The following is a 144179-nucleotide window of genomic DNA, read 5'->3' as shown; positions in this document are numbered from 1 at the left end:
CTGGGCTGATGCGCTGTGCAAAATTGCAGCAACAGTATTAACTAACGGAGAACAATTAGATGAATTCTTGGCTGGATAATTTTTTTTATTTTTTTTGCTTATGTTTATATGCCAGGTAATACTTTTCAGGATAAAGAAACAAGCATACACAATGAATAAACTGTTGCAAAAGAAACATATTAAAGAGGCAAGATCCAGCCATGAATGCATCACTGTACTTCATTATGTATTGTTTCAAGTGTTTACATAACTCACAGGTAAAAGTACAGTCACCTAAAGGATTATTAGGAACACCTGTTCAATTTCTCATTAATGCAATTATCTAACCAACCAATCACATGGCAGTTGCTTCAATGCATTTAGGGGTGTGGTCCTGGTCAAGACAATCTCCTGAACTCCAAACTGAATGTCTGAATGGGAAAGAAAGGTGATTTAAGCAATTTTGAGCGTGGCATGGTTGTTGGTGCCATTAGTTGGTGCCAGGAATTTCACAATCTGCTCAGTTACTGGGATTTTCACGCACAACCATTTCTAGGGTTTACAAAGAATGGTGTGAAAAGGGAAAAACATCCAGTATGCGGCAGTCCTGTGGGCGAAAATGCCTTGTTGATGCTAGAGGTCAGAGGAGAATGGGCCGACTGATTCAAGCTGATAGAAGAGCAACTTTGACTGAAATAACCACTCGTTACAACCGAGGTATGCAGCAAAGCATTTGTGAAGCCACAACACGTACAACCTTGAGGCGGATGGGCTACAACAGCAGAAGACCCCACCGGGTACCACTCATCTCCACTACAAATAGGAAAAAGAGGCTACAATTTGCACAAGCTCACCAAAATTGGACAGTTGAAGACTGGAAAAATGTTGCCTGGTCTGATGAGTCTCGATTTCTGTCGAGACATTCAGATGGTAGAGTCAGAATTTGGCGTAAACAGAATGAGAACATGGATCCATCATGCCTTGTTACCACTGTGCAGGCTGGTGGTGGTGGTGTAATGGTGTGGGGGATGTTTTCTTGGCACACTTTAGGCCCCTTAGTGCCAATTGGGCATCGTTTAAATGCCACGGCCTACCTGAGCATTGTTTCTGACCATGTCCATCCCTTTATGACCACCATGTACCCATCCTCTGATGGCTACTTCCAGCAGGATAATGCACCATGTCACAAAGGTCGAATCATTTCAAATTGGTTTCTTGAACATGACAATGAGTTCACTGTACTAAACTGGCCCCCACAGTCACCAGATCTCAACCCAATAGAGCATCTTTGGGATGTGGTGGAACGGGAGCTTCGTGCCCTGGATGTGCATCCCACAAATCTCCATCAACTGCAAGATGCTATCCTATCAATATGGGCCAACATTTCTAAAGAATGCTTTCAGCACCTTGTTGAATCAATGCCACGTAGAATTAAGGCAGTTCTGAAGGCGAAAGGGGGTCAAACACAGTATTAGTATGGTGTTCCTAATAATCCTTTAGGTGAGTGTATATTCAATCACTTTCATGTGGATGTATTTGGATGTTAACAAAATTGTCTAAATCCAAGCTCTCTTAACAAAGCAAAAGCTAGATTAACATGGGGAACATGGATTGTAACTTTCAGACCAATATATTGAACAACTAACATTCCCTTGGGACACAATAGAATACTGTGAGAGAAAGGAAATGTCTTGCAAAACAAGAAATACTTGTAGTGATTTACTTATTGGTGTGGAACTGAGAAGGTGAATCTATAAGGAGTGTTACAGTACAAGTCAATCAATTATATCAAAACAAAAATTATTCTAGAGACATAATTAAAGTGCCTCTTGTTAACATCTCCACTTTTGCTGGATCTAATCAAAACCTCATTAAAAATTGCGATTACAGTCTTGTTAATGTCCGAAAACTACACGGTCAAATTGGCGAAGTGTTTTAGAAGCCCCCGTTTATAATAACTTTAATCAGGTTTGTTCGGGTTTCAGTTTGTGATGTATGCCATTAATAAGGATCACCGCTGCTTTCACTAGATCATTCTCAGCTTTTTATATAGGTATGACGAAGTGTGGTGGTGGTTCATTATCATTTCAAAATCATTTATTGAAACGTATTGTGCCGGTACGTTAAAACTTGAAGACATGTCAATAGATGGAGGCTCTGATCCCATTTCCACCATCACCCTCTGCACCGAAACACAGGACATTTGTTTGCATTTCTTCTCCTAGGACAGCACTGTGACCCATTAAATCACTGACATTTGAATAACCATCGGCAGAGGATCAACACAGGAAGTGAAAGCCGCGACACCTGTGCTCGCGTGCTGTTGTGATCAACACAAAACCGTAGCAAAATACCTTGTGGACCCCACATTAAAATAAAATCATGAAACTTGCAGAGGTAACACCACACCATACAAAGAAATGTTACCAATCTTTACTTCATAAGTATAAATAATTCACAGACGCACAAAAACAATTAAAAAATAAATACATGTAAGTGTGGGTAAAGAAATATTCTTCAGCATGAAAAAGAAAGAAAAAACGAATCAGCAAAGAACAGCAGAAACTGGTTCTTAACATGCCCTGAGCTGAACCTGAGCCACTGAGAATATATAGCTTGTAATAATAGGGTTGATTTTTGTCCCAGAGCTTAATACATCAATGTAAAGGTGGTAACTGTTTAGTGTAGCATTCACCATAAAAAGTTATCAGATCGAACACACAACAAGGGAAATCCCTTCCTCTATTACAATGAACACAGGCAGCCGAGGGTCAGACCAGTGTGTTCCTTCTTTGGCTCGTTCGGTTACTCGGACTAGATCACCCTTGCCCAATCCCACGGTCAACACCAATATTATTACACAATACAATTCCTGCCATATCTTAGGCAAGAGCTGCCTGTTGCAAGAGATTGTTAATTTATCTAAACCCAGATGTGCTCATCATGCCAGGGAATTTGGAGTTTAAAGTGGCTTGTGAGACACGCGATTCTTGCAGTAGACGCTCGACTCCAGGGAGGACAAGCCGTCATGCTTGCAGCTGAACATTGATGCTCCCTGAGCACGAACCAGTGAGCGCACAGATGTGTTTCGATGCTCTGGGACCTGCTCTTGCATTGAGGAAGGACTGTTTAATCACACCCCCAAGCAAATTCTTTTTTTTTTTTTTCCTGTTGTCTTTCCCTTTTCTCATGAGGCTTTGGCACTTACGGCTGTGCTGACAGTGCGTCCTCCTTCCCCCACATCAGTCTGCACTGGCTGCCTTTCATCATAAAATACTGAGAATGCTGATGTGGAATTGCAGCACTGTCCTAAACTAGACTGCACACAAGTTTATGTTTAGCTATAGCCATAGAGTCTAAAATCAGGGAAACTGTTAAATAATTGTCAAATATTTGCCAAACATGTCTGTTGGAAAAAGGTTAGCATTTTCTTGTTTCAATAAAAGTCTTCTTTAGAGCCAATATTATATATACAATATCTAAAATGTATTTGTATGTATTTATTCAGATTTGGAAATACACCCAAAAACTCACTCAACTTGTACTCATCGTCTGAACTTGCTTAACAATCACATGATGCTTACTAAACAACTCTGCTGGCCAGGAAATTGATGGATTTATTAAGCAATGCCCAACTTTCCAGTGCTAACGTCATCAAAAATTACCTGGGAACCCGTCTGCACAATGTATTAATGACCTATTAGGTGCTTGTGGGTAAACAATTTACTGCGCTACCTTATTAACGGTGCCTCATAATAAAGTGCATCTGGGTTTGGCGCTCAAACACGAAGCTCGAACCAGGAATGAACAAATCAATCTACTGCCAGCACTAGACAATTTATTTTTGCACCTGGACAGATTTACACAAACCTTTTGTCGTTAGTCTGACAAGTCTATTTATTAAAGGAAAGGCTCTTAAAATAAGGGGATTGCTGTGGGTTTTTTGCAGTTAATTTACAAACTCTTTAAGTGGCACTTAAATCAAACGGCGTCTCCTTATTTTGGGAAGGGGGGTAGTTGAGATGGGTTATCAAAACAGATTAACCCTTTAAATACTCCAATACACCCCACGAAACTACTCCATACCATCCCCCAGAGTCACAAATGGAATGTGATGCTTTCCAGTTGGCTGTGTCTATGAAATGATGCTCTTAGAAGAATTCATTATCCAAATATTTGTGAAATTTGTTCCCATCATTTTCCAATTTTCTCATGTGGCTAGTCTTTAATTAAAAAGCTGTCCACTGACCCATTTAGCTCTGGCATACTGAGATTTCTCAAATATTTTTTCTTGCATTTAAAGTAGAATGATTCTATGGGACATTTTTGAGAAAGTTGAAGTTTCTTTAGGTATAATCTAGTTTCACTATTTGTGCTCACACAGTTAACATCTGACCAGTTTGGAAACATGTGGAACATACACAAGTTGTAGCCAAAAGTCCTCAGTCCTCATGCCTGGAAAAGTGTGTTCACAAATCAATACCGCACACTCTCAAGCTGGTTTTCAGCAACAAGAACACTTTTTATATTATACCCGACTACATTAAAACCCATTCATACCGAAGCCCAAATTTATATCCACAGACTACACAGGATGTACGTCAATCCTTCAACCGTCACCTTCACTTCAATTCATCCCGATTGCTTTTCACAACAGCGATGTGACACTCTCAGTTCCAGACAGTCAGGTCACATCTTATTGTTTGTTTGTTTTCCAGGAGTCTATAAGTATCGAACCAGCTGTCAGACCAAGTGACAGTAGGTTGCTTTTTCTGAAGCCCCACAAAGTTGACCCCAAAACTAACTCATTAGAAGTGGAGGTAGAAAAGTGGAAAAGCCAACCTGATGGAATGTTTATTAAAGCTAGACTGTAACCCTTCCTGATTTTGAGGGATGTTAGATTTCCACTTCACTCAGCATGTAAATGGCTGCACATTTATTTTCCACAAAGACAGGCAATTTGGTATATTAGCTCAGTGATGCTGACAAGCGTTGATTTGTGTATCGTTTAAGGACTCACCAGGTGTGTCCCCTAATTGACTGTGGTAAAGCAGCATTAGAGAGAAAATCAATTAAGGGGCTTTGTGATAAAAAATAATAATACATTTAATATAAAGGGGCATCCGTTCAGTTTTCTGACAATTCTAACACCTCAAATCAGTTTATAGATTAATAAGAAACATTCATTTTGATGGCCTTAAAATAATTTTTAAACTTATTGAGCAGACATGTTTAAAAAAAAAAAAAAGACAAAATAACCCCACCTAATATAACAGCACAACAGGTTGTAAATATTGTTGGCTTATTCCAACTCAGTTCAGCCTCAGGAACGATGTTTTTATTTTTTCTGCAGAGATATACAGGTAAGTGGATTGTTTATTGACTTGTATAAATAAAGCTATAAATATGTTTTAGATTGATTCACACACATTGCACTCTTTCAGCATCTAAGATGTAAACCTGAAATGTAATCCAGACTGAAAAAAAAGTTTTATGCATTCCTTTTACTTACCGAAATCTTTATGACAGGACATCCAACCAACGGCCTTGGTAGAAACCAAGGCCAAGAGCCCAGAGCCGACGAAGGAGCCGATCCCAGAGAAGAAGAAGAAAAGGCCCATGATAGCGCTCTGCATGGACTTTGGTGCAGCTGAGTAAGCAAACTCCAGACCTACAGGGAAAGCAAGAAAACAAAAATAGAAATCAGGGCTGCTGTTCGGCACCATCTGTACTGCAACATTGCTCAAACTGCTTTGTCAAACAGTACAGTAGTAAAAATCCATCCATGTCAGGAAAGGAAAACCAAAATAATACATGTAAAGAACAAAATAAAACAAGTTCAGGTGAAGGGGCAGCTATATCCTGAAGTGTTCACCAGTTTCAAGATGGGTGCAGGGAGTGTTGTATATAATGTTACTGCACATAATTTGTGCATGTGCATACTTAAAGTTACACAATTTGCCCTGATTGTTCAACAACCTGCATTGTAAACACTAATGAATTGCTATCTATAGACATATTGTACCTTATAACATTTATTGTAGTTTACTGGAAGTCTTTACACCGACGAAGGTAGATCCCTGTCACGTGCATGTCTTCATGACTTGTACGAATCACAGTGAAGAAACAAAAATAAAGATTTACGCAGCAAATACGAGCATCACTGACCGTGTGCAGAGAGGGGGTCCTGTCGCATATTCCCTTCAGCAAAAAAAAGCCTGCATCAATCAAATGCCCTTCTGTACTATTAATCATTTACAGCACTTCGTTCCCATGAGTCCGACTTAAACAAGCCAGTCTAAAATAACACGCCGACACCTTGTCATGAAGGGGCACACTGCTATTGTTGTGCAAATTGCATTTACTGGAGATTAGGTTAATCCAAAAGACTTTCTGCGTCGCAATCCCTGCTGATGTAGCCTTGCTCTTGTTTTAGGAAAATGACTTCACCAATTAAGCATTTAAAAAAAAAAAGCTGGACTCCACATTTATCCCTTAATGCAGTTGCATCAGTGATAGTAAACTCCTTTAAAAACAATATCCATGCACAACCTTTACCAGATATGAAAGTCTCTGACCAAAGGAGATTGAAAACCCCAACAGAAAAAACAGACACACAAACTAACAAAACAACCTTACTGGTGATGTTGTACTTCCACAGTTTGGCTCACAATAAACCCCATCACCTATACATGTTGCTGGAGAGGCATCTCAATATTAAACCTGGCATTAAAAAAAAAAAAGATATAATCTTCTCATTGCCATGAGAGCTCTTCCTGCCTGCTGGCTGCCATTGATAATTTCATGGCATCTCAAACCTGTGATTTTTCAAATTAAGCCCTATAGCTGCAGCTGTCAGAAAAGATTATGAGGCTCTGGTTAAATAAGGATGCCTTTAGAGACCTTCCTTGGAGGGGAACATTACAACAAATTAATTCAATGCACGACTTCCCTCACAGATACTTGTACCAGAACTAATGTGGCTCATTAGGAAATGGTAAGGAAAAGGAGAAAAGAAAAAAAAAAAAAATCGTGCTTCTACATTGATGGAGAGAGAATAATAATAATAACAACAACAATGATAATAATAGTTAAAAAGTCAGTGTCACATAGTCTGGTGTTGTTTCTTGGGAAGTTACCTGCTTAATGAGAGGAATAGTGCTGCAGTCCATGCTGATGCAACAGAAAGTATGAGAGTACAGTCTGTGCTCAGTCTCTTGTTTTCACAGAAAAGTAATCTACAACCCAGACACAACTGTATTGTGCTGGGCAGTGCAGTCATGAACTGTTTCGTGAAGTTGTGTTACAAGAAGCATTTCATGTAATGTTCGGGTGGAAGGTTCTAGGCTTCTTTGACAAAGGTCACAAAAGATCTACTTAATTATAGAAGGTACAAGTGAAAAATCAATATACGGACAGGTTTAAAAACTGGATTGTGATCTGCTCTTTAAAAGGTCTACTTTTGTAATAACAAAACGCCTTCTTTCAGCTCATCTTAACATTTTAATGTGTGTATCCTCTCATGTAACCTTTAAAACGAACATAAACCTGAGATACGAGCCTGGTTACTTCCTCCTGTCTGGTTGATTTCTGACTAATTGAGGAAACCGTATAAACTTACTTAAACTATAAGGAGGTTTGAAAGATAAGGATCAGTTCATATATTACATTACATAACTATTGGGACACACATTGCGATTACTGAGGTACACTGACTCAATACCAGGTCTATGTGCGTCCAATACATGAACAAAGATGTCTATTTTACCGCATAGAATAAAGTGTATGCCCTTTCTCATCTGCAAAACTGAATAATTGAACGAAAGCAAGAACATTTAAAAGATTCTTTTGCTTCTCCCATCGGCTATGTCGAAGGGTGCAATTCTTCTTCCCTGGGAAATAATATTAGCCTTTAACATTTTCAAAAGAGCAATATATAATTAAAAATCCCCAAGGGAATACGCAAGCAAGGATTAGCATATTCCTGCCGACCCAAACAACAGCACTGACAGGCGGGGCTGGGAAAGAGAATTACCCTTATACCTCTGGTTGAGGAAGAAGTTTGTAGGGGGTACCCTATATGAATCATAAGAATATACATTTCTTGATTTATTATTGTGAAATGAGGCCACGAAATAACCTTATTAGGAGTACAACTTCTTATACCTATTCTCAACAACATTTTTTCAGTCTCTGACTCCGTATTTTCTCTCATAAGACCCCGTGGTGTATTTTTACAGGTTTGAGTTTGCCAAGCTGAAGAACAAGTCATTGCAGCCATCCTGTAGCTTTGTGGCATTCAAGGCTCTTGTGTTTTACCAGCCTGTCATCATTCCTTTACTCGCACTGTCAGATGATTCTGCTTTCTTAATTAAGTGTGAATTAAGCTCTTAATGACCAAAGCCGCTTCAATTTACCTTCATTGTTGGATGGACCTGTTGATACGGTTTCACATTTGTCATTTTAATACATAGTTAACTAATGACATTAAATCACTGGCCTCTACCCATTTTAATTGCATTTCGTTCATGCATTTTGTGTCATCAGAAAATAGATTAAAGGTAATTTCCTAATCAGGATGAAAATGCATCCTAATGACAATGATTAAGATTTACACCTGGTTAGTGATAAAGAAAATAAAACCTGAAAAGTTGAAGCCTCTTGTACCATGTAGATCAGCCAGTTATGCCGATAAGGAGTTCTTAATTGTGGAAATCTCCCACATTCAGGGAGTTGGTGTGTTCGCCTCTTGTTTGGTGTGCTCAATGGCATACCAGTAAAAAGCTATTAAAATCCAGACCATGACCTTGTAAGATACACCGATGCCCCCATATTGGAGCAGGTAACCAGGCTGAGGTTGCCGTCAAGTTCAGAGGGAGAGTGAGAGAGGCCCATTTTATACAAGTCTGTCACAGGAAAGTCACTGTTATCTTTGTGTAGTGGGGTTGTCAATTGTCGGGACTGTGCATCGTGGGGGAGTTGTAACCACACCGGAGGACCTCACTGTAACAGGATTAGATGAATTAGCTGTAGTGAGAAGATTCCCCCCCCCCCCCCCCCACCTCAGAAAGTCCTATCCTTTTGGCACACAACCTTATCATCTGCATCTCATCTCAATTATTCCAACCGATTCAGAAGAATAAATAGTGAACCTTAAAAAGGTCAGTCATTGAAAAAAAGGCTTTGAGGAAGATTTTAATAGTCATTCTGGCTAAACACTTCAAAATAATTATTTCTTGATTTTTTGCAAAATGAGCCCGAGGTCGGAGAATCAGAGTCACTCCATGAAATAGTAATACCCTTTAATGCTCTAGATAATGAGCATTGAAATGACTAAGGACACAATAAAATAATTCGGTGCATTAAAAAAAAATTTAAAACTAAACTAAATCGCTGGCTCCCATAACTAGACTTCACACTGAGGGACAATTACAATCCCTGTGCATTGATTTTTGTATTTAAAAATTGAAAATATAGCTTATATTAAAAGGAAATAGTGATGGGTGATCTAATTCTTCACGTGTGGTTACAAACCGACTGCTGACATCACGGAGAATAACTCAGGAACCCCAGGTCTCTAATACCAGGATGTGCCACATTATTGAAATCCATTCTAAACGTGTGTTTGGACTGAGATTTAATTATGACAGGAATTCTAAAGCTTTTTACACATTAACGCAAGATTAAAAGGGCATTTCCTGCATTAAACTGTGAAGAGGGACTAATATCATGTAACTAAAACAAATCTGAAAAACAGGACAAAAATAGGAGTCTTTTCTTATTCCGTGACACCTTTGTGCAGATAATTCAGTCCAGAGCCCGCACTTTGAACCATTAAAGTATAGACGTCCCTTCATAAAATAGAGAAAAATCTAGCAATCTGAAAAAATCTCAGAACAATGCTGATACTGTATTAAGCAGCTGTCTTGGTAAATCAATACGGGGAAAGGTAGGCAATGCTTTGATAAAACAGAGGATGTAAAAACTGTCAATTCAACTATTTATCTGCACAGTGCTTCTCTAAATACAGGCACCTCAAGGCATAGACTGAGAAAGGTTATTTTCTGTTTTTCCTGAATATTGTGCTTGTTTTTTAAATATGTATTTACAACACAATCCTTCCAGTCGACAATCTTGCACTGGTGGAGTCAAATATTCCACACAGAAATGCAGTACGGAATTTAAACTAGAACGGAATTTACCTCCCGAGAACAGAATTTTCAAATTAGCTACTTTAACACCCTGAAACTGAAGGTAAGGTGAAATTTTAATCTGTCTAACGGAGACACTGGCATTGGACTCCTAAATCACTAAGAAACCATCAATTTAGGACAAGAGTACAGCATCTCTGCATAGGAGTCAACTAAAACAACAACATATCTTCCGCATTTGGAATCAAAATCATGCCATTTGACTCAGTAGTCGTTTCCTCGAAACGAAAGATCTGAGCAAGTTTCCGAGACACGACAGCTCACCCGTCTATTCAAAACACAGGAAGCTCCTTTTTTGTAATGGTCACGATTCTGGGAAGAAAATTGCTAGGTGGACTCTTTTCTCTTCACCTTGGGGAGCTCCAGCCACCAATTTTCTCCTCTTTGCTAAAAGGGAGAAAATCTCAGCGGGTGAGAAACAGCTTCTGCAGCTGTGGCCGTAAAAAGGTGCGCCATTTTCCATTTACACTCGCACACACTTTTCTATTACTCCATCCCATTAAACCTTCCCCTTAACTACGCAGTCATTTTGAAAGCAAATCCAAGAAAGCTGCTTCAGTAACTAACAGGACTGTCCATGAAATCCCAGCTATTTACTGTGCGATTTCATAGCAGTGCTTGCACAAGACAAGAAACAACACTAGGATTTAAAAGATTAGTTCCTTCGAGGTATCCTTCCTAATTCTCATTAAGGCAGAATAAAGAGCAGTAATCAGTCAGCTTTGTAGCTCCCTCTAAACGTGTTGGATAAAACCACACAATTTGTAGCAGTTTTGGTTCTAAGTGGTACTTATTTGGGATGGTTTACAGATATGCTATACAAAGCAATGGATTTGTACCCTCTGATTTGCTTCCTGGTACATCTAAAAACAGCAGGAGATGCCTTAAAAAAATAAAAACAAAATACAGCTTCACTGCGACCTTGTAGAAGGTTATGAAAGCAGTGGGAAAGGATACTGAATGAGAAATGAAAAAACAAGAATACACAGTGATGTAAAGAACTCAATAAAACTTATTTTATTTTTTAGCGCTGCACTTCAGGAAGAGTGAATTTGAATGCAGGATGCAGAATTTCTCTAATCCCCACATAGGATCCTCAAAGCACAGATCAGACATGACCATGTAAATTGAATCTCTACAGAGGTAATGCATTTTCATGTTCCTGGAATCAGAAATAGACTGCTTTGTTACGAGTCCAAGGAGCGAGTGCCCGCAGAAAGCATCAGACTAGCAGACATTCATTAAAAACTCATTAGCTGCACAATACAAGCATTACAACATTCATGATAATACAGTGTAAAATAGACTCCCATCACACTGAAAAGTATGTGCATTTTATTTACAGCCTGTGTAACATGATTTGTAACCTTGTGCATCAAGAAATTTGATGAACAATATTTCTAGCTTTTCTGATCCGCTCTGAGAAAGAACAAAATTAAGTAAATGTGACAAAACAATCAATCAGTTTGAGAATGCAGCAGTTAAATGTTCATTGACACCAACAACTCATAGTGAGGGGCTGGAGGTGAGGAAAAGCTGAAAATATTTGAGACGCTGAAAAGAATCTCCATCATGTAGTGTTAAATCTGAGGCATCATCCTATTGGCTTGTAGATCAATGGTAGCTGATTGATTCTACCAAGTACTCCATATCTAGCAGTTTAACTAACAATAGGGAAAAAAATTCAAATGACAAAAAAAAAGAAAAGGCTGTGATCTTGAAAGAGTTTTTACTCATTCAGTCAAAAGAAATAAACTATATTGATTTGGGGAGTCATTAGACTTGATTGATACGGCTAGAAACTGCCACAATATCAAATTGTTGCAAGATGAGGATTAATGCGATCTAATGGCAAATTCAGTACACATGGCAACATCTTAGTACATGAAAATGCTTTCTACAACCTTGCTGTTGAAATATAGATTTATGCATCCAGTTAAGAGCAACAAAGCCAGCTTCCCACCTACCTGCTATGCTGGCGAATATCTCGCTTATTCCTATAAGCACATATTGTGGAATCTGCCACCATACTGACAGGTCAGCTGCATTGTAGGTCACATTGCCAATGACTTGGTCAATGGTTCCATTCTTGATGACATCTAGCCTTTTGGTCTCCAAAATTCCTATAAATTAAAGAGAAAATAATTTTTAAATTTCAATGGACAGAAAAATTAAGGACAAAAAAAAGTTATACATTAGCACAAGTGTTTTATAATTTGCACAAGAGTCAGCCATTGTTACATAAACTCAACTAGAAGTTGCCTCACTTGGATCACAAACTATGATTTTCAGTCAAATCTGAAAAAAACAGTACCACTTACAGCAATGCAAAATTGACAGATCTCACTATGAGAAGGAGAAAAGTGAAGTTACTTAACTGGCATGAATCATTTGGCATGCACTTTTTAATAGGCATGTCGAGATATAGCTTTCATATAAGACTTTGAGCTCTCTGGGACTGATTCCCCCACCCCTTAAGACAAGAAAATGTGTGAGTTTTACAGGGAAGATTTCAATACAAATTGTTTCCTGTCTTTGGCCATTACAAAAAACGGAAATGCATTTAATAAACGTGAAGTAAAAACATTCCTCACAGCAAGACAACAGTTTTGTACCCTACACCAGGAAGGTGGACGAAAGGCATACTTGTAGGATTACCAAGTAACAAATTGTGAGGCACCGACTCAAAGACGATACAATATATATATATATATATATATATATATATATATATGATGCTCCATTAGGGATTAAGTGTCAAGTTAAAGCAAGCAGTTCATACAGATCGAAGCAGTGTAAGAAGTAAGAGATTACAGTAATTTGTAATGGATAAGACTGGACTGCTGAACAATAATACTTTAAGCTGTTGTCATCAGGAACCGTGCCCTCCTGAAGGCTTTATTTGATAACCATTATCATGGAACCAGCAGCTATTTGCAGATAACCCCACTGAGACAGCCTCCCATCGCACTTACGCTTAATGTTGCATTTTAGTACAGATAGAGAGGCTTGTAATCCACCCTCCTATAATACCCTTCCATCGACAGCTAGACAGCAGCAGTGCCAAGAGGAAGTTTTAGGCTCATGACACAGAATCTTTTATATTACATATATGTATGTTGAGCCAGGGATCCCATACTTTTATATAACTAAAAAGCAATTTGAGCTTTTTTACTTAAAAAAACTAACATAAAACCTTAAGCTGCAAATGAATTCAAGTAGATTAAAGCGATTGAAAAATAAATATTCATATATCATTTTTGTCTGCGTTTCATTCTTTACCAAATACATTAAATACAAAATAGATTCCAATTCCAATAAAGAACCGGTAACACTGATTGTAAATCTTACAAGATTGAAAGAAAAGGGGATATCCTTCTGGACTGTTTAGCAATGTATGAACCACAAGACAGATGATGCTGCAGTACCAGCCCTGTGCAACACCATTCACAACATCTGCAGCCTGTGGAACAGCTGAGAGACAGCTGAGGGAGCAGTTGCATGCCTTTCCCACCCTTCATTACGGCATTCCTGTGAAGACTGTATTTGGCTCGCAGTCCAAGCAGTAAATACATCTCTACATCGTTTATTTTAATCTGAATATATGGGACAAACAGATCTTAAAAACAGCATGCCAGATGCTTGCAAACAGGTACTGAGCAAGTAGTTCACCAATTTTTGTTTAAAATTCACTTAATTCCTAAAGAGTTTATTCTTGTGGATGAAAAATGATCACCGTTTGGTTTAGTTTATTTATTTATGTATTTATTTATTATTTACATACATGTGAATGTGAATTCAATGAAAGCATACACTCTCCTAGAGCATTTATATACCTTTTGCCTCATTCAGGTTTTCAATCAATCACTCTCGTTTATGGACCATTTGCACTTGCTTTCATTGTATTGCTTGGCAATTTTCTTCAGTGGATTCCTATGTTACTCTGTCTATCCTCTCACTTGTGTTGTAAATCTAGTACTGGTCTTTTTCATCTTGTTGTTTTCTTGTAAACCTGGATAAAGGCATTTGCCAAATGATCCCTCCACCATGACCAGCAAACACAGAACAGCAGAGTGGAAAGTTTACTTTAAAGGTGCAAATAAATAAGTCACGCAAGCCCAAAGTGGCTTCATTAACAGGACTCAATAGCACACATTCATTAAAACTTGCTTATATTAACTGACTTCTTACTTCCCCTTGTTTAAAATAGTATGCTGGATGTATTTTTTCAACATTAAATTCCAACAACCTAAAATAGAAGCTGAAAAAGATGTTTGCATGCATGGATGTATGTACACACAGACATACAGATTATGTAATTGCCATTGGTGTAAAGCAGTAAAGGACATTTAATTTTTCACTTACTATACCACAATGTGCAATTCAGCACCTCCTGCTAGGCACAACAGAGGGAATAATAGTACTTTAATGCAACAGGCTCTATCCTGCTTTCTGTGACTAATTTCACAATAAAAATAAAATGTGCCATAAAGCTTTTATCTTGACTGCTGCAATTGGATTCTGAAAAATTCAACCCACCGTCTGCGCTTTAAAATCATACTGCAGTTCAGAAGAACAAACCAGCACTGTGAGTAATGTTTTTTTTATCCTCGAATCGATGTATATATAATTATCTGATTTGCAGTTTTCAAGTGAACAACACTGCATGTTTGTTTTTTTTGATCGGTTATGGTTAAAATTCAAAAGTCAAATCAATCTGTAGCAGTACTGAAGTAATTGTGTCATATATGTGCAGCCATGGTCTTTATTTATAGCTTCTAAGTGCTTTAATCTGGAAACAATAATTTCTCAAAGATGTTATCTGATATCTTTACATAATGCCACAATAAAATACATGTAAGAGAGATATGCATTTACAGTGAGGGAAAAAAAGTATTTGATCCCCTGCTGATTTTGTACGTTGCCCACTGACAAAGAAATGATCAGTCTATAATTTTAATGGTGGTGTATTTTAACAGTGAGAGACAGAATAACAACAAAAAAATCCAGAAAAACGCATTTCAAAAAAGTTTGAATTGATTTGCATGTTAATGAGGGAAATAAGTATTTGACCCCTTCGACTTAGTACTTGGTGGCAAAACCCTTGTTGGCAATCACAGAGGTCAGACGTTTCTTGTAGTTGGCCACCAGGTTTGCACACATCTCAGGAGGGATTTTGTCCCACTCCTCTTTGCAGATCCTCTCCAAGTCATGAAGGTTTCGAGGCTGACATTTGGCAACTCCTTTGTTGCCTTGGCTGTGTGTTTTGGGTCATTGTCATGCTGGAATACCCATCCACGACCCATTTTCAATGCCCTGGCTGAGGGAAAGAGGTTCTCACCCAAGATTTGATGGTACATGGCCCTGTCCATCGTCCCTTTGATGAGGTGCAGTTGTCCTGTCCCCTTAGCAGAAAAACACCCCCCATGTTTGACAGTGGGGATGGTGTTCTTGGGGTCATTCCTCCTCCTCCAAACACGGCGAGTTGAGTTGATGCCAAAGAGCTCAATTTTGGTCTCATCTGACCACAACACTTTCATCCAGTTCTCCTCTGAATCATTCTGATGTTCATTGGCAAACTTCAGACGGGCCTGTACATGTGCTTTCTTGAGCAGGGGGACCTTGCGGGCGCTGCAGGATTTCAGTCCTTCACAGCGTAGTGTGTTACCAATTGTTTTCTTGGTGACTATGGTCCCAGCTGCCTTGAGATCATTTACAAGATCCCCCCGTGTAGTTCTGGGCTGATTCTTCACCGTTCTCATGATCATTGAAACTCCACGAGGTGAGATCTTGCATGGAGCCCCAGACTGAGGGAGACTGACAGTTATTTTGTGTTTCTTCCATTTGCGAATAATCGCACCAACTGTTGTCACCTTCTCACCAAGATGCTTGGCGATGGTCTTGTAGCCCATTCCAGCCTTGTGTAGGTCTACAATCTTGTCCCTGACATCCTTGGAATCTGATTGATTGATTGCTTCTGTGGACAGGTGTCTTTTATACAGGTAACGAGCGCTCCTAATCTCAGCTCGTTACCTGTATAAAAGACACATAGGAGCCAGAAATCTAGCCAATTGATAGGGGATCAAATACTTATTCCACTCATTAACATGCAAATCAATGTATAACTTTTTTGAAATGCGTTTTGCTGGATTTTTTTTGTTGTTATTCTGTCTCTCACTGTTAAAATACACCTACCATTAAAATTATAGACTGATCATTTCTTTGTCAGTGGGCAAACGTACAAAATCAGCAGGGGATCAAATACTTTTTCCCCTCACTGTACATGGTGGGTAATTCACACAGTAAAATCTGAAAGGTTTTGTGTCATTTATTAATAATACAACAAAAGAGATGGAGCCAAAGATCTTTCCTATGTAGCACAGCTTGCCTTTCTCATGGGGAAAACAACATGTCCCAGGGGCTCCAATTAAGCTCTAGTGAGATTCTCATACATGCACCAGTAAATGTATTTCATACTGATAATTCACTTGATTTGCACACTAGTTGACCTTATTTACAAGATCTACAGACAATCCTCTCTCAACTACAAGGGATAAGTTTAAACTGAGACGGCACATTTGTGTTTACTCAGCCTTCCAGTGGAAATATCTGCATAGATCCAAAAATATTCACAAAGAACACAAATACATTTAAGGTCACAAAGCATTAAAAGCAGATAATGAATCCTTTTCCCTGGAGTTGAAATAGTGATATTTAAATTAGAATAGGTTTACAGTAATGTAGTAAGACGTACTAAAGTAAGTGGTAAGGAAGATATAAAGCAAGAGAATTTAAAAACTAGTATTAGACATTTCAGAAATATGCATATATGATCAAAGAAAGACAATACATTTGCTTGGAAAATGTTGCCAAGGCATCTTTACAGATGCCTTTTTTCGTGAATGTAATACTGCACCATATAAAGTACTAATTAAATTTTAATAAACGAAAAGGATATGACGCTTTGTTATTTGAATATATTTTGAACGGTAATGTAAGTGTCAAATTTGTATACTGAACATTACCATGCAATTCCAAATGCACTCTGGGAATCAAGTGTTCCTATAATAGTGAAACCCTGCCATAAAGATAACAGGTGAAAACAATTGTGAGAAATAGTGGGTGCTCTGTAGATATAATGTTTCAAGCATGTGACTTAGGTACTGTTCCTGTTTTTCACTTTCTTTTAAAAGCACACTTTGGGAATTCCCCACCAGAAATGAAAACCTGTATATTATTTGTTTTGAAGAAATCACTGCTTATCTGTATTTTGATTACATGCTTACATTGCACTTTATATTGATTTTATAACAGATGTGCTGTAATTTTTTTCCCTCTTTCAATGAGAAAAATCACACGTCACCACTCAAGTGATCCAGTGTGTTGTCACACTGTTCAAACATCAAATTATCTGATTTCACAGAGCTCTCTGATCTCTGTCATCAAGATTGTGGGAGCAGAGTAGAACCTTTGATTATTTTAAACCACATGATGTGGTTTTATTACCAATAACAACAATGGAAAGAGCAGAGCATGGTCAAATATTTTTAACTTGATAGAGAGATAGAGATGTGAAGATTACATAAGATTTGCTAGTGTGACCTGAAAAAACAGTGACTGCACATCTAAAGAAGAGGAAATATCTTGGGGATCCCTTCATCCAGCAGTGGATCGATAAAGGCAGATGTTTATAGATCAAATAAAGCTCACAATTGTAATCCTCCGAATAAAAATACTATTCAAACTGCAATGTTAAACCTCACATTGAAACCAGGCTTAAAGACCACTTACCAGTCGGTTTTAAAATGCCCCTGATGATCATTTATACACAAAGAAAGTACAAATAACAAACACAAACATCTAATGCATGTTAAACCTTTAATGTTAATGACCCTGCTGTAAATCTGTCATACTGGCCATGTTGGGCCACTGAGTATTGTTACATGCAGCTGGTCAGTCAACAGACTTAAAAGGCCTTTTCTCGGTGATGAAGTGGATTATAAATTATAGGTTTGCTTGGGAATTCCATTGGTGGAGAAATCATGTCCTCTGCATTTCCAACAAGACATCCATCACTCTGCTCTCTTCCCCCCTGCCCCGCCACACTCACCAGCAGCCACCACGGACCACATGACAAAGAACATCCCCACGGCGATCCTCTTCAAGGAGGAGGGCAGCAGGCCTCGGCGTTTCAGAATGGGGTCGACCACTTTGTCTTTCAGGGGAATTAGCAGCAGGATCAGGAGGGCATCGAACATAGTCAGCCATGCAGCAGGAAGCTGAAACAAAGAGGGGGGTAAATAAATATACAATCTGCAGGTTAAAGCCTATTCCATTTCATAAATAATAATCTGTGTAACCTTGGTGGCCTCGACTTTTCACAGTTTCTCCACTAAAGAGATTGCCACTGGACAGACCTTGGACCAGTCCCTTCAAAAAAGAGGAGCCCCCCAGCCTGGTTTATTTGGAAGTGGACTACTGCTCAACATTGAAGGCACCACGCAACAATCCTTAAATAGCAGATTAGCTATAAACCACGATTAAGCCCAATACTTCAAACTGATACATAAAGCAGTTCCAAATCAGAACATATAGATATTGCAAGGATTTGAGTCATCATCTTTTTCTCACACCAGAGAACCCCCTACTGATAACTCGCAGTACATTTCATAACTTGTTAACCAACATTTCAAAGACTTGTTGCAGAAAATACCACAAAACACCACATTTTACAGTAAAATTAAGCCTTCATGAAAAAATGTATTTAAAAAATGTACAGGCACATTTTCTTCCGATCATCAGAATACAGTGCTGTTTAAACGGCATAAAACTAAATAAATCTGGATACCTTAACCTACTGGCCACAAGCAGAAGTGTTCAGTGATGCATGGTAGTCAGTAAGAGTGTGTTAAGGAGTATGGTAATGAATGTCAAATCACTTCCTTTCAAACTCAGGCGGAACAATCTGCGCATTCAAACATTTTACCCATGTCATAAAATAGATTCTGCAGAATCATAATCTGTGACTACAAAGTTTATTTCTTCCACAAATTAATATATCTCACTCTGAATTCACACAGAGCTCCCAAGACCTCCATCATAAAGGTTGTTACAGTTTAATTCTATTCCCCCGTTAAATTTATATTCATAGGAGTTGCCATTTCTGTAGCAATGTGTGCATGTGATTTTGAGGTTTAAAAGCCCCCCCCCCACACAGTCATATTCAATAGCTTAAAGATATCCTAATTAAGGCTTATTTACAAATGAGTTTAGCCTCATTTGAGTGGCAGTAACATCCCAACAGGGCCTTGTGTTCATGGGGGAACAGATTTACATTAGTGTTAATTAAGGCGAGACAAACTGGGGGGAAGGATGAATCTTCTTATTCTCATGTTAATTCAATTCAGACTAAACACAGGAGACCAGCCTCCCACTACAGGTTTGTCTACACTTACAGGGCATTCAATGAATGGGTTACATCATCTGAATTTTAATGTTACTTGAAATCATATTTATTTGCATATCTTGAAGTTTGTTAACTTTTGCTGCTAGTGTTGAGAATACATATTCACACGCCGCTTAACTAGTGCGGGAAACATTGCTTCAAAACTCGTTTCCGAAAGCACAATGCGAGCATCCAATGTGGAAAAAATATTCTGACGTATTCTGACTAAATATCCGAAAGCTTCACCATAGTGCAATTTTAATTTGATTGCATGTGACAATTGGTCTTCCTTGAAGCTTGTTTTTGTAGGAAGAGTTAAGATTGGACCAAACAAACAAGAACAAGCATAGATCTTACAAAAATATATAATATGCACAAATCGGGATGTAATCTTGAATGGAAGGCATACTTTGAGAATAATTTAAATTTTAAAGGTGAAAGAAATATTTATGGTATAATACTTCCTACAGCGCAGAAATTCCTGAACATATTCCTGAAAAAATATATATATTTTTTTTTCTGGTTGAGTGTAGAAATTATGAGCAAATTATTTAACACGTGGTGATATATTTAAAGCAAAAGTATTCTCTAGAGTACATCTAATAGGGGGAAGACACTGAAATTAAATATAAATAAGAATTAATCACACTCAATCTGAGACTTATCTCCTAGAAACTTGTTCATATTTCATTTTAATAAAATGAATGTATGTTAGGTACTTATTTAGTTGGTTGTTACATTATGTACTTTCTGCAGCAATTACATCTCAGTGCTAGTTAAACGCATAGTATTAGAACTTGTAAATTGTACAATTTAAATGTTCCACTTTCACTTCTCCATATTTTGTTTTGTAAATGAAAGAAAAGAAAATCAAAAAATGCATGCTTCCCTTTTGTCAATTCACATACAGCAGGGGTGGGAGACGTATAAAGCCAAGAATGAAATCTAGTGCCATAAATAGACTTGCTTTGTTATAAATATTATACATACATTTTAAAAAAAGAAGCACTGAGATACATTTGTGGTTGATTTAAAGAAAAAAAATAATCTTTAGCATTCTCCTTACAAAAAGACTTGCTTTGAACTGTCGTGTCTATATATATTAAAAAAAAAAAAATCACTAAAATTGTCATCTTGTAAAGTACAGTAGTAGAATCTTGATAAAAGTAAACCAGTACACAGATGAATATCATATAAGAGGTGAACAATATTTCAGAAATAGAATAAGGAAGAAAAATAAAAATGTAACTATTTGAGTTACAGCCCAATATCAGTAATTGTCATTGTCTGTGTGTGTTTACAAAAAACAAAAACAAGAAGAGATAAGAAAACCTAATGGATGCGAGAAGAAACAAAGAAGCTACTGAATGGATGCGAAGTCAGAATATGACCAAAGAAAAATATTGGAGTAGAAGCTTTGCAAGAAGACGTTGTAGGTTGAGACTGAGAAACTCGGGTGGGGTGGGCCTCATCCAGCAGAGGATCAACAAAGGCTGATGATAATGGTACACACACACAAAGATTGGCGCTTCACACTATTTTCAACTATAACAAATCTGGACCTACAGCCATGCCTGACAAATAACTCCTTTGCTCTTTCGAACCCTTGCTATAACAAGGCGGACATCACCTCACATCAGATAGTGTTTGGCTGTTAAAGACACTGTTTCTGTTCATGTTTGCATGAATTGGTTCCCCTTACTGAGTAACGACTCATGCCACATACTACACCACTATGTATTCTCAGCTCATCACATGTCTAGAGTTACGTTAGATGGAAAACCACGGCACTGTGACAGGAATAGTATGTTAGACAATGAAATCATGATCTTTTATTATTGTTATTAGTGTGCGTGTGTGTGATTGTGTGTGTGAGGCAGAGGGAGGGGTTATTCAGATTTCTAAAACTGAGCCCTTGCCGAGTTTCTGTACTACACTGTAAGGCTGTTCTCCCTCGGGATTGGGAAGATTACCTTTTTTGTGTTAATGAGTTGCCAGCAGGTAAGGCCGCAAAACTGATGTCACTGTAGCAACGTTTTAACTTCGACGTGTGCCGACTCCAGCTTGTTAGCACACAATCCTAGTAATGTCTTGAGGGATACTGGTTAAAAATTAAACTCCCAAAAAAAACGGTCTTAAAGAGATTTTCTTTCCTCTGGCTGTTTCTTTGCAGACATACCTTAGTGTTACTCACCGTATGCAAGGCTGAGATGTTAGAAGAATTTCCTTCTGAGCTTTTTGAAAAGATTGCAGGAATCCTTAAGTGCAGACTCTGGAGGACATATGTGGTCTGCATCTATAATTAAGCAAAGAGACAAAACCAATATATCTTACACTGTAGTGCTGTTCTTCTGAAATCTTCCTCGGGACAGAAAACCGGCATCATTGGAAGTTCTAAAAGCTTGTATTTTGCATACATTTAAAATAAGACAACGTTAATTAATTCAAAACCTATAAATTACTGATATACCTTTATAGGAACCACAGGTACAAAGTGAAATGTAAAAAGCACACATTGCTAGTTTTTCCAATTACAGCCACTTAATTCAAATACACTTTACAAAGCTCAACCCTGCTTTCTCAAAATAATTACTTTGTCTCTTTATACCAGGAATTATTTACATAACCTCTTACCTGAAAGTACACAGTCCAATATGGGATCAGAGCCAGGAAGACGGGAATGATTTTGAAAAGAGCCTTCACTTCCTCCACTTTCTCCTCGGGAAACCTTCCCCCATATCGTTCTTTTGCGGAGTCCAGCAAACCCAGTTTTGGTCGTGAAGAAGACACGCCTTTAACTTCATTCCTGTGAAATGAATACATCAAATTTAAACTTGGCTCTGTCCTTAATGGTAGATCAGAACAATTCTCTCATTGTTTTTGTGTGTAAATATACAGTGTATTCAGTTCACTTCATGTAGGGTCTACTGCACGTAAAATACAGTAATGAGTCATTCTTCAATGCCATGTCTACATCTAAATAAAGCAGCAGTTTAAAACTTAAGTAGGTAATTATGAAAGCCTCAACCTTAATGAACAGAAAAGACAGCTGAAGTTGTATTATGATGTTAACAAGGCAAAACATAAAGGTAGAATATATTTGCTTGCACAATAATTAATCCTTCAATTCCAAAATAGACAAATATATCTTGTGTGTATTTGTTTGGTAAGAACATTCTATTTAAGGGAAAGACAACATTTATAAATTAAAATTAGTCTACAAAAAGGGGTTTACTGCACCACAGAAAAAAAAACAACTACTTAATATTTCAATATTTGATCTTTACTCTTGCAATATCCCTTGAGTAAAGTTTACTAAAACAGAAAACCTTGAATTGGGAAAAGAGGATCTCGACATTAAAAGCTGAATGTCTGTTGCAAGGACTTAAACCCATTTAAAAGCAAGTCACTCTCATCTGCAAGGCCGATTTCAAGACAACTGTGCTATTTTGGTTCAAAGTCAAGCAGAGCGCAACAGAATACCTTTTCTCTGGTTAAAAAAAAATATATATATGATGAATTATAACATGTACTGTGCCAAAAGAACAGAGGGATCAAAGACAATTGAACACTATCAACAACACCTACAGTACTGCACTAGCAAAATACACTCACACATTAAGACATTATATATATAGTTCTTGCACACAAAGTGATAGCTCTGATTAACCCACGTTCCAAAGACTCCAAGCTAATTAGTCTTTGAAAATCACTGCCACAGGCAACTATCCGGCTTTGACAAATAAAACTTGATAATTGATGCCAATGCCTCCCGCTACTTTTCTTTGAACCCATTTTAGTACTGCAAGTTGAAGAAGTTTGACGGATGACATCATGTGCATACAAGCTACCAGCTTTACCAGGCGGTGGGTTGGCAGGATTCTCTCAACGACGACTACCAGTATCTAATTTATGTATGTTATGTATTACCTCAGTAAACTGGGTTCACTAGGTTGCTTGGAGGAGCACAGGGAGTGTCCCAGGATCCTGAACATGTCTGTGAAGGCACTGCCATCAGCAGGTTTGGTAATGAAGACAGTCCGACCACAGACGAAGACCAGGAAGGACACGCCGAGACACACAGTGGGAATGATGTAACCCAACTCGAAGCCAATATTCTGTTGAATGTATGCCACCCCGCCAAGGGACAAGATGGCTCCCAGGTTAATGCACCAGTAAAACCAGTTGAAAAACCTGCGAGTTGCCTCGGGCCCTCTGTCCTTCACCTACACAGCCAAACGAAACGAGGAAAAAAAAAAAAAGAGATCCTGTTACACATCCTGTTACTAATGAAAGGGCTGCAGAGTTTAAATGATCACACTGCTTCAGTTCCTTATCTGGCCTTGAGTTAATTGTGAATTTCATCTCATTTATTTATATATACATTTCTGCATTACTCTCATCATTATTTCCCAAGGTTACTTACATTTCGGCACAAGAGTAATTTAAAACTTAAGTAGGTACTTTATCAAAACGCCCCAAAAATCTTATTTTACCGCAAGGCAAGTGAGCTACTGACAAATGTGGACTGTGAATGTTTAGGGATGATTAATAAAATGAACGGGTTAGCACTGTTAACTAGTTCTGAAAATTAAAAATAATTGCTTTTACAGTACTTAATGGTTACTTTTTGCTGATGTGTTGAAGCCTTGGGTAATTATTTATTTAAACAATATATATTGTGGGGGAGAAAAAACAAATACACAAAAGAGTAATAAAACATCAATTATATCATACAATTGAAGTCAAACGTGTAGTAAAGCACTTAAATATATAACTTTTTCATTGTAAATACTGACAGAAAACAATACATACATAGCACCCATACATAACTCTTAAAAAGAAAGTCATCATGAATACTGTTGAAAGATGAAATATGTATGCATGTTATGGAGTACTACACCCACCCCCCCCACCACCAATTTTTTTTAAAGCAGACAGATTAATATTTTGAGAGACATTTGTCCTATCCATAAAGTGACAGGGGAAGCACTAATTCACTGAGGACTGCAATACTGCCATTCAACTGCAGGAAATGCATGGATAAAAAGATTACCTGTTCTTGACGGAAAACTATAGTGCTTAAAATGGCTTGTGATGTTTTGAAGATGTATAATACACAACTGGAAGGCAACACTATTCTGCTAACATGTATAATCCTTTCACATGCTTTTTGGATTACTGCCACAAATGGGGAGAAATATAATAAAACAAAGCAAATTAGTCCGTTCACTCGGTCTTCAGTTAGATACTCAGACAAAACTCAAATTTAAGTAATTCTGAAATGCAAAAAAGAAAGGCGAGACATGGTACAAAGTAGAGTGTACCTAAAATAGGACAAAAATCTGTCAAATTTCAATGTTATATGCTTAACCTTCCCATCTCCACACCAAACAAATACACAAAGTCTCTGGGACATCTGGAGACTGTCATTTTAAGCTGTACTGCAGAGCACAGAATAGCACCTGAGCAAAATGGCACTCTTAAACACAGCAGTAAATGGGGTGGGAGAAAACATACAGGGGATTTTATAGGGTTACCACAAGACCTTTAAAAGAGTTGTTGAGGATTTGAAAGTGCTATAAGGCAACATTTTAAACTGAACACGAAAGGATTTCACCTAAAGAGGTAAAATTACAATAAACTACTTTCCCTATGTAGTACAATGCTTAAAAAACAACTAATGTTCCCACAAGGAAAATAAGATTTTCAATTGTTAGTGAATTTTGTTGTCCTCTTCCCAGCACAAGCCGAGGAGAATACATTGTTGTTACCCTTACAACTTTACAAAAAACTGATAACTACATTTCATTGTTAATCCAAAACACAAATGCAAAGCAAGCAAAGGACAACCAACAGACATTTTGTATTCTACAGATCTGTAGAAGAGGATATAGTCAGACTGTCACTTTTCAAAGTACAAGAAAGTAGTGTCAGTGGCCTCTCCAAATAGGGAAAGAAGTTCTACTCGCATGATATTCAGATGCTGCAATTTTATTTTGGTTTCCACGTCTTTCACACCATTCTGCTTCTTTCACTTCATCACCAAGCAACCCACGACAGTGCACCTGAGAACTTGAATTTGTCCTTGAAATTGATTATGACTGGCAAACAAAAAGAAACTAAGCAATACACATAGGACCTCCAGTATGATTCTACTGCAACTTATTTAATTCTTGCTTAATTTGTGGACCACTGCTCGGCATTTGTCAGCAAAGCAATCCCTTCAAAATGTTACCCTGCATTACTACCTGAAACATAATTGTACTGACAATACTGTAAAATACTAAAATGTATCATTTGTCAGCTGATGAGCACAATCAGAATGAATCACGCGGAGCCTCACTTTACAGGAACAAGGATGTCTGCCAAGTGAGCAAATGCAATTAGCCTAATAACAAATGGAGAACGTCAAACTGATTTAATAAGCCTTAATTCTATGTTAATTAGATTGAGATTCAGAATGATGAAGACATTTTCTCTTCATGAATAACCCACAAAATATTTAGTTTATATAGGCTATAGTGTTAAGTGAAAAAGGAAAATAAACCTGTTTTACTGATAAGAAAAGAGCAACTGGGAAAAAAAAAAAACGAAATCTGACACGATACTTTCAGGAACTATAATGCCTTTCTAAATACATGCATGTGGAAATCATATGATGGGGAAACACAAAAAGTTCATTATTTTGCACTTTCCGATTAAATAAATAAAAAGCTGCCACTGAGTACAGGCTTGTAATTTGTTATTTGGGAATGGGTGGACTTTTGATTAAATCCCACTGTAAATTTAGATTTAAATAACCATGAGATTTTTCTAAAAAGTTTTTATTTTCCTCCATTAATAAAGCTTACTTTGCCAACTGATGCTGACAAGCCTTTGAAAATATAGAGGGATTATGATTTTTTTTTTTTTAATATTATGTACCTGTATTTCTTTCATCGTTATTTAAGGTTATGAGATGGCCCAATGCTACAACTGAAATGTGAGACACATGACACCAATTGTTTTGAAGTTGAAAGCAGTGAGAGGTTCAGCGAGAGCCTGCTTCTTTAAAGCGGCTTTCATTAAAACATGTAGAAGATTAACATCCAGTTTCTACATGCTTGACTGAATATTACATTTAAAACCTTGCCTTTTGCATTAATGAATCTCATACCTTCTAACTTTCATACTGAATTCATTTAGAAGACCTTTTTGTAGTTCTAAAATGAAGTATTTCGAGAAAGGACGACTTAGTCATTTGAAACCTATTTCTGGGATCTGTGTTCTTTCCTTTTTAATGAAAATCGTGTTTTTTGGGGGAGAATTGGTGGAATTAAAATTTCACATTTCACATAATGGAGTACAGAACAAAATCAATGTGGAAGAAATGAATGTAGCTCTACAAGTCAAAAAGGTGGGGGAAGAAAGAGGAGCTACAAGAGGAGAGACTAAATGTAAAAAAAAAAAAAAAGCTCAAGGTCGGTAGCTTCCTAAAGCAAATACTGACTTTAGTTCCGCATTAAACTTCTCAATATCTATGGGAACTGTAGGGTGAAGTTACTGAGGAAAAGGAAGGAAAAAAAAAAAAAGTTGTGTAGTGTGAGTTTAGGTTTGCAGAGAATGCCCCCCACAAAAGTGCTGAGGTGTTTTACTCCGAGATTGTTAATACATTTTTATACAGATCAAAACTTTATTCAGAATGACTTCCAAGTGGCCCCAAAACTCTGTCCACTAGGGTGCAAGAATAAAAACCTAGAGCATCCTGCAGCTGTCCAACTCAGAGATAGTAGGCACTGTAAGAAACTAGGATCCTTATCAAAGCAAATGTCAATTTCCCATGAAAATATAGAGGCAATCATGAAACGTACAGGTCACAGAAACTGTTCACTGCAAAGAAAAAAGCCCCCAAGGCATGTCACAATGATCACATGTGCGAGTGTGCAGTCCAACCTACCTGATCAGCTCCAAAGGGGGTGATGTTTGCTTTCACCGATCCGACACCAATGGCAATCAGGACCAGCCCACTAAAAACCACCGGCGCACAGTAAGGCTGGCGGTAGGGGCAAGTCACATTGCTGGACATGTTAAAGCACTCTGGGGGCATCAGCGGCAAAGGCTTCATGTCGTGGCACAGGGCAATCCTAAAGTCTGTGACCGTGATGAAGGGGAACATCAGCATGCCGACGAAGTAGAGGATGAAGCTGCAGATGATGGTTGCGAACTTCCCCAGGCATGCGTCTGCGATCCAGCCCCCAAAGGGAGACACCAGATAAGTGACCCCCATAAAGAGCAGCAGGGCCTGGCTGGCCTGAGTTCCTTCCCACAAGAAAGGGTTTCCATTAAGGAAGAGCACCAGGTTGGACGTGATGCCATAGAAAGCCACTCTTTCCAGAGATTCTGTTAGCAAGATGGCAGCACAGGCAAGGCGTCTACCTTGAAAAACGGAGATTGGGCTCCTGCTCCCTGGGGGCTCCAGAAGAGGGGTATGCTCATTGATATGCCGACTGCCCATGGCCACCTCAATAGTGGACACCGATTTCTTGTGAGGAAACTTACACCCTGAATGGGCAGATGAAAAGTCATTAATTAACAGACACATTACTTCCCCCAACAAAGTCTCAAACTTGAAAAAATACGTACTTTTTGGAGATAAGTTTGGAGATTACTTAATCAATCACCACATGACAATTAGACGTGAACCCAGTCTTGCTGCAACTCAGTGGAGCATTAATGTAGGTTTTCGAAACTACACAGTTCCTTCGGGGATTTCTGTGTCTTTAATCACAGGAACTGATGTCGATACTAAATGCACTGCAGGCCTTTACATAGTAGGTGCTAATTTCTGCACTTGCGTCTATTACTGCTACGAGTATCTAATGAGTTGCAGGTTTAACATTAAGCTGTGGTAAACGATGGCCTATAAGTATCACACTTACCTGGTGAATAACATTATGAACTTCCCTTCCAAGTTCCCAAGTTTGTATTATAACAACAGCTAAGCAACTTTTTTTTAAGTGTCCCTACTTAACTTTTGACCTCAAACAGCTTGTGTTTTAAAGCCAGCATTACCTAAACAAACTGGTTTTAAGTGGTATGACAAGTCATAGCCAGTTTATGTATGGTTTTCAAAAGGGATAAGGACATTTCTTAGTCCAAACATGCCATTGCTAAAATGAAGGAAATCAACAATAGCTAATCGAAGTATTTCAAAACAAGTATCACTCCCTATTCCACTGCTGTATTCTTTTAAAAAAACACTGCACCTTACCTTTGATCGAGACCCGCCATAGATTAATGTTTTCAGGACTGATGGGTTGTTTTCGCCTCCCCGCACCAGGAACAAACGGACTTTCTTTACTTCCACAAACTGTTCCTGAAATAAACTCAGTCACAGTATCACTGCGTGACTCCAATGGAACCTACCCCCTTCCTCAGATCTTGTCTCTCATTGGCTAGAAGTCAAGAAGCCGACATTTCCATTGGACCCGTTGCTAGTCAATCGCTTCTATTTTTCTCCCACTTCCTGGATTGCGTGTAAACATGTATCACCTGCGAAGTGCTGTGAAATTCCAATGCATTAAGATAGGATCGTAGGATTTAATTTTTCTGTTCTTCGTGACGTTTTCCGTTATCTCATACAATCCTTCATTATACGAGTTCTTAGGCATATTTAGGCTGTTTTCATAGTTTTTAAAACTAGTTAAAATGTTGAACATATTTTGCTCCTGTACCAAAATCCGTTCATAAATTATCTAGATGGAAGATGAAGTATAGCCTACAGTACATTCAATAAACAGATAGATGACTAAATAATAGAAGAATGAGACCAGGCTGAAGACTAAAAATGTAACATAAATCGTTGCTTTATTAAAAAATCACGAATTCATTGTGCTGAAAAACAGACCATACACAGTAGCTAGGCTATATGCAACATAGTCTTTTCCAGACAAGGTCCTTTACTTTCAGCAGGTTTTCAATTAGAACCGAGATCAAATGACGTAGACATTGAATTACGGCTGTTGGCTTACATTGACATTGGTCCAGGCCAGGGGGTAACCCTGTTTTATATTTACAATCATTACCTTGTCCCTTTGACGTTTTCCAACGCTTCTTTCAAGCCTTTATTGATAAATCCCAAGGTCAAACATACGTGCATCAATTCAAGAAACAATGTGAAATTCATATATATTCTTATAAAAAGAAATACGATATGTAAAGTAGTAGTAATAATACATGCTTGTTGCATAGTCCCATAAATCTATGCAATGGAATTACGTCAATCGATTCCTAATCCGCACATTTAATTACCTATGGTGTGTTATGTTATGTTAGACTTAAATATGCTAGACTTATGTTAAAGATGAGACATTCACGGATGAACATAATCAAGCCAGCTCCTGTGTGTGCGCAACCCCTCTGACAGAAACGCTGAGACAGTGGGTGTGAGTCCATGTTTCCAGGGGGGCGCATTTTGCTGACGGACAAGATGTAAAAGTGTAGATTCAGAACCAAACCAGGTGATCTTTGCTCTTGTCATTTATCGATCAAGGAGCTGCGCAACTGGTTTTAATATCGGTTCGGTAAGAGGGGCGTATTTTTAATACTTGGATTATCGATATGAAAGTACTCTTTCTGGCTTGTCTCAGTCCAAAAACCGGTAATTGTACAACCGCAGAAAGAATCAGGTAAGACAACACAGCAAAACGTCAGGACATCGCTTTGCAAAGTAATGTGCTTCGCTGCTCTTTCCTTTTAAATTATTACATTTTTGCAGTCACGCTAAACCGGGGGGGTGTTGTCAGTTTCTGCATGCTCCTCAGATCAGCACATGCGTAGTCCACTCCCAGGTGTGCTGATGTGGATGCCAGCATCATCACTTTAGTGCAAGGACGCCTCTGAGCCTGGTCGAGACGTATTCCTCCAAAAGTATCAAACCGTGAGCCCCCGGTCATGTGATCTCCATCCACCTCTGAAGCAGTGATCAAATACACCAAAACCTGGTGCTCCTGCACTTTATCTTTGCTTAGGCATGCAACACATTTTAAATGGACCAGCCATTATGAAAATGACTTGTATCCATTTGCTCTGTCACAGACACAACATATATGATGGGATTGCTTTGTGGTTGTTTTCCTCTTCCAGAGAGCACATTGAAGCAGCAGGTCACGCCTGTGTTCTTCGAGATGCGGCCGATTTCAAGTGTCCAGCTGAGGTGGCTGTGCTGGAGGCGAGGGAGGCGTGCTTCCAGGGGGCACTGGCCATTCACCTTTATAAAGCGGGCAGACTGCTGCTAGGTGACACCATGATTTCATCTTCTTTCACACAGTCTGTTCTGGAAATAAGATGTTGCTAAGTGTCAGCAAACAACTCCATGAAATCTGCGCAGTAGAATTTGTATTAATAACTGATCACCATGCATAGCTTTCAGGGGCACAATATCTTGCTTTAATGAGAACCCCCGGAGATATCAAGAATGAATACATTCAATCTCAAGTCAATCTTTCAGTGAATCAGGAAACAAAGAAAAATATATATTTCATGTGAACGCGTAGTGGCAGACAAGATGAGAATCCAAAATCTTTACGTAGAAGCCCTTACTTTTGTTTTGTTTTTATTAAGTGATGCATCTCATGATTATATTTATCTTGTTTAATGATCATTATTTATAGATTATTTACACTTTGTTTGATATTGTGTCCAATAACATGATAAACATGGTACCTGGCTGGTATGAGAGCATGTAGACTTTGTACCAGTTATACCATTTATAGTTATTCTAAAATTATAAAACATGTAAATCAAGTTATTATTATTCCATAACAACATGATGGCTTTAGTTTTCTATAAGCTTTGTGGAGGCCTAATTGTGCTTTTCTAAAATTAAAGTTTAGGCAACTGTATCCATGAAAGTGTGAACTCCACTGATGCAGCTTGATATTATATTACTGTGGATGGGAAGTGTACATTTCATAAAATAAATAAAGCACTATTATATTATATTATAGAGAAACACTTTCACAAATTCAAAGTTTGGTATACTTTTGTTGACACGAGTCACTTCGCCACCGTTGCAGTTACAGTAGTGCAGGGTGACCCTCCGTGAACTTTCAACAGGAGTGAAGAAGTGAAATAGATGTTTTATTTTTTTGTTAATGTTGTTTTTTCGCTCTAGATACCCAGACTCCTTTCGGCGTTGTCTTTGGGGGGACAGACATTAATGAAGATGTGAGAGATGAAACTAAGCGAGCAGTCATGGGGAAGGTGCTGAAGAAAGCAAGGTAAATTCAAGTGCTAGCCTGACCACTCCTAATGAAAGCTGGACAATTGGATGATGAGTTCTTCAAAATAAGGTCGTAACCTGGCACTTGTCCTATAGGGATTTGAACAGGTGATACTGGGAAACATCAGGTCTCTGCTTGTCCTATTTTTTGTTTAAGTCAGATTGTTCTGAAACAAATGCGTTATAAGAAAATAATCTTGCCACTCGAGTCATGAGACATTCTAATAGCCATGGTTATTTATTTTTTGTAATATAAATGTAATCAATGAAATGTTCATGGAATTGCAGAATATGAAATATACAGAGATGCCTATTATTTCCTTACATTAGGAAAATGGTCAGTAGATGAATTAGGGGATAAAGTTGACTTTATTTTGGGAGATGGAGTGTGACATCCTTAAAGGGTATGGTTTTATATTTAGCAGTAAGAAAAAATCCAGTTTTCCCTAAAACAAGATTAACCTCTGCAACACTGTTAAGCATTATTAGCCGGGGAAATAAGGTGGCCAAGCACCTGTATAATTTACTTTTCAAATAAGTAGCATTCACATTAATGTATGCATTTCACTCAGGTTTGTCCTTGTTGCTGAAATTTTCACAGTCACTGGTGCTGCTAACAACTAGGTACTTTGGTTTGAGTAGTAGTGCAAACGTATGGAGTGTTTAAACTCTGTGACAGGTGTGCTTTTGGATATTTACAATAATATAATGTCAAAACCGAGAGAGAAATAAAAAACACACACTTATTTCTGTCAAATTCCAGCCTGTGGATTACTGAGCAACCAATACATTTGCAGGAAACACAATAGGCCCAGGATTATACAATGTAAAGTAGAATGAGACTGAACTAATAAGTGATAATACAATCAGCTTGTGTCTGTTGCATTCATGTAAATTAAAATGTTCATGCCTTCCCTGTAGAGCCAGCTGCCACCAAGTAGAATATTACAAAGCCTCTGATAGCAGACCTTTGTATGTTTCAAGTCTGAAGGCTTATTAATGTTATCTATGCATTTGGCATATTGCTTCATTAAATAAAGTCAGAACCGTCTGTATTTTCCCTCACGCTGTTTGATATTATAGACACCGAGACACCCGTCTCAAAGTCTAAAGGGATAATTGCCTGTGGGAAAAATAAATACAATCTCGGCCTGTGATTTCAAAAGCTTCTGTCAGCACACTGCCTGCTGTGCATTCTTTGTAGACATACCTTGATCATAAAATTCAGTCTCTTAAAACTAAAGCCATTGGCCTTTTCTGCAGAATGTAGAAGTGTACCTTCTTGCTGAGCGCAAGCCATTTCCTCACCAAATATTCACTGTCACTCCCACTTCCCCCACCTTCTCATCTTGAACGTGGAACTCATCATATTGTCATCGGTAACAAATTCTCCGAATCTTAATTCCCATCTTGAAGAAATGAACAGCCCACACAGCTCTCACCGATTTAAGGAGAGGAGCCGTGCGTGTCTGACATCAATCTCTCTGAAATTGTTTTACAGGTTTGCTGTGGCATTCTCCCAAAAACTGAAAGAGCAGGCTGAAGCCTACTGGGTATGCATTCATTTTTATCATGATATATATTTTTTTAAGATTGCGTTACTCTGAAAATGAACTGAATGTTTCTGGTATTGAAATATGACAGTACATCACAGTATGTTATCAAATGTAGTGGAACCACTGAAATGGACTGCACCAGACGTCACTTACTTTCCGGAGGCCACATTTTATTGATGTATTTATTTAGTTTAATTTATTTATATTGAAGGGCACCAGACTGCCAGTGTGCATCATGATATTTTTGAGAACGGTTTTGTGTTTTGTTACGTTAGGAGCCCGTACATCTTCCTGCACAATAATAACATGTAAAATGTGACATGTAAAGCTTGGATTTACTTCAAGGAAAATAGGTATGAAAACATTTAATCTGCCTGCTCGTGGAAAACCACATTATCTTGCAGTGCAAAAAAAATAAAAACTATAACTCTGAAGGCATTTACGAAAAGATTGTTAGCCATCATTGAGGCCAGGGTAGGCCGTAACCCTATTAAATACATTGTAAATGGTTGTATTCTGCTATAGGTCAGTAGTCCCACCACTTTTGTTAATATAATGCATAAAGCTGTAACCAAGAGACCCCGTTACAGTGCTATCCTTACAGCTGAGCAAGGCTGGTACTATTCCCTGGTTTGATAATGGTATTCCCTGATTAGGTTTCAGTCACAGTCGACTCCCTGTGAATCAAAGTCAATTGCTTCAATTGAATGAAATGGTTTGGTGCGATACTGTGAATTCCTAATGCTGGCTTTCTTTCTTTCCTTCTTCTCGTTTGTTTCGTAGTTTCTTTTTATTTTCAAGTTTGGATGCCTGATTCCTTTGCCCCTACTTTTCTCCCCCTCTAACCACAGTGTTGGCATTCCAGAAAAGTGGTATTCATTTGTAAAACTAACTTCACAGAACAGTACAGTGTCTTCTTACAGCAGTCAGTTTTTCCGGATGAGAGCGTGCGATTTTTCAGAGGCGATAGCAGCATGTAAAACAGACAGTTGTTAGAGAAATGTCGTAAGTGAGCATTGAAGACGTGTATCAAAGCAGACAAACAACATCAGATGAATTTACAGAAGCATCACAGCATTACATATAGTTCAAAGCAGAGGGGTCAATGGAGGATTTTAGATACAAATAAAACATGATCTTGAAAATAAATGGCAGATGCAGTTGTCGTGAACTTTATAGCTTGTATAAACAAAGGATTAGGTTTAACATTAAAAAAGCAATGTCTTACTCGACTTCTTAACTGTCCTGCATTATGAGAAAACAACAATGTGTTATTTTCAGATTTTGTTCCTCCCTCAGGGCTGCTGATTGACTGTAACTGGCATCCTTATCTCTGTCATTTAGTTTTGACAGCACATAATCATGAATAAAAGAGTCCGGTGGAATAAGTTGTGGGTTCTGCGTTTATTGAGTCAGAAAGTAAATGCTTCGATCTGTGGAAACGGATGCGAACACAGTGTGATAAGATTCACTCAATTTCCTTTTCATTACCTGCGAATAATTTAGAATTATCATAGTGATTTCTCTTTTTGCTATAGACGGGAAATACACTGCTGTTTTTCACAGATTGATTCTCTAAATGGAGTGAACGTGGAATAATTTTCAGACAGGCCTAATTTCATTTGCGTGTAATTGCTTGGGAATTTGAGCACTTCGAGGTTGTTTGTTGCTGTTTTTTCTTCTTCAACTTGATAAAATTGTGCCAACTATAAATTCTATACATTCTGTTCATTTCTTATTATATTATTCCAATCTTCTCATCAGAAGAAATGCTTCACAGGTAATGTTCTTGAATCCAATATGCTGACACTCTTCAAGATTCAGGTCGACGCCATCCTAAAGTCACTCACGGTATAGGAAACAAGCAAACTGTTCATTGTAGGCTGTTATTCTTTTGTGTCTGTCCTTACATTTATCTTAAATCTAACCTAACCTAAATCTAATGTATGTATGCTGCTATGCAGAACTTACTTGATGTAACGAAAATGAGAGAGAAAAATGTAATCTTTGATAAAGTTTTGACTTTAACCTTTAACACTAATGTGAGAGAAAAGCAAATCAAGTAGTAAACCAAATCTTAGTGAGGTTTCACAAAATAGAGCTTTGTTTACCACTGATATTTGAGAAACGCCCCCATTATATATTTTTTCATTGTTAATTTCCTGATGAGTTTTATAACGAATGCATCTAATACAGTACTGGAGTATAGACAAAACAACGAAGTAACTTGTGAGTTTTAGCGTTTGATGTTTTAAAATTTGCTATCAATTAGTTTCCTGCTTTGTATCTAAACTGTTAAAGCAACATGCACATAAAGCTCTATTTTCCGAAACTCTGCTATTTAAGCCTTCAAAAATATAATGTTAGAAAATGGTTTGTTTTAGTGACATATCATTGACTCTTGAGTGAGACGCAAATTCTTTGTTGTTTTAATGCATTTTTCATTCTTTAAGCCATCCCAAGGCAATAAAATCTATGTCCAGCCCCAAGGTGAGTCCCTGATGTTGATCCTTAGCAGTAGTGGCAATTGCATGAATCTGTTTTGCACTGCAGGTGCTGTTTGGCATTCGTTTTATTTTTGTTTTTTTTGTATCCTTGCGTGGCTCAGTTCTGCACAAATTTGTTCTGCACTTTTGTTTGTTTGTTTGTTTGTTTTGTCCTTCCAAACTTACATTGCTAATAACTCCCCTAAAGTACTCCCAAATAAATTACTAGTCAGTTTGTAATTGGATTTGCATTTGACTTTTCAATTGATCTGAGAAAAACGACCAGCGCAGTGTTACATGTGTCTAAACTTTGGACAGGTCTGCGTCAGGATTATCTCTGCATCCACCACTGGGAGAGAACTCTAGTTTGTTTCGGCTGTCACTTCAAGTAACAATGAATTGATCAGTGCGGTTTTAAAGTCAAAGTAATAATGTTGTGGAGTGGATGGTGTCCTTCCAAAGAGACAGGAGGGTGTGAGCTTTGACAGCTGTCAGTTAAATCCTTGGGAAACAACATGACTGACTGTTTGATAGGGGTGTTTGTATTTTTTCAGTGAGGGTGAGGAGAAGGCACAACTTGAGGCTTTGCATTTGAGCTGTAAGCTTGCTAACAGAACTGAAACATTGAAGAAAACGTGTAACACTTTGACGTTTTATGTGCCGTCAGTTATTAGTGTTGTATATAACTTCCAAGAATAAATGATTAGTTTTCCATCAATTTTCCCAAGTCCTGTCATTTATGAACTGTGGGTGGATTTTCCACCGGATAACTTAGGTGACTGTTTCAGTTTGTGTCTTCGAACAGGGCTAAACTGCAGCAACCCTGTAGTGTAAATGAGTGTTTGAAAGTGTCATCTGCTCGTGTTACATGGGCAAACTGCTATTTTCAGCACGATAGCGGCTTGGTATTGCACGGGGATGGTGAAACTTATTAGCTTGGAGCTTGTGTTAAAAGTCAAGTGCAGTAGAAGATAAACAGGATGACCTTTTATGAGATTTAGAAATGTCACCAAATGATAATTTTATGCTCTGTTCGAGCTCCCAGTTTCAAGCACAGTGTGCCTAACCTGCAATTCTGCATCCCTGCAAGAATGAGGTGTTGGCTGATGTGATATTTATATTGTCAATATCGCAGTCGATGGGACAAGTGTGGATCTGGCTACGGCAAAGACGACAAATGCTACCCAGTGATTTGTTTCATGTTCGTTCATTTATGTTCTGCTGTGTTTGACTTTCAACAGGATTGTGAACCTGCATGCTTTTCCACAGGCTGCATATTAAAATGACCGATATAATCACATGAAGATGATGAGCTATATTTTAGCTCTACACGAATAAAGACTTTCGTGATTGTTTAAGAATACTTAATACAATAAGGAGCTCTTAGTACTGATAACAAGTGCTGACACATAGTATTGCTTAAACATTTTAAAATGCAGACTGGTTTCATATTAAACATGTCAGGGTAGATTTTAGTATCTGTTCATACTATTACTGCCCTTTGTAATTCTTTTAAATGTTTCTTGTGAAAAATGTAAATGGTCGTGAGTAAGGGCGCCTGCTAAGGAATGAGTGTAATCCTATATTTTGCCCACTGCTGAAGACAGTGATCACATATCTCCGGGTACATGCCTAAATGACTGATGATATAATCATGTTGAGGGCTGAGTGAACATTTATTTCCCTTGTATTAGAAAAATATATAATTATTGCTTTGACTTTTTTCTGTATTAATATAGGGATTGAGACTGAAGCTACAGAAAACTTAAACTGGCGAGACTTTCTGCGAAGCACAGGTAACCTGCATATGTGTGTTTGTTGAGTGTGTGTGTGTGTGTGTGTGTGTGTGTGTGTGTGTGTATATATATATATTGTTGCTGTACTGTAGTAGTGTTCTTTTTCATACTTTAGATAGAAATGATTATAGCTGAAGGATTTGTGTGTCATTTGGAGGTGATTTGAAGATTGAGTTGGACGTTTATTTTGTAGCTGAAGAAAAATACCAAAACACAAATAACGTTAATGTTTACTCTCTCTGAGACCCTGGAGGAAGAAGTTTAAATGCCTTAGAAAGCATAGTCAGAATGTAAGCTTTTTTTTAAATACCAGGCATAAAAATGGCACAGCGATGTGGTTTCATGTTCCATTCTGTGCTTGAATATGAGAGCCCTGCTTCTACAAATACCTGTAGGGTGACTCATGAATAACCTATGTTACTTCCCATGCGTAAGGGATTATTCATCACATGCCACTTTTAAAAAATAAAATAAAAAAAATATATATGGAATTCGGTTTGAGATAAATGCCTGCCCACTTTCCTTTAGAGAAGGAAATCTGCCTGCGTATTAATCTGCCAAATCGCAGTAGCCCTCTTCCTCGTCACAGCTGCGAGGCGAAGAGGCACAACACGCAGTTGTACCACATCAGTAAATGTATGTCATTATTCAAAAACCTCCGCGGCCTTGATTTTAAATTGAACACTGTGAGGCAATTTTCATTCCCAATATATCACACCACACAAGTGCTGTGCACCTCCGATTAATAACTCTCCAAAGTAGAGCCATTTGTCATTTTCCCCCAACCTGCATGAATAATGCTGATTGCCGCCTGTGGCCAGACACGTCATGATAAAATATACATGGGAAAGGGTTTATAATAGGGAAGACGTGCTATTTAAGAATAGTTTTTTCTAGAGATCCATTCAAGTCATTTTTTATTGTAGACCAGTCTAATCTAAAGGTGTGAAATTATTCATGCAGTGTAGAGAACAGACATAAACAAGTATCCTATGACATCTGAGTCTGTCTAAATTACAAGTTCCAAATCGGCAGAAAATTATGCATTGTCTATTTATTTATTTTTATAACATTCGCATTTCTATTTGCCTTGCCATTCTCGGTGACATGCCTGAATGTTTTATTTATTTATTTTTATTTCATCCTGTCATTTCCTACTTTAGTAACCATCTCTAATGTTTCTGAACCGCTGCACGCTGCAAAGCGGAGATTTTCCCCACATCATTATAAACCTGGTTAGGACTGCGACCTATTCTGCATCCTTCTGACAGAATAAACAAAAGGAAATCAACACCTTCATTGGTGAAAGTAATTAATTTAATTAACTGTCTTGTCAAAACTTGTCCTTTTGTATTTAAGAATTGGTTGTACAGAGCAGGGATGTTTTAGATCTGATGTTATTATTTGGTAGTGACTTTGAAAAAATATATTTTCTAATCGTTTTTTAATGATTTTAATTGTAGAGATATAATTTTTGCATCAAAAGGACACTGTTTGGTTGTTTGTGCGTTTGTGTGAGCTCAAGAGACACATGTGAGACATGAGGAAGACACCAGCAATATGGCCGTTGAGTTAGCCCCCAGTGCAGCCAAGCAAAGAGATCTGATAAGCTGGCCTGGGTTACAGGGGATTTGTCCATCGTTAGACTTCTTTGCTGCAAGCCCTTTTTAGATTGTCCCCCCAAAGGATATTATAATGGCGTCACATGCAAAAAGGCCACTTTCTCCCTGCTGAATCGAGCGATATCTCCGAGAATTTCTCCTTGACAGCCGTGGGGAGAGTAGGCGATTGTGATTAACACTCATACGCAGAGCGTGCAGGTTGGAATAGCCCGGAGATGTGATCCGTTCTAGATGTGCAAAAACTACTTTTTAAACTCATATTTGTAAAAGTCATATACCGTTTTTTTTAGATGGAATTTGTTTCAGTTCAATTCAAGAAAATACAGTAGTTCAATCGTGGGATAGGAGGCCATCTGTTAAATACAGGCTTGGCAAATGGGTCCTCTAACCTTGTATACTTGTTCAACCCTTCTTATATATATGTTTATAGTTTAGATGCATTATTTATTTTAGTGTTTACGAAGGTATCGGGGGAAAGAAAAAGATGATACTCACAATCTGTGGCTGTGTGTAGCTGGATTGCCATGGGCTTTGTGTTCTCAGCTTCTCTCCATTTCTTGTTTGGTCAAAGAAGCTTGGTGTCTGTCACCCCGTCATTCTGCAGTAACTTCTGAACCACGTTTGTGAGCCAGCTGAAGAGTAAAAGAGAGAACAAGATCTGGGAATGTGGTACCCAAGATCAAAGGAGATGCAACAAAGACAAGGTTTGCAATGCAAGGGAAAGGATACAGACACAAAACAAATAAGCGTGGCTTAGTGCACAATTTGTCCACTGAACAAAGACAAATCTTCTCAAAGTCTCCAGAGTTTTTTGTTTGTTTTTTTGACAGTCTTGTAAGCTAAAATAGAATAAAAAGACATTGTTTATTTGACTGTTTTTTTTTTGTTCTGAATTTCAGGAAATTCAGTTCTTGTTCAGCATTGAGTTACTGAAATCAAACAGAGTGTATTTTTTATTTGTATTCCTTATTTATCTAGCTGGATGAGGGAAGATCATGTTGTCTTTTTCAATTATGGTTTCACACTAAGAGTAGGAAAATGAACTATTTAAATATTTAAACAATCGCCAGAGGGGTTTTAAGTTTGGAAAAGAATATTACTGTGGCCCCCTGGGTTTATGATGACATAAAATGAATTTCTTTTTAAGAAATTAAATGTAGATGAGCTGCAAAGACACATTGATTGATGCAGGGTTGCTATTTTCGATATACAACTGACATTGTCATACAGTGATTCTGTTTGTCAACATCTGTTGGTGCACTTAGAAGGGGGCACTTAGTGGGCTACACACATTGTTCTGTGAAGGCGTAATAAAGCTTCATTTTACTGGTGGAAAGTTTGTGCTCAAATATATCCTAAAATTCTAAGAAAAGTTATTGTTCTCCTTTGATGATCTAAAAGAAGTTGAAGGCTTCTGGGAAGCCTGTTTTCTGAAAATAATTTGGCTGCAATTATACGTTTGAACCAACATATGGATTGTAGGCGCAAATTGTTGTGTTTTTGTCTGGTTAAAGACTTTTTCAACTCCAATCCGGCAAAATTCACATGCACCCCAAAAAGACATTTGTCAGTATTTAAAGACAAGATTTTTATTATAGGGCATTGGTATTGGGTAATGATTTGTAATCTATTTGAAGTCTACATTGTACAATACTAAGATAAGACAAGGAGCTTCAGCTTCCTGAACAGTACAGTACAAACAAGTAAAAATAACAAAATTAAATCAAGCAAAAACATCTGTTACATGTTTCAATGTATATTTCAGATGGATATCAGTCATAATAAAGTGCTACAAATAAAATAGAAAACTTTCGTAGTGTTATCTGAAAATGATAACACTGTCTCAAACAAGACAATAACCCTTTTTATTTTCCCTTTTCTGTAGTGTATTGTGAGGTTATATATACTATAGCAGATTCATTGACTGAGGACATACTAAAGACATAATTTACAATCATAAGATCTATTGCAGTATAATTAAACACCAGTGTGTTAGATCTTTACTGTGTGCATGTTTTCTTTCGCAATGTGAAGCCAGTTCATCAGAGGATGGTGCTGCACACTGTGGACATTCTTCCTGGTGTCACAGAGGGTCAGCAGCTTGTGACCTCGAATTATTCCATAAAGAAAGGCGTACTCCAATACGAGCACCAGACAGATAAACTCTGATAGGTTTAGTGTAAACCTTTAAGCATTAGCATGTAAATTTGTGCACCCTGCAGTAATGCAATGCAAAAGTGGTCTGCAGGTCTTTTCAGCAGTCTGTTCAGGTAGGGTTATTCAAGGTTTGCTGTTGTGCTTGTACTTTATTTGACAGTTTCCAGTTTAATCCAAGCAAGGCTGCAAAACTAGATAAGTAGTATAATCTTCTGGCTTCTTCATAATCACAAATAGCATCAGTGTGAATATGTTTCTTTTATGCAGTGTGCCACGGCATTGTCGCAGTATTATGCAGAACCCTGGAAACAACTTCTGAATCTCGCTGTTCTTCATCAAGACAGCTGCTGCTTCAATCTCTCGAGCCAGATTGCCTTTTTTGAAATGGGCATTCCCGTCCCGTGCTGCATCTGATAGCACAGGACAGCTCTCCCAGTCTGTCTGCTGCATCCCGTCTTCACTGCAAAGAGCAAACAAGCAAAGAAAGATCTTCATCTGTTTATCCTGGGCATATGTATAGTAAATAATACAAATTGAAACCAGATTTGGTTCATTTCTATATTGTTTGTTTGTGTCTCTTGTCTGTTGAAGTATGTGTTTTATACATGCTTTACAAAGCTTCACATTTGAAGTCGAGGTCAACACGAACAAAATAAATAACTGCTTTAGACTTTTTTATGTTAAAGGATGTCAACATATCTTCAACAAAATAGGTGTGTTATATTAATGTGTATCCTAACCATAATCAGCCGAGTTGTTTTTCTGTAGCAGTTGTTTATAGCTTTCCATAGTATAAAACCAGTCTATGGTTGTTATAATATATGGCCTTGGAGTTATTACAGACATGGGGGTTTTATCTATATGACCACAGCGTTCAGTGCCGGCATCACAATCTCTGAATATTTCCACAGTGGGGCTGCATGGCCTGCCACACTCAAAGCAATCCCAAAGAGGATTTAGCAGGAAAGCTGATGATAACTGTAAAGTGCTTCAGTGCAGGGGGATTGCATCTGCAGTTAAATTAGATGGCTTTCAAAATGAGCAAGCAACACAGAATGATGTTCAGTTAATCAATCTTAATACAGTAACTGACCCTGGCTAACCCTTGTCTAATAAAGTATTAGAGATCTTCTGCTGAAGGATCATTAATTGTCCCTCTCTCTCTCTCTCTCTGCAAATTACAGAAAGACAATATAGAATGTATGTTTAGCTGCTTCCACTGATGTTATAGATAGATATGAGCTGACCTGCAGTACAAATTTGCACATGCTTTAATTTATGGGTAGAGCAGATGTGTTTGTTACCTTGACTGTTCTATGGCCATGTTACATACGTGTTGTTCTTTTGATGCGTGTACAGGTGTGAGCTGCAAGAATGTAGAAGATCTGCACGTTTTTCTCTTGGTGTGTGGACTGAGACGAGTGAAAGACCCTCTGTATCTGGTCGATGCATTTTCAGGTATGATCCACTTTTAATTAACCACTTTTGTACTTACACTAAATGACTTGCTATTTAGAAAATAATGTTGTTGTGCAGTAACAGACACATGATGAGTTTGCCGAAATCAGGTGAGCACTAATTTCTCCTCTCTAAAGGAAAGATGGCCGTCTCTTGTAAAGTCTGTTTTAACACAACAGTATGCAAAACTAATATTTTAACTTTGTCATGTTTTCATAACTTCAATTTGAAGGTGATTGTTCTTCTATTTCAGAATGGCATATAGAGGACCCATCGGTAATCCTGATCATCATTGGTCCAGAGGTAAGACGCATTGGAAATAGATTAATCAATTATATTACTGAATAACTGTTTTATAGCCCCTCATATATATCATATACGTACACAGACCACTGAGTGGATTTGCAGTGGACATTTCACACTATTCAATTCATTTTGCAGCTTAAAAAAAAATGAAACCGATTGAATTCAATACTACCTTTGATGAGTTTAATAGCTGAGGAAATTTAAACCGAGTCCAATCCAAATGCAAGGTCGAAACAGGTTTGATTTTTGGATTAAAGAACACTGCTGTTTCCCTTTCCTCTTAAGGTAAAATGTCTCGGGTTCAAACTGCTGCATGGCCATTGCTCTGAAGAAAAAAGAAAAGAAAGAAAGAATGTGTTAGGTTCACTCCATCAGGCGCAGTATACCCTAGGGTAGTAGTTCTTAAATAATGCAACTCAGACATTTTCTTTACATATAAAATATCATAGAACATAAAAAAATGCAGTTTGAAAAGCCGCACAATGTGGGAACAGTGGTACACAATAAACTCATCTATACAGGAGACCATGGACCCTTATGCATGTGATGCAGTTAGAGATGTTACCTTTGATTTCCTTTGACGTCATGTTTCATTCTCAGAGGTTTGAGCATGAAATGTTGGGTGTATAAATCGTAACGCTGTGGTGTCATTCCCAAATGTGATAGTTATTGTGCTTTATCACAGTCCGTTTCCATTTCACCCAACAGGAAATGCAATATAAATGTTTTTATTGGGGAACAGCAACATGCTGCAAAGTTACTGCTAATTGAAGTGAACCGTATTAACACAATTGAAACAGAAGCAACAGGTACAAAGCTGTTCAGGAAGTGTTCTGAATTGTGTAACACCAAACTGGGAAATGGGATAACACCCTTTCTACTTGATCGTGGCCACAGTCACAGACATACTATGTTAAGATAGACATAGGTAAAACAGATTAAATGAATGGAATTGGCATGACCAATCAATTTACATGAAAACAGCTGTGGCAGTATTGTTCACCTTTTTTATTTAATTTAAATAAGCTGAGCCGAGGTCTAGCATCTGTCAAGTTCTGAGGCAGTGTTATATTCCATGCACTTTATATCTTTATTTATATATTTTTAATACTTACAAAAAGACAATAGTGAATAACATCTGCTTTTACAAAGTGTTTTGGTATGCTAATGACTTTTAAGCACATTTGGGAAAGTGGAGATTAAAACAAAAATAATACAATATTCTGCTCTAGTCTCCCATATTTCCTGTGTTTCTAGAGGTTTGGAGAGAGAGTGTTTAGTTTGCCCCAGTCTTGATGAAGGAGCTTTAACATTTTTTTCTCTTTTACTTCTGAATTTGAATTTTTAAAAAAGCATTCCTGTCTGCCTTCAGGCTTAGTTTTATAGTTTTATATCTCTCTCTTTTCATTATTTATTTAGAAAAGTTTTCAATGGTTGTGAGCATAAAACAGACACTTGTTTATAGAGACACGGCAAGTTTCTTAAGCAACACGTTAACCTTTCTAGAAGAGAGGTTGCTGACATTATAGTCATGTAAATGTCTTGCGGTTAACTCTTTTGTGACTGTGTTGTATTGTATTAATTTACACCAAATCAGTCTCCTAATATTTTCTCTGTGATTTTGAATGACATGATAGTCCTGCAGTCGACCCGGATTCCCAGTTAACAAATAATTTAAAGAAAGGTAATTGATGAAGTTGTAGATGGTTCAACTTAGGGATGGGCGATATGACTTAAAAATAATATCTCAATATTTTTAGAAGTTTGGGCGATACACGATATATAACTCTATGTATTGTTTTTATTCAATCAAGCCACAAAATAAACCAAAGACATTCAAACTACACGTATTTTGTTAATACTTAAATAAGAAAAACTAACAAATACTACATGCAGGCTGTCACGGTAAATATATGCAGAATGCAACACATTACAGGGCAAGTGTTGTGTTATTACTATTACGTTATGTTGTTATGGGATATATATATATATATATATATATATATATATATATATATATACACTCACCTAAAGGATTATTAGGAACACCATACTAATACTGTGTTTGACCCCCTTTCACCTTCAGAACTGCCTTAATTCTACGTGGCATTGATTCAACAAGGTGCTGAAAGCATTCTTTAGAAATGTTGGCCCATATTGATAGGATAGCATCTTGCAGTTGATGGAGATTTATGGGATGCACATCCAGGGCACGAAGCTCCCGTTCCACCACATCCCAAAGATGCTCTATTGGGTTGAGATCTGGTGACTGTGGGGGCCAGTTTAGTACAGTGAACTCATTGTCATGTTCAAGAAACCAATTTGAAATGATTCGACCTTTGTGACATGGTGCATTATCCTGCTGGAAGTAGCCATCAGAGGATGGGTACATGGTGGTCAAAAAGGGATGGACATGGTCAGAAACAATGCTCAGGTAGGCCGTGGCATTTAAACGATGCCCAATTGGAACTAAGGGGCCTAAAGTGTGCCAAGAAAACATCCCCCACACCATTACACCACCACCACCAGCCTGCACAGTGGTAACAAGGCATGATGGATCCATGTTCTCATTCTGTTTACGCCAAATTCTGACTCTACCATCTGAATGTCTCAACAGAAATCGAGACTCATCAGACCAGGCAACATTTTTCCAGTCTTCAACTGTCCAATTTTGGTGAGCTTGTGCAAATTGTAGCCTCTTTTTCCTATTTGTAGTGGAGATGAATGGTACCCGGTGGGGTCTTCTGCTGTTGTAGCCCATCCGCCTCAAGGTTGTACGTGTTGTGGCTTCACAAATGCTTTGCTGCATACCTCGGTTGTAACGAGTGGTTATTTCAGTCAAAGTTGCTCTTCTATCAGCTTGAATCAGTCGGCCCATTCTCCTCTGACCTCTAGCATCAACAAGGCATTTTCGCCCACAGGACTGCCGCATACTGGATGTTTTTCCCTTTTCACACCATTCTTTGTAAACCCTAGAAATGGTTGTGCGTGAAAATCCCAGTAACTGAGCAGATTGTGAAATACTCAGACCGGCCCGTCTGGCACCAACAACCATGCCACGCTCAAAATTGCTTAAATCACCTTTCTTTCCCATTCAGACATTCAGTTTGGAGTTCAGGAGATTGTCTTGACCAGGACCACATCCCTAAATGCATTGAAGCAACTGCCATGTGATTGGTTGGTTAGATAATTGCATTAATGAGAAATTGAACAGGTGTTCCTAATAATCCTTTAGGTGAGTGTATATATATAGTGGGGGAAAAAGTATTTGATCCCCTGCTGATTTCGTACGTTTGCCCACTGACAAAGAAATGATCAGTCTATAATTTTAATGGTAGGTGTATTTTAACAGTGAGAGACAGAATAACAACACAAAAATCCAGAAAAACGCATTTCAAAAAAGTTATAAATTGATTTGCATGTTAATGAGGGAAATAAGTATTTGACCCCTTCCACTTAGTACTTTGTGGCAAAACCCTTGTTGGCAATCACAGAGGTCAGACGTTTCTTGTAGTTGGCCACCAGGTTTGCACACATCTCAGGAGGGATTTTGTCCCACTATTCTTTGCAGATCCTCTCCAAGTCATTAAGGTTTCGAGGCTGACGTTTGGCAACTTGAACCTTCAGCTCCCTCCACAGATTTTCTATGGGATTAAGGTCTGGAGACTGGCTAGGCCACTCCAGGACCTTAATGTGCTTCTTCTTGAGCCACTCCTTTGTTGCCTTGGCTGTGTGTTTTGGGTCGTTGTCATGCTGGAATACCCATCCACGACCCATTTTCAATGCCCTGGCTGAGGGAAGGAGGTTCTCACCCAAGATTTGACGGTACATGGCCCTGTCCATCGTCCCTTTGATGCGGTGCAGTTGTCCTGTCCCCTTAGCAGAAAAACCCCCCCAAAGCATAATGTTTCCACCTCCATGTTTGACGGTGGGGATGGTGTTCTTGGGGTCATTCCTCCTCCTCCAAACACGGCGAGTTGAGTTGATGCCAAAGAGCTCGATTTTGGTCTCATCTGACCACAACACTTTCACCCAGTTCTCATCTGAATCATTCAGATGTTCACTGGCAAACTTCAGACGGGCCTGTACATGTGCTTTCTTGAGCAGGGGGACCTTGCGGGCGCTGCAGGATTTCAGTCCTTCACGGCGTAGTGTGTTACCAATTGTTTTCTTGGTGACTATGGTCCCAGCTGCCTTGAGATCATTAACAAGATCCTCCCGTGTAGTTCTGGGCTGATTCCTCACCGTTCTCATGATCACTGAATCTCCACGAGGTGAGATCTTGCATGGAGCCCCAGACCGAGGGAGACTGACAGTTATTTTGTGTTTCTTCCATTTGCGAATAATCGCACCAACTGTTGTCACCTTCTCACCAAGCTGCTTGGCGATGGTCTTGTAGCCCATTCCAGCCTTGTGTAGGTCTACAATCTTGTCCCTGACATCCTTGGACAGCTCTTTGGTCTTGGCCATGGTGGAGAGTTTGGAATCTGATTGATTGATTGCTTCTGTGGACAAGTGTCTTTTATACAGGTAACGAGCTGAGATTAGGAGCACTCCCTTTAAGAGAGTGCTCCTAATCTCAGCTCGTTACCTGTATAAAAGACACCTGGGATCCAGAAATCTTGCTGATTGATAGGGGATCAAATACTTATTTCCCTCATTAACATGCAAATCAATTTATAACTTTTTTGGAATGCGTTTTTCTGGATTTTTTTGCTGTTATTCTGTCTCTCACTGTTAAAATACACCACCATTAAAATTATAGACTGATCATTTCTTTGTCAGTGGGCAAACGTACAAAATCAGCAGGAGATCAAATACTTTTTTTCCCTCACTGTATATATACATAAGTTTAAAATAGCTGGCGTTACAATAGTTTTAATAAATCTTAAATGCGGGGTGCCTTATCCCAGGGATTTTATATAGAACAATTATCCGGTCAAGGAAGGACAGCAGCTCCCGTCTCAAAAATTATTTATTAGAGAAAAAGTGAACATCATGATGCTTACGCGTTTCGACTTGTCTTCCTCAGAGCACATGTATACATATACACAGTATGATTTACTGTCACATAACAACAATAACACAAGTAATAGTGATCATGCAATATATTCAATATAATATAATATAAGGAATATATTCAATTATATTTAGCACAGCCGGGTTTATAGTGGCACATTAACATCTGCTAGACAGAGACATTTCTCCTCCGACTGTCGCGTCTCGTCATCTACTTACAAGTACAGCACGTTGTTAATATAAAATAGTTATAATAATAGTAATAATAATAATACAACTGTTGAACCACTTCACCATCTTAATAAAAAGAATGATACTTTCTGCATGTGTTTGCATTGCTTTCCAATTCATTAAAATGCAAACAAACGTTATTATTAATTTTATACAAATTATATCAATCTATATTAGCGGGGTGGGGGTGCTGGCAGATCGAGTTTAGCCCGGCGACGAGAGCGGGGCGGAACGTGTGCGCTTGCGCATTAAAGTATCTCTTGGTTGTGTTGGTTATTGTGTGTCACTTCTCTCTCCTCCATGTCTGTTTGCGTTTCTGATGCTCATTTCTACCTGCATCTGACACGTGTTCAAGAACCGGGAAGAACGCAAAGCGTCCTAATGACGAAAAATACTGCCGTAAAGATTGCAATTTGTGACACCACGATATAAACGATATAGCATCATATGAAACGATAGACGTTTTTCTATCGTCATACGATATATATCGTCATATCGCACAGGCCTAGTTCAACTATTGTATTTCAAATTTGATCTTACTATACCCAGAACCTGTACACTCACCTAAAGGATTATTAGGAACACCATACTAATACTGTGTTTGACCCCCTTTCGCCTTCAGAACTGCCTTAATTCTACGTGGCATTGATTCAACAAGGTGCTGAAAGCATTCTTTAGAAATGTTGGCCCATATTGATAGGATAGCATCTTGCAGTTGATGGAGATTTGTGGGATGCACATCCAGGGCACGAAGCTCCCTTTCCACCACATCCCAAAGATGCTCTATTGGGTTGAGATCTGGTGACTGTGGGGGCCAGTTTAGTACAGTGAACTCATTGTCATGTTCAAGAAACCAATTTGAAATGATTCCACCTTTGTGACATGGTGCATTATCCTGCTGGAAGTAGCCATCAGAGGATGGGTACATGGTGGTCATAAAGGGATGGACATGGTCAGAAACAATGCTCAGGTAGGCCGTGGCATTTAAACGATGCCCAATTGTCACTAAGGGGCCTAAAGTGTGCCAAGAAAACATCCCCCACACCATTACACCACCACCACCAGCCTGCACACTGGTAACAAGGCATGATGGATCCATGTTCTCATTCTGTTTACGCCAAATTCTGACTCTACCATCTGAATGTCTCAACAGAAATCGAGACTCATCAGACCAGGCAACATTTTTCCAGTCTTCAACTGTCCAATTTTGGTGAGCTTGTGCAAATTGTAGCCTCTTTTTCCTATTTGTAGTGGAGATGAGTGGTACCCGGTGGGGTCTTCTGCTGTTGTAGCCCATCCGCCTCAAGGTTGTACGTGTTGTGGCTTCACAAATGCTTTGCTGCATACCTCGGTTGTAACGAGTGGTTATTTCAGTCAAAGTTGCTCTTCTATCAGCTTGAATCAGTCGGCCCATTCTCCTCTGACCTCTAGCATCAACAAGGCATTTTCGCCCACAGGACTGCCGCATACTGGATGTTTTTCCCTTTTCACACCATTCTTTGTAAACCCTAGAAATGGTTGTGCGTGAAAATCCCAGTAACTGAGCAGATTGTGAAATACTCAGACCGGCCCGTCTGGCACCAACAACCATGCCACGCTCAAAATTGCTTAAATCACCTTTCTTTCCCATTCAGACATTCAGTTTGGAGTTCAGGAGATTGTCTTGACCAGGACCACACCCCTAAATGCATTGAAGCAACTGCCATGTGATTGGTTGGTTAGATAATTGCATTAATGAGAAATTGAACAGGTGTTCCTAATAATCCTTTAGGTGAGTGTATATATTACTGTGAATCCCAGTAGCTGGGGTAGCTCACAATTAGCCGAGCTCTTTAGTCCTGAAAGATAAGTAGTACATTAATATCTCAAAGAATTCCTTAAATCATAGTTCTGTTCTGCTAATACGCTGTTTGAATTCTATAAACTTGTACAAGGACTACTTTATTCAGGCTGTCAATTAAATTTAGTTTCTGCACTGAGCAGTGACATCGGACAGTAAATTAATGAATTTGCATGGTCTTTTACATCTTTAGCAATACACCTGCTGTACCAATGTGCTTCCTGTAATTCCTGACATTGGCAATCTGATGTTTGCATCTAATGCCATTTGTTCAGCTTCGCACCAGTGTCAATCTAATTCAGAAAATACAATTAAATTCATAATTGCATCTCGAGTAATAACAAAAATAACATGCTTTGCAGGGAGTTAATTGAATTTCTGTTTCTACCTTGCATATTGATTTTGGTAAAGTTTCCTTTGGGTGAGAGTTTGAAATATTTTAGACAGGGTTTCCAGTCATTACGCTCCAGTAGTGCGAGTCCCTGCCTGAACCCGTCAGGGATTGTTTGTGAGCGATTCAGTTCAAATCCACACTTTCATGTCTGACTTCAATTGGCTTTTTGTTATTTCAAGTTCCATAGTTTTTTTATTGATTTTAATTTTTCGGACTGACTGCATTTGTTTCTTTCATTGTTGACATTGAGAACATTTCAGGTGAGTTAGTTAAAACAATTTTTTTGTGTGTGTACTGCATCATAGGTTAAAGGATTGTGACTTATGCTGCAATACTTTAATGCCTAACTGTGGAAAAATAATAGTATTAAAAACTTCAATCTCAAAATATAATACTTAGAGGTAACAACAGTAGGTAATCGTCACACTAACTTAATGTTCTTGAATGCAATTATTATTTATCTTTCCCATTTTTTTAAATGCTGAAATTAGTTTATTTAATCCATATTAAGTAATAAGCAATTAAATTAGATATCACTCAAGTCCGAATGGGAAAATAGGTAAACACACAAACAAAACAAACAAAAGCTCAGTAAAGCTGGCTGTATCTTTGACCCAAATCAGCATGCAAGTACTGTGCAGCGGGCCAGTTAATGCATGTAAATCCCTCCCAGCAATTAATCAGATTGGGAAATGACCCCAATCTCTGATACCTGTCAACAGGACATGTATTAAGAGGCTTTTATATATATAAAAAAAGAAAAACATTGTGAAATGTACGATCAGAGGCATGACCCAAAGCATTGTACGGTTAATGTTAAAGATTATAACGTCATTAGAATCATACTACAGACAGATTTTTTTTTTTTTTCTTCAAATAATTTGTTAGGGGAATTATGAGCTACAAACAGATAATTCCAGGCTGTAAAACATATATACGATTATTCCTTTTAGATCCACCTTGGCAGTTTGTAGCATTATTATTATTTCCCTGTATTTTTATTGGAGAATAGAAACAATCACAGTCCATGACAGTACATACAACGTTTGTGTTTGTTTTGCCTTATATTCCTTAATTACCCCCACCTCATCACAGCCCCATTATAACTTTATGGGAGTTTATCACATTGCTCTTCAGATGTCTCATGGGAAGAATGCTGTGTGTTGTTCTGCGGTTTTGCTCTGGAGCTGTGCTTTGGTGTTGGTGCTGAATGATACAGCAAGAACGGGTCAATCGGAAGCAAAACTCTTATTTCTGTGTTTGGTGTAATCTTACTTTAAGCAACTCATACTTATTTTCCCTGTTCAATGATCGTATTGTTATGGCTGTTGTTGTTACAGATTTTCAGTATCTTGTAGCAGATAACCTAAATGCCATATTGATTTTAATGTAGCACAAGAAGTAGACATTTTCCAAAATAGAAATGCATACTGTGCAATCTAGAAAAAACTAAAAATTGTACCACTCGCCATAACATGGGGGAGTCGGGGGGGACTCTCATTTTGAATTTACAGAACAGCAATTGGGCATTCATAGTTTTCTATAAATAGATGTTTTATTCTCACAGAAGAAAAAATGCAAAATAAAACCAAAAGGTTTGGTTGTCAATTGGAGGTAATATGCGGAAAGGTAAAAGAAAAATAAAACAATCTGGTAATTGAATAAAATGTACAATAACTAACAAAAAATCAAAGTATTCAATGTAAAAACTGTTGTGCACTCCCAACTTCATCAGATGCTCAGTTATTTGTGAACGAAGCCTCATCATCAAATTAGAAGTTGTTTTGTGTTTTTTCATTTCTTAATTTGTGTGTTAGTGTTACTCTCTCTCTCTCTAAGAGTCTTTTACATTCAGCTGTAATACATTGTGAACCATCTCCTAAGAGCAAGCACTGCAGCTGTCTGAGAACCTGAAGCGTAAGGAGCCAGAGCTTCTCAGGGGCCCACAGGGAAAGAGCCGATCAATTGTGATCGATTCCTCCAAAGAGTTTAGTGGGGAGGTTTTCCTCTATCGTGTCTAAACATAGGAATTGCAGAGAGATGAGAGGGAATAAAGAAACCACACAAAAAACTGTGATATATATGCACATATACATTTCAAAACATCAATCCGTGGAATTTATTTAAGCAGATGAGATTTAAAATAATAAAACCCCTATTAAACTGACCGGCGAGATTTTGTGGTGTGATGTAAATATATCAAGTATGATATGAAAATGTGCTACTATCAGTGATTTTAATATGTATTTTGCTTTTAAATCATAAGACATTATTTGCTATTACTTCTCATCAGTATTACTTGAGGACATTATTGTCACGACCATAACAGCCACGTCCAATGCTAATTTGGGCATTTTTTATTAATAAAGCGTACAAGTTTTTTACCCTTCAAAGAGAAAGTTTGAAAATATAACGTAGTACCTATACAACTTTTGTTAAGACGTTACCAAGAAAATCTTAATGGCCACGAAATACACACCATTATTTTGCACTGGTGCAAAGGAGTTCCCTTTTATCATTAAAATGTTGATTTGATAATACTACAACTGTTTATTTCAACAGTTACTTTAAATGGCTGTAATGAAAATACATAAAGTGAACCAAAGTAATACAGCATGCACAAATATATACCTCTTAGAAAGGCATTTTTTTAAGGCCAGGGTCATGTTATCGTGGAATTGCACAAATGGGCTTTGTCCAGTGTGACGGAGGTCAATTTCTCGATCGAGAGACACAGGACTGCGCAGACCAGTCCCTTTAATATTCCAGACCAGTCCTGCAAGCACGTTTGAAAGAGGGAAACTCCAACCCCCCCATACCGGTCTCATCCTGCCCCAGTCCATTTAAAATCGCTGTGCCTCTCCTGCTTCTTCTGCGGCTCTGTACTGTCTCTCCACTCTCATGCTGCTCATGCCGTGTCTTCGCTCCCCTTTTAATCCCCCATCAATCCCTAACTTGATTCAGGTGTATTCTCTACCCAAACCTCCCCATTAGCACCTTCCAGCTGGGAGAACACAAATTAATTAATATACAAATTAAAAGCTGCCCACATCCTGCAGGGTCTTGAGACGGTCTGTCACGGCGTGCTGGATCCTCGTGCTGAGTTCTGGGAACATGGCGAGGACGTTCCTATAGCCGCGGACACACAGGCTACAGGTGGCAGGGCGTTAGCCAGGCACAGCTCTCCAAACAAAGCGCCATCGGTCAACGTGTGCCTGAAGTCCGTAGCCTCCACCAGCACTGCTCCTCTCTCGATGAAATACGCGCACTGTCCAATGGCGCCCTTCCACATGATCATGTCTTACATTTCAAACTGTTACATTTCAAACTCCAGCTCTGCCAGCAGCGCTGAGATGAAGAGTGGGTCTGCCTCTTGAAAGAAGGCCACGCCAGACACTTGACCAGAGTCTTGCAGTTGTGGGCGATGACAGCCTGTCTGAGCAGCTCAAAGAGATCCCTCAGTACCGCGTCTTCATCAAACCACTTCACAGTCAAATACCCGGATTCTGTGGACAGCGCGATCATTTTAGCCAGAATTAACGCATAGATAACGGACCTCACCAGCATGCTCACTATAATCACCCAGATCTCAGCAGTCACTTTTGGGATCCCAGTTGACCCATAATCCAGAGTCATGATGTGGCACGGGGCCCGAAACATCGCCTTCGTGTATTGCGGGCTGATCGGCTGGTCGATTTAAGCCATCCAGAGCCACCCAGGTGTTGCCCTCGAATCCCATCAGATCCGCGGCCAGGAACCGGAAACAGGCATTCCAGTGGCAGATAACGAAGATGAGCAGCAGGGCGAAGACGGAGCGCAGGACCACGTCGATCCCGCCGACGTCCCAGCTGTGCGTTTCCTCCCAGTAGCGGGCGTAGCGCAGCAGCCGAGACAGGCGGAATAAGCGCAACAAGGCGAGCAGCTGCATCATCTTCATCATGCGCACTATGCGCACGCCGCTGTATCCGGCTGCGGAAGGTCCGAGGGCCCCCACAGCTCTGCTTATCAGAAAGCAATAGTTCACGGCTGTCACTGCGAGTAAATCCATGATGAACCATGACTTAAGGTAACGATTGCGGATGAGCCTCAGACCCAGAACTACGACGTCCTCTTCATTGGTGTAGCCGGTCCGGAAATTCAAAGCTAGGTCCAAGATGAAGATGCAGTCGGCAATGACATTGAAGACGATCCACGCTGTGGAATGACCCATGTGGGTGGAGGACGGACCACTTCTCCCTCTCAGCCATTTCCGCTCTGACAGTATCTTCGTCCTTGATGGTGACTCTTAACATCGCCTATTTCCGGTACCGGTGAACCAGGAGCGTCACTCGACTTTTTCAAAGCACGATTGTATGATCTGCAAAATTCAGTTTTCTTTCTTGCAGGTCAGTTTTGCTTCCCTAGCCGACCCATGAGCGACGCTGGCGTTGCTTTTATACTTGTCGGTAACGTCATTGCTAGGCGACTCATTAAAAATACAGCCGATAGAACAACTCCGCGTACCCCCGCTAGGGCTGCTGGCTTTCATGTTAAAAATGCCACGTATTGACGTTTTGAAAACTTGAGTCCTATGATATAATAATGATGATGATGATGATAATAATAAATAAGTATATAATAAATAATGCATAATAATTTAAACTTACGTTGGTCAACTGATCCCGGATAGGTTCCTCAGTGATAATGATATATCAATTTTGTCTGGCACAGCTTACATTGAGCCTTTTATTGAGCGTCCCTTAGATACTTTGGTATTGAACAGATAAAACTATCTAGGAATTCTGGGGACTTGGATTTCCTTCTTCTTTAAAGAGAAGCTTTTTGGATACATAATTTCAGAACTCTGTTTCTGAAAGCGATGAATATTGATTTGGACCCTTCTTATAGACTAGTCTTCCATGCAATTGTCCAACAATATCTGGATTTTACTTTGATTCCTAAAACTGTATTAAATTCCATTTTTTAGATGACTGATATTGGTGTATGGGCAGAGTAGATTAATACATCGGCTCGGTGTGGGAGGTGCGTCTGCGGCAGGGATCTGTAGTTGATTGCTGTGTGTGGTGATGCTTCAGTTGCCAATTATTGGTTGTTGTGGCATTGCCATGCGTGGTCTCGAAGCTGATTATGATTAACTGCGGGGTCCTTAATTACAATTGACATCCCTACTGCTTTATGGTTAGCTATATTTAGTATAGTTATGTTCAAGAACCTCAATAGTCTCTTTTATGTTGGCTGAAATAATGATTGTGTATTCTCTTGTTCTTAAACACTATAACTGTCACCTTTATTCAACAGTTTCTCAGTAATTTATTCTTTACTGACTCCATGCATTCATTATTGTTAATTCATTTTATGCCTGTGACTAATTGAACTCACCTGTCACTTGGTATTTTAGTTGTATGGTCTCCATTTCAGTACGTCCTGATGAAGGCTATCTAGCCGAAACGTTGGCGGATTGCTTGTTTTTGTACTAATGTACTATTTTTAATTTTGGAGTGCTAAAGGCTTTTCTTTTCTTTTGAGCAATTGAGCATAAAGCACGAAGCATATTTAAAACATTGAATAATAAATTGCACTGAGATGAACTAAAGATAATTGAGTAATCTGATGTATTAATGATGAATAATTAATAATGACTTTGTTACACAACACAGGACACATCTTTACCTTCCTTTCAAAGAAAAACGCATGACAAAGCAATATGTACACTTATTCTGTATGAAGTCTTCTTACTGTCCACGATTCCCAGAGACCTGCTGTGTTCCTGCTTTGTCCCACCTCCTTTAAAAACTCATTAAAATCCTGCCTCATTTCTTCACCCAGTGTCCTCTGCTCTGTTCCTTCTTCCTCCCTGTGCCATCTCTCTTTCAAAAGCTTTGTGTATCTTAAGAAATAACATGAGGCCATCTGAACTGTGTGACCTCTCTTAATAGGTCTCATGTGATAGTCCAACAGATAATGTCCTTATCTCTGGGCTGTCAATGAAATATGACCCCCACTGTGCGCTTATGGAGGCCTGGAGGTCGAGTGATCTTTGTGAGCAGTCCTTCGTCAAATCTTTTTACCTCATGATGACTAAATATAGCCTCAGTACACTGTCAGCTTTTCCCCTTTGCAGAAACTGTTATCAGAACAAACATTACCTCATAGCGATATTTCTTTAAAGTAAAATCTCCAGCTGTTCTACTTGACGCGTAATATGAATTTATGCTGATTCGATTTCGGTGTTTTATTAGTACCATAAGATTGCCTAAGAGATCCTATAATTATGTCTGCCAGTTTAAAAACCGTATTCTGCTGAATCAGGACCCCTGGGCCAAAGAGTTGTCATTAAGCCCAATGGCAGGGGAGGGCATTGAATCAAACAGGATTGAAATCCCAGGCACTGCTACTGCGGTATTTTTCACAATAGGTAAATTAATTAGTTACAGTTGCAAAAGTAGAGCTGAGCTAGTACACATAATATTAGTCATCCAAAGCAGATAATGTAATATAATGACTAGTCAAATATGATTTAACATAGTGATATAATTGGAAGAAATTCGAATGAGAAAATGTGAATCTCAGATCGTAGTTTTGGGGTGGGGAAATACTCAGAAGTCAGTTCCATATATACTATTACACATGTTAATAATAATTCAAAATCGTGTTGCCTTAATACATAGTTGGTTATCAAGGATAATAAACATCTGTCTCAGCTGCTGCCTGCTGGGGCTTCATTTCCCATCCAGAGTCTGTGCCACTTCACCATTTCACCTGCAGGAGTCTCCCCTTTCTGTGACAGTGCACCTCTCTTTGCTAGAAGCTTCTGATTGAATCTGCACACTGAATTTGTTATCTGGTAACAAAAGAAAGGAGACAACTGTCAAACAATTGTTATGCGTATTTTTCTGCTGATGGTCAGTTTCTAAATGAATGCTGAGATTAAGTCATTTCCTTGGTTATAGTAATATCTGTGTGACAGAGGAGGGATCAGACCAGAATTCAGAAATGTAATCATCAGAATTTGCTCGTGATACTTAAGTGTCACAATATATCACAAACTGTAGACTTGTCCTCCACAGTCTTATTAAATTAATGTTCACACCAAAGAGAAACCAGGCGAGCTATAAAACATGACAGGTGGACAGCTACAAAGCAAAATTAGAAGCTGAGATAAATTAAGTAATATAAAAGTACTATATTATTTTCCTAATATATATATATATTTTATTATCCAGCATTATTAATTGGTTTGCCTGAGGTGATGCTATTTTCCATAAAGAGAGAAACTCTGAAGAATGTAGAAACAAATGTAGGTTACATTTCCTTTCAGGTACAGCTACATTAACAAGAGGTTTGGCAATTCGATTAGTTGATTTCTGACTGATCACTTTCATTAAATACTGCATTTGTGTAAAGAGGATGACAAATATAGTGAACATGCATAAACCAAGCAAAATGGTCAACAGAAGCAAATCCAGCCAACCATTTTCAGGAAGAATTAACACAGAAGGATTTGTAATGTATATCGTCAGCACAGCAGCAGCAGCCTTTATAGATCCACTGCTGAATTAAGGCCTCCCCAAGATAATTCTTCTTTTGATGTGTATCTCTTTTCCAAGTTACACCAGCAAATCTTATTTCATCTTCCTGTCTATTATCTCGTCATCTTCTAGGTCTTTTTTCATGATCTATTCGATAACTTCTTTGGACCATCTTTGATCTGTTCTTCTTGCAATCTGTCCGGCCCTGAGCCATTTTAACATTTTCACTCTTTCAATAATGTCACACACATGGTTGTTTCTTCTTGGATCCATGTATTTGTTTGTCTGTCTCTTATTGTTATCCCCAGCATGCATCTCTACATGCTGCTTTGTGTCATTTCCAGTTCCTGTATCCTTTTTGCGTTTTGTGTCCAGGTTTCAGAGCCATAAATGGGCACTGATAGTATGCGCTGATCAAATACTTTTCTCTTCAAGCAAATGTGTAGATTTCCTTTCAGTAGTGTGTGTTTATTCCAAATGTATCCCATTTTCATATATATAGTTAAAAAAAAAATGGGTAGCTGTAAGCTCTCCACATTGGCAGTCTCTTTTAGTGGTCCACGTTTCTGTTTTCCCCTCTTTTTTGATGCATAGGTCATATAAACCTCACTTTTTTTCTTCTTATCCATGTCGGTCAGACATGTGATCCTGCTCAACAGAAATCACACCACTCCACCCTCATATTCATAGGGGATGTCATGCAATTTCTAAAATTTGAAAAGGTTAGAGTCACACTATCGATGATTGTATCTTGCATGCCAGTCTTTTCTGTCCTATTTCAACAAGGTCAGGAGGCTGCAACCACTTTAAAGGCACGGCTACTTTCCAATTAATTAACAGACACCTTGCGCTTACTGGGGGTGGAATCTGTGAGCTAAAATACAGTATGTAGGGAAAACTGAAAGTCAGATCTGAGGCTCTTAAACTCACAGATGATTCTGGATGTCCAAAGCCCAGTGGATTGCCTCCTCTCCAGGTCAGTAGTTAATAGTGTAAGATATCATGAGATAGGAGAGAGTTTTTCTTGCGCTTAATGCAGATGTATAATCTTTTAGGGACAAGCTGTGGGTCGGGCAACCAGTAAAATATCCTTCTCAACCTTTAGAGCTTGCACCTTTAAGACTAAACTGTATTTATTTGATTATCTTATACTTGCGAGCCGCATCATCCGACGAGAGAAAAGTGAATTCATCCATATTGTAAACAAGACGGATCAATAAGGACGTACGCAGAAATGTTATTAAAAGTGACCTTATCTTGTTTCAGATCGATCCTCTGTTTACAGGAGTAGTGGAAGCGAATGTTAAAAGGTAAATCATTTCAGTTTTTATCATTTATGACAGTTCTCTATTCCAGATAAAAATAAAAATAAATGTTGCACTGGGTCTAAACTTGCACTTTTTCTTTTGGCTAACTGAAAATAATTTAAGGATGTAGTACTGTTGTGTGTTTTCTCTCCAGGTATACCTTATCAAGCAGGACAGGAATTTCTGCTTTATATTGGTTTGCTATAAAATGATATCAGAATAACAAAAACATTCCCTTTCATTTTGTTCCGAGTCACTGAAGACAGATTTGAATTTGTGACACTCTACCAACCCAGAAAGCTGTAGTCATGTTCATATTAGAATTTGATGTGTGATGATGCAGCAAGAATCTTATTGAGAAAAGGCTGCTAAAACTCAAACTAATCGAAACACCTGCAGTAATCCACGTTTCACAAATGCGAACTATACTGACTATGTTTGAACTCTTGATATATATTAATTGAATTAATAGTCCATCTGCAGCGGCTCAGTCAGGATTTCACTCACAGACACTGAACTGATAATATAAATTATGCCTGCGTGTTTGCAGCTGTGTGTGTCAGTTGCGTGTAGAAGTAAGAGGGGGAACTGCATCCTGAGTTGTGGCTTTGTCGTTTCAGAGCAAAAGGAGTATTCCTGGCTTCTGAGAGAAGACAGCAGGAGCTCCATGCAGCCATGAGGAGATCCTTCGCCTTGGTCAACAGTTCTGTCTCTGAAGGGATGTCAGCCGCCATTCTGGAGGTAAAATCTTAGTTGCGAAAAGCTTGATCTTTAAAAACATAAGAAAGTTTCCAAACGAGAGGAGGCCATTCGACCCATTGTGCTCGTTTGGTGTCCATTAATAAGTGCTCCATGGATCCTATCCAGTCTGTTTTTGAATGTTCCCAAATTTTCTCTTCAGCCACATCGCTGGGGAGTTTGTTCAGATTGTGACGCCTGTGTGAAGAAGTGTCTCCTGTTTTCTGTCTTGAATGCCTTGAAGCCCAATTTCCATTTGTGTCCCCGGGTGCGTGTGTCCCTGCTGATCTGGAAAAGCTCCTCTGGTTTGATATGGTCGATGCCCTTCATGATTTTGAAGACTTGGATCAAGTCCGCACGTAGTCTCCTCTGTTCCAGGGTGAAAAGGTTCAGTTCCCCAGTCTCTCAGTAGGACATTCCCTTCAGACCTGGAATAAGTCTGGTTGCTCTCCTCTGAACTGCCTCTAGAGCAGCGATATCTTTCTTGACGTGTGGAGCCCAGAACTGCACACAGTATTCCAGATACTGTGTTTAATGGTGGCCTTCCAGTGGCTTCTGCCAATTGGGAGCCATGCCATCAAGTACTCCGATTCGAATCCGCGGTTTGAAATTTTAATTTATTCTATGACCAGAATATATATATTTTTTTGTTGTTGCCATTTTTAAATCCGATACCATGTACTTTGCTATTCAGTAACTGTTTCGGGACAGTCGTTTTTCTCCTGCTAAGTAGTACTCCTCTCTGGCGCGGGCTGCCACTCTTGTATTTCATCTCATTTGGAGTTGAAATGAAAGGCATGTCTGTCAAAACGTATTGTCTACAGCCATTTCATCCTCATTAAACCCGAATTAACAATACAGTATAATTTCTTTGTAACCTTATCACAAAGCATGACCATAATCCTGTTAATCTGTTTTAAACATAGAGGATTATCACAATCCTCGCATGGTTTAGAACACAGATGAGCTTTTTTTTTTTCCTTTTCATCCTGATGTTTAGTTTCTTATCTGATAGGTACAATTAACTGCCTTATATATTACATTTCAAAAAAGAATTACCGCTGAATTTAATCAATCAAAGCTCAGATGATCTCTGTACGCCTGCAAGCAGTTTGATTTGCCTTGATTTGTAAATAAAACTGGTGTAAAAGAATGAAGCACAATTTCCTAATGGATGTGGTCTCTCATGTCCCAGGCGATGGACTTGGAGCTGCCGGTCGTGGCGAGGGACATCCCAGGGAACGCGGAAATCGTTAAACACGAAGACACGGGACTGCTCTTTTCAAACCCACAGGTAAAAAGCAAATTGACTGTTTCATTTGGGCACAAGACTAGTTGTGCTAGTTTCCTTGCTGCCTTAATGTGGACTGAAGTCAGGCAAAACAAGTGTTGTCAGCTGTCTTCAGTCTTGCTTGTTTTCTGCTCTCATGTTGCTGCTCTGGTATCCAAAGTGGTCTATCTGTACAGCTCTGATAGCTTGATACCTGATGGACAGCCTAGTCCACAAATGAGAAAAGAAACAGACATTCAAATTGCAGCCCCCAGACCCCAAACCTAATCTATTACACAGCTGAAGCTTTCAAGACAAATCAGTTGCAATGGTGTGGAGAGAGTTTCTTTTTCTTTTCCTCACTTCAAGAGCAAAATGCTACAGAGTGGGAAAACACCAGTTTCCCTACAAAACATGAATCATGTGTACATTCCTGTTACAAACTATACATGAATCAATGGATTAAGCCTAGGTAACAAAATCCTGGCTCAGTGAAGTTTCCCCCTGTTGATCAATTATAATCCATTCTTACAAGACTGACTCACAACCTCAAGACTAATTCAGAGACACAACTGCCGGGCTATATGCGATGCCATGCGATTTGCAGTGGCCAGGAGTCACGGAGGTGTGAATCAACCGTATGAATACCAGCTCCAGTGAACTAAAAGATAACAGGGATCGCACGCTGGCTGAGGGGGCTGACGTCAGAGGGCACGTTAGACATGAGATCTGAGGTGTGTCAGCTCAGGCTGTTGTGTATTAAGCAGTGCTAAGCCCAAAACCAAATATCCCTTTGGCACATAGGAGGACGTCATTTCACTCACACTGGCTTGCTGATTTCCGATTCGAGACTGATTTCCTGTGCAAAAATAATGCTTTAACAACTAGCAATCCTGGGCTTTTTTTTTTTTTTGCTTGATAGATTAAGAGCAAGCATTTTAACTGGCAATCCACACATGTTAACCATTCCTGAGCTCACATGTTCTACAGCTCCCAAAGAACAAACACGCAAACAATGACAACACCATTAGCAAGCTTTTACAATGGTCTAGGCTGCTCTGTGTTTGAGAGTACCTCTCGGAGATATCGAATGCACTGTATGTTAGCACTCAATCACAGTCATACTCCATATTAATAGACCATCGTATGCTGTCATGGTTTTATGGACCCCGAGGTGCACACACGCTCATAGATTTACAATGTTCTCTATCCATAATGTGATATTTAAAAGCAATCAAGTGATTCTCAGACATAATCACATTTTTTTGGCCATCGGATAGTTTCCAACACGGGGAGTTGAAAGCATGGGAAGTGACTGGAGGCATCCTTTGTATTGGACTTTTCCAGTCAGTCGGGCTTGCAGGTTTAATTGATTTCCCCGAGCTCTCTGTTCAGTGCACCCTGTAGAGAGCGAGACCGGTCCAGTCAAAGCCAAATCTCAGCCAGCCCTGAGCAGTGCTGATCACAATCTCAATGCACTTTCCTTGCTCGTTTGGAAGTGCTATACTTATTTAAATATGTATATACAGCATATATATTCAAACACTGACAGTTTGTTGAGATCAGCAATTTAATAACAGCAGGTCTGTGTTTGATTTGAATCGGTAATTTTGAGAAGTGGCTGCAGTGGAAGAAGAGGTTAGTGATGATGCCTTGAAGACATTTCTGTCAAGGCAGAGGGCACAGGTGTTTCTTTCATCCATTAATCATTGTGTCAGCAACAAGTGTCAGTGAAAAGCAGAGCATTTCCTCAGGTGCTTTAGTGTCAACCAAAGCAAAAAGGCAGCAACATATAAAGGGAGACTTTCAGGTACTGAATTCAAGCACTGGCACAGGAAATGCATTTTGGGGGGAAAAAATGTACTTCTCACAATATAATCAAACCTACCACTTTACTTGTTTTAAATATAGACATATGTTTATCACAGTTTGGATCAAATCAGTTCACTCCCTACAGTGGATGGCAAGTAAATGCTCTTTCATGCGAGAAGAAGGTACGTTTGTTGCTTTATTGTTCATTGTTCAGTTAGTATTATGCATCAGTTTCCCCGTGTGTCATTTTGTCAGGAGTTTGTCGAACTGTCCAAGAGATTGCTGGTCAATCCAGCATTGCGTGAGAAGCTGGTGTCAAACGGGAGGAGGTACGTGAAGGAGCTGCACTGTAAAGGTAGGGAGAGACTCACCTACCACCAGCTGCTCCAACACCTACACTGACACCCGGCGCAGCTTCCCAGAGACCCACCTGGACTCGTCCCATCCCACACGGAGGCACAAGAGCCAAGAGCAACCAGGGCCACGCCGGAACGGGAAATTAAAATACCAGCAAAACAACAGATTGTTAGGTTTTCTATTGTACGTGATGTTTTTACTGAAAAGAAAAAAAAACATTTTAAGGATCATTTTACTATTTAAATGTTTTTGAGTTGTTGTTGTTGTTGTTTTTGTTATCCACAGCAGGTTTCTATTAAACCTTAAACCGTTCAGAGATTTGAAAGTTAATTGTATTGCTGCTGGAGTCAGATTGTTTTGTTTTGCACTTCAGGGAAATGCAGTGTTTCACTTGACTAGGCCGGGAATGAACGCTGTTGCAACAAGACCTAACCTTTTGCTGTATTCTGAAGACAAAATATATGTATATAGATTTACAAAAAATGGTTACAAGCAGGCGGTTATTTGAAAGGCAATGATGAGTGAAATTGTAAAGCAAGTCACTGAAGTTAAAATTTGTTCCCTTTTTCATAATCTTTCGTAGTTTTTTTTTTCTTTTTCTTTGAAAGTCACGTGGCTGGCATTGTGAAGTTTAAAAATATGTTCGGGAAATGCTGCTAAGGCAGTGCTTGCTTAAAATCTGGTATTTCAACTGTATCTTTAAATTGTTGAAATGTAATTTTCTACTTTATATTTAAGATAAATACTCGGTATTTAGATTAATACTCGGTGTACACAGAGTTTAGCATCATGGTGGTAATGTTTTTTGTCCTGAATATACATTTATTTTTGGTACACAGGTATTTTCATACAACATGCTTTCTGTAATGAAGTAGATTTGTTAGCTGTTATGTTTGGGTTTATTTAAATGGTATTTAACAGAATTGCAAAGTACAGAAAATATCTGTAATACCAGTGGTATTAAATGATAATCTCTCAGGTTCAATCAAGTTCATTTTATATCTGAATGATCTCACTTTCATTTGACCTGTCATGTGTTTGTTTTTGTTGTATTATTATTTATTTTGATATGCACCATATGATTTCTTTAGAAAAACAGTGCGATGTTTCTGGATTCACTTGTTTAATTTAGACCGATGATTAAAAGCTTTCGTCTGTCATTATTTGTAATTCTGGCAGTTGGAGAGAGAGAGAATCGAAAAGGAAAATCAAACAGCAGCAGTGTATCCCAGAAAGACCTATGCACTGCAGACGCCAGCTCAAAGAATTACAACATTTTCATCCGTCTTACAAGTAGTAATACTAGCTATATGTAGTGCTATTGCTGAACAAGCACAAAGAATGCTTTCTGAAAGCCAGATGTCTTATTGCTGATTAAGACCAAACCTTTAAAAAACACACAATTCAGTGACATGTTATAATAGTTATATCAATTGCCATTAAAACATGAATAATCAATAAATACATATAAAAGTATTATTAATGTAGTTATAACCATTTATGTGAATGTTTTTCCAAGCATGCTAATGTGAAAGTACTCAGAAGCAATCTTGTAATGCATTTATTCCATTATAATTTGAGATAACCAGTTATAGTTATTACACAACAAAGCCACAGTTCCGATGTTCATTAAATCGCATCTTTCTATAATATATGCAACATTTCATATGACAGACCTATTATTATTCAGTGTGGTTAATATCTATATTCATAATACTTAAATAACCTTTTATTCATAATCTATTAATACAATGTATATTGCTTATTAACTGCTATAGACAAACCTATTATAAAGTGTACCATAATTGTAAGGAATAGTGTCAGTGAATTGTTTTGATACTGTAAAAAGCATTGCCCTACTTTTGTTACTAAACATAATCCTGTCATATCCATAGAACTGTATTGATTAATTGATATAATTGATTAATTATTTTCCTGGTACTGCCCTCTCCCTTCTATGAGGCTTTACAGCCAGGAGCGTGCTGTAGCCTCCAGGTGGAAATCAGCTATTTAATGGTTCATTGGCATCAGCCTTTCCTTTTTCTTGAAGGTGTCTGGACTCACTTGGTCACCAAGTTTGACAGGTATCCGCGGCACTGTGTCCACTTGCAGTTTTGTAGCTCGTGGAGGAGGCAGCCTTCTAGGTCCGAGCAGGGCAAAAGCTGAAATCAACTGAAAGACACAAATTAATAGAATAAGTGTTGAATGAGAGACAAAATACTGCCTCTCTTCTGCAGCCTCAATTAGGTTCTATTACTGTATTCTCACTGCCTGGAAGGACCAATAAATGTCAAAGAGTGGGAAAGAGAAAGAGAAGAAATGCCTTGAGTTGCTCTGCACTGCACGCAGGTGCTGCCCCATGCATCAAACAGGAGGGCAGTGTCTGAGAGGTGCTCACTTTGCCCACAGCTACAAAATGTGTTTATCTCAATGAAAGATTTATCATCGGGGGCCATTCGTCTTGCGCAGCCGGCAATGATTCTGCATGCTGGTCTGAGGTCACCTTGCCCTGAGACAAGGGTCAAGCCATGAACCGATTTTCACAGAATATTAAGGCTTGTTTCTCTCCCCGGCGGATCTCTGCAGGTTGGAGATAACGGTGTCCTTATCCATTGAACTGAAGTGTGCTGATTTTCTGAGACAACTTTGTATATATTGCAGTTTGCACGTACCATACTACTGGAGATATGTTTTAAATACATATATATATATGTATGTATGTGTATATGAATGTTTTACTCTATATATTACTATTAAATACAGCATTCAATTATTACTTCAATGAGTTAGTTTGGTATATAGAAAAGTTACAAACATAAAAAAACACTTGGTAGAATACATTGAACCAACCAAAACATTTAAATGCAAATAAAGCTTTCAAATGAAGCCAGCTGTAGTATATGCACCAATAAATAATGGTTTATAATAATAATAATAAAACAAATAATAAAATCCCACAATAGGCATTTTCTTTCCACGCACACCCACTGCTGTAATATAGAAGCACGAGTCACTCGATGTCACATTTACACTGCAGAGAGAAAGAAAAAATAAAGGTAGGTTGCTTTAAAGTGAAGACGGTAACACATCTCCTGAGGGATCTATCTGAGATGTTGACACAGCAGATTAAAATAATGGAGTTTGAAAGACTCCATTAAAACAAATAAAATAGTAGCCTGTGCTTAAATGTACCCAGGGAGTGTGTTAGAACACAGAATGTACATTTAACAAGATGCTTCACAAGTTTTATTACACATTAAAGCTTTTAAAACAGTATATGAACTTGTAAATGCATAAGAGGATTGCTTTATACATTGTCTATACATAGTACATCGCCTTACTGTTCCAGAGAAGCTACTGTGCTTCCTCAGACTTTACAAATGGACGGCTCATTAATGAATTCATTGCAAGGATATGTGCTTTTAACTAAATTCCCTGAGAACATGCAAAGAGATAACCAAGCTAGAGTGCTGCTGAACAGCACAACGTGATCATTCAACATTTTGCCCTTCACCAGAGCCTTTTCAAATAAAATGGACTTTTTATATGATATTTCAGACCGTAGTTTTAGTAGAACACAAACATGCCTCAGCGTTGGACACAGTCAGGGAATACAAAGCCATTTTTCAAGACAAAACACATGACACTGAACACTTATTAAAAAGAAAAGAGCAGTGGGACGCTGGGCTGAAGGATTATTCACAAATGTATTAGATCTTCAGCACTATTAAAGAAATTATTTTGTATTTCCTAATTATTATTTTCAGCTTGTTTAAGCGGGACGGGCAGAAAAGGGTTCGACCTTGAGAAGATTAAGCCCTGATGCAGTTAAATCTTGAGCAGAAACAGAAACACGTAAAGCAGAATTCAAAAGACGCAACCAATCCAGAGCCCCAGTTAATGGATAATGAAGATACAGCAGCCTGTGAAGACGGCAAGATATTTTAAGAGGACAAAAACGAGGATGAAAAGCTTTTGATTTTAAGTTGGAGAATGAGGAAAACCTTTGATCTTGTCATTGAGATAAATTAATGTGAATTCTTTCCTGACTGCATAAAAAGTAAACGGATTCCAATTAAAATAAATATATCAATTATATATACACACATATACAATCCTAGTTGAAAGGATTCACACTTCATTTGAAACAGTTGTTCGTTCTGTGATTCATTTAATTTAACAACTATTGTTCATTAAACAACACGTATTTATCAATGTTATCTTTTAAGAGATTGTGAAACACCGATTTGTGAACTGCCCATTTAGTTTAACTGAATTAAGACAGGGTGTGTAAACTTTACACTGGCATGCTATAGAAACTATATTACTGATAAATAAGTATAGTTCAATGGCAATACTAAATACTATGAACACAGAATTTGGTAATTTCGCTCAGAATGGGAAATTTAAATCTGATAATATATCAGGAATAAAGATGTATTCTATTTTGTGTCTCAAAAGCTTTTCTTATGTCCTCTAAGGAGGAAATAAAAGACCAGTGAGTGACAGCTTTATGATCTTACCAATTCATAACAATATTCATGTCACAGTTTCTTAAAAATACCCGTTGATCATCAGAATTCAAAATTAATATGGTTAGGATGAATTGATCCCTGTAACCCTTATCCCCAAATACCATTCTCCTGTGATTGAAAATGTAAAAATAACATTGCTGATTGTAAATTAAAGTCAGTCCATGTCTTTGTCATGCATAGGTTTTCTACTCATAAAACCATGTAATTTACAAGGACCAGAAAATAAACGACTGGGAAAAGTTACTGCATTGATTTTCCTTAGTATACGTGGTCAGGTTATTCAAATTACAGATCTGCCATTGTTTAGGACCAACACACACATAGAATACAAAAGGAGAGAAAAGACCAAACATGTGAATATGTTCTCTGTTTCCACGATTAGCAGTTCTTTACTTTCATGATCCATCAATACAAACAGCGTCTCCTTTCAAAATCTTAATCACCTCAGTCATAATCACTCACACCACCTCCACAATCCAAATAATGGACCAATCATTGAGGGCAACTGTATTGCATTCATTTAACAATACTGTTTGTGACGTTCTGAAGGGTTCAAACATAGCAGCATAAAAATAAAGAATAAAAACCACTCATGTATATAGTATACATTACATTTATGTACATTCTACTTCAGTAGGATCTTATTATTATCAAAATACTGTTGTATGTATATATAATTGGCACCGTTCCTTGATTTACAAGTTCATTCAAAACAATATTCTACACCAGTAACAGGTTTTAATGATAAAGCATTTCATTGCATACTTTCAATGCATGAGGTGGTATCCATGTTTCATATAAGCTTTTTATTGGAAAAAATAGGACAAATATCGTTCTTTAACATGTCTACTCTGACTTGAACAGAAACCTTATTTTATTTATAGTGCTCATGGTGTTCTATAAACATATCTTACATTTGTACAATATACAGTACTGTCCCTTAGTATAGAAATACTGAAGGTGAACGAAGGTAGATCTCTGAAAATGACTATGAGAAGTAGTAATATATATATATATATATAGAAGTGTACAGATAGAAAACAAAGATTAAAGTTCAAATTAAACTTACATATATACAGCATATAATATATATATATATATATATATATATATATATATATATATATATATATATATATATACACTCACCTAAAGGATTATTAGGAACACCATACTAATACTGTGTTTGACCCCCTTTCGCCTTCAGAACTGCCTTAATTCTACGTGGCATTGATTCAACAAGGTGCTGAAAGCATTCTTTAGAAATGTTGGCCCATATTGATAGGATAGCATCTTGCAGTTGATGGAGATTTGTGGGATGCACATCCAGGGCACGAAGCTCCCATTCCACCACATCCCAAAGATGCTCTATTGGGTTGAGATCTGGTGACTGTGGGGGCCAGTTTAGTACAGTGAACTCATTGTCATGTTCAAGAAACCAATTTGAAATGATTCGACCTTTGTGACATGGTGCATTATCCTGCTGGAAGTAGCCATCAGAGGATGGGTACATGGTGGTCATAAAGGGATGGACATGGTCAGAAACAATGCTCAGGTAGGCCGTGGCATTTAAACGATGCCCAATTGGCACTAAGGGGCCTAAAGTGTGCCAAGAAAACATCCCCCACACCATTACACCACCACCACCAGCCTGCACAGTGGTAACAAGGCATCATGGATCCATGTTCTCATTCTGTTTACGCCAAATTCTGACTCTACCATCTGAATGTCTCAACAGAAATGGAGACTCATCAGACCAGGCAACATTTTTCCAGTCTTCAACTGTCCAATTTTGGTGAGCTTGTGCAAATTGTAGCCTCTTTTTCCTATTTGTAGTGGAGATGAGTGGTACCCGGTGGGGTCTTCTGCTGTTGTAGCCCATCCACCTCAAGGTTGTACGTGTTGTGGCTTCACAAATGCTTTGCTGCATACCTCGGTTGTAACGAGTGGTTATTTCAGTCAAAGTTGCTCTTCTATCAGCTTGAATCAGTCGGCCCATTCTCCTCTTACCTCTAGCATCAACAAGGCATTTTCGCCCACAGGACTGCCGCATACTGGATGTTTTTCCCTTTTCACACCATTCTTTGTAAACCCCAGAAATGGTTGTGCGTGAAATCCCAGTAACTGAGCAGATTGTGAAATACTCAGACCGGCCCGTCTGGCACCAACAACCATGCCACGCTCAAAATTGCTTAAATCACATTTCTTTCCCATTCAGACATTCAGTTTGGAGTTCAGGAGATTGTCTTGACCAGGACCACACCCCTAAATGCATTGAAGCAACTGCCATGTGATTGGTTGGTTAGATAATTGCATTAAAGAGAAATTGAACAGGTGTTCCTAATAATCCTTTAGGTGAGTGTATATATATATAAACACACACACATATATATAAAATTATCACATATTCACATACTCATTTCTTGGGTTTTGGTATCATCAACAGTAGCATGCAGGTTACAAATGCAAATTTCCTGTACGTGTCAATGCATGTGTGTATGTACATGTGCGATCAGGTGTGGGAGGGGGAAAAGTAACAACAGCTTCATGTGTGCGATTCTAAGTCTCTACACACCTTGAGATCGTCCCTTGTCTGGGAAATGCGGTAGACTCTTTCACATCCACTGCCCTCACAACTGTGGCTCACTCATCGTTATTGAGCTCTTCCTAGTGTGCGTCCTGAAATTCTGCAAGACGAAACCTTTTGAGGTGAGCCATGCATGTCACATGTGTACACATCCCACAAAGATTATGATTATTATGGTTTTAATTGGTCATCCTCTGTGCTTGATTGTATGTTTTAAAAAGACCTGGACTGCCATGAAAAATAATGGACAACCATAATACCTAGATTTCAGAGAGTCTGCATGCTGTAATAAAACATACTCATCCTGTACCCATAACAGAAGGCATAAAGGTGACTAGGAACCCATCCCAACCTACACAGCTCAAACTATTATAAATGGTCCAGAGATTCACCATTAAGTAATTTAGGTTCCACACAGTTCTCCTCTTTGCCCACCCAGTTAATGTCCTGCTCGTGGTCCTTCAGCATTGAGTCAGTGGATGGGCGGCGGTGGTCTGCCGCAATGGAGGAGAACGTGGTGAACTTGACTCTCTTCCTCTTGGTCGTGGGGGAGTTGAGGGACTCACTTTTGTGCTTTGCTCTGAGGGACTCCATGGATCTGGATAATGAGTTGCTTTGTTGCGAGAGCCCACCTATCAGGTTGGCCCCATTCTCCAGGCCCAGCCCAATGTCTATGACGGTGGTCTTGTGTTTCTCATGCTGCGACGCGCTCCCTGACACGTTCATCACCAGCTCGGCGTCCGTGCCCAGCCACACCCAGTCGTGCATGTGGCTCACGCTCTCCTGGCCCTGCGCTGGGGCCTGCTTGCGTCTGAACTTCAGCAAGTAGGAGACACAGTTCAGCAGGAAGACCAGGATGGCCAGACAGAAAACCCCCAGCAGGGCGTACATGCCGATCTCCAGGTCCGTCAGCGCCCTTGGGGTCTGTGCCAGGTCGCTCTCCATCACTGCACCGTTGTTCCTGGGGATGTCAACCTGGGAGGGGAAGTTCGTGTAGTCCACCAGGTTGCTGTGATCACGTCCGGAGCTGCTGGAGATGCTGCCCATGGCCACATCCCTCACCACAGACTTCACCGTGGTGGTGATCTTCCTCATTGCGCTTTCCTCCTGGTCCGACATAGAGCTACCGTAGAGACGTCCGTCCGTGCCCGTCATGCCCTGCCTGGGGGTCATCTGTTTGGGCTCCCTCTTCTCCAGCTCCTCTCCATCGTTGCCGTAGTCGTTGTTGCTGTCCTCTTTGTTGCGCCGGGGCCCGGGTTGGAATTTGACCCGGAGGCTTCCGGTGCCCACGGCCAGCATGCTCTTCCGCTTGGACTTCTGGCAGGCCTCGCTGATCACCATCTCCACCTTGACCAACGCCCCCTGCCCCTCTCCCTCTGCCATCACCACCGGGACGCCAGCCTGGGGGTCCCTCTGCACCGAAACCATCTCCTCGTCCAGCGAAGTCACCGTCAGGGCATAGTAGGTGGAATCATAGATGTCCAACGGTGTCATCGAGCCGTCGCTGAACTGAATCCAAGAGCTGATGACAGCCTCCTGAACAGCAGAAACACACAAGTTTAATTTGTTTTTCATTATGTATTATTGTTCCAAACATTAATAGGCAGTATATTTGTGATCTTGCTGAAATTCAATACCTGCAAAGTGTATAAGCTGTTTTAAACATCTATATTTTAAGGCCCTTTGTGGGGATCCAGCAGACAAAACTTTTCCCTGGATTAATTAATACATTTCCCATCAGGTGTTAAAAAAAGATAATAATAAAAAAAGAAAAATCAATGGACTACTATTACTGCTGTAACAGACATTACTTACAGTTTATTTATTTCTAATCAGTTATGGAACAGATGAAAATATGTACTAAATATCCAACTATTGAAACAACTATTGCAAAACCATTCAATATTTTAAGGTTTAGAATGAATGATTGATAACAAGAGGAGGGTCCATTTGTTTTTTACATTAAATACAAAGTAAAAAAGATCAATGTTTATTGAGCAAGTTTAATATAAAATCAAGATATACACCATATTAAAACAAATGGGATGCATTTTAAATATATTTATATGACAGGTGGAAAACGTGGTGAGGTTAATGTCTACAATATATTTTCAACATATTTAAAATATACATATTCTGTAACTGAGTTCAGCATATCTATATTCATAAGCATATATTTTTCACTGTTCCACTGTTGGGTATATACAGAATACTGCACTGGCACACAGTCATCTGTTTGACTGAAAAGAAAAAAAACATTGAGCACCACTAGATGGCAGAATGCAAAGTCATCAAGCATAAGCACATATTTCACTCCAGCGCACTGACACCTGAGACAGAGCCCTGCATTCCTGCATACTAATATGCATATAAAAATAGAAACAAAGATTCAACCAGTCCTCATACAGATGCACAGAGATATACACTACTAGGTTGGGGCTGTTAATGGATAAAACTGGCTTCTTGCGATCAGTGAATCAAAACCAAGCTCTTCTATGACTAACCCTATTTAAAAAATCATGAATGAAATTAATTTGGTTTCTTTTACAATGTATACAGATGTTTTTTTAACATATTGATGCTTTTTGAGGTTATTCTGCATTCCTGTGTCGTCCTACCATTTTCTTGTAAAACAGAATAGAAATTTTACATATTCTGAGCGAGTCTCTTGTCATGCTTGGGCAGAATAAAGATGAATACATGAACAAAAAAAAGAGAGAGACTGCTTTGTTTGGGAAATTTCCATCTCAACATCTTAACTCCCCTGAAGCACAGTGTGCGTCGACAGCCAGCGTACCTGTTTGGGGCTGTGCAGCAGCTCCTGGGTGGTTGTTGTGGCAACGATGGCCCTGTTGCTGCCCGGGCTGAGCTGGAGGGAGAGCGAGAGACCCGTCACCAGCTGCACCCCCAGCTCTGTGATCGCCACCTTGTCATCCAGCACCGTCACCGTCTTCTCCGCCAGGATCGAGTCTGACAGAGGGGACAGCACCTGCCAAGCAAGTCAAGAAAGCTCTGTTACTTCTCGTGCTCCAGCTGGCCCTCCCAAATACTGAAGTGTGCGCCATAATGCTTGAGGTACATCAAAAGAATCAGTCAAAGGAAAAGGGAGAAAAAAAATTGTGATGGTTCAGATCCAGATTTCAAGGGGTTGTTTTTATAATCCACATTTTAATGCAACCCTGGAAATTCTTCTTCTAGATTTCTGACTGCGGTTGTGCAGGGACTTATATAGATTACCTTGTGGTTCACAAGGTGCAAACTAAGCCAACTGGTTCATAGTTCAGGTTTGAAAAATAATTCTCTCTTATCTTTCTTTCCCCTTGATGCTGGTAAGATTATAGTGCAAATGTCTTCTAGGATTACACTGTACCTCTATCAACCTACTATGTCGTCTTCAATAAAAGTGGCTGCAGAGTGAATTAATTGACACACCGAAGCAGCAGGATTTCTCCCCAGTGACTATGGCGTTACCTGGATGGTAGTCACTCCCACGTCACGGCCTGCTAACACCCTCCCGGCCTGCAGCCTGGCGATCCGCGGCTCCTCCACCTTCAGGAAGTATCTGACCAGCTCCGTGATGTCCACCTGCCAGTCTGAGCCTAAGAAGTAGGCCAGCTGCTCCCGTGGGTCTGCCTGCTCCGCCACAAAGTGTGTGAGCACCCGCACCAGAGCGTGCTGGAACTGCAGCATGCAGCCTTTTCCCTTGCGGTCGTCTTCCTCCTCCTCGCTGTCCCAGCTGGGCCTGAAGAAAAAAAAAACAGACAGAAGAAACACTTCCTTTAGGATTCCCTGCGTTAGCATACAATTGACTGTTCGTGTCACTTCTGTTTTCGTCAATCCAAATTACTCCCAAGACAGCCCCTCTGTAAAACTCATACAGTGTCTCTGGTGTTTAAAAAAACAAACATGTTCACTTCTTGATATATCATTATCTTAACGTGTTCAGAATGTCCGTTCAGAGAGACAGAGAAAACTACCCTTGAAAGACCCTGCAGGACATCAAGGGTGATGGGAGCCGTGTCTGGGGAACACACACATGGTACTGGAACAAAGGCAACTATATACTGATATATTTGTACAGACTTCACATTTTTAAATCCACTTCGGTTGACAAATGCCTGGATTTCTGTTTGTTTTATGAGGGACATTTTCATTGTGTTTGTGTGGTTCAATTACTTCCCTGCAGTGTTACTCCTATAACTATATGATACATAAAATATGGTCGTACATATATAAAATATTGCAGTGTGATCCTGATTAATCACCATGAATAAAAGTGCAATTCTTCTGATATGGGGAAATGCAAATTACACTTATAAATGCATTATAATGTGGAACATGTTACAGTATTAATAGAGTGTTATTCACCGGGTCTAACGAGCACCCACTAATGAATAACTGCATTTTATTAACAAATTGCCATTGTTCTCATTTGTTCATGGTTTATTAACATATAATGTGAATGATAGATCTGCACCTGCTGCATTAAAATGTTACACATTAAAGGGACCGCTACAAATGATTACTCGGTAGCAAGCAATTGCCCTACCTCTTATTGGTGGCGATGGGCACCCTCCAGCCCTTGACCTGGCTCAGCTCTGTGTCAGACACCTCTATCTGCAGAGGGAGGCGGGGGATCCACACCGTCATCTCCAGCTGGGCGCTGAGGTAGGCATAGGTGAAGTTCACTGCCATCCTCACCCGCCCCCTCATCTCCTTCCCGTTCACGAAGACATAGTCACACCTGTCGGACACCTGCGCAGGGAAGAGGGACAAAACTGTCAAGCCCAGCTGCTTGAGAATATAAATCAATGAAGGGACCATTTTCTAAAGACATTGAAACAACTCCTCCTTACAACCATAACAGTCTTAGGTCCACTTCCACTTGTCTGCTTTGGCCTGAAGAGGGATGAATAATAGTTAAGACACTCTTGCTTAACCTTAGTTGGTAAATGACACACTAAAATTGACAACTGTTGGCTTATTTTATGTGCACGTCAGGGGAGAATCTCCAGGACAAAACAGTAAGAAGCATGGAAACACAAATTACACGCTGGAGTACGTTTGTCTTTGTGATGGATCAGATCTGGGTGTAAGACTTTAAGACTCCACCGAGATGTACATACACAGACTTCTTGATCTTAAAACAAAACAGAGATCTAAGCAGTGATAGTGAACAAGTGATGAATGCAAGATTTTCTAAAGACTTAAAATGCGGTTTCCTTGGACAGGAGAGGAATACTTATAAATGTTTTAATAAAGCTAACAAATTGTAAAGACCCCTGTTAGATACCGCTAATAATATGGCTGAGCAGCACTAATGAACTTAAGGAGACTAAAACCTCCACAGTGAGTAACAGCTTTGTGAGTTTATGTTAATTTAATACTAAACACCACCGTATTAAACATTAATTCTTTGCCGTGATTTCTGATCTCATTTATTACATTTAAATTTCTAATGTAACCTTGCTGCATTTTTCAACTGGTTCTGAAAAATTGTACGCATTTTGAATCACCAGAAGACATGAGTTGTTGGGTGTTTTATTTTTTATACCAAGGTGGCTCTATCAATATTCCTTTCTTTAATCAATATTATAATTTACAGACCATTGACTTTTGAGTGTTATTGCCTCCCTAAGTGCTCAGATGAGTGTGGAGAACCGCACTGACTTTGACGAAAAGCTCAAGGAGGAATGCAGAGAGTCGAACTCCACTTTTCAGCAGCATCGTGAGTTATAAAACGCGTGTCAGAACAGCCCGCACTGTGTCATAAACGTCTTAAGGGATCTTACATTACATTAATCAAGGGCATTAGGTTGCATACAGGACTAACAATTCCTCCGCCAAACCGACTGCAAGATCCATGCATCCAGAAATCAGGCCTGGAAAATTAATTCCAGCCAGCGAATGATAGGACTGAAAGCCCTTAAGAATGATCAGATAATAACTGGATCTGGATCCAGGTTGGCATGAATTCATGATAAACACAGACTGAGACTGACAGAAGCCATTATCTGGGCTGCAGACGATGCGTTACGCATTAGCCTGAGACAGAGAATAAGGATTTCCCCATTCACTGTTTTCCACCCCCACCTTCTCTACACTACAGCTAGCTTAATCTGAATATTAATCCATTAGAAAGACAGATGACAAGGATCGCAGGGGGTTAAATATATGTTCACTGTCATAATAACAGCACGCCTGATCACTGCAACAGCTTGGAAACAGGATAAAGGCAGTTGTGGATGCCCAAGAGTGTCGAGCATTTTATTCGTATGTTTATTCATGTATATATGTTTTCTTGCTTGCTCAGCCATCAAGCCTGTGGCACGGCCTGTGATCAGTACTGTATTCATTGCCACTTAATGGAGCACAGCATTTGGAGTAGAGAAATGTATTGCTGTTGGGTTTATTACAGACACAGATTTATGTATGTATGTATGTATATATATATATATATATATATATATATATATATATATATATATATATATATATATATATAGATGTATGTGTGTAAGTATATACAGTGAGGGAAAAAAATATTTGATCCCCTGCTGATTTTGTATGTTTGCCCACTGACAAAGAAATGATCAGTCTATAATTTTAATGGTAGGTGTATTTTAGCAGTGAGAGACAGAATAACAACAAACAAATCCAGAAAAACGCATTTCAAAAAAGTTATAAATTGATTTGCATGTTAATGAGGGAAATAAGTATTTGACCCCTTCGACTTAGTACTTGGTGGCAAAACCCTTGTTGGCAATCACAGAGTTCAGACGTTTCTTGTAGTTGGCCACCAGGTTTGCACACATCTCAGGAGGGATTTTGTCCCACTCCTCTTTGCAGATCCTCTCCAAGTCATTAAGGTTTCGAGGCTGACGTTTGGCAACTCGAACCTTCAGCTCCCTCCACAGATTTTCTATGGGATTAAGGTCTGGAGACTGGCTAGGCCACTCCAGGACCTTAATGTGCTTCTTCTTTTAACTCCTTTGTTGCCTTGGCTGTGTGTTTTGGGTCATTGTCATGCTGGAATACCCATCCACGACCCATTTTCAATGCCCTGGCTGAGGGAAGGAGGTTCTCACCCAAGATTTGACGGTACATGGCCCCGTCCATCGTCCCTTTGATGCGGTGCAGTTGTCCTGTCCCCTTAGCAGAAAAACACCCCCAAAGCATAATGTTTCCACCTCCATGTTTGACGGTGGGGATGGTGTTCTTGGGGTCATTCCTCCTCCTCCAAACACAGTGAGTTGAGTTGATGCCAAAGAGCTCGATTTTGGTCTCATCTGACCACAACACTTTCACCCAGTTCTCCTCTGAATCATTCAGATGTTCATTGGCAAACTTCAGACGGGCCTGTACATGTGCTTTCTTGAGCAGGGGGACCTTGCGGGCGCTGCAGGATTTCAGTCCTCCATGGCGTAGTCTGTTACCAATTGTTTTCTTGGTGACTATGGTCCCAGCTGCCTTGAGATCATTAACAAGATCCTCCCGTGTAGTTCTGGGCTGATTCCTCACCGTTCTTATGATCATTGAAACTCCACGTGGTGAGATCTTGCATGGAGCCCCAGACTGAGGGAGACTGACAGTTATTTTGTGTTTCTTCCATTTGCGAATAATCGCACCAACTGTTGTCACCTTCTCACCAAGCTGCTTGGCGATGGTCTTGTAGCCCATTCCAGCCTTGTGTAGGTCTACAATCTTGTCCCTGACAGCCTTGTACAGCTCTTTGGTCTTGGCCATGGTGGAGAGTTTGGAATCTGATTGGTTGATTGCTTCTGTGGACAGGTGTCTTTTATACAGGTAACGAGCGCTTCTAATCTCAGCTCGTTACCTGTATAAAAGACACCTGGGAGCCAGAAATCTTGCTGATTGATAGGGGATCAAATACTTATTCCACTCATTAACATGCAAATCAATTTATATCCTTTTTGAAATGCGTTTTTCTGGATTTTTGTGTTGTTATTCTGTCTCTCACTGTTAAAATACACCACCATTAAAATTATAGACTGATCATTTCTTTGTCAGTGGGCAAACGTACAAAATCAGCAGGGGATCAAATACTTTTTTCCCTCACTGTAAATATATTAGGATTGTGCAAAAAATAGTTTTGTTTAAGTCTTTTTCTCAGGTTATGTTTTTTAGATAGTAGACCAATGATAGCCATGTGTGCTACACCTTGTATTTTACATATTGAAGCATTGAAGTAACAACAAATGAATTAGTCACGTGAGCAAAACCTTGAGAGAGCACTCTAATAACTGCATGTAATACAGTATTATTTACTAAATGACAGGTTTCTGTTTTTAATAATCTTGGATCACCAGTAGGCACGGGGCTTTCAGGCAAATATTTTAAATAATCAAATTATATATATATATATATATATACACACACACAGACATATTTATCAAACTATATTCAAGGCTAACAGTTTCTGATGTGAAATGACATATTTGGATTCAACAAAGCTTGTTCAATACTAACAACATAATCTTCCTGCTACCCAGTGAGCTCCATTAATTTCAGATTAAATTGCTTCTGAATTTATTTTTATGAGCTACCTTAAACTCATCACATTAAACGTAATTAGTGACAAGGATGAATATAAAGGGCTATTGAGTGTGAGATTCCAGACTCTTGTGAGGAATGATTTTATGATGAGGAGCTAAGAGATTTAGTAATACAGAGGTAAAATTACCTTTGTTAATGACAATTAAAAAAGTGTAGACCTTGGGTACAAGCTTAAACACACATGACAATGAAGCACAGCCCTCTCAAAATACATGCTCGAATGCATGTAATTACTACACCGTTTAATTAAGGCAATCATTCCCAACACAAACAGTATACTTCAGAGATTATGACAAAATTAGTAATTTCCTGAACAGGGATTAAAAAACATTCTTCTGTACAATAATTAGTCAATAAATGCTTTTCTGATGCAGTAGATGTTTGTGGATACACACAGCAACACCCAATCCATTCATAATGAAAACTAGACATGAAAGTCTTCCCCCAAAATATAAAGCTTTGCACAGTCCACTAATGCACTAATTTGCTCTGCAGTTCAGTACAGTGCTTTAGTTTGGAAGTCCAGATCTGAATCAGCATCATTGTCTGTAGTTATTAATGACTTCATCAATTAATTTCCTTTTAGTTAATGGATTTCTTGTTCACATACTATTCAAAATTAAACCCAATCTGAAATGATTACAGTTACTATACACCTCTAATTACATCACAGATCGATACACCAGCTGCCACTGGCATCCCACATTAACTTGTACATAGGCCGTTACGAAACCTCGCAGATGAAAATAAAGCTAGTCAGATGTATATTGTTCGGCTGTGCTGCACCAGCGCTTAATCACGGCAGGATATTTTTCATTAACTTTTGTCCAATCTCAGGAGAACCGTTCTTAGATGTATGCCTTTACAAATGTCACACAAATGCTTTGTTGTCTGGGGCAATAACCTTATTATTTTCTTCTGTGCTTTTAAAATATGTTTTTTGTTGAAGTTGAAAAGGAAGCATTAAAAAAACAAACACTGAAAACAAAGTAAAATGGAGCAAATCAAACAATGGCAGGCAACTCATTTTCCTATCATGAATGATGGATGAGGAGGCTCAATCAATTATTCGGGATAAATACATGTCTTTTATTTTCTCTCCATTTAGCAGGCTCCCAGGGGACATTAACATCCACTTGCCTGGCGAAAACATATGTTTACCACAACTATCTACAGCTCTGAAAGTTTGATTTTCCACAGTAATATTAACAAATTATATTCAGGGAGAGTTTCCTTAGAAGTCAATTGCACTGTTTGAAGTGCTAATCTGTATCAAAGATTGCTCTTACAAGAAAGGCTCCCAGTGAGATACATTAGAGCATGCATTGATTTATATAGACGCACCATTACTCTCATGATGAAAGTATGCACTCAGTACAATGTTTTCTAGTAGTTCTTCCTCTCTGGCACAGCAACAAAAGAGACAAGTTCAACAGAAGAGAATGCCATGGTGCTTGTCAAGTGAATTTATTTTCCAGACATTCATTTATACAATAAAACAGTTCAAAATGATCCCTTTTCTTTAAATCATTTCCAGATAGGTGATAAGCATCATTACGAGGAACTACATAATTTAAGAGTTAACACGTTCAGCTTCAACTGACCTTTGTGAAAAATAAAGAGCAGGTAACACTTCCAAAACAAACTAAAATCCCCAGTACATCATCACAAGTTGCTCAACGTCTTAGGAAACGTGCTGATCCAATTGTTCGCTCCTTGGCGAGCATTTGGCCCCTGAAGAGTTTGGTAAGTAGATTACTGTCTTCCTGGAATGGGACATGCAAGGCAATTTAATCTGCAATAAAATGCCAGCTCGGCGATCACCTCTTTGCGAGCTGGAGCAGAAACTCCCTGACCTGCTCAGTGTGTTTGACTTGGCTTAACCAGATAACCAGCACTTTTGACATGCGACTTATCTGCCTAAAGGGAGGGAGTCTGTGATCCAGGCAGAAGTCGGGTGCACTGAGGTGAAGAGAAACTGCAGGGCACAATTACAGGAAACGCTACACAGTGCACATGGGACCACTACCCCTGAGTGTGAAGTCTCCAATATGTTCCAATAGCCGTGGTCCATGTTGGATCCAGTGACATCGGCTGAGACAGCAGTGAGTTTGTGCAGGAAGAATCCTTTTTTATTAAATACTGCTGAAACCATCTGATGGGTCATTCAAATCCTCTGGTATTTCATGGGACACTGGGTTTACTTATGAACTAGACACATATCAATATGAAATCTACTAGATAATAACCAATCTCAACGAATGGCATTGGCTCAGCTGTAATGTCTTTTATGCTCTGAAATAAACACATCTTAGTCAAGTGGTTTGAAGTAAATAAAGTGTTTGTGGTGTGGCGAAATAGCCATCGAAAGACATGAAGGGGAAATGGTGAGATAAGGTCAGTGCTGTTCAACATAGCATAACAACTCCATTGCTGGAAAAAATAAAATAATAATAATAATAAAAAAATATATATATATATATATATATATATATATATATATATATATATATATATATATATAAATATATATTATGCACTTCAAGTACTTTTGAAAGAGTCGAGGAAGCAGAGTGTGATTTATTCATTATTGGCAGCTCAAGTGCCTATGGAGAGGGAGGACTGACTGTGTCCCATGATAAATGATGTGTATCAGGGTAATGCTGCCAGCAGCCTCTCCGAGTCGAACAAGAGAATCTTCTTCAACAAATTATCACAGGCTGACTGACACAAGCAATACTTAAGAATAAGGTAAGATTACCAAATCAATCAGAAAATGCAGGTTTGCCACAACAATGGCATGTCCGGCAGGAGGGAAATTATAGCATGACTGAACACACATGCGCACACACACACATATATATATAAAGCATAGATGTTTGTACCGTACATATATAAAGAAGATGAGGACAATCCAAAGATGGATGAATAATGCAAAGGTGCTGCCGACCTTGGATTGATGCTACTTATGTTAGAAGAAATAATTAATATCTAATTAACTGACTGTTAATCACATTAAACAGATAAGTCTAATGCTGCAAGTAACAGGTGTCAAACAGCTTTGACTCAACAATTAACTCGACTTAAGATTCTGCAAACTTCTAAATTTAAATGTTGGAAATATGTATATAAATATATGTGTGAGAGTGAATAATTAACAAGATTAATTAACTATATTGTAATTGTATGTAAATGTAGCTGTAAAAATATAATACAACAGAACTGCTTGCCTTCGGATATCACAGAATTTGATGTCTTTAATCAATCTCAAGTTTAAAATTCTGATTTTCCCATGAATCAACAATTATGAATGAAGCCAATTATCGCTTGCCTGTTTTGGAGATGCATTTTATACATGCAGTTTGTGATCCGCATCGACACATCAAACTGTGGATCTGAAGACACGTGCTTTTGTTCATTTTGTTCTTTGCCTTAATGCTGTTGCTAACATGCAGCCTAAGAGAACTACAAGAGGTTTAATACTAAGAACATTAGTTGAGAGAAAACACAGTGAGTGTGTAAAATAAGCGATTTACAGGCATCGTTCTTGCTGTAAGAGCCTGTAAGTGTATTTATTGTAGTGCAGACGTTCCTTTGTTGTGTTACAACGACACGGTACCACACATGGTACTCATGCCGGCAAACGCAAGTAAAATGATATACAAGTACACCTAATCAAATACTAGTTGAGATTTTTGTTTCTTTTGTTTCTATGTTCTTGTTTCACATTAGTTCTGAGACCAACCACCATTTGAGCACCATTACAGAGCTAAGGATACAGTTCACCAAGTCCCTCTTGTGCTTTACACCCTGCTATAGGGACAGAGACATGCAGCAGACAGTTGAGACTCAGACGTCTCTCTCTTCATGCCTGTCTCTTTGTTCTTAGTTAAGGAGTATGAATAATTCAGAAAACATCAAGTCAACACCTCTGGCAGTGCAGTATAAACTGTAAAGGGATCCCTGGTGAATGAAATATTGTAGTGCCGAGACGAAAGACACCTGTCTAACTGTGTATACTACAGACGTGCCTTTGAAATAAGACTACATTCCTTATCTATTATTGTTTTAAATTGAACCCATAAATAAAGAATTATCAATCCTGAAATTCTGAGCCATACATTATATATTTCATATCAACCCTGATGAAATATGATGGCAGGTGACCCATATACACTATATATACCATTGAAATTTAAATGGCAATGGTATAATCTTTATGTACAGGCAGTCATGGAAAAAAATATATATAATATTTGATGCAGGGGAAGAATCCTCTTTCGTTGAATACAAAATTGAAAATATATCAATTTAAAAGGGACCTTTCATCCTGAAAATTACACTATCTACTTATAAACTTCTTCTCTCCAGGGAGATTGGCTTTCAGGCATGTCCTCTTAGACGTTAAAAATACAGTCATATAATTGTATTAGAAGAACTAGACGTCAATTTACAGCAGTTCAAAGAGTCCCCTGGGAATTTCTGATGAGAAGTTTGTGTAAGCCTTTGTGATGCTCAAACATTGTACTGTATTAATTGAAATAAATTAACTTAACACCAGGAACAGTGTGATCTATGAAGGACACATTACTCCATTACTTATTTGTTATATTCAGCCTTTTATGTGATATTCTTTAAATATTATAGAACTTGCATTGTACCTATCGGAAACCCACAAAACTACATTTCCTTTCAGTAAGGTGAGATGCATCGTATATTTTCTCACAACACATAGAGCCATTCTAGAGTCCTTGTATCTTCAGGTCTTCAAGCAACAGACCTTGTTATTTGGACTTGCAATTCTCAAGGACACAGAAAGGTCTTCTAATAATTTCTGGTAGCCACAACTATTTTAGTCTATGATCATGGAGCATTCAAAGTGTAAATACATTGGAGTGGAAGAGACTTTGTGTCTGAGTGACTTTGCCAAACCCTTTCATACTGCCTTTGCTCAGTAGCTCCAGGCGACTGTCTCACCTGCCTATACTCTCACACCGTGTCGCTGGACTTCAGTGGTACTCTATTCCTGCTCCTCGCGATTATGCTGGAGACTCCCACCCCTGTCAAAAGGCCCTGAGATAGCTTTGTTGATAATGGGAGTGCGATGGCCATCACCTTCAGGTCACCATTTCAATTTTGATCAAAGTCACTGGAAACGGATGGGTTTGTGCTTCTCAGAAAGTCTGTTTTCTAAGCCGTCTGTTACAGAAGGGGTTGCAGTGTCATTATCCTCAGAACTGAGACGGTCCTGCAGGCACAAGCCCCCCGTTGTCAGGCGTTTAGGATCGCGGTCTCCCCAAAGACAGACGCAGGTGAAGACGCTGAGACACGCTGTTTGGCTGTCTTACTGATAAACATGCAGGGAGGTGAGCTATCTTCTATGGCATGTGTGTAGAATATAATTATCCAGCAGTCAAGGCTGAATGTAATTTATTTACTGCTACTGGCGTAAGGTGATTTCACTTAAACCACTAACAGCATAAACACTTGTATCCATTTGATCCCATTTTTGATGTATGAACAAGTCACAATCCAGCTACTGCATGGCAGTGTAATTTTTAAAGTATGATTCATAACACTTCCTAAACAAGGCAGTCTTAGGACAGACTTGGAAAGTGATTAAAAACTCTGAAACCTTGTGTTATATTGCAACCATTGTTTTCCTCCTTGCTTGATTGTTTTCCTCCTTGCTCCCTTTCCCGTAGCCCTCGTCTGTAACCCTACATCTTGACAGCACTTAGCTTTCACCGTCCAGGATGTAGGAAGTCTCTTACTGTACTTGTGTAAATTGCTAATTGGAATTTGTAAAATGTATTATTTTGAATTGCTATGTTTTAGCTAAGTTGAATTTGTAATGATTGATGCCTTGTACTTCTCTGTATTTTTGCACTTTGTTTGCACTTATGTTGTAAGTCGCCCTGGATAAGGGCGTCTGCCAAGAAATAAAAATAATAATAATAATAACCATATCAAAAGACAGACTAGACAAGAACAAGGTTCTTAGTGACTTGCTTTTAATGGCCACACAGGTCTAATTTCCAAAAGATGAAGAAAAAAAAGGCAGTATGTTTTCAGGCTGAGAATCTTGAACAAAACAATAAATGATTCAACATTGACTTTTTAATCAGGCACTTAAAAGGGCCTTTGAAAACACTTTCCCTTTGCTTCATCAACCTCCCCATCATTTGCCTTGTGATTGCTTTAGCTGAAATACCCACTGTCAGAGGATGTTTACAAACATCCAGTAGGGTACACCAGTGGAGCAATTGTAATCACAAGTACCCCTCTGATGGAATTCAACACTCACTGCTCCCACCTTTTCAAATTCTGATAAGAAACTGGAGAAGTGATATACAGGAAACATGAAAAAGGGAAGTGAAAACAGACTTGCAGGTCACCAGGAAGAAGGATTTGGAGGGAACTGCTTTGCGATTGTTTGTGTCATTACAAGATTAAATGAAGGAAAACATGTTTTAAGCATCTCTTCACCATAGGTCTCCTTTTAAATACCTTCAACCAGAGCTGAAAATAGCAAGCTTCTGAGAGCCCACTACAAATACTAAACATTGCCAAAAAACTGACACCACCATCAATTTAAAAAAGAAAAACTCATTAAGAGTCCTACCTTCAGCACCTCTTCATCTGTGGACCTGCAGTCAGTCAGGTCAGACACATCTGTCACCGAGCCGTTGTCCTCCACTGCCACAACCCTGACGGGCACCACCACCTTCTTCCCCGTCAGCACGGCCGTATTCAAGATCTCGGTGTCCTGCAGGGAAGGACACAGCAGACCGTGACTCAGCAAGAGATGGGAGCAAGCTGATCTCCAGTCCTCTGCGTGGCACACTTCCAAAATACCCATCGCGAACTTGGGTATGGTTTTCACCTGCAGTCAAATGCACATTAACCATGTCTTAAAAAAAATAATAATCATAATGCTTTCTTGGAACGTATGACATTGAGCCATGGCACTTTCATTAGACTCAGTACAGGATTGTGTGTGAATTTAAGAATAAATAATCTGTCGAGATCAGAATGAAATACAATATTAAAATTACTCTAAGAGCCTCCTAGCTTGTACTGATCGGTTGAAAGCCAAATACACAGAGATAAAAAACATTTTAATAGCCTCTAATACACGGAACCTGCACTTTTTAATCTTCAGATCACATTGTCCTTCAGATTTTGATAGACATGAAAGACAGCAATGATATTTCACTTCGTTACAGGACGGCCAAGTTATTGCTTCCTGGAAATACTTCCTACATGAGCCTTTTTATTCCAGGATTGACGTCTTTTAGAGAGATAATCTCCAATTTAATTACGCCTCCTAGAAAAAAATACTTAGCTATAGGTAAACTGCAGTTAGACATTTGAGTTTGGATTTCTGTACGAATCTCTTAAAAGCAATATCTTAGTCTTTAGTGCTTAGACACAGACAGTTTGCTACTGTATTTCATGATATCTTATTGTGGTGTATGTGTAAAACTGAATTGACATAAGCATATTAGCCAGTAAGGTATACTGTGACATTATCTGTTCCTGGACTCCTCTGACGCTCTGCACCTGGGTTCCTTCCCTTGGGCACCGGTACATGACATACAGAGGCAGTATATAAAGCTTTCTATCATTATCCATTGCTATACAGCATAATACGCAATTCTTAAATGAAAGTAATTTGAGACAACTAGTTCGTATGTGTTACAAAATTAAAACCGCAAAATAAATTAAATGAGGTTCAGTAAGTAAGTTATTTTATTAACAGATCTTTTTTTATTATTATTATTGTACAACCACTTTAGGGCACAGAAAAAGTGAACATCAGCATTCGTTAAATCATTCTGATTTGATGTCTTGCGGCTGCTACCGAGTTTGCAATGAGCCCCTCGGGTCTTCTGCACAAGGCAGTTTCCATTACAAAGACAGTCCAAAAACCGAAAAACAACTAACAGAATTGCTTAATAAACTAGGTCATTTCCAATCAGAGACAATTTAATCATTTAAGAAATTAACCAGTAATTATTCTCTCCAGCAGAAAAGCCCCAGGACACCCAGAAACTGTTCATTACAGATGACTAGTTTGTATCTTCCATTTCACTTTGATGCTCTGCTTTGATTTATCCAAGACTTCACAGCAGTACCAATAACCTCCTGGTTCCCACAGTCATTTAAGAGGCAAGTATTTATAGTTAACAACCAGGAAATAAATAGATGAATGTACATGTATATTGTGTTAATTGGTATTTAACAGATAGTCCCTTATTTACTCTGTGGTTCCAGTTGTATTTTTAAGGGAAGCTGTTGCACATGTTTATTTCACAGTTAAATGTTATTGAATAAGTGTTAACCATTGATAACTATGTAATAAATATTTTGTATGCCTGTAAATGTAAACCCATCCGTGGTAATAAATAAGCAATAACAAATGGCTTACTCGCTGCTAACTAACCATTTCAAATGTTTGTAATCAGTAATTTGTGACCTTATTTGCTATGAAAGGAAAATGAAATGTGATCTAATTTGCCTGTGTAGGTGTCCTTTACTGAACAGTGGCTAACGCTCCTGCCTACATCTTGAACTGTGGCCTCTTACTCATTCCCATATTAAACCTGAATATGCCACCTTCTTCATTAAGAAGTGTAAAAAAAAAAAAAAAAAAAACTGCACCGTGTTGCAGACTGCAGGGAAAATTGAGATTACTGAGAGCAATATTAAGAATCACCTTTGTATAATAGCTTTTGAGATATTATCGTGTGTGATTCCAGCACCTGCCTTTTTCTGGCTCATTGGAAACAGCACGGAGAGCTCGGTGAAAAAGATGCAATTCGACGAAAGATAATTTACCCAGCATGAAATACAAATTCTCTTTCTTCTCTTAAAGCTCCTTCCCCTCCAGTGCCTGCTAAACTTTCCATTAAATGACACTCTGTAAGAGGAGCTTACTTTAATTAAAATCTGTATAGAGAGGACTATCTATATCTACATCTCCATCTATGTAAAATGAATCGCACTAAAGCAACATTCAATTACCCGCCATTAAAATGTACGGCAGGATGCAAGGATCATATTAATCACCAGTATCAGAGTAAATAGTCCTCCTGTTGACCTTCAAGCCAACCAGCACCTGAGCATCACTGAAGAAGAAAATGCAGCCCCAAATATGCCTCTCTCAAAGTGATTGTGACACCTCCCATGTGGCATCTCTGCTCCGCACTCTGCACCGACTTCTCATCACTGCTTGGATGCAGTTCAAGGTCTTTGTCATGACTTACTTCTGTCTTTACTCATCTCCTTTCTCCTGTCTATCCCACCCCAAACTACCTTACCATTTGCTACACGACAGTCTGCTTCTGTCCTATTGCTCTGCACTGCCACTGTCCTATTTCCATACAAGGTGGGTGTGTTGTATAAGTTCAGACTCCATTCACTGTATTTCTATTTTGTTTCCTGCATTCTGGAAAACAGTGCAGTGCATTATGTAAACTGTAGCTTTCTACACATGCTTTTAACCTGTGTTTCCCTGTATTTATGAGGGTTCGTACTTTGTCACCTCTGTACGTGCCCTTGGATAAAAATGACAGCTACTACAGATGTATGCACAGACATAAATAAATAAAATCTTTAGAAAATGAGATTAATTTCAGGAATCCTATTGATGGATTTAAATTCTCTTTCTCGAGAAGCTGGGTTTTTAATGTATTAATTTTCACATATTCATCGAAGTGTAACCTATGTGGACTAATTCATTTTTTCATTTCAGGGACTTGCACCAGCATTATAGTGTATTCATATATAGATTCACACACACACACAAACACACACTGCATACACCCAAATGAATATACACATTCACATGCAAAACAAGAAAACAATATATATATATATATATATGCGACCACAAAATACTGCAATTACTATAATAAAAAGGCATTCAAAATACAATGCATAAGAAAATGATGCAGCCTTCTCCTACAAATATTTCAAATTGTATTTTTGTTTTATCCTAAGTAGTTCTGATTTCTGAATAGATTAGAAAGCCTCGCTGCCTACATTATTAATATGCAATCCTTTTAAGAAATAACAAAATTAAGATCTGAAAATAAAGGCAAATGACCTGAATGTATTTTATATATTTATTTTGTGGATGGAGCACAGCAAGGTATGCCCTGTTTCCAAAAAGGATTGGATCAGCAGAACAGTACTGAAGCTGTTTCAATTCAAAATGCAAAAGGATTTAATCTACACTAGAATCCCTTAAGGCGTGCAAAGGATTTATTGTTAATCAAAATAACTACCAGTCTGAATTGTTTCTGCTCCTAAGAAGTAACAAAATGTACCAGACCATATATATATATATATATATATATATATATATATATATATAAATAATTTGTAAAGGCATTTCATTAAGTACAGTGCAAGGATCAATATGACCTGAAAAGATCAAATGAACTTGATTACTTATCTGAACAACAATTTGAAATTAAATAAATAATGTATTAAGTGTCAGGAACTATTTTCTGATTTATAATGATCTGAGAAGCAATTTCAAAATAAACCCCATGTGAAAAAATGTAATTTCAGCTTCTGCATGCAGAACAAATACAGAATTGTTCGACTGTTATCGTGCGTAAATCAGGCCGTAGCACCGGTTGAGAATTGTAGCATGGGGCCTGAACCTAAAATGACGCCTTGTTCTCTGTCGTTTGCAGTTACCCAGAGACATCAAAATGCTGCTTTTTAATACATTAAATATTGTTTAACCTTTCCTGTAAAAAAAAAAATGTCACTTTAATTTTGGGCCTTATCTTTTTAATCTGAAATGTGAAATTAAAATAACGTTAAAAAAAAAAAAAGTGCCTTATATCACAAACTGCTGAAAAAGTTATCTGCTTTGTATGTCCCGATCCGGTCTTTTCTAAGCAATGTAAAGTAATAAGCTGGAAGCCTTTTTGGCACAGCATCCTCCCTTATGGAGGCCTGGCAGGCTTTGATTGACAAAAACAACACAATATCATGGTCTCTGACAATTGTTATGCAAACACAGAACAATCAATTTGTCGGTACAGCAAAAATAGAGATCTAATTGATGTGCCTGTTTTTCAAAGTGACATTATCGTACTTCCTGGAGGACTGTCCTTTTAGGAGGGCTTTCACTTGTGCCACGGTATAGCGTAACATCCAGCATAAAGGAGCAGGAAAATGAGGGCTAATTCAGATTCAGTCGAAGTCAGAAACTCCAATGTCAAGCATGGAGAGATGAATTTATCATCATGGTACTATGAAACAGAGCCAATGAAAATGACACATTGATTCCGAGTGGAGAGCAGAAGGCAATGAGGCAGATGAAACTGCGCTGGTATCGATGAGAATTAGCCAGGAGACAGTTTTAATTACACTCCGTCCATTAGAAACAAGATAATTGGAGACTCTCATTATTACAACTGGTGACAAAGGAACAGCTCAAACCTGCCACTGCCTCCGAAGTTGGGAAAAGAGCCGGTACACTTCTCTCGTTAAACCGTGACATTCTAACCACGTGCAGCCATCAAAGTGTCAAGGAAAGATTACAATTTATTTAATGACTCCATAAAAGCCAGTTAATTGAGAGGCAATTTGCCAAGCATTTATTAAGTCATCTTTTTAATATTCATAGAAAGTTTTCTAATTATGCGCCTCATATTTTCAGAAGAGAACAGGAAGAGCCACTTGTAAGAAAGGGTTCCCTGTACAGTGTAAGTGCTTGATCAATCAAAGCTAAATATAGTTGCCATTCCTCACACCCCTCACATCAAGGGAGAGTTGTATAAAATGAAGAAGTGAAGAATGAATAATGCAATTAAGCATTAACAATACATATTTTTGTAATACGATTAGGCCACGGATTTGGAGGAGAGAACTTATGAAATTAGTGTATAACAACAAGGTACATAGCCATTAGTGAGTATCGTTTAATTGCTGGTTTACTTGATTTGCAGATTACAGGTGACTGATTTTTTATATTCCTATAAACGTCTTCAAAACACCTGGCATTCTAACACAGAATGGCTGAACTTTTGCCTGATGTCAGTGTGTATTTCACTTTTATTTGACTGATATGAAGTTTAATTTTCAATAGCATTAGTGGTCCATGGTCTTATACTTACCAGTGCTAAAGCAGAGGAGGTGAAAGCAAACATTTGAAGTATTTAGAACCCAGGGGAGTCCTAGTCTTCCAAAATGCTTTCAAACCTCAATAATCAAAATACACAGCACACCTCATTTTCACACCACCATAACTCTGCAGTCCCATGATTATGCAAAAACATTTGTGAAAAAAAAATTAAATTAACATTTTGATGTAAAAAAAAAAAAAAAAAGAAGCTCTTTATATAATGAGCAAATTACTTTTTTCCTGGATTGATTAGCAAATGCAATGGTTATGCTAATTCTGTAATGTATATGAATGGCTTATCATTTCCTTAACTGATTGGAAATGCCTCCAGGTTTACAAGCAAATCACCCTCCTCATTCAAGAATTAATCTTCGTGGCTGAACAGAATTTAAATACACAGCGATGCCTCCAAATTGGGCCCTACACTGTTGTTCCTCAAATAGCCTTTCACATCCACAATAAAGATCATGATCAGAGTTCACAGCTGGGTTGCCATTGTCATTTGCATGTAGAGTAGCATTTCTGTTATTTAAATACATGCCTGCAGCATTATGTATTATGCAGACTAGTTAAGACAAAGAGGATATTACATTTTAACTGAAATATTTTTGCTCTGTAAATACTACAAATTATCAATCGCCTTCTCAACAGGAGACTCCCCGACTCCCAGCAAAAACTGAAATCACTTTCTGAAATGCTTTTGCAACAGGTTTTACATCAGGGACACTGTCAAAATATCATAAATAAACTGTTTTAGGACACCCTAGAGTCTGGAAGCTTATACATACAGCTCTGGAAAAAATTAAGAGCTGAACTTGGAGTGGTCTCTTAATTTTTTCCAGAGCTGTAGAGTTAGTTTTACTACAATAGGAGTAAAACAGCTCCATTAACTTTTTATTATAATACCATGCAATGCAGGTAAAAAAAAACATTCAGTTGGGTGGCACAATGTCCTGCAATGGACAAGGCCATGGGCAGAAATAAGGGGGCTTGGATATCTTGAATACGGATCTCTCCTTTATGAATCACTTCTTCTCACCATGACCAGGGGAGCCAGGCCCACAAAGTCCCTCTGTGTGGTGTAGACTGTCAGGACCCCCTCGTCCCCAGGCTTGGTTGATTCAGGGTATTCCAGCTGCCAGCTGATCACCTGGCTCTCTGATTGGCTGCTGAATTCCTCTGTTTCAAAGTCTAGCTGCAGGATCTCGACGAGACTGTTCTCAGGCCTGAGTAGGAATAACAACACAGAGGAAAATCAGACCAGGTCTCTCAAAGTGGGAGGTTTATAACAGATTTCATAGAGCGGTTTATGTCACCGTAACAAGCTCATGTACATAATATAAATACATCAAACCTGAAACTTAACAGGACGATATCAACATTTCTCTAGATCACATTGATCTGCAAGAACAAGTTGAGCACTTCCGATGGATTGGCATTAATAGATCAATAGAGGGGTGGCCCCAATATCTGCTCATACTTTTCGGTGTAATCTTCTTTTTGTAATGTAGAAGCTTTGAGCGTTTTCCTGTTGTACTAAAATGCTGTCCAGATTAAAATGATTTTAACCAAATATATACTCAAACTATCACAGCAGATGAATGGGATCTTGGGTAATCTAATCTAATGTCATTCACGTATAGCCTACGACTTTAAGACCAAAGCCACCTGAGAGGCAGCCATGCCATACTTGAAATTCTCACCAAAAAAAACCATAGCAGACCTGAGAGAAAGTTTAGATCACTTTCTTGAGATTCTGTTCCTTATGATATGAACTTATTCCATCTGTATTTAATTTAGTATTTTATTTTAAATCAATCTTCTGCAAGGACTTAAAAGACACACACTTTTAAATAAATACCTGTGTTACATTTGCAGGGAGAAATTTATGTACACTGCCTGGCTTTAGGTACTTTGGATGAACAAAATAAATCCTTTGGTGGAACATATTTGTCTACAGAAGTAGGTCAGGTCAATATGATATTGGGGGTGGGGTGGGGGGATGGGCTTTGTCATTTTTGAGTGCAAGTGTTCGGGGAAGCCATTCTCCAGGGCTGCGCTGCCACCTCCACCTATTCAAACACTGCTGGAAGGATGACACAAAAGCAGAAAGTCGTTGCACAGAGAATTTCAGAGGCACTTGATGCTGTGATAGAGTAAAGCCCAAGCAATTCACCTTGAGAGGCCTGGGTCTGAATCCATTTATTGAAATCCTATGCCTTTTGTTTCCAACTGACACCCAAAGCAGGTCGAGAGCAATTCTTCCTCATGCCTTTCAATAAAATTCAGAGCCAGGAGAATGATACAAATGTGTTTAGTGGGATTTTATTTTTTTCAGAGCTACATTCTTTCCTCTCTAGGAACATTGGCGATGAACTTGACCAATTCACATCACGAAGTAAGAGAATGAAGTGTACATGTCATGAAATAACAGCAGCTTTGAATTTAAGGTATGCAAAAAATATAAAAAAAACCTAAAAGAAGCAGAAAACAAAAGGGAGAAAAATAGACGGTTCTGAAACTGAGGAAAAGGAGTTTTATTTCCTGTCCCGCTGTCTACGTATCATTTCACATCTTGAGGGACCGTTGAATCAAAACAGGCATCTGTCTTTCAGAGCTAAACAAATTTAAAAGGAGCCTGTTGGAAGCGCCCCTTAGGAAAATCTAATAGCTGTCGTATCATCTCAAACTGCCATCTTACGAATATATATTGTGCTCCCCCGGGGGAGTTTAAAAGACAGATCAGGTGGTGTGAAGGAAAAAGCAGCGTGCAGCAGAGTCAAGGTACACGATTATAAAAGTGTATGATACGCACATTAATTTTTGATCTCTCTCCCTTTTGGTAATGAATGACTTTGCCATTTTAATTGGTCATAACAATGTAAAGAAAAATATTGTTTATGAGCCATATAACAAGAATAAGTAAAATCTGAGCCAGTCGTTGCAGTAATATATTAGATAGGTGGAGATGGCATGACTGTAAATAATGGAAGTCTTCAATTTCTGCGTAAGGTTATCTTAATTAGTTAGCCATATTGTAAACAATTTAGGACCAAATCATTATAATATTCAGATGCAGACTGGTATAGGACACCAATTAGTTTCAAGACACAAAGGAAAAGCAGGACTTTCACATATGTAAAATAGTACAGGACTCATTAGTTGTTCTCTTGCAAAGTCCACAAGAAAGCCCCATGGTTTCGCCACACTTCCCCATTAGTGGATGAACCTCCTTTCCGCCCTGTGATGAAGGCATAAGATGAAGAGGTGTAGCACAACCTTGTCTGATAATGCATGCTGCTCGTTTCCTCTGAGACTCAACGCAAAAAAAGCCGAGAGATGAATGGCTTGTCTGAGCTACACTTCTGGCCTACTTTTAAGTGCGGGAAAATAAAATTAAGAACTTTAACAGCATGACAGAAAATAAATGTGAAGAAAACTACCGCATTGAAACGCACACAGGACAAATATCTTGGAAGAGACGTTCAGAGAAAATTTATTATTTTAATTTTATACATGTTCACTATGCAAATGCACATGAGGTGGCAGTTTCCAGGGAATTTAACCAAACTAAACAAAATCAGTGTTTACCATAATAATGTGAAGTGCATGCGCTACAGATTGTGAATTCTTTCTTTAACCAGCAACCTCAAAAGCAAATTATTTCAACCAGAAATTCAATTAACTGACAAATACACAAAGTCCTTCCCTCTGGGCAGAATGGGCAAACTGCCCACTTAATAGTAAATGAATTAGACAAATGAATTAGAAATTTCCCCCAGATTGCCTATGGGGCAAATTGGAGCTTAAATGTTCAGAAGTTTTATTTAACACAGAATGTACATTCTTTTTTCGGGTTGAATAATTCCTTTACCTTCCAGAGGACCAAAGGGGGGATCACAAAAAGGAACTGCAGGCGTGCTGTTGAAAGCTGCTGTACTGTGTCTTTCCAGTGACATGCATTTGCCATTGGATCACTGCTTTCAGAGTAAATTATGCAAAATCATGTTTTAGATTCCTCCAAATGACACATGCTGATGATTTAAATAACACTGTTTACCAGTTTTAGGCTGAAGCATCAAAATGATTAGTCACTAGTTATTCTGAACATTCCAGGAACATAAAAACATTTTCTGGAGCATTTCTTTAACGGCTGAATGTAATGGTAATTCACAAATAATCTCTTTAGAGCAATTTGGCCAAACAGACTCAATTACCATGTTGGAACACTCCCCTCAATGGGCTGAGAACATTACAGAATTATTTATTTGTCTACCTGAAGTAATTTATTTTGTTTGGCAGTTGGAGGGACCTTAATGATTCCTTTTACTTATAAAATAAAGAAAATATGAACGGAAAGCACAATAATATTGTGTTTAATAATGGACCGAAGACCAACAGAATTTGTCTCATGTATATCACCACCTGCTACTATAATGGAGAACAGGTGTCAGCCATTAGTCCCCAGATTTGGAGATTTCAAAAACTGCATAGAAATGTTTACAGTTTATGTTTATGTATCAGCTTAATCTTTTTCTCATTTGGAAATGTGACTATAAAGGAGAGTTTGTTTTGGAGATTTCAAATAGAAGAAAACAAACCAAAAACAAAGAAAGAAAGAGTATGAGGTGTTGATTCAGACCCAAAGTGTTTACTTCCCACTGCACAGCCTTGGGAAAACAGTTTTATGAATCACAGCTGCACACTGCACTTTGCATTGCTAGTCTAAACACCTGGATCAGGCTGTATATCTGTGTGATATTCAGTCAGTTAATGATGTTAATGAGGAACCACAGCACAGCAGGGTTATATAAACTGTGAACTAGCCATATGATGTACTGACATATAAGGTTAATTATAAAGTATAATTGTATAGATAAAATATACATGTACTACATACTAAATATATGCAGAATATTATAGAATATCCTTAAATTCAAGAGCATTTTATCAGTGGCTTGCTTAAAGAGTAAGATTAAATGTAAATGTAAGGTTCTCTTAGCATTAACAGTTGCTAGGAAAACTATTATAATAATTAAACAAGCATCTAAACCCCAGGCCTAAGATTGTCTTGTCTCCAAATCAAACCCTACCAGAGTACATTCCACATATCTACTTTAATTTGTTTAGTTTTGTTTTATAAACCTATGGCAATTGCCCCCCCATGTGAAACAAGTTGATTATTTTAGGGGCAAAGCTCAGGGCAAGCTTCGTTCCATAACAAATTGCTCTTGTCTGGCTCGCTTCTATTTAGCAACAAAATTAAAAATAAGGTTACAATAGACCAAAGGAGCTTCTCAACCTGTCTGTGGACTCTCCCTCCTGTGATTCTAATATGTTTGCTGTACATTTATTTTCTTGGAAGTCCCTCTTACTGCCAAAAATAGGCTCTTAAAGAGCATTCACGTTGCACTGTGTAACAGGATTGCAGTGGGATTTTCAGCACTCACAGTCTCAGGATCAATTCCCAGAAGTGTCAGTGACAAAGTGCACCATCACCCACTAATATGGGCTTTTCAATCAGGATCGCGGAAGAGGACAGACATTCTAGTGCAGCTGTTTTGGAAGGAGAATGAGACTGGTACCAAAGCAGAAACAAGATGAGATCCAAGCGGGAAACATTGAGAGGCGACTGAACATTCAACAAGGCTATCTATGGTACATACAATTACCCTCTGAAACTAGTGGCCAATTTCACTGCAAGCCCAGGTGAAATGTTTCAGTTAAAAAAAAAAAGATAAAACCCAAATCCTCACTGATGATTCACAACAGCCACACTGTAAGGTAAACTGTCCTACTTGATCAGTCATTTGGAAGGCCATTTTGCAGACACCAGGGTTGCATGGTGCTTTCTTACAAGCAGCCATTCTGCTGCACTGCAAACACAAGCTTTTTCAACAACAGCAACACTGGCTTGGGTCATAGTACTTGCATGGATGTGCCACCAAGAAAGGCTGGATATATTATATATATATATATTATAGAGGGTCTCGCTGAGTTATACATTTAACTACTATGTTTTTTTTGTTTTTTTTTATAAATACCATGACAGTATTAAAGAAAGCACTACTGTGGTATTGGCTTGTTAATCACTAATACATTCTGCTTAAAGTCTCCCTTTCTCAGTATTTGCCAGTCATTACATGCAGCTATGTGGATTTATCCCATTAACTATTGAAGAAGATGTCACGCTGTTTCAAATAACTGACGGAAAGCATCTCCTAATGTGATCCACCACTTCAAAACTTCAGTAGCGCTGGTGTCCAAATGGCACAGCAGACTTGTTAAGATGCTAACATAATAGTATAATCTCTGACAGAGTGCAACATGACGATTAAAGGAATCAGCCAAAGCCCATGTATTTACCCAACTGGTATTTAAGCTACATGAATGAAATCTTGCATTGTTTATAATGCTTCTAAAAGACAGTACAGCTATCACTTGATGCTTGAGAAAGAGAGACTTTTACAGCATCTGGAAACAGGCAGTGTCAAATTTACTGTTCATAGTGTGGTGTGCCAGGTGGTGTCCTTTTAGGGGAGCTGTTTCTATACTGTGATATTATGGTTTGTAGTAGTATGTTTCCAGAGTCATAAGCTTTCAGGGAGCAGAGTTGTGTCTGTCTGTCCAGATAAGGTCGCCCAGTCAGGGTTAACAGACTGTGCGTGTGTCTAATTGGTTGGCACGTGCCCAAGTGCGGGATAGCTTGGCGAAGGGATTAGATCCTGGATGCTCAGCCCGCAAAATGGCTTTTGGAGGGATTTAGAGACTTTAGATCGATCTGTGTTGTGTATTAAACTGCTGAATTAAGTCTGTTTACGTGTGTTCGGTAAACCAGGCATTCGAAAACTGTGAAACTGGCTACATCTCATTATTACCACGAGAACCCAAGCTCCCCACAGTAGAAATGTTTGAGTGTGTGTGTATAGGCACACTTTTAGCTGAAAGTTTAAGTTTTAAGACAAGCGAAGATATTTTTTTCTCTCTCTTCGGCAGCAGTATTTCCCTCCACAGGAAATAGGCAACTTTCATCTGCTGAAGAAAAGCATGATGTAACCCAGTGTCTGCATGAGTTAAAACCAAGAGGGTAGGGTTGGCATTATAAACAACAATCTTTTCTGTATTGTGTTTTTGCTTAATACTGAGCTCAGATCAAGGGTAGTAAAAATAACCACGTAATGAATTCAAACCACAGGGAAATGACATGAAGGGTTAGACTTGCCTGTTTCCCGACAGGGCGGCCTTTCTCTGGCAGAAGACTGTCGTGGTCCCGTACTTCCACTCATCTCCTGTCTGCAAGTTTGCCTCCCACAGTAGAGAGTTGCTGGGCTTTGCACTATGGAAGGATACACCTTTCTGTACCATCGCTCTGTGAGAGATGAGAGTCAAAGAAAAAGAGTTTGTTAAGACTTTAAATATTTATCTCCTAACCTCATTATCTCATGGGTTTGAATCTCATTTTGTTTGGCTTGACTGTGAAGCGACTGTTTGCAGTGATCTTCAATCATTGTGCTGCAACTGTGCCCTCCCGGTGCCTTTATACCGTTCTTTGACTATAAAGCGCTCTGTGTTGATCTGATCGCAAAGAGAGCTCTATCAAATTGGACTGAATTTAGAAAGACAAACTTAGGTACTTGTCAGTCTGTTACAATTCACAATAATGGCAGCAAATGCCTAATGAATTAGCTGAATTTTACCTGAATATCTTATGCACTTCCTGTTGACCACGTATGTAAACCCTAATCTCTATAACTCAGAATGCATGAGATATATGTGGCTGTTATATCTGTGGTATACATTAATTTGTAAAAAAAAAAAAAAAAAAACTCACGGCCACTGTTGTAAAGTGTGACCCAACATATTATTGATGATTAGACTAAATCAAACAGTGTAGGATTGTCCAATGTTCTAGACACATTTTACTACGCAAGCACATTTTAAAATTTGACTGATAAAGAACTGATTACACTGAAAAGAAAAAAAAAAACATAATAATAGCACAATCAACAGAGCAAGGATGGAATGCATGTAAATAAGACACAATAAATGTACGGTATGGAAGTACATTTAAAGCACAAGTCTTTAGTATGGCTTTAAAATAGCAAACGATTTAGAGACAATGTGAGGAGGATTCGCCAAGACCTTTTCAACAATCTTCACAGATATAAAACTATGACCCACCAAGGCCACACCACAAAAAATGAAAACATGTGTTTCGTCCTGTGTGCATGTGTTTCTATTTCTTTATGCGTGTGTTTGCATTCTATTGTTTCGTACTTTCTGTTATGAAGTCTCGGCGGTGTGCTTAGCACAGAGAAGTCAATAAATCATTTCTATGCCACCGTGTGGTTCCAGCTTATGGGAATAGGCTTTGCTCAAATGACTAGTGTGCATCCGATAGTATCTTAAACTAAAAACTTTATGTGGGAGCCAGTTTCTCAGCCTACTACATTGCACAAATTCATATAACCAGGTATCAGAACAGGCTCACTTCATGTAGTTAGGTAAAATGATATCGAAATACCAGTCAGCTTTCAACTTACATGTTTCTTTTTTGTTATACATGACCATATTACCAGGGTATACTTCAAAACTAACACTATTGATAGGTGAGTTAAGGGGAAGAATCATTTTAGATGTGGATGAATCTTTTTTCTTTGTTCCCCGTGATACATATGTTTCACAAGATATGACAGGACTTCAGGGGAGGCTCAATCAGAAGACCCCACTCCAGGAAACTTGTTTGGTATTCATTAGAGCTGTTGGTCCTCTTTGTTGTTGTCATGGAGGCGAGTTATTTATACTAATGGTTTCTTGCCCTCCTGGCCCCTAATTTGTAAATGATAAGCATTATCTAATGGAGCTGAATCCCAACACTAGTGAGGCACAGCGCAGAGCAACACAATCTCGGAATTAAAAGCAAACAGCACAGCGCTAATTCAAGAACAACCAGCTCCCTCTCAGAAATGCTTAGTGGAGTGCAGGGTAGGCCTTGTGATATGGAGCAGTGAGGCAGGAGAACAACTGCACCTCTTGGATATAAAACAATAAATACACAGAAAAGGGCCCCAGAGTCAAATACAACCAGGGCTGAAAAAAAAAAAAAAAAAAAAAAAACAGTTTTTAGTAGTGGTTTTATGTGGAAAGTCTTTTGCTGGTCTTGGTACTTGAAGATTTTTTTTTCCTTCCCTAATCTGTTTTAAGATCTGTTCCCACAATAAACAACTTTGCATTTCTAGTCCACATACGACTAAATAAATTCCCTATAATTCCCAAACACAAACACGTCTGTGCTTTATATGTGGCCAACCTATTGACACTACTTATAACTATTTTTAATAATAATAATAGTTTTACTCTGAACCCAATACCAAATGTCCTACAACCAATGCAACAAAAATCAAACAATTGAAATGGAAACATTAGTTGTTACAGGGTTTAGGACAAGAGGTTCTTCCCTTAAATTCATTATTCAAATTTGTTCTCTAAGGCAAAGTAAAATGAGAATCATATTAAAATTGAACAAACTCTTATTACACATTTCTCATCCCTATTCTTTTCAAAACAGATGATTTCAAGTAAACAGTGTCATGTTGAAGTATAGCAGACTCACAAAGCAGCAGCAAAACCAGGGAAACAAGGAACATTTCAAACACGGAGGAGGCATAACAAATATTCTGGATTTATAAATAAATGTCTGTTTTATGTGGGATTGAATACATCGATCTTATCTCTTAACCAATAATGTAATATTATAATAAAATATTGATAACTGTAGAGTTCTAAATTTTTGCACCCACACACAAGAACAGGAGAATAGGAGAAACATTGAAAAGAAAGCCATGGTTGTCTTTACATAAATCTGAAGAATCGAATAAACACCTCATGCTTAGGTAAAAAAACATCTGATTTAAACTTGGGGAAATTACTGGAAAAATATAATTGCCAATTAAAATCACTTGTGACAATTTCTATATGTGAGTGTGTAGGTATGTAAATGAAGCAATCAAGACTTCTATTCAATAGTATTTCCCAAGCTGTAGCTGAACTTAAATTGACAATTGAAGAAACTCAGTGAGCATTCAAATTCCCAATTTAGATAAATGTGGATAGGAGAATATGTTACAAAAATAAATACATTGAATCTGTCCTCCACAAATGCCTTCCTTGAACATGTGAGAATAGTGGCCCAGTAGATCCATGCGGATAACAGCTTGTGTCAGAGATATAATCTACTTTGATATCATATAATTTGTTCTCTGCCTCTGCCTTTAAAAGCATTAACATGCTTTCTTGTCTCTTATTTAAATCTTTGATGATACCAACATGCTACCAACAGAATAGAAATGTGTCAAATGCTATGAAATGATCATATATACACATATATCAATACATATATTTATATATCACATTATAAGTCATTACAAAAGTAAAATTAACCCCCCTCTTCTCATTCCCAGCAGTGCAGCACATCATAAATACAATATGCTTTGTTGGTTTATGCCTACGTCTTTCAGTAAATGCTCAAGAAGTAAAATGGCTTCTTGCACATTATGGTTCTCTGAGGAGGTGTAATCTGCAGAATGAAGCACCAGCTTGATGCCAAGAGATGTCCCCCGTTGCATCACAGTTTCAAGGACACCGGTGATGCTCTGAATAGAGACCTTACTCTGCCAACAGCTCAATACAGAAACTCCCTTCTTGTTTAATAGAAATCTGACATGTTTTGCGACAGTGTGTGTTTAACAATATATTTGTATATATACAGCAAGGTTTCATGACATAGAGTTTTAATACTTTATGGTAGGACTGTTATTACCAGTGTGACCTTGTAGGCCTATATTGCCAGTCTCATCAAAAGTATTCACTTTCTTCAATGTTAATCAGTGGTTCAATTAGTTTAATAAATTGTATATATTAATCTATACATATTTATCAATGACATATGATCAGAATTTGTTGAACACTGCTTCAGCCTGGAGAAAACTTTAAATGTATGTGTTATTTTTTTTAATGACCACTCCAATTGATTTCTATGATCAATCAACTGGAATCTTTCCAGTATATATTTTTCAAAGAAAGAGGGAGAATACTTTTCAAAGTAAGCTCTGACCTTCTTTATCTTGACTTTCACCCTGATAATGGAGACCAGTTCTAAAATGCTATACAATGAGATTCCTGGCTTCCTTAGGTAGTTTAAAATCAACCTTTTAGAGGATTATGAATTCTGTTCAGACAAAACAAGGGTAAAACCCAATCTTGTTTCATACGTTCATAATCAAAGGGGATTATACAGCTCCATTAATTATTGTATCTAAGCCAAAGCTTTTTCCACAACACCACTTAGTGAAAAGCAATGATCTTGAGAGGTACCAGAAAAACACATCTAAGATAAAATGCATAGCGTGCATGCACTTCACAAGAATGGTGTTTTTTTTGTGTATCGAAACCCCTACTTATCTCAACATGAGTTTGTTAATGGCATATGTCACTTCACATCGAGAAGGACAAACATCAACATTTGAATATGGTCTCTGGTCTATCGTGCCTCGGTGAAATAAAAAATGAGTGTGCTGTTTAAAGAACAGTGAAGAGGCATTCAACTTTGGGTGAATTTGTTAACCAATTGTGCGATTCGAACACTGTGCCGGGCGAAAGAGCCGGAAACCTTTCAAATGGAATAAATGGTTTCATGTTCATGAGGAGGCAAAGAAGCAAACCTACAGCACCAGCTCTTCAGTGCAGGTGAAGCCGTGGAATCCTCTCTGTGTGTTTTGTTGCATGGCCTAAGGTACATGTCTTGAAAATCCTCAGACATTGCTTCTGCTCTGATTACTCCTCATCATGCTTACTAATTCTTCTAGGAAACAGCATTGGCAAGGCAAACCCACAACGAGTGGGTAAATGTGCAAGGGGAGGACATTAGTAATGCACAATGCAGCAAGTTCATTGCTCAAGCACTGTCTGCAACAGTAACACACAGCCCCACGGCATCTTCCCTAAAGTCATTTGTGAAATTCACATCAGGAGCTGTTTTTTGCAATAGCTGGCTGATACAGGCAGGAACACAAAATAATAATTTTGTAGAAGACTTGTAAATGGAACAGCAACAATTAAGAAATTAAATTAGCAAAGACAAATGCAGGTACAAGTCACAGAGACTCACAAATAGCCAGAGGTATCTTTCAAGTGGGGCTCTCAGTGTCAGGAGTGGTTGAACATTTCAGAAGTGAAGAATGTTTCCAGGACTGTGTTCTCTTTATATTTCATGCAACACCAGGTTCATACTGTCAGCAGTGAACATTTTACAAAAACAGTTCATTTATTAAATGCATCACTCATGTTTTATTTACTAAAAATAACTTAAGTACCACTTGGATTCTAACCACCACCTCAGGAACACCAGTGAGCTCCTGACCTTTCAACATAAAACAAGCGACATTACGGCTAGTCCAAAACATCCATCCCCTGAAGAGCAACATAAGAATGAATACTTCACCAAGACAAGAGCAATGATGTCACCGTAACAGTCGCTTATACAGTAACAAACCTGTTACACTTAGATTATATGCATCACATAGTGCAACATCTTGCTTTTAAGTAGAAATATATCTTTCAAACAGATAAGGAGTGCATAAGCAGAGCAGCGCAAACAGAAGGATTGTTTGTCTGTTTCTATTGTTTCTATAGTCAAGTCTGGACACTTTCTAACTGAATCACCAAGAGCAAGAGGACCCAGCCTCACACTTACTGTGATGAAGCTACTAATGATGCAAGTTTCTACACTGGAAAAGCTACTTCACTGACAGCCAGGGCTACTCGGTTGTCAGAATCTAGTTAACAAACTTGGGTAGTGACTTTTAAAGTTCCCAATTCATTTAAATGACTGTATCGTGAGTTTTTTCAATGTGATACGAGGACAGCAAAACACGTTTCTGGTTTTATATAATAGTGAGAACTTCTTTCTCGTTATTGGTAAAATTGTTTCGTGATGAGACAGGCTTAAATTGAACTGGTCAAAAGTTTAAAGACTAATATGAAAGAAGTTCGGGATCAGTTTTTATTTTTTTTAAACCCCTTTCGGAAGGTTTTTTTTCTTTCCCACAGCCAGAGTTTTTTTTATTCTTATGTTTAAGTGTGTCTTTAATATTCCTTTCAACAACTTTCAGCTTAGTGTCTATGAAATGAGAAAAAAGCTCTTCTTATTTGAATAAAATCCACAATCCGGGTTGATTTGTTTGTAACCTCTGAAGGGCAACACAGTTTTTAAAGTAAAATTGCTCAGATCCAAAAAATGGACACCTCAAAACTTCTCAACTGGAATGATCAGAACGTGATGAATGCTACAACATATCTGATACAATAAAAATGATAATCTTGAAGGTCCTAAGGCTTAACCATAAATAAACACTATTTTTTACAATCACTCTTAGGTGAAACAACAACAGGTAATTTCCTTGTGTAAATGCTTCACATACACAAAAAATGAACTCAGTAAAATGAACTGCAGGATAAAGTGGCGGACATCATACCTTAACAACCACCTTTCATCAATACATTGAAGCTCCCCTTAGATATTCAAAGTGCTCTGAAGCAAATCACAGCCAGCCAGGGGAAAATGTTTTTGTATGAGGTTTTTTTTTTTTTTTTTTTTTTTTTTTTTTTAAGAGGTTTTCCTCTACTTAGTGAAGGAGAGATTGTGCCAGTGACTGGGAATATAAAGGATTTTGAAGCAGGCTGTGGTACATAACACAGGGGTAGAAGGAAGACGGATGGACACTTTGAGCAAAGCTGACAGCTTGTGAGAAGCCTTGTTTTCAGGTGCTGCTCCCGTCATCCATCACAGTTTTTTCCCCCTCTCTTTATTTTGTGCTTGGCAGGGTTGTCAGTCCGACACAGTTTAATCTGCAAAGCAGCCCGCAGCCTAGATCTTTTGCACCCTAGGCTTAGGAGCCCTTTAAGTCAACAACTTGACTTGTTGTTTTTTTGGTTTCTTTTCCTCCTTTCTGATGTCAGTAAGAGCTACAGCCATGAAATAAAATATTCACATATACATGTTTTCAGAGATTGATTATGTACAGCCAGGCTGTCACCGATTGTTTTTTGTATTTTCTTATTTTGTGAGGAAAGAAACCAAAATCTTATTGTAAATAAGATATATGAATATGCCTGAAATATTCAAATTCCCTGTTTTTTGGATATTTAGGTTGCTCTGTTGTCATTCACAATACTTTTCCACTCTAAGGGTCTGGTAAACCTTTTCCTAGCGTGGTTGACTGTCTCCTTAGCAATGCCTTATGAAACTAATGCTCATCTGAAACCTGTCTAAACTCAGTGGACTGTAAAATATGACGGATGGACAGGGAGAATGCCCTTTCAGTCTGGCTGGGTCCCAGGTAGGTAATATTCAATAGTCTTCATAGGCTGGTAGCTACTTTAGCCATGCTAGGGTTAGGTAAGGCTATTACCAGGAAGTCTGTTTTTTATGTCCAGCTCATTAGCAACCGTCACCACAAAGGTGATGACACCCAGCCTCCTCTGAGGGAGATGTGTGAAAAAGAGGGGGATGCATTAAACATGTACAGCTGAACGTATACATCGTAAATCCAAGTGAAAGGACGATAATGAAAGTGTATGAAAAGATAAAAACAGCAATGGAGGTAGGGATGTGTCACAGTCTGTGTGTGGAATTTCTCTAGACTATACGAGCAGTGTCTAATAATAAAGGCTAATATTCACAAATACAAATAATAGGTAATATAGTTATTTGTCCATCTCTCCTCATACAGTGACATGCGAGTTTGCATTTCAATCCACAAAAGTTAGGGTTAAGATTAGATTATACAGCTAGCAACTTTTTTCCACCAAACAAAGCACCTCAAGTTATCAATTATGTATTCATCATATCCATAGAGCAAGGCACCTCTTTGAAGAGATTATTTTAAAACTACTGACAGGAAACACTGACCAGCTCTCGTACCAGATGGCCTGGCTAGAGAACACAGCCAATATAAGCAAACAACCCTGTGCTGCACAATAAATATCACAGTCGAGGATGGCTTCCCCAAGGTCCATTTTCCCTGTTACTGTGAAAAGCAGCTGATTTCTGGCCTAATCTGTTTTCTGTGCTAATGCCAGTAACATACTGAGTGACATAAACCAAATATTTAAAAGAGAGAATTAAAAAATAGATTTTGGTTCCGTCACAGCTGAGGGGGTTCAGTATGAAACACATAACCACTACGCCACCTCAACTGATGAGCGAGAGGGGAACTCGCAACCCCCTTCGATTTCTCTCCCCAGGCAGGCTTGATCGGACCCCAAGACACAACAGCAGGAGGCAAGTAATAACAATTATTTAATTTAGACGGGTTTGGTTTGATCAGGGGAGATCATAAAGGCAATAAATACACTAGATAAAACTAAAACCCACCTTTAATATTCGTGGTGCATAAAAGACTAATATACCCTAACCTAAAGAACAAAGAAATAATAATAATGGCTCTAATAAAGACTACCAATATAAAACTAATCTTCCCGTAATGTAAACAGTCACACTAAGCAGCAACAGATTCAGAGGCGTCTCTCCCAGAGATGCTCAAATATAGGGAGAGAAACAGGGATACTGTTAATTAACTTCTGTCTCATCAGACAGCAGCCACGCCACGAACCACCTACAGGTAAGTGAGATGCCTACTCCGGGACGCAGTTTCTCTCTGGTGCCTCTAGGGCCGGTAGCCGTTTTGGGCCAGGCAGGAGCTCGGTCCGACTCGGCACCGATTCCTCGGATTCTAGGAGAGATACGGGTCGGTCGTATTCATACAAAAACAGTCTGTGCAAAATATGCAAATATGAATGTCTCTTCCCTTTCCTAAATCCTGGGACCGCCACCAGAAGCCTCTGAACGTCACATCTCTAGTTCACTCTGTTAGTTGGCTCTCCCTCCAGTCCAGGTCCCCGGCATCTGATGCTTCACTGTCCAATCCCTCAGTCCTTCCTCCAGCGCGTTCTTGTGTCTAAAAGTGCTGCGTGGTGTCCCTCTTCTCTCAGTGAAGGGAACTCCCTACTTTTATAGGCAGAATAATAGGTTCAGGGGTGCAGGTGACGGTAATCAAGGAGGGGATATGGGCAGCATATGGTTGGCTGTTAAATGACACAGGTGAAGCAATAAACCAATTCAAAAACAATTAAGAAATAAATAATAAAATAAACCAAAACAAGGTTATTAATAAGTGAAAATAACAAAATAAAACAGTAAAAAGATTTTTTTAATGCACACAATAATGAATAGTGAGAAAGAGCCCAACAAACGATAACTAAATAATAAGTGATTAAGGCCAGTAACGCCCCGCTCGTGACAGTTCTGTGGAGTCAGTTACTTAATAATTCGGTTAGATCAAACTATTATGTAATTACACAGCCCTCACCCAATAAATCATGCTCTCAGTGAGATCCACAACAATGGGATAACTGTGGAGTGTTATTAATGAAATGGACGGGGTTCCACATCTCTCCTAAGGTTGAAAACTCAACATCTATCTTCAGTTCTAGGCACCTAGAAGACCTGCCCGTGCTGAAACACAGTAGCACTTTCTTTACTCCAACTCACTAACACTCACGGCAGACTATACAATAGTTAATTACTTTTCACACAGTTGTATGGCTGACTGGAATATAAAAGTAGTTACAGAAAAAGTCTTTCTGAAGAATACAAGTGATGATTTCTGTACTCTACAATATAATTACTCCGTTGTTTTTCCACTGACTCTATGGATTTATTAGTAGTTTTTTTATATATATATATAATAAAGCAGAATGTATTATTGTTACGGGGAGCAGAGTAATTGTTCATAAAACAAATGTACTGTGCGGGAAAACCATGAATCAATGGACAGCGGCCACATGAGGAAGTGGTTATAAAACTCAAGGAAAGTTTCTTAAATGATAGAATGTAAAGTACTTCAATTGAGCTTGCACATCTGTCATTGTTTCTGAAACAATATATTTAATGCAGGGAAATCCTAACGCCATTTGATTTGTAACTCATTTTTCTCATAAATTCTATCTTGAGATTTAAAAGGTTTTAGTCCCTAAGCTTTATTAAGTCAATGAATACCTTTTGTATCAAACTTTCCTCTTACATTATCTACTGCCTCCCAGTACGAAGATCACTGCGGTGATAAATACAGCCAGTCATGGTTCATCATGTATTTAACCCATTGCTTGACCCCACGAGAATATAGGAACATTATTTCCTGTTTTCCCATTTAGACCTAATGATAGTGATAGCAGAATATAAAATAATATAATAAGCTCTTGGATGTCGGAAAATAATTATCTGTCATTAGTCATAGTCATTAATACAAAACATGACCAAAGTTTCACCATCAGAATATCAAGCAATGATTCACTGGTTGCATTTACACACAGTGACATCACTGTAATATTTTCATAAAGCCATCTGGAAAACTGACAGTAAAACAAAGGGATAAAAAACAGAGTACTTAGACAACTCATTCTACTCGGTTAGATATAGCTTATCAACACCATTATTCCTCTTTGTAACTGCTAGTCTCTGGGCTCTCTTTGTCACTGCAATTGCATTTCATCTTCAATGGCAAATCATTAAGCAAAGAAGGGGCTTTCAGCACTGTGGAACGCACCGACATCTGCTCAGCCGGAACATTAAAACAAGCGCAAAACAGAAGCCTTCTTAATTAATTGTACAATTACGAGGAAAGTACGGAATAACAGTCCGTGAAGTGGTAGCTAAACTATGTCAGAAAGGCAAACTTGCGGTGGCAAACGGCCAATTCTGCGAGCAGAAATTGCCTATTTACCTGAGTCTCCCGTGCAGATTCCAACCCGTTTAGGCACCGCAGTCATTTAAATGTGCCACTCGTCTCATCACGGATGGGAACACCGGTAATAATCCAGGTGGCGGTGGAGACGGATTAAGAATTGCTGTGTGGAACCCATGTCCAGAATGCATTGTTAATTGTAGCTTTTGCTCTGTTTGGAATGGTTTCTGCAAGCACACGTTCCTGAGGGACTGGGTGGGTGAATTCAAGACTTGAGCAGAAGAGGCCAGTTACAGAGTGGATTGGAGTTGACTATGAGAAGAAGAGACAGATAGTAGAAACAAAGGAGGGGACAGCCATGCATGCCAAAGTACTGGTTTTCAAAGCCATGATGGTAACAAAAATGCCAGCTATGAGGTGGATAACATGAGTTCCTTTCTCAAAAGACATATACAGTGGATTTTGAAAGAGGAGAGACTATGGTAGGGGGACAGCTAGCATATTTCACTCCTCAAAAGTACCTGTGAAGTAGCCCACCACCCCCAAAATGCCGTTTCACTAGCAAGTCTCGTGCACTCACGTTGCCTGTGGCCATTCTGATTAGACAGATTTGACTGGGCGGAGTGTTGTGTAATCGCAGAGTTCACATCACTGGCGGCCACACTGCGCACCGGACCCTTGGATGGGAGAGGTTTATATATTACATCACTCAACTGTCTATCGCCCCCTTTGGAAATGGGACATGATTTTTTTAATTAATTGAGAGACCAGATTATCCTTCCGTCTGTTGGGCCGAACCCAGCAAACACAACTCACGCCACAGACCCGAGCCAAGCTGTGAGTTCCTACCATCCTTGGCAGCTAGACAGGGCATCCCACACTGAGATTCACCTCTGACGGGGAAAAGCTCTTTCAGTCTTGCCTGAGTTGTCATTTAAATTTCTACAACAGGAAATAACGTCCTAATTGCACTTTAGCATACATGTTGGAATCCTGTGTGTTTCTTCTCTCCCTTGATGATTCATAGCTGTGTTCACTCAGCCACAGCATTTTAACCAATACATTTGTAGTTCATGCTGTATTTCACAATCACCCGCCGCCGCCCCCCCCCCCACAACCCCAGGAAACAGAAAAACACTGTCAATAATGTGACGCCAACCTTATGGAGAGGATTATGGTTAAGGTGTCTTCGGCTACAGCTGCAATTTCATATTTATTCGGCCGTGTGCTGTTTGGGAATGAGCAGAAAGGGGAAGAGTTTGGCTTCATGTTAATCAAAGTGACAAAGCGGAATATTCTGTCACTCTTTGCCTTTTGCTTAAATACTGTCAAAGGACACTTTTATTCGCCTCTTGATGCCAGCAAAAACCAATCTGAAATGCTGAAATTCCAAGATAATTAATCTCCTGACTTTGACAACACCAATATGGACTCTAGTTATCCTGAGGGGATTTATCTTTTTATCTGGACATGTCCAATCTTCCCTTGCTCATAACAACCTCCATTGCGTAGCCTGACCTCCTTGACAAACAAATGGGCCAAACCTTAGCTTTCCCTTCTTCTTTTTTTTTTTTTTTTTAAGAAAGCTTTGTAGTAAAAATAGGTCAAGCTTTATATTCAAAGCCCTATCGCAGACTGATTTGTACTCTTGTGTGTGAGATGCCTATATGTAGATGGCCATGCTTCTTATTAAGCAAGTATAATTTATTTTTCTTTCATTTATTTACTTACTTCCCTATTGATTTTGTGTGAATTGGAAAGTATATTAAAGGGCAAATGGCAATTCAGCTAGTCACAGAGATTATTCTTTAATGATGTAATTTCTCTGATGCATTATGAATTACTGAAAGTGTAAATTAAACCACTGGTCATTATTTATATCCATAAACATTTGCAGACATTCTTCTTAACAAGAAATCAGGGTAGCAATAGTAATAGTCATCTGAAAGAGACCACAACAACCAATAAGATATTTGTAAGCATTTCTAAGGGGTTTAAATTGTGAGTTTTACTGTGGCCTTGTTATAGAGTTATTATTTTAATATGGATCACTTTAATTGCAGCTCATTGCTAGTTAAATTAAAATCTGTATTATATGAAAAAGCTTGCTTATTTACACAGAACTGCAGCCAAACCACAAATTAAACACATTTTAGCTTAAAGGAACAATATATGATGTATACTAGAGTCCAATTCAACTGATGTAATATTCAATTATAAAATAATTGACAAAGTGTTAATTGCATATAAATAAATACTTCACATTTGCGTCATTAATTGCATGAGACTTAAAACACCCTCCAGCTAACAAAGGTAATTGGGCTGGGTTTCAGCTGTTAAATATTTATAGTCTATGAACAAGATGAAGAAACTAACAACAACACAAATTAAGGGGAACAGATTTGGATTGTTTGAAAGTTACAGTTAAAACTGTGCTGTTTTGATCACATGATACGTGATTATTAACAGAGAACAAGAGGATTCTGCATGTTGAATAGAAAACAAAACAAAACCAGTATAGTTTAGTCACAAGAGATTGTTATTTAGAAAAGAAAAAAAAAACACACAGAAGCAAAGAAATTATGGACTTCTTGGTGATTGCGCACACACACACACACACACACACACACACACACACACACACACACACACACACACTTAAACTAAAAAAAAAAACACAACCCTGCAAGTTTCTCTGACATGTCTTCTCTCTGCACTAACTGCTGATTCCTCAAGCTTACTGCACAAGCCCTCCCTCTCCAGGATTGAGGCTACAGCAATTAAGTCTCCTGTACCACACATCATGCCCCCCCCTCCCCCCACCTCTCTCTAACAAGTCCTGGAGATACTCTGTCGTCAGTAGAGGATTTTTGCTGTGTATTTATTTTCCTTGCAAGTTTATCTGCACTGTTGATAGTTATTGAGCAGTGGCACTACCGTAGTGCTTTTTGAAAGCAAAACTTAAATACCAGAGAGACAAACATTGCACACCCTGCCATCAGATATTGCACACAAGACACACACACACATAAAAAGCACCACTGCCCATTCCTCAGCATTCCCGAAGAAAAGAGAGAAACAAAACTCACTTCCTCTCCAATATGTAGAACAACTTGCAATTACACACAGATGGTTAATTAGTCATATATCCTTTAGTGTGGGTAACCACTCATCTTAACAGATTGTGTTGGGGAGTTTATACGGTGGGCTACACGCCTTGCGTCAGCCTCTTAAGATGCCCATGTATTATTACAAAGCATCAGGCCTGAGATCACATCCAGTAACGTAATGCAACAGTACTGCAACCCATCCATTTAAAACAAATAAATAATTGACTTCCTTTCGCCTTCCTTTTTCTTCCTTTATTCCTCTCCAAATGTTTTCTTGGTGGTTCACTTCATGATGACTCCACCGAACGTGACAGTAGATAAGGGCTGACGTTCAATTAATTTGCTTTAAATATTCATTGGTGGTTTTAGAGCTGAGTCAATTAGATTAAATATTTAAACACACCATTAGCATAGAAGGCACACAACTCATACACAGAACAATAAGGCAGATAAAAGAGAGATCACCAGAAGGGAGTCCTTTTAACCATTTTTGGTTTAAATAAATGAATGGTTACAGAAACTTACATCTCATCTCGGTTAATAAGTAATGTTTGTTTATGATCGGCTGCTGTCGGGCGCGGAGAGTATCAGTTTAATGGAGCAGGAGAACGTTTGAATACAGCATTGGAGCTTAACAGTAGGTCTTAACATATACAAATACGTAATATGAAGAGATAGAGGAGGCAGTCTTGATGTAAGAACGAGTGGGAATACCAGTCTGACCCCTGTAACTGTAGACTAGGGAGGACAGAACGCACTAGGTTGAAATGCCTGATTGACCCCTTTTGAATGGTTTCTCCTGTAAAGCAGACTGAGACCAGCTGAGCTGTGCCCTGCGATGCCCAGTTCAGCAGCTCCGTGACAGCAGATAATGAGGTTCATCTGCTGAAAAGAGTAATTGGCTTGGCAAAGGGCTTGGACAAGGTTATTGCCCAGTGGGTGTTTATGAAATTTGACATGTGCATAGTAGGCAAATGAAGAGAGAACAAAACAAGGTGGGGAATTTGAATTGTCAAAGAAAAAATTAATTAAACAGTCCGATCATTTCAAATATTCATAGCAAAACAATATATTATTAGGTAAAACAATGGTAGCAAATACAGCAAGGTAGAAATATCAAGATATAAAACAATTTCATAGTCACTAATCTGTTCTAAACTCTTACACTGTAGCAACTGTAGTGCTGGGAGAAGAAGGGATGGTATCTGCTTGCCAACACCGTCTGTGCCAGCTCTAAAATGGCAGATGCAAACAGTGACCTACGCAGCGCCCACAGAGCAAGGAGTCTTACTGCCTTCGCAAGCCTGAGTGTTTGGCTTAAGACCCTGTGGTGCACAAATCCACGCCTGCTGCATCTCCTGCCTCTCCCTGCTTCACCGGTGTCTGTGACCTTCACCACTTCGCCTGCGGGGGTCACGTTTAAGGACACTCCTACACTCGACTTCTGTGGCATTAATGAAAACTGAACAGCTATAGTACAAGATGGAAGGAAAACAAAACACCAGAACATTTACTAACATCTCTCTGCACCCCCCCATCTGTAATCTTTTTAATTTTGGAAGAAGGAAAAAGTGGTTAGATGCACTAGGTTGCATTCTCTTGGACCTGCTGTCTAAATCCTGTTTCCTCTTTTATTTTCTCAATAAAATAAATGGATTTATCTTCACAGCTCTGACACCACACATCTGGATTTGGGAACAGCTGGAAACACATTAGAAGCCATATGCTGATACACTGGGGTCCAGCGATGTAATAGACTTAATGAACACCTTAATATACAGTGTAAGTCTTGCGTTTATGTGCAAAATGTTTTATAATGGCCTTTATAATGGCTTATGCATATGTAAGGTAGCTTCCCAATTTAATTTGACAGTTTAATTCTTTGGTTGAGGTATATTTCTACCCGGATGCTTGCATGACTGGCACATATCACTGCTGACAGGAAAAATGGTTAAACAGTGCAATTACTCTGAATTCGATTACTTTCAAAATCAATAACTTTACCTGAGAGATTCAATTGTGCAAACCGATGCTTAATGCAAAATTATAATCAGAATAAACAACCACCAACAGACATTTGAAAAAATATTCACTTGAATGCATTCATCTTGTTTTTTCCCCCTCTTAGATTGATGGATGGCTTTATTATTATTATTATTAAAAATATGAATAATACATTTTATAAAATTCTAATTTGTTTTGGGATGTGTTTTCTGTATACATTTAAATTGAGAACTATCTTTTCAGCATTTCTTTTTACTCTTTCTTACTGATTCAGTTTAATATGTTTTTGCCTTAGTTATAGGGCACAGTAGAGCTATCCTTGTAGCACTAAAGACGTTCAAATTGTGTTATCATGGAAATATCATCAAAGAACTAGGGAGCTGAACAGTGATTTCTGGGAGCAGACTTAAAAAAATTAAAAAATTAAACTTGCTCTTTTTGGCAAACGGGTGTTATAACTGTCGTTCTACTTTTAGGTGTGTAGAAAAAGGTGAGTTTCAAAATCGCATAAAACCTGTGTGATATTCTGTATTCATGTGTTAATTATTTTATCAGTTCTGAAGGTGCTTGTGTGCCTCTTGTTTGAAGTACATCAGAAATATGTGAGATTTTAAAAACACTGACAGCATCCAAACCCTGACTGCACTTTTAACAATCATATCCTATTTTTCTTTAAAACCACAGGAAAAAACAACTATTTGTAGTGACCTACCTCAGTGTGAATTTATCGATGCTGGATCCAGCGGAGATGAAGACATAAAAAGTGGTGATATCCCTTCTTTTCCGTGGCTTGGAGGAGGTCTGTATGACAATGGCCTCACCGAGCTTGAGCTGGGAGAGGGGAGTGTCGTTGTGGGGGACCTGAAAGAGGCGCACGCTGCCGATTCTCTGCATGGGGGTGAAAGAGGTGTCCTCAGACTCGTACGGCTCTGTCCTGCCCCACCGTTTAGCATTTTCAGTGGTACATCCTCCATTCAAGTAGGACCGTGCCGTATAGTAAAGCTCCACTGAATTCCCATCTGTCTGATCTAACCTTTCCCGACTTGTGGTCTCGCTTGATGGACTAAACCACGAGGAGACCGGCTCCAGCTCCGCCATACAGATCCCAATGTCCCCTTTAATAGAACAGGAGCCTTTGACCTCTTGCGTCTGCCAGAAGGCATAAACCATCACGCAGGGCAGATTGTCCATGGCACCTTCTGTGCTTTGGCCATCCCAGTCTCTCCCTGAAATGTAAAACAAAACCCGCATCTTGGGCGAGGTGGAGTAGACTTTCCTAGTGAGGATGTAGGACTGGATTTTCCAGTTGAAAGTGAATTTGTTGGAGGTGCGGAACAGGTCGGCCGTTTGCACCAGGTCCAGTGGCACACTTTGCTCCACAAACAGCGGCCCATAGCTGGCATTGACCACAGGCGGGCGACTGGCCTGCAATATCACAAAGGACTCAGTGTGAGTCTGCATGCTAGAGTTTCTCATTATGTCCTGATTGGCCTCCTTCAGGAAGAAGAAAGAGTCAGCGTTGTCAATCTGGTAGCTCACAGGTAGATACATGGGGAAGGACGAGGGGGTCTTCACAGAATCAGTAAGTTCCCGACTCTCAAGCTCTGCAATAAAAAGAGAAGATTTTCTTTTTTACTATTCATTTCTAGTGAATAGTGCCATTTCAACACTGTTATCAGTTCTTACAAACAGTAATAAATACCACATTGACTGTTTCCAAGCACACAAGCTTTGTTTTGGTAGATAACAGATGTCCTCAGTAATATCATCTTATGCTTGCTGTTTACAGTGGGTTGAGGCAAAAAACATTTTTCCACCCCCAAGTGTATGCGTTTTGGTAATCACATGTAAATTCACCCTGGGAATTACTGTGCAATGCTTTGAGCTATTTAGTCAAGATACAATCTGTATATCATTTTATTCTTGTTAGTTGAAGAAAACATGTGAAATAACAGCCTGGATCCAGGGAACCTACAACAGTGTGAAGTCCTAAAAAGAAAAAAAATACATGCTGGTATTGAGAGCAATGCAGTCAGACATAAGAAGATATTAGTTGCCATGTTTCATAGATTTATTTAATTTAAACCAACTGCAAATTACAATCGCAGCACTTACAAATGAGTTTCCAATGCTTGTAAAAGAATGCCCGGATTACTATCTAAAATCCAATGAAGTTAGATTTAGTCAATGTTCGTGCTTTAAATAACTTAAATTAAGTATACATTATTCACACAGTTGTCTCCAACCAGACTGCACTTAGCTACCTACAAACTTTAATCTCTCCTTACGCCAGAACTACATTATGTCTGCACTTGTTACCTCAATGAAGATGCATGCTCATTGTATTTTGTACTGATTGCACTATGCACTTTTGTAATTCTCTAAAGGGTATTTTGTATTGATTGTGTTACTGCACTTTGGTAATTATAATAACACACAATCCTGACATAGTTTCCAATAAACCATCTATGTATTTAGCTTTAGATTACTAGTCCTATGAAATCAGTAATTTTGCTTCAGTTAACGACAACTTTCCACATAATAATCGTAATACTATTAATACGTACTATTTGCTGTAGAATTCAAAAGGACTCATTTTAAATATTGATATGACATTTTTTGGAGCAATGTACAAATGAGAAGATCCCTTATTTCAACAGCAGGGAAGTAATTTTAAAAAAATTGTTCATAAGAACAGAACTGAAAGGGCAAACATAATCAAAACATTGTCCATAAAAGCACAATGCTGGCTTTTTGAATACTAAAATGAATGACATCAAGGAGGAAATATTTGTTTCATTTTCTATTATTATAATAAAACGTGTATGTTTACATTTGTTGCAGTATGAATGCTCACCGTTGTCACTGCCTTCAAAAGACAACCATCTGCAAGATCAGTTGAATTCAGACAGCAATACCTATATATTAAATAACATATACTACAACACCATTTCCTCAACATTTTGCCGCTTCCGGCATGGTCCAATTCATGAAACCTGAAAGCCTTACAGGATTCATGGGATATAACAACAACTTAGCCAACAATCATTACTAAACTTTATTAAGTAGCTTACAACCCCAGTCTTGCTTGAGTGATTGATTATGTGAAGTTTTTGGCTTTACTCTCTTGACTGAGGGGAACAACAGCCTGGCAGAATGCCCACCCCCAGCTAAGAGGAATGAGTCAAGGAGCTGCTGCAGACATGACATGCGTGAATGGGGAGGTGGTGGGATGCAGAACTACGCTCGTTTGACAGCAGACTGCCAACAAAACTGGGAGTCCCTGTTACAGACTGAGACAATGACTCCCCCGGTCACTCCATCCCACCCACCCTTGGCAGCCAACTGTCCAATATTGACCGCAGTTGCCTAGAAGGATATTGGGCACTAGAAGGACACATGTTGCATCTTGCATCCTGTTTGCTACTCATTTTCCGGTTGAACCCCTCAGCTGCTTGTATTTGTTATGCATACCATTTCTCCCAAAGCCGTGTCAGTCAAACCAGTCTCTAGCTGGAATTCAGGGAAGTCTAGCCCTCAGGCCGACAGAAGAGGCACAACACGCCGGTGGTCACTGAGCCAGAACCCTCACGGTTGGTTAGCACCCAGGCAGAGCATTAAAACCTTTGAGGATTGATGCGGCTCTGCTGAAAAGACTTGACTTGCGCCGACTGACATTTACACAGCAGCACAGTTGGCAAACGCCCTTGTCCCATGACCCCCTCAGTGCACACACGTGTAAACACCCCCGCAGGAATCTAACTTCTGACCAAACGCACACTGGACGCCTTCTAAGGACACACGTTGACAGAAACGAACTCAAGTGCTTTACAAAGTAGCGTTCGCTCGCTCCTGGCCTCTCTTACACACTGCAGTGCGCTGGACGCATTCTTCACTTTGGAATTACACAGGGAAACATCGATTAGATCTCATTTTCTAATCATTAAAACTGACAGCTGCCACAATGATTTATGTATTTCTGCAGCAATCTATACGATAAAATTAAATAGCATTCCTTATTTAATAGAAGTCTGTATTGCTTGTTGACACCTGGGTTGGTATACACACTTGGAATTTCACTCTTCTACAATCACTTACAATCACAAAAATATAGATCAGTTTAAAAGGTCATGTCAGCTTCAGTTTCATGCAAGACATCTCCCGTTCAGCAGTGGTGTTTGTTGCATATTTTACAAATCCACATCAAGACTTTGACATTTTCAACATGCCCGAAAGCACAATAAAACAGAAGCCCAAACTATAATCATTACCATTCAAAGGTTTACTTCCTGTGACATAATTGCAGCAGAAGTATCAAAATCACAAGTTTAAATAGAGCAGATATTGAAAGTGTCAAGTGTGATACAGATTTGATTGGATGTCCAGGCTTGATGAGAAGCTACAGTAAAACAGTGCTCCTCCGTATTAGCCTGGCAAGATGATTGTCTTGTCTTTTCTAAAATTATTAATTGACTAAGCTAATGAGCATTACATCTGAAGATCCAAAAGGACCTTTGTCTCAACTACGTACACCTTGAATGAATCCCTTTAAAAATGGCTGAATAAATCCTCACAGATAATGCTCATGAGGTTATACATACACACACACACACACACACACACACACACAGATATGTAACATGTTCCTATCTGGTGCCCTCCTCTATCTGGTGTGAATGGAAGTTCTTGGAGCAAGTTCAGGCTTTTGGAGCAAAGTGCTGTCACATTATACAGGCAAGGGAACAATTACAGTTTGAAGTGGCTTTCAAGTTGTTATGAAAGACAGGCTGGAATAACATTTAAAAAAAATACAAATGAAAGAGCATGATTTCTCTGAAACGGGCATGTGCACACCTGTACAAAAGCAGTGATCTGAGATCTAGGATAAGATGTCAGGCAATTAATGTTTCGAAGCGACCTACAGACCTATGAACCTTTATATCCCTGTCAAACTACAAAGCGTAGTCATGTATCAATGTGAACTAGATGTTCACCTTACAATGCACTGCTACTTTCATGCACTTTTGATATTTCTTGAACAAGACAGCACAACCTTTAATACCTAGCCTACTGTAAAACAACACAACAAGTTCAAATCCAAAGTTACACAACAGCAATAATGAGTCTTTCTAAGAACTACAAAGCCGCCCAAAGCAATTGAAGGAAACTATAATTACTGCACAGACCACCATTACCACCACAGTTGGAGAGTGTAATCCTTTTATTCAGCATCGGTACTTTGTATGGTATTTATTAAAACTGCAAATGCACTAGGATGAGGTCAGAGCAAGTTAGCACTCTCATCGACAATCGCAGCCAGAGCCCTGACTCCTCGGTTTCAATGTTGGACAATGATGTTGGATAGTGTTGGTGAGATCATGAGTTCACTTTGGTGCTTAGTTTCACAGACCAGAAGAACCACTGAAAAAGGAACCAAGTACAGATTCACTGAACTCTCTTGCCCCGCAGGCAAAAATTACCCTTTAACTACATCTCTCTGAAATAGTGCAGTTTGTAAATTAATGTATGTTTCCTAGAACCACTCTCACAGTAGTGCTCCCTGCTGTCTCCTATTGTTTGTTTCTACTGTTTGTCTCGTTGTTTTGACCTTTATTTACTTCAAATAATCCAACTTTTTCCCTCAGAATTAAATTACTACAGGGAAGTTAACAGTATACCTAATATGTATATATGACTTGGAAGCTGAAACAGAATGAACCTGTTCTAGCAGCTATAAGGAACAGCAAACATTTCCCACTAGTTCACAGTTGATCCATGTCTTTCAGCTTTTGGTATTCGTGTTCGTCAGAAAGACGGACTTGGCTAATCTTGGTCAGACAAATAACAGAGGATAAACACTGGTATGAGTAGCTTTCAGCAGCTCCTACACACTTCCCAGTGCCCAATGAGAAGCTCTATAGTACTACTTAGAAGAGATCTGTCCGTAACGACAAAGTAAGACCATTAACCCTTGCTATATTTGAACCGCAGTTCAAGACGGGTCTGTAGTGAAAGCACAGGTGGAAAAAAACACTGGGGTCTACCCACCACCTTATGCAAAGATTGTCCCTTCCATCCCTCTTCGCTATAACCCTCATTTGGGTACATTTGCATACTGGAACGTCTCAGTGTGAGACTACGGCCATATTAGGGAGAGGTCAAGTCCCTGTGTTCACCAAAGTAAAGTCATGTCAGCCGACACATTGCAGGTCTGTCTCTGAACAGATTATCCCAGAGTGACCACAGGCAAGCAACAGCTGCTGACTTCTCACCCCTCCCCCGGTGAATCACCCAAATCCCTCTTGTGTGACAGGAGCCTCTCAGATCAATTCACACATCCGACACACTCGGCCATCCAGCAGAACACAGCCTCGCGACCTTCTGAGTCTCTCCTGAAAATGAGACAGATTTTTGTGCCGAGAGGCTTGGATCATCACATGAACCGCTTACCAAAGCATTATAGCAGCCTTTTATTTATTTATTTTTTAAACAGAAAATGTATTTGTATCTTCTTGATACTATTTGACAGATACACTGACATGAACCAGAGTTAACATTCCTTTCTTCTTCCAGTCCTTAATGGATTTGATAGATTTAAATAATAATAATAATAATAATAATAATAATAATAATAATAATAATAATAATAATAAATTCACTTAATCTAATTTACATAATAATATAATATGTGGGAAAAGTTGATCTTTAAGGACTAGGGATAGAAATCACAGAGCATTTTAACTACCGTATTATTATCACGAGAAAAACACCAACCAAGGATAAGAAACTGTCCACCTTTTAGCACTGTTTGGTCATTCAGAGTGACTCCAGAGAAGCCGATTATGTAGGCCTATTTAATCTCTTTCATAAGTTGGAGAAGAACATGTGTAAAGACTGTGCGAGGTCTGCTATGGTCAGCTGACAGGAAGCACCCCACGTAAAGAAAGCACGTGTTTTACTCCTGTCCCCGGGGCGGTTCATTATCTAGGTGTCTCACTCTTTAAGTTGCAGTTGAGCTGACCGGATGATTTAGCCATCTGCTCCTGACAGAAGAATCACCTTGTCCTCTGCAAGCACTATTAGCCCTGACAGACTTCACCTGTGTTCTACCCACTGTGAACTATGAGTTAATTAAAAGCACAATTAACGTAATTGTTTCCCGCAGGAATTCCATGAAGCAAGAGATCTCGCAAACACTTGTGTCACATATTGCTGAGCATAAACAATGAAAACAAACTGATAATTTGCCATGCCGTTGTTATAATTAAGCTTCACACACACACATGCACACACACATAGATGTTCTGTATACACTTTAGAAATCATTCACCTGACGTGTGAAGGCTACCATTTACAATGTGGAAAACCTTCATTGACACGCTATAAAGCAAACAGAAATAGAATAGTCAATCACAGAGACTAAGAACACTGATGCTTGTCAACGATTTTAAATTACATTACATTTTCTTGCAAGAATTTAAAATATACTGTCTAGGATCAATATTTTCTCAACATCCATAATCAAAGATTTAAATAATTTATTTTATTTTTATTTCCAAGGAAACCCACAAAGAATAATTAATCATAGTCAGGATACTATTTTACTTTGTAAACGGAATACTTATTCATCTTAGTATCAAAGCTAGAAAAGATACCACATATGATTTCCATTCTTTTTACATTAAGACATATTTAAATGCTGTGTGATCCTTTTAAAGCATTTCCTTTCATGGATTAAACAATAATTTGTTTACTAAAAGCAAGAGGACAGAGCTTTATCAATTTATTGCAGTCTTTCCCAGGTGGCTTATAATATCTGACAGGTTTTTAGTTCAATACTAGAACTGTTTTTATAACTACATATCCATCTGGGATTACAAACCTGCAAACTGCCAGAAGGAAAGCTTGTAGAGAAATGTTATTATATGTCACTGTAATGTCTTTGGAACTCCCCACGGAAGCATAAAAATACCATCCATTTTGCATTGATGTACCTTTCAATCAGGGAACGCTACGAGTCTGTATACAGGGAGATGTTTCTGTAGATTGGTTTTGAATTGTTCAGCATTGGCTATAGGCATCCCATTCAGCTCTGAAGAGGCACGGTGACAGATGTTCTGTATAATAGCAGGGCTGGCGGTGCTGCTGCTGACCAGAATGCATAAATGCAACACATGACCTTTTCACTCTCGTTACATATCAAAAAGTGAAGTGGACGTAGTAAGTCAAATCCCTGCTTGTTCAGCGTAATGCAGGCTAAAGTATCAGCGCATGCTTATATTGTGGGGTTTATGGTTTCCTCTCACAAAGGGAAAATTGATTTTAGCCTTCTTGTTGACCATAAACGCAGTAAGAGAAATGCACCCTGTGTCTTCTGTAAGCCACACAGGTCAGATCATTAAGTGATTCACAGATCAGGAATTGGTTTCAAGGGCTCTTCGGCATTTTCTTTCTTTTTAAAGATGCCTTTATAATATTAATAACATCTATTTTTTCTTTATGCCTTTAAGCCTATACATCTAAATTATCTATTGCTGTCAACAAATCTGCACATAAACCTGTTGTTATCTACTCCGCTCAAAGCAAACCCTCTAACTGGTTAAGCCTCTATAAACTGTTCAGAGACTGAATTGAAAAATCATGTGTCTGACTAGTTTAATGTGCCTGTTAACAGTCACAAGTGCCAAGTCCCAGTTTATTATATCTTGTTGTAGCAAAATGTGTCAATAACACAGGAAAGAAAGCGCTCAGTAGAAGTGACACTCAAGCTGTCTAAATATGAATACAAACATGTTTTTTTTTTTGGTTTTTTATCAATTAGATCATAAGTGTGAACAAAATAATATATATTGACAGTTGTATTGTTCCATATATCAGGAATATGTCTGAGATTCCACGATCTTGGGGTGATTTCCAATTTTTCACCTTCTTTTGGGAGAAACAGTACACCACTGAAAGGAGATTGGCCTTTTGCCTCAGGGAAAGAAGCATTTGAGCAGTGCATACTATCAGTGTTCACCTATAGCTCCTAAACCTGGTTATCAAATGCTAAAATAACACAGCAACTCCAAATTACGAAACAGCAAGGGCAGAAATTCAAAGAGCAAAGAGAGATTGCACAGAGAACAGATTACAGATGGACTAAACACACTATGGAATAGCTCACCTAGAAAGGAAAAATGACCATGAAGTAGTGCACATAGAAGAAGGGAAGAGAAGAAGTGGGAACAGTTTTGGGGGGAGGGGCCTTCATCCAGTGGTGGATTGCAAAAGGCTGCTGACGATGATAATGAGATTTTTTGTCATGCACATGTTGAAAGACTACTGCAATGAAGTCCATTTGAGTCCATTTTACTCTAACATTGTGTAACTCTGTCATATAAAACCAAGAAAACAGCTTTCCACTCACCAGGCAAAAGTCACAAAGTATCTTACCAGCCCTTGAGTGCTTTTCAAACCAAATCCCAAATCACTTGTCTTGAAGACACACTAAACCCCTCCAGCATGACAAAGAAAATGCACCATCAATTTTAAAAACACTGATTGCAAAGTGGAGCATCAGAGATTAAATGATATACTTGACAGTGTTGTGCCATTCAGGCAATGTTTAAGCACTATGTATATCTTTTAGTGTTTTTATTTGTTTGTTTGTTTATCACCACTCGGCAGAAATAAAGCAGAAATAAAAAAGGATTGTAGCAGAGTTACAGGAAGAATCGTATTACAAAGGTTTTATCTGTGTCAAACTTCTTGCAAAGGAATAAAAGGAAGTTTACCAGATGAATTGAGTACAGCAATTAATGCTTGAAAACAAATATTTCTGGCCTTGAAGTTGGGAATAGTCGGCTGCTTAAAAATATAAATGCATTTTAGTTGGCAGAAATGTAGTTGTAAAAAGTCTATGGGGTTATGTTCATATATTTTACGAGCATTAAGAGAGTTGCAGCTCACAAATCTGATGGGATGTAATCGTTTCAAGGCGGATCAATTTGTAATCCTTTCGTGGGGAAAAACCTTTGCACGTTTTCAGGGTTTTTCCAGTTTGTTTGTTTCTTTGTTGGTTTAGGGCTGTTAATTCTAAACTTTTTGCAACCCAGAAATGGAAATCAGACCTTTAATAATACCTTCATGTTTCTCCGGTTGACATAAAAGGGCAAAGTGTGTAAAACAAAAAACGGTGTACCAGCTAGGAGGTAAGCTCATGGATTGAGAGGCGGAAGATTTGAATAAATCAATGTTTTTCCCAGACAGAATCTGGCTGTCCTAGAGTTTAGAGGAAAGGGTTGGAAACTTACAGTGTTTTTTAAAAATGGAAACAGAAACAAAACGTCGAGTCTATCTTCTTACAGTGAGTTTTCTTTTCCTTTTTTCTCTCCACTTGGAAAATCACAGCAGAAAAACCATGGGAGGCCCTTCCTGCTTCAGTCAATCCACTGCTGTTATTTTATCTAATTAACAGGTTGGTTGGATACCTACCAAGGCCAAAGTTTCATGTTCAGCTTGGTCTCAGTAGAAAATTATCTGTGTCACAGAGAATATATTAATTATTATACTTCACGAAACAGAAATACCATAGGAGTTTCCAACAAGAATTGTTTAGGGTTTTTGCAAAGAAAATTGTATGTTAATGACTAAATCATGGATCAGTTTGGAGCTTACATAAGCAACCAAATGTAACACAACTACAGCTTTTCACTTGCTCGTGTTTCAAGCTCCTGGAAAAACAAGCAGACACTGAAGTCAAGGCAAGCATCTCATTCAAATCCACCAGTGCGATCAATGGTAAATGTATGTCAGTAAGGGGTACTTAAAACTCCTCTCTAAGCTAATGAACACAACACCAGTAGCTTTAATTAACTGGCACTAGCAGCAGAGCCTTATTTAGATTAATTTATATGTCACTTTCTACACTGAACTGGTTTTAAACATGCTTCTTCAAAAAGCCAGCTAATGCCTTCAGCCATGAAAAAAAAATATATATATTTAAAGAACACCCACCATTTTGTCAAAGAATGGCCAAATAACCTTATTGTATATCTTCTGCTTAGATTTTTCAACTGGAATGGAAATAAAATGGTAAAAATAAAATAAAAATGTAATTCCACTTTCAGTTTTCACCTGATATAAATTGATGTCAAAAGTACCATACTCTTGTAGCGAGCTATTTAAGTAAACACACCCTGCAAACACAGAACCTTGCAAAAGCGTTAAATGAATGGGTTTTGGTAACATTTTATAAAGGACATCTTTCATGGGTATTTTAAATCTCTCCCGACACTACAGACTGTGCAAGTCTGAGATCAAGTGCTGCTGGAGCTCGCCCAGTGTGTGTACACAGAAATGTAAGAGCCTAAAGCACACAATCATTAAATCATCATATTATTTAAACAATTGAAATGTCAGATCTCATTCTGTAATTATGCAGTATCACTGTTTCAGTGGGTGGTTGTCTTATAGGGTTTAGAGCCGAGCGATGCGAGCAATCTGAAGGAGGTCTCAGGAAATTGGCTGCTGTCAAGTAAAGTTCACTGCATGCATGAGACAGGATAGGATGGCAAACATCACCGCGGTAGTGCCCAAAACACAAACATTTACCGACATACAAGTGTCTTGTATGGAAACGTATTGTGTCATTACAAAAAATATAGGTTTCCAAGGACACTGGGGAGCTCAAAACTACATAACCCTTGTGTAAGTATGGAAAGCAAAAGGGTGCAGAGACACACAGGGCCCTATTGTAAAGTATGCTAAAGTACAGCTGGGTATGTAGGTGTCCGGTCTAAATACATGAATAGAGTCTACAGTACCTGCTCTCAAGAGCTTCTTTGACATGCATGGCTTATTGTGAGCAATAACATTTGGAAGTATTACCCTTAAAGCTGCTCATTTTAAAAACAAACAAATCAGCCCCTGTATTTGATTCCCTCCTGTAAATTAATCTCCTTGATGTACATCCCATTTTCACTTAATTCACTTGCTCGCCCATATGATGGTGAGCATTATATATTAATCCTGTCTACTCCACAATCTGTGATGTATGATCATGGAAATATTAAGAAGCTAAGTAGGTTAATGGCTGTAGCCAAGAGTGTGATATTGATGGAGTGACTCTGTGATTTGCTCAATGCAGAGTAGGGGGGGGGAGACTGTGACCCAGGGAAAGGGAAAAGTGAGGAGAGAGGAGGACAGGTTACATTAAATGCAGAAAATTCAAGCTGAGAATAATCGTAGGGATAATCAGTACTCCAGTGCTTGAGGCACATCCCTGCTGAGGCTATGTTAATTTAGAATAGCAATAGTCTAACAAAGACCTCACATTTAAATAGTATTTTACCTTTTAGTACAGGTGTACCATATTCTTAACTTCTGATGCATATGAGCAAAGTAGGGATTATCAGAGGAAATAATTTAGATAAAATACATGTATTTAGAAATAAGGGAAAGGCTGTCTGGCTGCACTCAGTGGTGTGATGGGTAATGCAACCTATTTTTTTTTTAGATTACTTAAAGTGGTTTGGTATAATATACAGGCACAAATTAATCCCAAGTAACACCTAAAATGTTACTGTAAACATCATTTGGAGTCATCTCGACAGTGGTCAGCTATCAAAAACATGCAAATAAACTAAACAGAACAATATAATTTATGATGATTTACAAACAAACACAAGTGGTATTGTTTTCCTTGCTTTCTAAATGAACTTTAAACCTCAATGATTAAAGCAGTGTGGAAACCATGACATACTAAAATTAATCTTCTATAGAAAGCCGGAGAGACTAAATACAGGACAATTTCTGCGAAAAACCTCTTTTAGAGCTGGATTCTTGTCAAAGTCTGTTCATGCTGAATGAATCTGAAGGAACTGAGGCAGAGGGCAGGGTAATTCTCCCAGCAGCCCCACGCAACCATGATGCTTCGTGTTCAGCTATTGCTCCCTCTTATTAAAACGGTATCTGTAGCAGAGCTAACGGTAATTGTTCTGATGGTCACTTCTTAAAAACACAGCCACGGATGGACACCAGACCAAACTAGCCATGAAATAAATCTCTCAGGTCACTAATTACAAGAATTCTACTCAATAATCATTAGCAAGATCCACAACAATTAAGAGATACCACTAATACCACTGTCAAATTGAAGCCTATAAAAGCACTACATGTTGCATCTTACCATTTTTGGGCACTCAACTTAACAGTGAACAGGCATATAGACACAGTCTTTCCAGGTTAAACATGCAAATTGTAATGAGAACAACTACAAGAACCTGCAGATGCATTTTACACAATGGTAAAAATACAGCAGTCAGTTTCTGATCGATTGGAAGAGTCCTGGTGAGATTTAAAAAGATAGCAGGTTAACCACAATAAAACTGTGTCACATGTATTAGATGTTGTTTGGGTTTTGGAATTTCCCCGTACCAGAATTTGAGCCAAAAGGGCTGACACACTTAAAACATGATATCTCTGTCATCTCAGAACATCCCTTCAACTGTTAATGCTGGAACTCCTGCAAACACAGGAGCCCAAGCGCACTGTGCCTGCAAATCAAAATGTATTGATCGTGATCCAGGCTCTGTAACAAACTTCATGAACTACACATACAAAATCACAGCTCTCCTCTACAGCAGCAAGACTGATAGATTTCCACCATGGGTTTATTTTTTACAGCACTGTTTCTGTTTGCTTCGTTGCCATTTGTCATCTGCTCAGCACAAGACCCAAACCCTGGGAGACAGATCTGTGCCAGGTACGTTGCTTTGGATTATGTCATAGGCGATAATATGTTTAATTATAAACCCTTGCTACAGTGTGCAGTGGTTCAGGCTCTGTGGCTCACGTTGTCTGGATTGGCAGTGATGGATCGTCTGTTCATGTTCACGCATTGATGTAGGGTTGCACAGAAATGGCATTGCCATTGGTTCAGTGCACGTTTTTCCATATCACTAGTTAAGTAATTAAAATAATGCAGACCTGAGCTGCTGCAAACTGAGCTCTGAAAAGCCAGTCTAGTCAAGTTCAGCTCAGCATCATTGATTTGCATGGATTTTTTTTTTTAAATAACATTGTAAAATAAGATGGCTCCAGTCATACTACTACTACTACTACTACTACTACTACTACTACTTTGCAGTGGAATCTTTTAAGTTGATTTTCAATCCTAGATCTCTCATTTTTAATCAATATATTTTAAATGTCAAGGATTTTATTTTAGGGAATAAAGGGATTTGGTGTAATTAAGCAAGAAACACAAGGGGGGGGGATACAATTAGTCAAAATGTGATTGTCAATCAATTTTTGATGCAAAATCCAGGTGCAATGTGTTGGGATATCAGATACTTTAATGCAGCTGTAAACTAATTAAAAACTCATTTAAATGCACATCTATATTATACAAGTAAAAAAAAAAAACAGTGACCTTTAATGAAATACAATGCAATTGTTAAAATGCATTGAGTTATATGGATCAAACCTGAAGATGTAATAACTTTGTATGTATTTATTCATATGAAAACTTACTTTATGCAGACTTAACTAACGCCTCCTTGATGCCATGTTTTTGTCTGCAAATAAACAAAACACTATCCAAAAAATATAAACTCTAAAAGCTTTCATGAGGATATAGAGGTGGAAATTTACATTTCTCATGATATTCTGGAACATTCACTGACTGAAAATATTTTTGCCAAAGAAACACTGGACAAAACACCGGACAAAACACCCTCTATCCGTAAACACTAAGACTTATCATAGTTTGTGTGAGAAAATGCAGAGCTTGCTTTTCTGTTGTTGTTCTCCCCACAGAGGAAGGGAACAGCTGCTGTTTATGTTCCCCTTCACGAGAGCAATTTTTAATGTTAAGGCTAATTAATTATAATTTATGTCAGGGTGGTGCCAAACTCTCCACAAAACATCTTTCTCTGAACGCGGTGTTGGAGTCATACAAAACTACACCCTTGATTCGGCTTTTCAGAAACTCATTTTTCAAAGTGTCCCGCTTCAACTACCGTGGAATGAGCTGCCCACGAGGTCCAACAGCTTAATAACCAAAACGCTTTCATGAGAAGGCAGCTATGAAAATAGCTTTTCAGCGCCACTACAATCATGAATTTAAAACCTATACATCAACTCTGCTTCATCATGCTGATGGTTGTTATATTATTATTATTATGAGCATCATTATCATTAATAATAATAAACAACCGTGCATAAAAGGTTTCACCCAAAATAAATGCAGTCTATATGTACTTATTTCCACTATGAGCTCAATAGTGTCTCCCTGAACCTGACTAGGGACCTCTTTCTCCAAGACAAATTCAGTACAGTAGCAGAGGGGCGTGTGGTGCTGGAGTACAGATGACTGTGAGTGACAGTGCTGTATTTATGTCTTTGTTTTATCTATCTTTCTTTTCTGAATGCTGTACATGTAATAATGGCAAAGAATCCAATTACTCCCACTAACACAAGCTTATGGAATGATGTAGAAATGAAGAGACAAAAAGAAGCTCAGTCCTTTCCAAGGATTGCAGGGGATTGTTATCCCCAGTGAAACCCTTAAAGCTGCTTTTTCAAATCTGTTATATCTGGATTTCTCTTTTTTATCTCTTTATCCAGTCAGTTTATTATAATTCAGACCAGCCAAAGAGTCTGGAAAAAAGCTCTCTTTAAGACAGAATTTGAGGCATTTGACTAAATATCTTTAGTTATTCCACAGTGTTGGGTGTATATGTGAGTTTATGCTCAGCATTGTCTATCTGTTGGATTATCTATACAATCTGGACCTATATAATAATGCATATATATATATATATATGAAAGGTAGCCATAGTCCCCAGGAATATCCAGGAGATATACAATTAAGTCAAACACATTAGACAAAATCTGAGCATTTCATTTTTACTACAAGAATCTAATTCCTCTGAAGCAGCTCTATCAGTTTACAAAACATGGGCTCTGCCTGTGGATGTAGTTGATTTTATTAGCTCTACTGATGAAAGAAAATTACAATTAGAATTACACACAAATTACTGCAACACAATCGACAGCAGAGCAGATAGAGTTCATTTCCAGACAGAGAGAAAAAAAAAAAGTAATTCAATAAGGGGGAATCAATCCTCCTAGTCCCTAGTCATCCAGAAACAAATACAATATGTAAATCAACCCTCACATTCATTAGGATATTGACATTCCCCGGAACTTGACTGACACTGGGAAAACAGACTGTTGTTAAACTATTGCTGAGCCCTTCCTTTTTATGAGCCACTAATGTACTCTGCACATTTCTTACCCTGAACACCAAGAACGAGGTAGATTTCAGCACTTCCCAGGAAGTAGCAAGCAATGCTTCAGATGCCTTCTTATCGATAATAAACTGGCCACTGCTTTGCTATTCTATAAGAAAATAAAATAATATAGTATAAACTTTGAAGTGGAACCTTTTCTTCCACTTCCAATTGGCAGTCCTTCTGGAGTAGTTATTATAGACAGTTTTAAAATGCATCAAGCTTGCACACTTGTGAGTTTATGGATGAAGCGGGAAAAGCTGTTCAACTCTGCTTTTTGACTTTTATGTGTGAAGTCTATTATGCACTTCTGGAGGGTAGCACTGGATAAAGCAAAGGCCTTTCACACTCCCAAATGCAATGTTCCTTTCATAGTCAAATACTACAACTAGAAATGGTGAAGCTGGGCATCAATATTAATCATGAACAATAAATACTGCACGTTATTATTTCTCTCTTACACACAGACTCTTTCTCTGGAGAAAAGTGAAGTGCTATGTTTGACACTCACAAAAGTCTTTCACCTTGGATTTTCATCTCACTATGTCATGTAAAAAAATCAGTAAAAAAAAAAAAAAAAAGTTCGCATTTTAAAAGTTCAGATAACTTCCCCTTTATTTTATAAAACGTTACTGTAAGGAAAATTGCTTAAAAGGCTAGCAAGTCAAAAGTAGGTTCATTTAAATGATCATTGCATTACAGCTCTTGCAGAAATACATATAAAATGCATCACTAAATGCTAATTACAACTTTTCAGGGTTTTTGTTTTGCATTTTTTAATCACACAAAATGTTGCCCTACAATTGTATTTATTTTGAAACATTGTATCAATACATTGTTTTTAAAACCTAAATGCTGCATTGCAACCTACAACTTGAACAAACTGCATATAAAGACTTTGAGGGCCAGTTCTGTTTGTATCATTCAAAGCATAAAAACACTGACACATGATCAGCATATAACACCACAAAAACACATACCTTGGGAAACGGTAACAATTGCGAGAATCACCGTTGTGTATATCTGCAGCATCCTCCAAAAGTGTGCGTAATGGTCCATCTTGACAGCCCGACTTGCATTCAAACTTATTCCATTGAAGACTGGTTATGATCTTAAACAGGCGGATTGTAAAGGTAAAGGACAGGTGCGATGTATATCCTCGCTGTTTTTATATCTCAGCGGCACTTAGATGCATTTTCCACTTCACAACAAGTTTGAGAAAGTAGATCAAAAAGACCTGTGCGCTCCCGGCTCTGCTTGTATCACCAAACTAGTTACAAGCAGTTGCCTCGTAGCTATAGTTTTAATTTCACCATGCATCACTCAAACGCGCGGTGCAGCTGTATCAAATAAGGTACGCGTTCAGGTTTAAAACTACTTTACATCATATCAAAATTGCACCTTAAGGAAAAGTGTGCTGGACACCAGTCAACAACAAAAGTTTCCTTGCTTGATATCATTTTCTTTTCTCCGTTGCATTACCCTTAACCATTGCCCACGCATCAATCTGTTCCAGCTTTATTGCTTTGCCCAAAACATGTTTAAATAGTGGGAAAAGGCGCAGGATCACTTAACAAAAGCTATCTATGCCGCACCTAAATGAAGATGTGCATTCTACAGAAATCCACCAGCGGTTGTTTCTCCGGTCAAAAGCTTCTGATCAACTTGCACTCTTCCAGGGGGGATGCTTGTCTGTCTTTGCGCAAAGAGCAGCTGTCCCCTCTTTGCACAGTATCCACAAAAACACTGAGCTGAACTCTCTAACATCCGACGAGGAGGACGTCCCGCTCGTTTGCGTGGAGGATAAGGGTTGTCAGCACTAAATGAGACGCACTGAAGGCTTACATGGTGATGCCACCGACTAGTGTACGAGCGCTGGAGCTGAAGCAGATGTTCGCCTGGGAAAATGCGCAAATACGCAGCGCAAATCCCTTCCAAAAGCAGGCACAGCGTCCCACACAAGGGTTTCAGCGACTAAATAATTAAGACACCAAAGGCCAATTGTAACAAATGCTCTGGTTTTAGTTTCATACGGATTTGTTGTATTATTATTTATTTTTTAAGGAGATTAAATGATGCTTACATAGTTGAAAAGTCTAAGGTAAAGTAATGCTCGCTTTAAATGCATTTTTAAAGTAGTTATCCGTGAATTACGACAAACCGATTAGTTCAATGTAAATAATGATCATCATAACTATAATAATAGTAATATACTCCATAGTATTCAATTAAAATGTGCATGAATGATCCCAGTATTGGCAGAGTGCGCTTCAGTCACTGAACAGCTCAGTCATATACTGTATGTCTAAGCTTAGGAACAGCTATCAATGTTTATGTTTGCAGTATGTTTGGTGATACAGGTAGATTTGTGTATTCATCAACAAACCTGACATCCAGAGTTTTAAAACGATTGACATGTTGCACATTTTAAAATGATTTGTCAGTCTAGTGTCTACCATTAACCACCACACAGACATACATGTCGTGTTTTCTGCACAAGCTATGTTAGGGAGGAAGGAAGAGAGCTTTATAAGCTTCCATGACAATTACCAAATAAATAAATAAATAGAACTGAAGAGGTCTGACAGATACCTGAAGGCTTTGCTCTATAATAAATCCTTATCACTACAAAATATGCTTATGAAGCCATACTTATTATTAAAAACTGGCTACCCCTCAGGTATTATTGCCTAATATTGCAGTGACTCATAATGCAGCCGAAGAACAATCTCTAGAATATATCCCAGCCTGGCTTCTTTTCCTTTGAATGTGAATACACTCAACTGAAGTGCCGGTCCTTTCCCAGCCACCGAAGGGTGACTGGCTTTGTTATATAATTAACACCAACCGACTCCTGGTAATGAGTACAGAGGAATGTGAAGTGGAATTGCTGTATAAAATATTGACAGGGTTAGTGGGGTTACTGGTATTTTAAGAGTTATTTCCTATACTAACTGTAAAAAAAAATGCAATTGTATCCGTTTGAGACGGGTCTCTTGTATGATTCAAGTTCATTAGTGCCCAGGCTTGTAGCAATAAACGGTATTTGATTAAATATTAGGGGGCACCTCAGGTCACCACAGACTGATGCATTATCGACTGGCCTGCCCTGCCGGTATACATGTGTGTGTAGTGGTGTGCAGCACATTCGCATTGTAGGCACATCCACAGGACGCTGTGCAATACCAACACCTGTTATGTAAGCAAAGTCATTATCATGGTTCTGTGGCACAGGGTCCTATTATATACGGACAAATACATAAGCGCAATCCATGAGTGCTCACTGTCGCATACCTACTGGATGACGGATACTGAGTTACATAATTCATCAACAGAAGCATAAAGGCCTGTGCCAGAATTGGTCTCTGACAGTAGTGTGGTAGTATTTTGCCAGGTTGTTAGTAGCTGTAGGATAGCAGCTGTATATTATACTAGGGAATTAAAAAGGAGTACACCTGTCACTCACACAATGCCCCAGTTATGAATACAGTTTGTGAAAGGCAATTTGACTGTTAAACTTTATGGAAGACAGACGTTTTCTTTTTGTTGTTGGAAGCATTGTAGATGTCTTGTAATTGTGTCTGACCTTTAAACTGTCATGCGTATTAAATTACATTTGTATACAATTACAACAATTTTATATTGCACAACTTATTTAAATACTTTGTTACTTTAGAAATAAGGATAGATGGAGAGATGGACAGATATAATACTTTGCAAATTTTTTAGAGAGCTGTGAAAAAATATTGTAAAGTAAAACTGCTTTCAAAAATAGAGATGTTAATAGATTATATTTATCAATTAACTAAATGCAAAGTGAGTGAACAGAAGAAAAATCTACATCAAATCCATATTTGGTGTGACCACCCTTTGCCTTCAAAACAGCATCAATTCTTCTAGGTACACTTGCACACAGTCAGGGGTTTTGTAGGCATATAGTCAGGTGTATGATTAAACAATTATACCAAACAGGTGCTAATGATCATCAATTCAATATGTAGGTTGAAACACAATCATTAACTGAAACAGAAACAGCTGTGTAGGAAGAATAAAACTGGGTGAGGAACAGCCAACCTCCGCTAACAAGGTGAAGACAGTTTACCTTCAAAAGTCATACACCATGGCAAGACTGAGCACAGCAACAAGACACAAGGTAGTTATACTGCATCAGCAAGGTCTCTCCCAGGCAGACAGGGGTTTCCAGATGTGCTGTCCAAGCTCTTTTGAAGAAGCACAAAGAAACGGCAACATTGAGGACCGTAGATGCAGTGGTCGGCCAAGGAAACTTACTGCAGCAGATGAAAGACACATCATGCTTGCTTCCCTTCAAAATTGGAAGATGTTCAGCAGTGCCATCAGCTCAGAATTGGCAGAAAACAGTGGGACCCTGGTACACGATCTACTGTCCGGAGAAGTCTGGTCAGAAGTGGCCTTCATGGAAGACTTGCGGCAAAAAAGCCATACTTCTGACGTGGCAACAAGGGCAAGTGACTCAACTATGAACAAAAACACAGGAACTGGGGTGCAGAAAAATGGCAGCAGGTGCTCTGGACTGATGAGTCAAAATTTGAAATATTTGTCTGTAGCAGAAGGCAGTTTGTTCGCCGAAGGTAAGAGCGGTACACTAATGAGTGTCTGCAGGCAACAGTGAAGCATGGTGGAGGTTCCTTGCAAGTTTGCAAGTTTGGGGCTGCATTTCTGCAAATGGAGTTGGGATTTGGTCAGGATTAATGGTCTCCTCAATGCTGAGAAGTACAGGCAGATACTTATCCATCATGCAATACCATCAGGGAGGCATCTGATTGGCCCCAGATTTATTCTGCAGCATGACAACGACCCGAAACATACAGCGACAGTCATTAAGAACTATCTTCAGTGTGAAGAAGAACAAGGAGTCCTGGAAGTGATGGTATGGCTCCCACAGAGCCCTGATCTCAACATCGAGTCTGTCTGGGATTACATGAAGAGAGAGAAGCAACTGAGGCGCCTAAACCCACAGAAGAACTGTGGTTAGTTCTCCAAGATGTTTGGGCCAACCTACGATCCAAGTTCCTTCAAAAACTGTGTGCAAGTGTGCAAATATTGATTTGATGTAGATTCTTCTTCTGTTCACTCACTTGCATTTAGTTAATCGATAAATATAATCTATTAACATGTCTATTTTTGAAAGCATTCTTACTTTACAGCATTTTTTCACAGCTACCTAAAAAGTTTGCACAGTACTGTATATAGTTGATAGAGGTCAGTTTTTGTAAGATATCCCTTATTTTGACCAAGTGTTTTTATTGATTTACTCTCTCATTCCAGTAGAGGGAGTATACTAACCCAAATTAAGTAAACAGGTTTATTCATCTAACCCAGAGGTCTCCAACCTTGGTCCTCGAGAGATGCCCTAATCAATATTTTTTTACAAGTGTCTTGTAGTGTCTTTAGTGGCTAAATAGTATATTAATCGTACCTGATTAAGACAATAACTGGCTCAATTATGAAGCTGGGAGCTTGACTAGAATGAAAACCAAAAGACCCTATAGCTGGTAAAAATATTAACAATGAAAAACAATCTAACTATTTTACACATGTTCAGAATGTAAAATTGTGTTTTTTTTTTTTTTACTGGTGACACTTGAATCTAACTATCCTGTGCTACGTTTAAGGTTTTCATCCATTCATTGTCTTTAATGTGAAATGTTTCCCAAATGTTTAGAAATGCAGATGTAAGATGATATAATACTGTAATCATGCCAAGTGCACAATACAAACACTAAAATGCTTGAAATGAATAGTTTAGAGGTATTCTGATACCACATTCTGTAAAACCATGCACTTGTTTTCTAATTGTAACATTAGAGTTAAAAAGTATGTGTGAAGTTCTAGAAATGTAAGTCAAACATAACAGACAGACTGGAAAATAAGGTATTAACCTTTTTGTTTAGAAACATTGGCTGGAATGGAGTGGCAGCGCCTTCTTGTGGTGAGTAAGATATTATGCAGAATACTCTTCTGAGGGAAAGGACAAGCTATAATCAATTTATGGTTTATTTTAAATGAGCTGTTCCACATAGTCTGGTGTTTCACTACAAGTAGCATACTGGGCATTATGCAGTAGTGTAATAAAGATAAATACATTCCTAAAGCATATTTATTTATATTTTGTTTATCCTTTTAAGAGCACTTCATTTGAACATTGTAAACAAAGCAGAATGACCATGCAAGACCTTCAAAACCAAAAATAGCACCAACGTATTTTCAAAGGCTTCATCTATAAATGTCTTAAGGATTATACATTACAGTTCCTTAGCATCTCAAGAACATGATAGTGCTCAGGAATACATTGCATTATATATATATATATTTTTTTTCTTCTTCTTTTTTTGACAGGTGAATTTTTGAGCAAACACCCAGCAATCCTGCCCTTTACTTCTTTCTTGTTGCTGATGTAAAGTTAATGTTAGAGAGAGTGGGGGGGAACAACTTAAAGATAATATACCATCCTGGGCACAGTTATTCATAACGGCGTAGTGTGAAAACAAGGAATTTCCCACAACCACAAACACTGTCATTACTGACAAAACAAAAACTTTTGTTTAAAACAAGTTATCACCCAGAACAAGACCATTTTTTGCCAAGGGACCACCAATGAATAATAGCTATAACATGACTCCCTTCTCTTCTGCTGTCTAAAGGGACTTTTCAACCAAGCATTGTTTTTAATAAATCTTACAACTGAGTACTCAGAGTCGGAAGCCAATACATACGTACTATTTTATTATAGACTAAATTTAACAGGTTTTCCTAATCATTTGGTGTTTATTTACACAGAATCTCTAACACAAGATATTACATTGTGAGCTGTTTAGTTATCAGGAAATTGACTTATATTTTCACTAGTTATGCAGTAGGTGACTAAGCAGACATTTCACAGATGTACCATAGTCTAAATTAGGTCTAAGTTAAGTCTATCAGTGAAAGGTCATTTATAAGTCTAAAATATATGCCTGTGCCAGACTCTCTGAGTGTTAATTAATAATAAGGAATCAGATGTATACAAGACACAAGCATCAACATTATGTTCAGTAAATAGCTGTAAATGTACCTGAGATTACAGTCTTGAAATCTCTAATCTGTGCCTTGTCCACTTTGATAAATGAGTTACAGCACAACGCTTTATGTCTGTGTCTTCCATGAATGTGTTTTTTGAGTGTGGGTGTGTAAAGGGTGAGAGACAGAATATAAAACATGTCACGCTCCATTTGCCCTCATCATACAGAAATGGGCTTGCCTAACTATGTCCTTCTATGCCTATCACTGAAGACATGGTCTGTGACAGAGCAGAGATTGCAATATTATTTCACAATTTTACACCGCTTTCATCTTGCTTTGGCAAACAAAACGGGGTTGTAACCATTCCAGGCACACACACGCACTCACACACTTGCAGACAAACATTTAAATTTAACCTCATCCTGCTGGAAACCCTTGTACAATATTATCATAAAACAGGCATGCTCTAATAGAAGGCATGCACAATGTTTGATGTGTGAAGCTGTGTCACTTTGTGGAGGGACAAAAAAATAAGAAAAGTGTGGCAAATGTGCTATTAGCGACATTCAGGAACACCTAAATGCTGCAGCTTTGTGATAAGCTTACAAGGAGCTAGTTTATTGTGCCTTAAGGGGTACTGAGATGTGTCATCCTATACTTGCTTCCAGCACTCTGACACACAACAACAAGTGCATTTTTATAACAACCTTCCAGCAACCTTGCTACAAATTGTATTATTTTGGCAGCATCTTAATATGCAGAATGGTATTTTCTATTAAAATATATATCTGGATACAATTTGTTTCCTGAATTATAAAAACCTAATAATTCCACAGTAATTTCGAATGGTAAATGACAGTGGAAATGTAAACAGTACTATATCCATACATAATATCTCTCACTCGTAGACTGTTTGCTACACAGTATAGTGGCAGTCAAATGCTTACACAAGCCCTGTTTTCCAGATTGTAATCTATTGGAATCTGTATAGGTTTCTGTATGAGTCAGTGTTCAACAAACTGAAATGATTTGTTTTAATGAACAATATAAATATAAATATAAATGGCTTTCTGTATGAATATAATTTTTTTGTTTTTAAATTGACACAGAGCATTTTAATATTTCAGCTCTGTTACTCTGTAAGGTATTTTTCGAGGAAGATTTTCTCTTTTCATTCTTTACAATGCAATACAACCCATATTATGTTCCATGGGATTTGTTCTCCTATTGGCTGTGATTAAAAAACAACTTGTGATCATGTGATGCATAGTTGGCCTTGCAATAGACGATCCTAATGAGTAATGCAGCATAATGTCTTCACCCTGATCCTACCCAACGCATTGTACGTCATTTATTTTCAACCCTGCCAGTGAATTTTAATATTGTTCTGTTTGACAGGCACCATTCTTTCCAAGGACATTCATATAAAATAATAGTTTATGTGCTAGATAAACCTGACTGCAAACTGTTTTATAGCCAGGACTGGGCCAACCATAGTCTGTTGATTGTTGTTTATTTATTTTAAATTGATTGATATTTATTTTGAGACTGCTGATGCCAAATTACTGTTACAATTACGGTTTGTGGAGAAGGGAGGTATTCATGTCAAAACATTTTTTCAAGTATATATTTAATTGAGAAAAATATATAAATTGTAAGCAAAATGTACTTCTTGGTGGCATTGCCTAAGCTTATAGCAGTACATTGGACCAAACTGTATAAAATAAAAATAATGACATTACTCCTCAGAACAGTAATTTAATGTGCACCACCCAATTAAATAATTTTGTAAAGAATTACACTGTGGGGTATGACAGTGCCAGCTCTGCAGGTGTCTTTGCAGAGTGGCAAATAAAACACCGCTGACTCTCCATTCAGTCCTTTTAACGGAAATGTCAGCCGGGCTCCACAAATGGCGTGTGAGCAATTTTCTACTCAGATTTGAAAAGATGTTTCAACATTCAAATGACAGATTATTATCTTCTAACGACTAGGGAACACCATCTGGATCATGTGTAGCAGGGAATTATAAGGGATTTTATATAAGGGGTCAGTTGAAGACAGATTTACAGTTTGGTCTATTGACTGCTAAAGAATTCAGCCAAAAATGTATACGAGCGCATGTTGTGACCCCTGTTTTTAACCTTTTCATAATTATATCCTTCTAAAATATTAGTCGAATGGAGTGGTATTTACTTTTACAAACTGTAGGCATACATGCGTATGGATAGATAGTCTTTTTAAATACTAACTCAAGGAAATAACTGAATAACAATAACAAATTATTAGAATCATTATAATAATAATAATTATTATATTACTACTAGTAGTAGTAGTAGTAGTAGTAGTAGTAGTAGTAGTAGTAGTAGTAGTAGTAGTAGTAGTGAAAGCAGTTACAATTTCTTCAGTTTTTCTTAAAACAGAAATACTGAAGAGAGAAGATACATTCCAAGGTTCATGTTCATGCAGAATACAGGGAGATGACAGATACTGTGGATAGACAGATTGATAAATACCACATGCAGTAATGTGTTATGGACTTCTTTTGCAATTTTTTCGCACACCATACAAATTTACCCTTGGAATGCAGCTTTCACAAATGCAATATATATGCAGCCATTCCTGCGCAGGTCGCCCTACTGATGTGAAGCCCTACTCTATAGTAACCACTGAAAGGATTATATTCCAAATATGCCTCAGGATATGAGAACACAAAACCTTAAGAAAATAATGTTGGCATTGATGGATGCCAAAGAAGGCGGAACAGGGAACTTTTATAATGTGAATTGTATCCATAACTGCATGATTAATGGAGATACTGCGCTGGGGGGAATGGGTTTTCAATGTATATCATTCTTCTGCCTGACAGATAGAGAAGTTATGTCAAAATATATTGTCAGCCCACGAGTGGTGTTCATCAAGATGCAGTCAGCGAGAGCCAGATCGACACTTTTCCAAAGCCGAGTGGAGGAGAGCGGTGCTGGTTTAACCTCATCCTATTCTCTGTGTTTCGGCCATCACTGGATGTTTCTCTCCATGAACAAGGTTCGAATTCATCAGGTTTAAAAGAAACAACTGAAACACACCCTTACAAGCACTTACATTTTCATGGACAAACACCCATTTCACTTGCTAAAGAGTTTAACAAATCCAGGTCAACAAACAGTAGGGCAACCTTCCTGTAATTTGAATGGCCCTGTTTGTCCCCAAAACTGTTTCAAAGTGGTCTACTGACCTATTTTCACCCCGTACTAATGAGGAAAAAAAGTCTGAGACTCATGTCTACTAACAGATTCACCCAAGTTAACAGGAGTACAGGAAGTTAGTGAGGGGGAAAAACAGATATAATCCCAATGAATTACAATTTCTGACATTGCGATCAAGTGCATATTTTCATTTTACCCTGTCAAAGGAGAGGAAACACAGAACTTCAAACTGTTCCTCGGATTCTTCATGTGCACCGTGGCTTGTACCTCTTCTCCCTTCAATCTGCTCCTGCCCCACATTTCTCTGCAATGTGTCTCTAAGCTTCAATAAAAGCTGCATTCCTGTATGTCTGAGCTCCGTCTCCATCAGCCACATTTTCTTCCCCCCAGGGATTGCATTGCTATCTGTATGATGGTTGTGTTTGCCTAGTTTTGCCTATAAGTGGTATTTTAGGGAGATGCAAGGATAACCCAGGGCTTATTTTAAGAAAGAAACGTCCGTAATTAATTTGAGCCTATAAAACCTGCCAAAAAATGTTTTTAGAAAGGAAAATGCATGTTCAGTATCAAGGTACCAACATTCAACATGATTGTTGAATTCAGATGTGCTTGTTGGAATCATTCAGACTACATTGAAGACTTTAAGAATCGCCCCTGTTACGAGCCACCCAGAGATTTAACTTTTTAAAAGAACTGAACATTGTGTTCAACGGATGTACATGTTAAACAGAAATAGGAACGAACATGGAATGAAAATTAGTATGAAAGTGGGACGATCGACTTATTTAGGCATCATTGACGCTGGGGAATATGACAGTACCTGACCTTGAGTTCAAGTGCGTACCTTCCTTGCATACTGCTGGAGACATATAAACATGCCTGGAGAGGCTTGTAAGTAAATCTCCACAGCTGTTACACTATGTTCAGTGTCCTCCTGACCCTTCATTAGCATCTCCCACTTGTGTCCACGTCTCTCCAAACATATCTAAAATCTTAGCGTTGTGGTGAAAGAGGAATTATGAAACGTTGTCTCCATTATTGTATACCATTAGTGGGAAGAAAGTAAGGCACTGGTGTGTAAAAGCAAATACCAGTTTTGAGATATGGTTCGGAAAGCCAACACATTTTGTATTCTAATAAGTTTGAGATGTTCGCTGATCAAATTACTGCAAGCAATTATTACAAATAGTAAACAAGAAAACAAATCAACATAGATAATGAGCTTCAATGGCTTTCTGTTAGAACCAACCTAAACTTAATTTCCAATGTTTTAATGAGCATAATATGCACTCATGGCAGTTAACGGAGACATGATTGCTTCACACCTTGTAAACAGTAATTGAAAGTGCAATGAGCTAATGCTAATGTTTAAAGTAAAGTGATGTTTGAATGTTAAATCTTGCTTCGTGTTATTGAATATCAAACACTGTTCACTTCGGGTTTTGTTTGGTTGGCACTGTCACAATGTCCTGACAACAGACATTTTAAATCCATTAGGAAGGTCTCTTTGGATTCCTTCTTAATCACAGCATACTTTGATTTCCGTGCAATCTTTCTGTAGCAAACAGGCATTAGGATTTCTACATGTGAAAAATAAATAGACTTAGCAAGTTAATGGTGTTGCAACTGGACACTCATACCACTGTCCTATACATATAATGTGACCTCAGCATGCATACTAAAACTATAAGCATTTTACTATTTGGTATTAAAATATGGCATGTCTTTCCATAGGTGAGATTAAAATGTCGAAATAAGAAGCTTTGCAGTATTTTCATCAAATACAGACATAAGTGTTAGCCTACAGATACATGTGTATACAATTACAGTAAAGCTCCAGATGAGTTTAGGAGGCGGTTAACTGCACGGATGTGCTTTTCTGGTTATTGCTATTCCTGACCAATTTAAAAATTTGGCTTGACAAATATTGATACACTGGAATTAATCTATATTGCATATATGCTAAATATTGAGCAGTGACAACAATAATTACTGGTCTCAAACAAATGTCTTTCACATACAGAATTAGGCTAGGTTTGGAACCTTTCTTATGTTCTCGGGCAAATATTATTTGTAATTTCCTTTGAATGATTTGCTCAGATCATTTTCTCAAACTTGTTAGTATTAGATGTTAGAACAAGGTGACCCCAACTCATCTCCTATGATCAACACAGTTCATATCCGAATTGAGTTAACAAAAATGTAATCTTCGTTTCTTAGGTCAATCGGTGTGTACATATTCAATTTCAAAGGGATCCATTCATCTTCATTAAATATAAATGAGCACTTAAAATAGGTTTACACAACTGATGAAGTGAATTAAAATCCATGAGGTACATTGGCAGTCATACCTCTTCAGAGGGATAAACTCTTAAATATATACCCCTTTGCCACAATGCTTAGTCCACAGCACTATTGTTTTTTTCACAGACTCAAATACTTATCACTATAGTGCTTCATGGATCTTAACTGAATACTCCAAAATGACATGTACTTTAATAATTAGATTCTACAACAAAAGCTACACTCCTTTACTGATAAAAAATGACTGTGCCTTCATGTGAAATTCCTTATCAGCAGGGCATAGTTCTGTATCTGAACAATAAATGAAATTTCCATATTCTCTCCCATTGTGTTGCAATCTAATGGGAGATATCCACTGTGTTTACATGCCAAGATAACTCCATTATCAGAACAGATTTGCAGCATTTCTATGGATTATCTACTTACAGTTCACTAATTGTGCTATAAATACAAAGGATGAGTAACAAGTTTTGTTTTCCATCTCATATCAAGGGCAAGACGGTATAGAGGAAATCATGTCAAAACAGAAATTTCTATTGTTATCAGCATGCCTTTGCATGTCAAGATTGCGTGCTCTGAATCAATCAGTCTTCATATAAGCATTTCATGCATCAGCCGTGGATTAAACCCGCACCTGGAATCACATCAGCATACTATCCAAATGGATACACTACTTACAATTCACAGGCTATAGATTATTTAATTAATATTTCATGGGCAGCTTTGCTTCATACACATTAAAGAAAGGGTTAGATTTTCCTCTAATTCGACTAGACGGACCACTTCTAAACTTCAGAAATTA

General features: G+C 38.5%; 3 protein-coding genes across 3 annotated transcripts in view; 1 reads left to right on the top strand and 2 right to left on the bottom strand.

Annotated features, from left to right (window-relative positions):
- slc15a4 (solute carrier family 15 member 4) overlaps positions 1 to 30021 on the bottom strand; it is a 39092-nt gene extending 9071 nt beyond the window's left edge. The window contains exons 1-9 of the mRNA XM_066690168.1: positions 29703 to 30021; positions 28889 to 29179; positions 27575 to 28179; positions 23566 to 23861; positions 22270 to 22441; positions 21830 to 21931; positions 18301 to 18469; positions 12158 to 12313; positions 5492 to 5650 (exon numbers count right to left, since the gene is read on the bottom strand). Of these exons, the coding sequence (XP_066546265.1) occupies positions 5492 to 5650; positions 12158 to 12313; positions 18301 to 18469; positions 21830 to 21931; positions 22270 to 22441; positions 23566 to 23861; positions 27575 to 28132 (1612 nt within the window). The 5' untranslated portion in view covers positions 28133 to 28179; positions 28889 to 29179; positions 29703 to 30021. The remainder of the gene's footprint in view (positions 1 to 5491; positions 5651 to 12157; positions 12314 to 18300; positions 18470 to 21829; positions 21932 to 22269; positions 22442 to 23565; positions 23862 to 27574; positions 28180 to 28888; positions 29180 to 29702) is intronic.
- A 22-nt stretch (positions 30022 to 30043) lies between these two features.
- glt1d1 (glycosyltransferase 1 domain containing 1) lies at positions 30044 to 64938 on the top strand. Its single transcript, XM_066690169.1, has 12 exons — positions 30044 to 30305; positions 30763 to 30914; positions 31793 to 31898; positions 33402 to 33453; positions 35910 to 35946; positions 37682 to 37738; positions 42877 to 42975; positions 43229 to 43278; positions 59561 to 59604; positions 60222 to 60342; positions 61535 to 61633; positions 63677 to 64938. The coding sequence occupies exons 1-12, from the start codon at positions 30238 to 30240 to the stop codon at positions 63821 to 63823; spliced, it is 1032 nt and encodes a 343-aa protein (XP_066546266.1). The 5' UTR covers positions 30044 to 30237; the 3' UTR covers positions 63824 to 64938.
- Positions 64939 to 70155: 5217 nt separating this feature from the next.
- Positions 70156 to 132588, bottom strand: LOC136712893 (transmembrane protein 132D-like). The gene is made up of 9 exons (XM_066689713.1): positions 131807 to 132588; positions 115259 to 116150; positions 98854 to 99000; positions 92671 to 92857; positions 86103 to 86246; positions 75450 to 75655; positions 74372 to 74642; positions 73698 to 73889; positions 70156 to 72436 (listed from the first exon to the last, which is right to left on the bottom strand). Exons 1-9 carry the CDS (start codon positions 131883 to 131885, stop codon positions 71270 to 71272), a joined length of 3285 nt encoding a protein of 1094 aa, XP_066545810.1. The 5' UTR covers positions 131886 to 132588; the 3' UTR covers positions 70156 to 71269.
- Between the last annotated feature and the right edge of the window lie 11591 nt (positions 132589 to 144179).

This window comes from Amia ocellicauda, chromosome 17, assembly GCF_036373705.1.
Source record: "Amia ocellicauda isolate fAmiCal2 chromosome 17, fAmiCal2.hap1, whole genome shotgun sequence".
In the NCBI taxonomy this organism is placed as follows: domain Eukaryota; kingdom Metazoa; phylum Chordata; class Actinopteri; order Amiiformes; family Amiidae; genus Amia; species Amia ocellicauda.
The sequence above is the reverse complement of the archived record's forward strand: the minus strand, read 5'-3'. Positions and strand labels throughout refer to the sequence as shown.

Coding starts and splice junctions, on each gene's coding strand:
- glt1d1 (XM_066690169.1), top strand. CDS start 30,238: ATGAAAGTACTCTTTCTGGCTTGTCTCAGTCCAAAAACCGGTAATTGT. Junction 60,343..61,534: donor TGTCAGCCGCCATTCTGGAG/GTAAAATCTTAG, acceptor CTCATGTCCCAG/GCGATGGACTTGGAGCTGCC. Junction 61,634..63,676: donor TGCTCTTTTCAAACCCACAG/GTAAAAAGCAAA, acceptor TCATTTTGTCAG/GAGTTTGTCGAACTGTCCAA.
- LOC136712893 (XM_066689713.1), bottom strand. CDS start 131,885: ATGGACCATTACGCACACTTTTGGAGGATGCTGCAGATATACACAACG. Junction 75,656..86,102: donor CAGATGAAGAGGTGCTGAAG/GTAGGACTCTTA, acceptor TTCCCTGCGCAG/GTGTCCGACAGGTGTGACTA. Junction 74,643..75,449: donor CCCATCGCCACCAATAAGAG/GTAGGGCAATTG, acceptor TTTTTTCTTCAG/GCCCAGCTGGGACAGCGAGG.